This window comes from Xyrauchen texanus, chromosome 30 (genome assembly GCF_025860055.1).
Source record: "Xyrauchen texanus isolate HMW12.3.18 chromosome 30, RBS_HiC_50CHRs, whole genome shotgun sequence".
Classification (NCBI taxonomy): Eukaryota; Metazoa; Chordata; class Actinopteri; order Cypriniformes; family Catostomidae; genus Xyrauchen; species Xyrauchen texanus.
This window is the reverse complement of record NC_068305.1, coordinates 35,872,276-35,980,805: the sequence shown is the minus strand read 5'-3', so window position 1 is coordinate 35,980,805 and position 108,530 is coordinate 35,872,276. Positions and strand designations below refer to the sequence as shown.

Genomic DNA, 108,530 nt, shown 5'->3' with positions numbered 1-108,530 from the left:
ATCTCTCTCTCTTCATAAAGGCCTACACATTTTAGATTTAGGCTGGCATAATACATTATTGACAAGACTTTTAGGCAGGTTATGTTCCATAATGTGCCAGCCCTGTTATCATAACAATTCCTTATTAAAATGTCTTCATAATTGATGTAACACAATGAAATTAAAAATCGCTTAACCTTCTTAGTCTGATAGAATATTTAAAATATTACAGATATTAACTTTTTAAACTCACCCTTTCATAATGGAAAAGGCAACAGTTTCATTGAAATACCCCTGTAATACTGGCAAGGCAAGGCAAGGCAAGGCAAGGCAAGGCAACTACAAACATCAACAATCGACAGGGGAATGGAGAAACAGCAGGGTTTAAATACACAGGCGACATGATGATGACAAACGACAATCAGGTGAGAACAATGACACAGGGCTGTGTTATGTTTGATAATGATCACACCGACACAGTGAGTAGCCTCAACTTATCTTCACTTTTACTTCATCCCAACTGTCTGTCCAGACCCAAGTAAAACAACACATCGATTCGTCAGGCATAACCGAATGATTCAGCACAATCAAACTCTAAGCATCACTGAACACTAACTCAATGCATTAGTAACCCCACTTGATAGAACACAACATTTCCCCCCCTCCTACAGGTTTTCAAACATGAAATGTTGACACAAAGTCCTGTAGGTGCCCTGGCCGAGAACGAGTGCGAACAGGCCGCGGTGAAAGACAAGGATGAGGCTGGGCAGTCTGTGATGGACAAGCACACATCTCAGCTGGCAGGTTGACAGGGATGTCTGGGGCCCGTGCAGGAGCTATCTGAGGTCTCGGCTGAATCGCCGGATTGTCCTGCCAAGCTGCGGGAGTGGCTTGAGATGTGACACCTGTTGTATGTGCCGGGGCCGGTACTTTGCGGAGACGGCCTGCATGCCACCGCGTGCCATCACTGAGCAAGAAGGTGGCTGGGCCCAGCTGATGACTAACTTTGAGAGGTGAAGACCAATACGAAGCAAGTTTGTGGTCTCTGTGGGGCCTGCGAACCCTGACCCAATCTGTGGCCTGTATGTCCGGGACCTTTGCGTGTGCTGAGAGATCGAATTTCTGCTTCATCCGCCTCTGCTGGCGTTCGACTGAGGCCCTGACCTTTGGTAGTGGGCCCTGAGGCATGGCTGGACTGAGCCTGTCGAGGGGAAGGTGGAGCTCGCGGCCAAGCATGAGGAAAGCTGGAGAAACCCCCGTTGTAGAGTGTTGGGTGGCCCTGTAGTGCAGCAGTGTGTGTCGGATGGCCTGTTCGAAGGTCCATCCCTGGAACAGGTGTGCTCTGAGGCTGTTTTTCAGCGACTGGTGAAAGCGTTCAACGCCACCGTTAGCCTGGGGATGATAGTATGCCGTGCGGATGTGGCGAATACCCTTGTTTTTGAGGTATGTGATGAACTCAGCCGAGATCAGCTGCGGGCCATTGTCCGTAGTGATAGTATTTGGGAGGCCCCAGCGGGAGAACAGAGAGTCCAGAAAGTTGATTATGACCAGAGAGGTCACAGAGCCTGTGGTAATGAGCTCGGGCCATTTCGAGTGCAGGTCATAGACAACCACTAGGAAGCGTTGGTGATGAGGAACTCCCTGTATCTCACCACATATGTCCAGCTGCAGGTGATCCCAAGGCTGTGATGGCCAAGAAAGAGGTTGTAAGGGTGGGGGGGCCTGGTGACCCGTCTTCCCGCTCAAAAGACAGGCGGCACAGTCTTTCACCAGGGCCTCAATGTCTTTATCTATCCCTGGCCACCAAACCCGGTCTCTGCAGCGCTGTTTCAGCTTCACAATACCAAGGTGGCCCTCGTGAGCCATTGCCAAGACACGTGCACGTAATGTGCTGGGGATGACTGTGCAGAGGCCGCGTGCCACACAAGTGTCATTCCAGCAGGACAACTCCTGCTTTATTCTGGAAAATGCTGCAAGCCCCTCCGATATCTCATGAGGCCAGCCGTTCAGAATATAGACACGGAGTTGAGAAAGAATCGGGTCCTGTTCAGATGCGTCCTTCAGTTCTTGTAATGATACGACGGCCTGGAGGGGTGTGTGTAACATCTGAACAATGTCTCGTTCCCCTTGGTCCGTGTCGGTGTGTGTGTGTATGGCAGGGTGGGGTGGAGTAGCGGGACAGTAGATCAGCCACAACATTGTCTCTGCCAGGGGTGAACTTCAGGTCAAAGTTATACTGGCGAAGACGGTCGGACCAACGGTGTAGCCGCAGTGGTCTGTGGCCTGTCCCCGATGTAGAAAGCAGTGCCGTCAGGGCCTGGTGATCAGTCCTGAGGGTGAAAGCGCGGCCATAGAGATACAAGTGCCACCTCTCGCAGGCCCAGATGCAGGCTAATGCTTCACGTTCCCCCACCGAGTACCGCTGCTCCGTCTGATTGAGGGCCCGCGACGCAAAGGCGATGGGCTTCTCCACGCCCGCTGAATCTGTGACAGCACTGCTCCTATGGCTGTAGCCGACGCATCGCAGGTCACCAAGGTGGGGCTAGAGATATCGAAATGAGCCAACACTGGAGCTGTGGTGAGCTGCACCTTGAGCGCCTGCACCGCCTCAGAGCATGCCCGTGACCATATCCAGGGCTCATCCTTACGCAGCAGACGCCGTAATGGGGCAGTGGAAGCAGAATAATGTGGGAGGAACTTCAGATAGTAACCTGTCATGCCCAAGAAGGAGGCAACCTGTGCAGCCGAGCTGGGTTCGGGAAGTGCTAGTATAGCATCTACATTTGACTGAAGTGGTGTGATGCCATCAGCCGACAGTCGGAAACCCACATACTCAATGGTCGGTGCAGAGAAAACACATTTTTCGGCATTGAGGGTTAGTTTGTGTTCAGCTAGGGCTGCAAAAACTCTGCTGAGGCGTTCATCATGACTCACCGGAGAAGGCCCATGGATAACCACATCATCCAGGTAAATGGCCACCCCGGTATACCAGCCAATACGGACACCATGATTTTTTGAAAGCAGCTGGGGGCGGAGCTAAGTCCAAACGGCATGCGCGTGTAACGAAACACACCTGCATGGGTCACAAAGGCTGTGAGGTTTCTGCTGCTCGGGTGGAGAGGCACTTGTAGGTAGCCCTGTCTGAGATCCAGTTTAGAGAACACGGTTGAGCCATGGAACTGAGCAGTGAGCTCTTCAGAGGTAGGCAGTGGGAACCTGTCCGGGATCACTGCCTTATTCACTGCTCGCAGGTCGACACACACTCGTAGGGCCCCTGACTTCTTCTGAGCTACCACCAGGTTTGAGACCCAGGGTGATGCATCCACTGGTTCGATAATGCCAGCGTCCAGCAGCTGCTTAAGTTCAGCTGAGACACCATCACGGAAAGCCAGAGGAATGCGGCGAGCGGTTGAATGACCGGTTTAACGGCAGGGTTCAGGAGAGGTTGGTGGGCAAAAGCAGTGAGGCACCCCAAGCCGTCAAACAGGGACGGCCATTTTTTCTGCCAAGGCATGGAGACTGTCAGGATCGCAGCTCCCTTTGTGTCCACCAGGGAGAAACCCAGAGCCGAGAACAAATCCAGACCCATCAGATTGGCCCCGCGACGGGCAACATGGAAGTTAAAGTCGGGTACCAATTTGTTGCCATACCTAACAGTCACTTGCAGGGAACCCACTAGGTCAATCTTTGAATCGCCATAGCCACAGAGTGAAGCAGAGGGTGGCGAAAGTAGCAGTGCACTGAAAAAACAACTGTATGTGTGCATGTTCAAGAGGGACACACTGGCACCAGTGTCTAACAGCAGTGGGATACATACATCATTTAGGTGTACTGAGCATGCTTTAAATGAGACTGGCCCAGAGTAGACATTGTGAATGATAGTGGGTGACTCAGCTGGAGCAGAGCGGCAGACTGAAGCAAAATGGTTGCGTTTGCCACAGTTGCGACACGTTTGACCACGGGCTGGGCAGTTCTGCGCTCTAGACGGATGAGATGAGGATCCACAGTTATCACAGGACCGTGACGCTAGTGTTTGTGGGCGTGGCCGAGACCGCTGTGTGCGTTTCAGTAGCATAACTGCAGAGGAGTCTGCTGCTGGCAACGTGTCGTTCTGACTAGGCTGTAATATTGATGTAGGCATGGGGGAGGGGCTGGGTAGTCCGTGATTGTTTGCTGTTTAGTCAGTGCCGACGCATCATGCAGCTGCACTCTCTATTTGTAATGCAATCGTGATTGCTCGGGACAGTGATAAATCGTCCGGTTCTAATAGCAGAGTTTCACGTACTTTTGCGTTGTTGGTATGTTCAATTAACTGGTCGCGAATCATTTCGTCCTGCAACGCACCGAACTTGCATGTGCTGGCCAATCCACGCAAGTTGGCTACATACTGTTGCACTGGCTCACCGGGCAGCTGTTGTCTTTGGCGGAACAGAAAACGGCGCAAGAGCGCGCTCTGTGGGGGCGCAAAGTGTGCGGTCAGTAGTTCCACGTCTTCGTCATAATCACTTGTGGCGCGTGACTGAAGCGTTCCCAGCACACGCTGACCCTCGGCTCCCAAGCAATGCAGTAACAGCGCCTTTTTGCGGGCTGTGCTCACATCAGTCAGCCCCACTGCCAAGATGAAAGTCTCGAAGGAATGTAACCAGCGAGTCCAGGGAATCGGAGGCTCACCAGGCAGCGCGAGGAAAGGAGCAGGCGGTGGTAGTGCGATATCAGCCATCCTCGTCGCCAAATGTTATGTTTGATAATGATCACACCGACACAGTGAGTAGCCTCAACTTATCTTCACTTTTACTTCATCCCAACTGTCTGTCCAGACCCAAGTAAAACAACACATCGATTCGTCAGGCATAACCGAATGATTCAGCACAATCAAACTCTAAGCATCACTGAACACTAACTCAATGCATTAGTAACCCCACTTGATAGAACACAACAGGCTGGCAGTGATGAGGGCCGGGAATCATGGGAATTGGAGTTTGTGACAAAGACTAGTGAAACACAGGGCAGACAACAAGGGAATCGTGACAGTCTAATGTTAATGGAAATAAACAAGCAAAAAGTCTAAGACAAACAAGGTTTAGAAAAACATGCCGTGGCAGCCATATCACCCTGCATCTCTTTCCTGGTTGCCCTCTAAAGCTAAGCAGGGTTGAGCCTGGGCAGTACCTGGATGGGAGACCTCCTGGGGAAAACCAAGGTTGCTGCTGGAAGTGGTATTAGGCAGGCCAGCAGGGGATGCTCACCCTATGGTCTGTGAGGGTCCTAATGTAAAAAGGCACCATCCTTCGGATGAGATGTTAAACTGAGGTCCTGACTCTCTGTGGTCATTAAAAATCCCAGGACACTTCTCGTAAAGAGTAGGGGTGTAACCACGGTGTCCTGGCCAAATACCCCCCATTGGCCCCTATCTACCATGGCATCGTATTAATCTCCATCCCTGAATTGGCTACATAACTATACTCTCTCCTCTCCACCAATAGCTGGTGCACGCTTGCGTGCGTGCGTGCGTTCTGGCGCACTATGGCTGCCGTTGCATCATCCAGGTGGATGCTGCACACTGGTGGTGGTTGAGGAGATTCCCCCTATACCAGCGTTTCTCAACGGGGGCGGTACCGCCCCCTAGGGGGCGTTTGGACAGTGTTGGGGGGCGTTACTCAGAGGTACTCAACAGGCGGCCTGCACAAAAATCTTTTCAGCTCTTCTCCTTAGCCTATGTCTTCGTCTTGCTCGGATTACTGCTGCCACTTCACCAGGAGGATATGCCAGGAGAGCCGCTTCCTAAGTTACACATGCTTTTAAGAGGCGGAGAATTTTCAGCGCAAAATAGAGGCGCGCTTTCACCGGCTTTTTCTGTACATAACGCGGAATACATAATTAGGCGCATAAGTAGGCGCAGTTTACGCTTCCCCTCCCATCTATTTATGTGACACTCCCACTTTCCCCTTGTCCATCCCATGAATGCATATGCATGACACGAAAAGCGCATTTTGCCATTTTCAATTGCGACAGGCAATCTGCGCTTTCATCTCGGTGCGTCCCGTTCGTACATACCTCGCCATGGTTTTATGCGCACTTTGCGAAACAAATACGCCTGAAGTGGGCGCAAAAGCGTTAGTACATCTGGCCCTGAGAATTTTAATTGTAATGTGATGATCGGGTGCGGATATCTAATCGGAGAAAATCATTGGTGATGGTGAGTTTGTTTTTAACAGCTGATTCGGGTGACGTTAGAGCTGATCCGCGCATCTCTACTCTGCAATGTGTAATTGGCCGATGGGAATAATAAAGTCATAATAATATAAATATTGATTTTATATTAGATGTCTTTTTGCAGTTATTCACCTAGTATATTAATAGTAACTTAAGTTCTCTCCCTCGTGTCCCGCAAAATCAGGTCTGCTGACCTGCAACAGAGCAATAGCCAGGTGGTCACCCTACGTTACTCACTGTTATTCATCACAACGTTTAAGCCTCTGACAACACATACAATGTTCATTTGAATGTAAAATAAAATTATGTCTGTGCAAATTTATGAATTCATATTTAAATGTTGCTAATAACCCACTCGGCTAGTTACCGGCAAATGATCTCCATAGCAACGCCTAAAAACAAATGCCGCAGCTGTCAGAGTGGTAGAAATGACCGTTTGTAGGCTATGCAAATTTGAAGCCTAGTATATATTGCCTAATTGAGTGCGCGAACGACCGCTGCTTTTTCATTGGCCATTTAGGTTAGTTACGTTATTGTTCACGTGATTGGTTCATCTTAAAAAAATGTTTGTGTGTGAGCCTGAATTTGTTTGAATTTCGAAATACATTTGCAATACCTTTCAAACAATCCATGTGTTTTTGCATTTTTTTCCAAACACAATATTACTCAACTTGAGGCTTTTACATGAAGTTTAAATACAATAAGAAACTTCTGTTTCAGTTTTTTTTTTTACCAAAACCTCAGGCTTCAGGTATCAGTGTTGCAATTGTTTGGCTGTAATAGTATTTCTGAAGTGTTTTTGGTTTTTTTTGGGGGGCGTTAAGAGGATCATGAAGAGGTCAGGGGGCGTTTGTTCAAAAAAGGTTGAGAACCACTGCCCTATACTATGTAAAGTGCTTTGAGTGCCTAGAAAAGCGGTATATAAATGCAAGGAATTATTATTATTATTATTATTATTATGACACTGACATGAACAAGTATTAAGACAAGCTCTAGTCATGGACACTTAAAAACTGTTGGCAGTTGTTATAAAGAAAGTTTTATTAGGTAATATAACAGAGCTAAGAGCGATGTGACCATATTACGTTTGGCAGGTTATTTGCTACACAATTACAGATCCCATATAATAATTCGAATTTTTCTGATTAATTATTACTCACTAAGAAGCAAAAGGCACTAAAAATAAAGGGACAAGAAAAATAACTCAAACTGTTTGAATTGCATTTGTGCATATGCTGAATTATATCACTTGTAAAACTTTTAATCATTATTAAAACTCTTATTAAACTTGTAATGAAGCAAGTAGAGGCCCAAGTGCAAAGCCAGAAACTTTACTTAACAATTCAGGAAAGAAACCAGGACAAATCCAAAACTGTCAGAAAACAGGCAATGATCCAAACACAGGAAATGGCAAACAAGATGGCATAAAAAAGTACAGGTTCAGTTAGGTGCGTGCTCTCAATACTTCAAAGCTAAAACTGAAAACAAAGTCTTTTATAATTATTCAAATGTGATGAACCACAGGTAGTGTCAACAGGCCGGGGGTGGAGAACATTGATTGACTGATTTTGATGCTGGTGTCACAAAATGTATTAATGTGTGATGGTCATAGAGATATCAACTGGCTGTTGATCAATTAACAGGTTGTTACCCTGATAAAAGTGAACTAAAGAGACACTGGGATCCAATTGCACTGCTTAGCAAGTCAATGAATGTAAATTTTGTCAACAATTCAAAACTGAATTACAGTAACAGCTTTATGTTTGCTTTATCTTAATTAAACTGATAATGTGCAGACTCAGACAGTACAGGACGTTACAGTGAAGTAGTGCTTAAGGAATATGTTTGGGAAAATTTCCAAATAAGGCTGCTAATTTTAACCAATGAGAAATGTAGCAATTAAGTGCATGTCCCTTTAAATTCAACGCCTGCTCCAATAGTGGTCAAAATATCACAATGCACATAAATATTCCACTGTTTATGTCTTTACTATATTTTGTGCTTTAGTTGGAAGGCACTTTAAATGTTACCATCCACATCACTGTAAAAGTTTTGTTTGTTCAGCTGATGTATTCTGTGGTAAAACACCTAATTTCTTAAACAAACACTGAGGTATTTTTACCATTCTGTGATCATAGTATGGAAAGTTCATTTTTTTAGTTGCATAGCTGTCTCACTTATGTTAGAACATCAGCATGATATTACTGCAAATAGTCTAAACAAAGACAATACTTTGAGAATCGTTGTAATTAACCGTCTACAAACCAGCAATGATTTGGAAAATGAAACAATTTGGACAAAAATGTTAAAAACATTTGAAACTAGATTTGTAAAGTCTGACAAGACAAACTTTGATGTTGTTGACTTTCAAGTTTGCAGGTTATAGTTTGAAAGTCATACCTTACAGACATATAGAGAGATTTTGCCTCAAAATCAGCACAGAAAATACAGATTCTGCATTAATTTTATGAAATAGCAGTGTATATTAATCTAAATTAGGATTAGGTTTATACAAAAAAAAAAGATCGATATATTTTTTATGTCTTGCTGTAACACAGTGTACATATTTATTCTCCATATTATGTTGGTTGATGAGTTGGTTGAGAGAGAACTTTATCTTACTTTATAACAACCCAAACTGTATGTTGTCAAATATTCTGATGTATAACATTCCCTTGTTCTCTCGACAGCTGCTTTTCATATCAGATTACAAAATAGAAAACCACAGAGGAATGGAGAAAAAGTTGCATGCAAAGTTATTGACCACATCCTCTTGAGGTAATTGGACATACACACGTAACTGGACAGACTCAACATATCTTCACCAGGTAAGACGTTAGTTTTAGTTTTAGTGATCTTATAGTGGGGAAAAATAAGGAAAATAAAATGATGCAATTCATTAAACTGAACTTTAAACCACTTAATAATTTTAGTGCTCAGAATTTGCACTTTCAAAGCTCTGGAGACTTAATCAAGTTATGACATATGTTTAATGTATGTGTCAACTTTGTCTTAGATAATTCTAATATCCCTTAGGAAGGGTTATGACAAGTTTTGAAAATGAATTTGCTTGGCATAGTTCAGATCATTTGTTGGTCAAATTTGATGAGAAATGTTTGAGTTCATATAGAAATCTCTGACTTTTGATTGTAGACTTTAGTATCTTGACAAATCTGAGCACATGCAATTTGAGATCTCTTCTGAAACTCGAGGAGACACGTGAAATTATTGGGGTCTTATTCTCAAAAGAAACATTGGAAACAGGAGACTTAAAGTCTCATTTGCTCTCTATTTATTTTCAATGCTGTCTAGGAGAAACAATTGAGATCTTACTAGTGAGTTATTTTAAGCACAAACTGTCTGCTTTAGATGAATGTTGTATCCTTCTTCAGTTTGTAAGTTGCTTAGGATAAGTGTCTGCTAAATTAATAAATGGAAATGGAAATGGAAAATGGAAGCAAAGAAATGTTTAATAGTTTAGTCATAATTTTAGATTCTCTATGTCTAAAAAAAGGCAGTCTCATTAGTCATAATAATTAGTACTAGATGGGGAAATTGTAAGTAACGTTTTGTAAAGTTAACTCTTACAAAAAACGTACAACTTTTACTCTACATGAGAAAAACCAACAAAGCAATGAAAAGAGGGCCTGGGTAGCTCAGCGAGTATTGACGCTGACTACCACACCTGGAGTCGTGAGTTTGAATCCAGGGTGTGCTGAGTGACTCCAGCCAGGTCTCTTAAGCAACCAAATTGGCCCAGTTGCTAGGTAGGGTAGAGTCCTAGAGTGATGGGTAACCTCCTCGTGGTCATGATTAGAGATTCTCGCTCTCAATGGGGTGCATGGAGAGTAGCATGAGCCTCCACATGCTGTGAGTCTCCACGGTGTCATGCACAGTGAGCAACGTGATAAGATGTGCAGATTGGCGGTCTCAGAAGCGGAAGCCACTGAGACTTGTCTTCCCGGATTGTGTTGAGTAACCGCACCACAAGAAGGACCTACTAAGTAGTGGGAATTGGGTATTCCAAATTGGGAGAATTTAAAAAAACAAAAACAAAGCAACAAACAATGTTTTGATAATTTTCCCTTTTTTAAAAAGTAAAATCGTGTACCCCGAAACAAAGAAAACATTGGTGTTTGGAATGAGACGAGAGAAGTGTATTACAGGTTATTAACATACATCAGTTATTTATATTGCATAAATAAATATAGAATGAGTAACCAAATTTGTTCACTGATGCATCCTTTCTTACAATAAAGCATTGGATAGGACGATAGCTAAAAATGGATTCCTGTATTGTATCGATTTGTAATTTAGTTTGTTCTCATTCAGAGAGCCCCGTTTGAGCCGCAAGAGTCAGTAGAGCTGAAAGCCCTCTCCTTGAAGACAGCCCTCCTGATTGCAGTCACCTCCATCAAGAGGGTTGGGGACTTGTAAGCGTTATCTGACAGCGACAATTGCCTGGAGTTTGGTCCAGCAGATTCTCATGTGATCCTGAGACCCTGGCCGGGCTATGTGCCCAAGGTTCCCACGACCCCCTTCAGGGATCAGGTGGTGAGCCTGCAAGTGCTGCCCGTGAGGAGGCAGACCCAGCCCTGTCATTGCTGTGTCCAGTGCGTGCTTTGCACAGCTACTTGGATCACATACAGAGCTTTAGATGCTCTGAGCAGCTCTTTGTCTGCTTTGGCGGACAGTGGAAAGGGAACGCTGTCTCCTAACAGAGGATTGCCCACTGGATCGTGGATGCCATCGCTTTGGCATACCAGGCCCAGGCCGTGCCCGCCCCCTTGGGAATACAAGCACACTCTACAAGGAGTATGGCATCCTGGTGGGCACTGGCCAATGGCATCTCTCTAAGTTTGGTAATACAGAACAGCTGGCCAGGTGTATTGCTTGAGTATTGCGCCTTTCCCCTCCGTGAGGCAAAAACGTGTGCTGCATCTCCCATGCGAGTTCACGAACCTGTAAGCCCTGGATGTTCTTCCTACCTAGCCCTGTTACTCACAAATTCAGCGGAGGAATTCGCAGCCAGACCCACTGTGGGTGCTAATATGCCCTGTACTTGGGTAGGTGCTCCACAGGTGCCGCTTACTCCGGTACCCCCTGTGACGTATTTTTCACGGTACGGTCTCCCTGTTGGCAGACCCGCATCTCCTTGGGCAGAGCTCTCTCTGGCCCCGGTCTCTCTGTTTGTAGAGCTCCTCCCCTTCGAGGCAGGACATACCACTGCGCCTCTTCCATGTGCGTCTGGTGAGCCCACGTGTCGTATTGCCACATGTTACATCCCCTTCGGGCAGGATATGGCCCCCGCGGGGTGTTTTCCCCCAGAAAGAATAGGAAAGGAAAAGAACACTTTCCCCGATGCGTATAATAGCATTAGATGGCCCCAGCCGAATCTAATACTCTGTGGAGAGAAAACATAGAGAGAAAAGGCTGTGGCTGTGCGGCCTGCTCAATGCTAGTTTCTTCCCTTCCTCCCCCCTCAGGGGTTTGGGGAACTACATGATGTCTTGTGGGGCTTTGGGGGAGGTTACATAAAGACTGATGCACCTGCTGTTGCGCACGCAGCAGCTTGCTTGTACCGGCATCAGCTGTTCACGTATCACGTTTCAGCAGTTGTGGTGTTTTTTCTATAGGGAACCCTAGTGTCACTACATCGACACAACGTTGAGTGAGTGACAGAAGGGGAAAATCTCAGTTACTGTAGTAACCTCCATTCCTTGATGAAGTGAACGAGGCGTTGTGTCCCTCTTGCCACTACACTATACTAGCCGCTGAAATGGCTGGGACCTTGTCTTGGTTCCTCAGCACAAAATCTGAATGAGAGTGGGCATTCCAGCTCCTTTTATACCCAAAGGTCCGGGGGAGTGGCATGCAAATTCCACTTGCCAATTCTCATTGGCCTTTTCTCAAAGATCTGAGGTGTTTTGGGGCTCTCAAGAGCGACCCCTAGTGTCACTACATCGAAAAAACTTCTCATTCCCTCCATCAGGGAACGGAGGTTACGAGAGTAACCGAGGCATTTTGTTTACTGGTTGTGCCATTTCAGTGAAATTCCATTTTCCAGTTCTACCTGACACGAAACCTATTACTATATTTACTGTTATTTTTTTCTGTTTAATTTTAGGACTCAGAGACTAGCTTTTGACACAATGAACGTCTGATTTTGTCTAACCTGGTATAATTTCACAAAGCACAATCAAGTGGTTCTCAACTGGTGGGTTGTGACTCAAAAACAGGTTGCAAGTCTGCTCTGGGTAAAGCACAGCAGATAAAAATAAGCAATGCTAAATGCAAATAATAAAATGAAACTAACCATATAACTGTGCATTGATAAAATAGTGAAATATAGGCTTATCAACTTTTGGTAGGAGAAAAGGCTTTCTTTATCTTCTGCTGTTTACGTCAAATGCCACGAGACCTCAAACTCTAATGTGCTAATTGGTGCACATTTAATGAGGTAAACCCCCAAATTATCAATGGAAACATTAAATTCTTCACACTTTAACCCCCCTAATGTTCAAGCCAAATCCACACCCTTGGGATCAACACACTTCCCAGTCCCCAAATTCATGTCTGCCATATACTGATTCATGATATAGGGAGCAAGTTGAGACACTATTTCCAATATTTTATATCCAATATTTTATGTTTTACACTTTTCTCTTTATTGATGTGCAGGTGTTGTTGAGTAAACTGATGCTGGAGATGCTGTCAGGGAAGAAGTGGAACAACTGTGGCCTCCTGCTCTTATTAATTCTCTGCCTATGCTGTACTAGCACTTCTGACTCCAAGGCATTCACTGCGGTCTGGTTGAGCAGAAATGCAAGCACACTTTCTAGTAAGTGAAGAGGTTATAATGGCATTGCCCAGAAGTCAAGTCTTGATTTGATTAAGTTTCTGCAAATACAATTAATTCCATAAGACAATTTTTGGTTTACTACAAGCAGAAATGACATGACTGTTATTTCATTACATGCTTCATCTTCTATTTACAGATCTAAATTTGGATGTGAACAAAATCTTCATTGTGGGTGCAGATGGTTCTGTGGGACAAATGAGCAAAGGTAACTCGAACCAGAGCAGTATTCTGTAAAGGAATGAGAATTCATTTAGACTCATTATTGCTTAACTATTGCTTAATTCTGATAAGACAACATGCTTTGATATATAAATAATCAGTATGTTTTTATTATTTATTATTTTATTTGCTAAGGTACAATAATGCACCAAAAACTGTTATAAGCAGCCATGAATAAAGTGAATGTAGTAAACAGATAAATCTCACTAAAGGCCACATGAACATGTACAGGTCAAAAATTAAAAAAATTGTCATTTAAAAAATCAATGATCCTGAAAATAGTCCTGCCAAAAAAGTTTTTAGATTATAATATATTGAAGATTATAGAAGAAAATTTTAGATTTTTGGGTGAAATTTTACCTGCTTTTGTGAGATTCACCTAAAGATTGTTTTTGGTTTCACTACAAATCTGTGTGTTTTCCACAACTCCACTAACCTTTAAGGTCAACAATGGCAAACGAATAAATGTGAATGTAAACATGATTCATATTTGTATTTCATTTGTTGTCACATTGTTTATCTTTTCTTTTCTTTTTTTTTCTTTTTAGAGCATTGCAATCCAATCAAAGATTCCTGCAGTCCAGCAAGTGGGTCATGTGTCTCCTGTCCTCCTCCTACTTGTCCACAATGTGGATCAGGTCAGGTGTAGCAACAACAAAATGCATTTGCCTAAAAAAATTTTATACACATTCTTTTTGAGGCTTTCCAAAACAGTACTTCCATTGTTATGTTTTATTTCTTCATTACAAATTCAAGAACCATTCATTTAAATATTGGAAAAAGACCATAAACGTCTGTGCTGTTATCATTGTAGAGTATCATTGTCTTAATATTTGGTACATTTCAATGATATACATGAATGTTTTTGTGGTGTTGTCTTTTAATAATTGGTATGCTTGTGTTGTAATTTGCCAGATATTTTGGTTAGAGAAAAAAAAAAAAAAAAGAAAGAAATACCTGGAATAATTTAAAATAAATGCCCTGTTTTACGTTTTATAAGTTAATCAGTAAGAACTGGGGACATGGAAAAAATGGCAACAATTGCTCAAACAAAAAAAATCACCCCTATGTTCACTTAATTATTGTGGCATAACAAAACAAACTATTATTCATCTTTCAAATTTGTGAGTTCAATATTAGATTCAATACATTAAGACATGGGAACAATAATTGCATTATATAGCATAGTAGGACAGACCCAACAAGATTTGCTTGTCAAGTGAGGAAAGAAAGTTTGGAGAACATAACAAGTTTTGGTTTTCAGTTTCAAGCAAGCTTTGATTGTAAAAAAATATCATTGTTTTTTCTTTCAGAATGTGAAAAATCATTTAATATGCCAGTTGTTTTATTTGACACAAAACATTTCAATTGTGCAAACAATCCCAAAGGTGAGTTTTAAGAGGCTGAGTATATGGGCTTTTTATGATGACCGCAGTACTAAAATAATTCCTCTACTGCAATAATAATTTTAACTTTAAAACTTTAACTGACTCTTATTATTTTAACAACAATTTTTACACCAAAGTAACTTTGTTTTTAACACTTTGTTTTACAGACTTTGGTGTGTCTTTATTAAATAACACACAGTACGAGATCACTATACAAAGAAACAAAATGCCTGAGTTTGTCTGTTTGATTGAAGGTGAATGCAACTGTTTCACTTTGGCAAACTGGATTAATACAGGTAATAAAGTATGTTTTTATTTTTTTATTGCACTGATTTATTACAACCCAGGACAATAGGTTATATCACGTATGAATTAACAGAAATGAAAGATTTTGATAATCGGAAGATTCAAATTTTGTTTTGCAAATTTGTTTTTAATTGCCATGAAAATGACCCTGCAGATTGTCTTGGTAAGAAAGTCTTGGAAGTCATATTATCATATTATTTATTTCATTATACAATTATGCAACTGGAAGAAGCTAATTTGCCCTTAAAATATGTATATTTTAAAAACAGGGGCAATTCTTTCTATATTATTCATAAGAAGTGGTCTTTTCATCTGCATTTATGGATTTCCTCAATTCAGGTGTCTTCTCTTGATTTGATATCTGTTTGATATTTTTCCTATAAAAAGGGAGTTAATATCTAATTATTAAATTTTTTAACCACATAAAGTTAGCTATGTAAATGGTCTGCACTTATATAGTGCTTTTTTTAACCTTAGAGGTTACCAAAACACTTTGCACTGTGTCCTAATCACCCATTCACACACACATGACGGCAGAGCTGCCATGCAAGACACTAGCCTGCCATTGGGAGCATCTTGGGGTTCAGTGTCTTGCCCAAGGACACTTCGGCATGTGGAGTCATGTGTGCTGGGAATTGAACCACCAACCCTGCGATTGGCAGCCGACCCGCTCTACCACCTGAGCCACAAAAAATAAAGGCTGCAGTGGGCACAGGCTCAACAAAACTGGACAGTTAAAGACTGGAAAATATAGCCTGGTCTGACGAATCTGTATTTATGCTTTAGGCTATTTAGGCCACACAGATGAAAGCTGCAGCCTCATTTTTCTGTTCTTGGCTGACAGTAGTGGGACCCGGAGGGGTCATCTGCTGTTGTAGCCCATCCACCTCAAGGTTCATCATTTTGTGCCTTCTGAGATGCTATTCTGCTCTCAACAATTGTACAGAGCGGTTATCTGAGTTACCGTAGCCTTTCTGTCAGCTCGATCCAGTCTGGCCATTCTCTGTTGACCTCTTTCATCAACAAGGCATTTCTGTCCGCAGAACTGCTGCTCAATGGATGTTTTTAGTTTTTCTGTACATACACTCAGTATGGAGTGGGATACTCCAGGTAGGGAAGGAGGTATTGCCCCAAGTGAAGGAGTTCAAGTACCTCGACGTCTTGATCAAGAGTGAGGGGACAATGGAGCGGGAGGTTGGCCGGAGAATCGGGGCAGCGGGGGCGGTATTGCACTCGCTCTATCGCACCGTTGTCACGAAAAGAGAGCTGAGCCGAAAGGCAAAGCTCTCGATCTACTGGTCCATTTTTGTTCCTACCCTCACCTATGGTCATGAAGGCTGGGTCATGACCGAAAGAACTAGGTCACGAGTACAAGCGGCCGAAATGGGCTTCCTCAGAAGGGTGGCGGGCTTTTCCCTTAGAGATAGGGTGAGGAGCTCAGTCATCCGTGAGGAGCTCGGAGTAGAGCCGCTGCTCCTTTGCGTCAAAAGGGGTCAGTTGAGGTGGTTTGGGCATCTGGTAAGGATGCCCCCTGGCCGCCTCCCTAGGGAGGTGTTTCAGGCACGTCCAGCTGGGAGGAGGCCTCGGGGAAGACCCAGGATTAGGTGGAGAGATTACATCTCCACACTGGCCTGGGAATGCCTCGGGGTCCCCCAATCAGAGCTGGTTAATGTGGCTCGGGATAGGGAAGTTTGGGGCCCCCTGCTGGAGCAGCTGCCCCCGCGACCCGACTTCGGATAAGCGGTTGAAGATGGATGGATGGACACTCAGTATGCAGATACGGGTCAGGAGCTTCAGTAAATTTTCACATCAACCAACTTGATACATTGGGTGTATTTCCCAATGTCTCAAGTTAGAAGATCCACTGCCTGTATAGTTAACAGCACAAGTATGTTCTAAATGTGCTTTGCACACAATGGGAAACACCGGTCTAAGTGACCCGATTTCAGTCATAACTCTGTGTAGTTACTGTGCTTTGGCTTTGCACTGCAGCATACTTTTACAATGTAGACTGATTATATATATATATAAATATATAAATGCAATCATTATTAATATTATTATTTATTTGTATTTCTTTGCTGTAATTTGTCAAACTAAAACAAACTGACTCAGAGCCCAACTCCAGCAGTCAATTTTATGATTTTATCAAATTAAAAATCTCTTGTGGTCTTTAGAAATTGTGACTCTTCAAGATTCTTGTGAAAAAATGTGAGATGAAATATCAAATGGCGTATACTGTAATCTCTGTAAATTGATGAGTTTGCATGAGCTCAGATGTAGTTCACATAGTGTAATATTCATTTGTTGCTTGTTTTGTTTCTGTTGTGTAAGCGTGTAATATCACCTGCCTGGATCCCTCAAAGACATGCAAGAATGCAGACTACAATGAAAACAATGAAAGTAAGAAAATGCCATAAATGAGAAAATTGCTTTATTGATTGAAACATCAGAAGAGACTAAATATATCTTAATCACCATGATTGTTTTAATGCACTGTACCTTTAATTTATTTTCAATCAATTTGTTGTGTGTGTTTATGCAGGTTGTGATAAGAAATATATTATCAAATTCGAAACAAATGGATCTGCTTCTTGTTCAAAGTATAAACGTCCTACAATATATATTCCATCCATTTCCGTACCATTGCAGATGATAAGTACATTTGATAAAACAAACATAAGTCCTGAGGATGCTGTGTAAGTAGAATTTCATATATTTATTTGGTGAGGTTGATCAGTGGCAGTATAAATTATTCCGTTACTACTATTAGAGAAGTCAAAATGCAAAAGTTGCTTTTTTTTATTTAATTTAGGTTTTGATTGTATGAGGGTTGTAAAAAAAATTCTTTATATGCTGAAATGCTTAGTCTTATAGACAAATATAAATTGTGCTTGCGCATCAGTTTTGCAACAAAATAAAAATATAGTCAGAGATATTTTATAATAGACTAAATATTATCTCATTAATAACATGTACTGTATGTATCACAAATATTTATCTGTCTTGTAGTGGGTTAATGAAAAACCTCTCCACCCTGCTGCCCCTGATGAATAATGAGAATGTAACAGCTGTCCCCATAGGCAAAGTTCAGGGCGTTTTAAAGAAGACTGAGAAGCAGGCTGATGTCGAAACAGCTCTATTCGTCTACTCTGCAGAAACCAATTTCACTGTGAGTAATTAGATGACCTCAGTCTAAACACACACAGACTCCTCTTTTGTAACTTTGAAAAATGTATCTCTTTTTAAAAAAATATTTACCTCAACAGCAGCGAAAAAAACTATGCTAAATGCAAATTATTTACTGCAACTTACTATGTAATTGTGTAGTATGATAGAAAAATAAATGTGATTATCAGCCTTTAAATGGGATGAAATAAATGCTTCCCTTATTTTTTGTTGTTCACATAATATCATGTTTACAGGTCATAAATGATTTGGACTTACTGAAAGAGTATGACAGTGCTTTTATTATTCCACAAGAAGCCATTATGCAAGCATTCAATCAGACTGCAGAAAAAACTTCCCTGGGTGTGTTCCGATTTCCCAACATGATAAAGGTAAATAGACATTAAAGATAAGAACGATACTAATTATCTATAAACGCCAAAAGAGTTAATGATGAGAGTACAATGTGGAAAATCCCACCAAATATTGTGCTATTCCTGGCTGGGTGTTGCACCTGCCACTCTACAGATCCTGAGGAATGGGCTACAACAGTAGAAGAACACGTTGGGTTCCACTTCTGTCAGCCAAGAACAGAAAACTGAGGCTGCAGTGGGAAAACCATCTAGACCAGGCTAGGTTTTCTCAGTCTTCAACTGTCCAGTTTTGGTGAGCCTGTGCCCACTGCAGCCACAGTTTCCTGTTCTTGGCTGACAGAAGTGGAACCCAACGTGGTCTTCTGCTGTTGTAGCCCATTCGCCTCAAGGTTCAACATGTTGTGCATTCTGAGATGCTTTCTGCTCACGACAATTGTACAGATTGGATATCTGAGTTGCTGTAGCCTTTCTGTCAGCTCGATCCAGTCTGGCCATTCTCCATTGACCTCTCTCATCAACAAGGCGTTTCTGTCCGCAGAACTGCCACTCACTGTATGTTTTTTGTTTTTGGCACCATTCTGAGTAAATTCTAGAGACTGTTGTGCATGAAAATACCAGGAGATCAGCAGTTACAGAAATAATCAATCCAGCCCATCTGGCACCAACAATCATGCCACGGTCCAAATTACAGAGATAAGATTTTTTTCCCCATTCTGCTGGTTGATGTGAACATTAACTGAAGCTCCTGACCTGTATCTGCATGATTTTATGCACTACACTGCTGCCACACGATTGGCTGAACAGATAATTGCATGAATATGTTGGTCAATATCAAAAGTAACAGTCAGTATCTGGTGTGGCACCAGCTGCATTAAGTACTGCAGTGCATCTCCTCCTCATGGACTGCACCAGATTTGCCAGTTCTTGCTGTGAGATGTTACCCCACTCTTCCACCAAGGCACTTGCAAGTTCCTGGATATTTCTGGGGGGAATGGCCCTAGCCCTCACCCTCCGATCCAACAGGTCCCAGACGTGCTCAATGGGATTGAGATCTGGGCTCTTCACTGGCAATGGCAGAACACTGACATTTCTGTCTTGCAGGAAATCACGCACAGAACGAGCAGTATGACTGGTGGCATTGTCATGCTGGAGGGTTATGTCAAGATGAGCCTGCAGGAAGGGTACCACATGAGGGAGGAGGATGTCTTCCCTCTAACGCACTGTGTTGAGATTGCCTTCAATGACAATAAGCTCAGTCCGATGATGCTTTGACACACCGCCCCGACCATCCGAGTCCGACCATCACCCCTGGTGAGACAAACCGTGACTTGTCAGTGAAGAGCACTTTTGCCGGTCTTGTCTGGTCCAGTAAAGGTGGGTTTATGCCCATAGGCAACATTGTTGCCAGTGATGTCTGGTAAGGACCTGCCTTACAACAGGTCTACAAGCCCTCAGACTCTCTCAGCCTATTGCAAACAGTCTGAACACTGATGGAGGGATTGTGCATTCCTGGTGTAACTTGGGCAGTTGCTGTTGCCATCCTGTACCTGTCCCGCAGGTGTGAAGTTGTAGTTGTTGTTACACGTGGTCTGCTACTGCGAGGACAATCAGCTGTCCTTCCTGTCTCCCAGTAGCACTGTTTTAGGCACCTAACAGTACGGACATCGTAATTTATTGCCTTGACCACATCTGCAGTCCTCATGCCTCCATGCAGCATGACTAAGGCACGTTCACACAGATGAGCAGTGACCCTGGGCATTTTTCTTTTGGTGTTTTTCAGAGTCAGTAGAAAGGTCTCTTTAGTGTCCTAAGTTTTTATAACTGTGACCTTAATTGCCTACCGTCTGTAAGCTGTTAGTGTCTTAATGACCGTTCCACAGGTGCATGTTCATTAATTGTTTATGGTTTATTGAACAAGCATGCAAAACATTGTTTAAACACTTTACAATAAAGATCTAGTAAAGTTATTTGGAGTTTATATACACACACACACACACACACACACACACACACACACACACACACATAATGTATACATGCGTATATAAAAGTATATATAGTGTAATCTGTGTCTTTTATTTTCAATTTTTAAGGATGAAAACAGCAGCAATGTTTTAAATAATGAAGTTTTCGCAATCGAAATGGGGACCATAATTTCTAATCTAAACGAGAGTGTAATTTTAATCTTCACAAATGAACAGGTAATCAAATGTATGGATTAAAAAAAAACTAAAACTTTTATTACTTTTACAGAACAATTCAAATGAAGTAATTCTGATACTGTTTTTCTGATGTATTGTTTTTCTTCAGACAGAGGGTACTCCTGTTTGTCATGCATGGGATGGAAGCGGTGTGTTATGCTCTCATGCTGTGTATTTCTATCAATAGCATATGAAAAAATATAATGGAAAATAATAAACACAGTGCCTTACAAAAGTATTCAGTCCTTAAAGCATTTTCTCTGTGATTTATTTATTACTGAAGCTACTAAACATTAACCAGCATGTACTGGCATGGGATTTCCCCCTTTCCCATAAACAACCAGTATTTTCCAGAGCTCTTAGGGGCTGTTCACTCAGCGGACGTAACATGGTGGAATGAAACAGAACACAGTTGTCTTCATGCCTGGTTTTTACTAACATCTTAAAACAACAGTCTATACTTCAGCAAGGCACTGTTGTTTTAGAGAAGAATTTTGATTTCCAATTATGTTTCATTAATTAAATTTCTCTAAATCAAGATAACTTCCTCAATACTAACCAGAATCTCCTTCTCATCAGGAAATAAGCCTAACTGGACAACTGATGGGTGTAATACTACTGTTGAAGGAAATAAGATCACTTGTTCATGTGATCACTTGACTTTCTTCGCTGTGCTTATGGTAGGTTCCCCGTGTTATAGGTGGAATCATGCATACAAACATCCTCAAGCTATTAGAGTTAACATCCTCAAAAGCACATGGAACATCTTTAGATTATGCTAATTTCCTACGATATACTACCAGCAACTGATTTCCAATTTCCATGTCACCCAGATAACCTATTTGACACATCAAACTTTTGATTAGTAGATGATTAAATTGCATTTCTATCAAAAAAACCTTAAAGTGACAGTTCACCCAAAAGATTAAAATTCTGTCATTATTTACTCATCCTCATGTTGTTCCAACCGGTATGACATTGTTTCTTTCATGGAACAGGAGATATTAGGTGGGATGTTAGCCTCAGTCACTATTCACTTTTCATTGCATCTTCTTTCCATACAAAGGAAGTGAATGGTGACTGAGTCGTTCCGATTTCGAACAACACGAATGCGCATAAATGTTGACAGTATTTTAATTTGTATGAATTCTACCACTAAGATGACAAAGATCCAGACAGATCGGTATAACTGGATATTGTTTTAATAGGCTCCTCCAGATATAGCCATTTCTCAGCAAGATCTCATCAACCTCACATACATCACCTACATCGGCTGTGGCCTTTCGATGTTCTTCCTGGGCATCGGCCTCTTCATGCACTTCTTATTGAGGTGAGACACGATTCTCTGTACAACCACTTATAAATGATTTTACTATTATAATTTTAGGAATAGCAGTTTCACTCTGGTAAATCTTGACTATGGGTGGGTTGAACCAAAAAGAATTAAAGGTGAAGTGTGTCATTGTTACACAACTAGTGTCAACAAACAGAACTGCAAAAATAATTATAGGTTTCCCAAACACTGCCAAACAGTCTCGCCCCAAACTCACACTACTGGTTGAGCCAATGTTGCTAAAACACAGTGTGAATGGTGAATTAATAATAGTTGTACATACACTCATCACCTTTAAAGGAATATTACGAGTTCAATACAAGATAAGCTCAATCGACAGCATTTGTGGCATAATGATGATTACCACAAAAAAATATTTTTGACTCGTCCCTCCTTTTCTTTAAAAAAAGCAAAAATCGAGGCTACATTGAGGCACTTACAATGCAAGTCAATGGGGCCATTGTTTGTAGGGTTTAAACAGAAATTCGAAGATTATAATTTTATAAAAGCACTTGCATTAAATCTTCTGCTAAAACTTGTGATTTTAAATTGTTTTAAATGATTGTTTTTACGGTCATTTTAGGATTTTAGGGTTTTTTGACTTAAAATTGGCTATAACTTTACAAAGAAAAGGTTAGTAAGTGATTGTATCACACTGAAATCATGTTAAAAACACATATTGTTTTTATCTTGTGTCTGTACTTTTGAAACGGTGAGTATTTTAAAGATCAAAAATTGGCCTCATTCACTTCCATTGTAAGTGCCTCACGGTAAACCAGATTTTTCTTTTTTTTAAAGAAAATAAGGGACGAGTCAAAATAAATTTTCATAATCAATATTATGCCACAAATGCTGTCGATTAAGCTTAACTTGTATTGAACCCGGAATATTCTTTTAAGCCCTGCCTGAAGTTCAAATGTATGTTTAAAGTAATAGAACAAGATTAAAACTATGGTTTAAATGTAAACATGTCTGTCATCATTTTGTCCCCACACAATGTTCCAAATGACTTTCTTTCCTCCATAGAACACAAAGGGCAGCTGAAGTCACCATTTACTTCCATTGCAGGATTAAAAGATGTAATGAAAGTGGTGACTGAGACTAACTTGCTGCCACACTTTCTTTTGTTTTCCACAAAAGAAAGAAAGCCATTCGAAGCATTATGAGGGAACAAAAAATGATGACAGAATTTTTCATTTTTGGGTGAACTGTCCCTTTAATTATATTTCTAATGGCTGCAATCCACCTTTAAAGGAGTATTCCAGGTTCAATACAAGTGAAGCTAAAGTGACAGCATTTGTGGCATAATGTTGATTACCACAAAACGTAATTTTTACTCATCCCTTATTTTCTTTAAAAAAAAAAAAAAAAAGAGTACACATCTGTGTTACAGTGTGGTGTGATAAAATTGCTAACTAACTTTTTCTGTGTAAAGTTATATACACATTTTTACTAAATTTGCCATGACAACGCAATGCTGTAAACCCTAAAACGACTGTAAAAACAATGATCTGAATAAATGTACAGCTCAAATAATACATGACTAAATCTAAGTGCTTTATAACATTATAAGCTTCACATTTCTGCCTTTAAACCCTCAAAAGAATTGGCCCATTCACTGCCATTGTAAGTGCCTTACTGTAACCTTGACCTTATCCTAAACTTCTGCTTTTTAAATAAAAGGAACGACGAGTTGAAATAATTTTTTGTGGTAATCAACATTACGCCACAGAGCTTAACCTGTATTGAACCCCCAAATTTTCTTTTAACATTTCATTATGTTTTATTTTAATTGAGGAATGGATCCAAAATACTGATTTCACTTTTGCACTTTAAAATTCAGGAGAGCAAAAGCCAATAACTCAGTCTGCGTGTTGATGAATCTCTTTATGGCACTGTTCCTGCTTAATGCGGCCTTCCTGTCCAATGAGTACGTAGCACGTGCAAAGAACGGCACCGCCTGCCAGGTCATGGCTGCATTCATGCATTACTGCCTGCTGGCCACTTTTACCTGGTTTGGTGTGGAGGCTTTTCACCTCTGCATGCAAATGTCCAAATACTCAGTCACCATCAAACATTACATCATCAAGATTACTGTGGTTGGATGGGGTGAGTTCAGATGCCAAATGCCTAAAATGTGCATGCAGAAGGATATGAACTCTATTTGAATGATACCTCAAATTGAGGATTTCATATGTAAAGGTAAAACACCAATATGTGTTGTGGTCATTCAGACTCTGCTAAATGTGATTTACACTTTGTTTGTGTTTTTCAGTTCCACCTGCTCTAATAGTGACCATCATTTTAATCTTGAAGAAATATGGTATGGTGACCATACAGACGGACACAAGCAATAACGCAACCATGTGAGTGTGACTTTATTGTTCCCTACAAATCCATTATTGTGTGCTAGCACTCACGAATGTATCTGTAGATTAATAATATGATGATATGTGATTGTTGCTATTAAAGTAAAGATTGAATCAAAATGAACCCTTTCTTAACCCTTGTGTTGTTCGTCTTGTGCTCACACATTTTGTCTTCCCGGTCAAAAATGACCGGCTCACAAAGATTGTTTATAAATCTCTCATATTGCATATATTATCACAAGAAATTGCATTAGATCTTTTAAACAACTTCTTTTTAATTATGACTCCTTTTTTGTAAAAAAAAATGTAAATATATTTTTATTGATAGGAGTCATTGAACTCAGCTTATACTGGGCCAGTGAGGGGCACTCACTGCTGAAATAAATCAGATCAAATAATTACATAATAAATTAATAACTAATTGCTTGATCTGAATAAAATAGGTGTAATTTTAAAGCTTAGACTCTAGACTTTACAATGCGTATCGCTAATTATTATACTTAATATAATAATTTTTAAACAATGCTTTTAAATCGGCTGACAAATATTTCATTCTCATCATTTGCAAATTTGTTATCACAACAATTATATTAAGAGTTGTAAAATCATAAAAAAGATGAGATAGCCTTGTGTTATACTGTATATTGTTGGAAAGGTCTCAATTAATAAGATGCAATAAGCATAATATTGTTTCACTCAGATGCCAAACTGCAGTGAGTTTTAGTGTATGAAATTCCCACTGACACACATAAATATAATAAATAGTAGTGGCTTTTTGTCACATTTTTCCTTATCACTTCCCGAAACATACTTATCACATAGACAATGACATTTTGTAAATTACAGCAGACTATTCCATATCAAACGATCCCAAACATGACATAATATGATAAATAAAACGTGAAATATTTCTTAAAGAATGTACATGGAAAAACGATGCACAAAAGGGTGCTCCACATACATTATGTGTGTGTGTGTGTGTGTGTGTGTGTGTGTGTGTGTGTGTGTGTAGGCAGGTTTAAGTGGTTTAATAGGACTTTTTTTAGGTTACAAACTGGTAATTACATGGGTATTATGCTATGTATGCTATGCAATGTGGTTTATGAGGACATTTCAAGTGTCTCCATAATTCAAATCGCTTGTGTAAAAATGCAGTGTTTTTGTGAGGGTTAGATGTAGGGGATATAATCGATAGTTTGTACAGTATAAAAATCATTTTGTCTATGGAGAGTCCTCATAAGGATAGCTGCACCAACGTGTGTGTGTGTGTGTGTGTGTGTGTGTGTGTGTGTGTGTGTGTGTGTGTGTGTGTGTGTGTGTGTGTGTGTGTGTGTTAGTGAGAGTTGTGTGTGTTCACATGTCCAAGGTGTGTGTGTGTGCGTGCGTGTGTGTGTGTGTGTGTGTGTGTGTGTGTGTGTGTCACATCCTTGTATGTGCTCGTCTGAAGGATTGGGATGCTCCTGAGCACTTCATATTTCTGAATTCTGTAGTCTAATCCATTCATTTCCAAAGGCCGGTCAGTTTTGACCGGGAACACAAGTGTAACAAAGTGAAATAAAACCCCAAAAAAATGTAAATGAATGTAAATAAAATTGTCCACAAAATCAATTCATTTTATTCCATAAGAAAATGTGGGTCAAAATGACAGGAACACAACCTAAGGGTTAATACACACTCTGAACAACTTAAGAAAATGAATTAACAAAAAAAAATTTTTTAATACATTTTTCATTAAAAACAAATTTACTTCAATGAATTTGATTAAGTCTTTCTGTACGAATTTAATGGATTAAGTGAACTTCCATTTAACATATTAACATATTGCCAAATAGCTATGTAGACATTGTTTTAGGGTACTTGTGCAATAATTTAAGGCAGGTTAATGCTAATGTAAGATAAACAGTGATGTGCCCTCGTGTCCGAGGCTGAAATTCTGCCTAATTTTTACTGTTCCAAAAAATAAACAAAGTCATAGGGGTTTGGAACAACATGAGGATGAGTAAATAATTAAAACCGACAAACTTTTCCCCCTGTTCTCCCTGCAGGTGCTGGATTGTAGACTCCACTGTCCACTACGTCGTGAACATTGGTTACTACTGCCTCATCTTCATCTTCACCTTCAGCACATTCGTTGTGGTGCTACGGTGGCTCTCCATGCTGAGGGTGAAAAAGTGGAACAAGACTGAAAAAGTGAAGCGCTCAGGAACGGCAAACTTTGACATCACCACCATAATGGGGCTCTGCTGTCTGCTGGGACTCAGCTGGAGCTTCACGTTCTTCAGCTACGGAGATCTGCGTGTGCCCTCGTACTACATCTCCTCCATTCTGAACTCCTTCCAAGGTGAGAGCGTCATACATTTACATTTATTCATTTGGCAGACGCTTTTATCCAAAGCGACTTACAAAAGAGGAAAACATAAGCAAATCATCTTAAGGAGACAGACGTATGAAAAGTGCCATACTACAAAGTTTCACTAGCATCAGAATAGTAGTATTCAAAACAGATTTAAGTGCAACAAGAATTTATTTTTTGTTGTTTTTTTTTGTTTAGTGACTGGTTAAGTGCCCATGGAAAAGATGTGTTTTTAGCCGTTTTTTGAAGATAGAGAGTGAGTCAGCTTCACGGATGGTGTTGGGAAGGTCATTCCACCAACGTGGCATGATGAAACTGAAATTCCGGGAAAGTGTTTTGGTGCCTCTTTGTGTTGGTACAACAAGGCGATGTTCTGTAGCCGACCGCAGGCTTCTAGCGGGAGTGTAGCTCTGCAGAAATTATTTTAGGTATGCTGGAGCAGACCCAGTGACTGTTTTGTATGCCAGCATCAGAGCCTTGAATTTGATACGTGCATCAACCGGCAGCCAGTGGAGAAAGACAAAGAGTGGTGTAACATGTGCTCTCTTTGGTTCATTGAAGACCAGACGTGCTGCTGCATTCTGGATCATTTGGAGAGGTCAAATAGCACATGCAGGGAGGCCTGAAATGAGAGCGTTACAGTAGTCCAGTCTAGTTATGACAAGTGACTGAACAAGCAGTTGTGTGGCATGTACAGAGAGGAAGGGTCTTATCTTCCTGATATTGTAGAGTGTAAATCTTGTTATCGATGGTTACCCCTAGATTTCTGACCGTTTTGGAAGGCGATACTGTAGTTGAACACAGCTGCACGGTGATGTTGTGTTCAACAGCAGGGTTTGCTGGAAAGACAAGGAGTTCGGTCTAGGCTGGGTTGAGTTGCAGGTGGTGTTCCTTCATCCAGGCCGGGATGTCATATTATCTCAAAAGCATTTCGGTCGTAAATGTTGTTCCTTGTATGCACCTGTTTGACTTTCTTTTGTCAATGGAACACATCAGAGATATTAGGCAGATTGTTAGAGGCTGACGGTCTAAGTCATCATTCACTTTCACTATGAGGACAAAAGATGCAATTATTGATGTATTGTGAATGAAAATGAATTTTTGGGTCACATCCAGCAAGTTAGGCTAGAACCTGCTGTGCATATTTGACTAAAGTCAGCTCTATTCTGTATGTCTTTTTGATTCTACCTGTGTGTTTAATAGGATTCTTCTTGTTCATATATTACCTGAAAACAAGTAGCCTCATTGGAGAAGCAGCACCTACAGAAAGTAGCAGCATGACTGAAGAGACCAAAACAGATAATCCATATGAAAACCAAGCGTAAATAATCATCACAAAGTCCTGTGACAAATAAGACACCTTCATATCTGCAAATTTGAAATGTCATATCTGTCTATAGATTTATACTATAGAAATTCACTTGTATTATTACTTTGAGCCAATATTCAGGTCAAGTCATTTTTATTTGTTTAGCACTTTCATAATACGCATTGTTTCAAAGGAGCTTTACAGAAGGTTATGCCTTAATGTTTTAATGCCCCATTGAACAACTTTATAAATATTATGCCTGTATGTCTTTAATATCTTTAAGCAATGCAAATCATTTCTATTATATATGTAATTATCTCTGACCTTAGGATGATTAGCAAGTGCTGGATAACAGGGTTGGGCAAAATTCTGTATTTAAGGCTTATTTAAGTTTACAAGTTGGAATTTGAATTGATATATGTTATATGGACTATATGATAATAAAAGACAAATTATGTAATATCGATTTAAAACATTTATTTGTAATAACATCTCAAGCTTCTGGAAATACTCCATATGTTGTGTGTATGATAACATGTTAACAATTGTGCATCCTGTTTCAAGTTCAGTAAAATTTTACTAATTGAATTGCTATTTAAAAGGAATTTGCAATTATTAATTAAACGATTATCCCAGGGTGTGTGATAGCATATTAGAATCTACTCTTGTGTAGTAAAGGCCTGTATATTTTATGTTCTTGTCTGCAGTTAAACAGTGTGTAGATGGCTGCTTCATGTTTAACCAATTTAACTGATCATATGACTGTGCTACTGATGTATATTTCCTGCACATTGTTATTTTATGTATATTTTATTCTTTACATTGTAAATTTTTACTACTGCAACACAACAATTCCCCCAATTAAATAATGGCTATTCTTCTATAATAACTAGAACTTTGTCTAAGTTAAATAATGTGATCTTTTGATCAGCTTGCCTTGATAATTATCTGATTTATCTTCTATCTTTTACATTAGATCGAGTCAGTGTGGAGCTGCTGGTATTGGCAGGCATTTACACATTTCAATTTCATAAAAACATTTTATAAAAATTGAATTGTGTCATTTTTAACTAATTAAAATGAATAAAACATATTACTATATATATTTTTTTATTATTATTATTATTATTATTATTATTATTGCACCTACATCAGTGATATGTTTCAGGGAACAGTGACATCTTTTGTTTGTCATTTCCAGTGTTGGGTGTAATGCATTACTAAGTAATTACTTACTGTAAATTACTAAATTACTTTTTCAGAAAAAAAAAAGTAAAGTAAGGAATTACTCTTAATTTTCAGTAATTTAATTACAGTTACTTCTAATGTAATTGTGTTAAATACTTTATAGACTATAGAACAATTCTATATAAAACTTAATTTCAAATCTAAATTTAACATCTAATGTTAAAATATATGTTTTCTAATTTAACCCTGCCCCCTTAAATTCTTTGGCCAGTTCATGAATAATTTATTTGATATTATATGATGTATTTGAAAGAATTAAAAGAATGGTTTCATGTCTATCCTCATATTTTACATTTGGTCGAGGATGATAAGGGTGTTAGAAAGTAATTTGTAATAAGTAATGCAATTATTTTTCAGACAGAGTAATTAGTACAGTAATCTAATTACACTTTAGAATATGTAATTAGTAGTTAGTAATTAATTACTTTTTTAGAGTAACTTACCCAACACTGGTCATTTCATAAAATGAAGCGTTCATATAAAATGCAGGTTTTTCTTTGTGTGAATGATTGTTTCTCACAAGAAACCTGTTTATTGCAATGTAACAGCATTAGTCTTTTAGAGTCTGTATTTTAGGCTGATTAATAAATATGATCTTGATGTACAAGTGGCACCTTTTCGTTTCTACTAATTATTTAGATCAATTAAAACATGTAAACCTGATACAGTTTTTGTTTATTGCATTCGATGTCTGGATCCTTTGTCTTTGTTTTTTTGTTAGTGTTAATATGCGTAAAACAAAAATAAAATATTAAAAAAGTAATTATAAAAACACGTTTACGTCAGTCACGACGTGATGTTGTCACGACGTTGGTGACGTAGACTGACGGTGGCACGCGGGAAAGTTCAAAGTGAGCAGCAGCTGTGCGGGTGAGTAACAAAAACATTCGCGAAGATTTCATAAATTCATAACAATGTTACCGGCTTAATCTGGCACATTTATATCAACTATAGTGCTGTAACATTGTTTAACACATTGTGTGTCGATGAGATTGTGAGAGTATGCGGATGTTGTTTATCATTGTTGTCATATCACCTATATCAACTATTATACTGCAACGTGAGGAATGTTATTGTTTGATCATCTGAAGCATCCAAATACTTCATTATGTTTGTATTAATTTGAGTTAATTTGATCCTTACAAAACACTACTCTGCTGCTATTCGTTTGAGAGATATTGCGACCTGGTATTTACATGGTACTTAATACACTTTAATTTAAAGTTAGTGTGGTCATACAGGTTCCCTACATCTTATAAACTAATGGAAATTGCTACTGTGAATGTACATGTTAATTGGGATCTCTGCTCTAAATATTTTCTCCGGATTAAAATTGTTCTCAAAGAGCAATCTCTGTCATATTATCATTAAAAATCCTATTCCAGCAATTACAAACGAGTGGAAATATCATAGAAATGCATTGGTCAATTAGTGTGGGAACCCTGGACTATTGAAGTGCTCAGTTAAAATGTAACTTGCCTATATTTATACAATTTGAAAGTGTATTGTGTTATGAGGCAGTAAATATGGCTATGAGGAGTGTATCCCGTGTGGAGGTGGAAGGAGAACTGGAGGGGGAGGAGAGCTTTGGGCCGCAACTGGTTGCCCGTCTGGAGGTATGACGGTTACAGCACACAGCCACATAAGTGCTGTGTTTGACATAATGGTGGTGATGATATGTATGATGATCTGACTCAACACTCATGTGGTCCTGCAGCAGTGTGGCATCAGCAGCAGTGATATCAAGAAGCTGGAAGATGCCGGGTTTCACACCATTGAGGCCGTGGCGTACGCACCGAAAAAGGAACTGCTGAGCATAAAAGGCATCAGTGAAGCCAAAGCCGAAAAGATCCTAGTGAGATTTTGTGATCACCATTACAATTGCTCATACAAAGGGTTAGTGAACAAACCCCTAACCCTAAGTTTTCAACTTTTTTTTTTTTTTTAAATGACAGACAGAGGCTGCTAAGATGGTACCCATGGGATTCACGACAGCAACAGAGTTTCACCAGCGGAGAGCTGAAATTATCCAGATCTCCACTGGATCCAAAGAGCTTGATAAACTCCTACAGGGTGCGACAGTGAACTATACTGAGTCTAGATGTCGTTAAATATGATTCTTTCTCTAAACAGCAGAATTAATGCTCTGCATTCACATGATGTAACTTATAGATTTAATATCTCTCTTTAAAGGGAAAAAATGAAAATTCTCTCATCAGTTGCTCACCCTCATGCCATCCCAGATGTGTGTGACTTTCTTTCTTCTGCAGGACACAAATGAAGATTTTAAGAAGATTTAAGCTCTGTTGGTCCTCACAATGCAAGTGAATGTGTACCAAAACCTTGAAGCTCCAGAAAGCAAATAAAGTCAGCATAAAAGTAATCCATACGACTCCAGTGGTTAAAATCATGTCTTCAGAAGCGATATGACAGGTGTGGGTGAGAAAGAGATACAAATTTAAGTACTTTGTTACTATAAATCTTCACTTTCGACCAGGCGTCCGATGCACATTCACGATCAGAGTTCTTAAGATTTTTCGTCAATTCGCATTCTTTGTGCGTATCGCCACCTAGTGGGTAGGGAGGAGAAAGGGGAAAAAAGGGAGCAATAAAGGAAAGGAAATGACTAAATGAATCATATTTGCACAAAAGCCCAGTAGGTGGCGATATGCACGATGAATGCAAATCGGCCAAAAAAAAACAAGGACTTAAATTTTGATCTCTTTCTCACCCACACCTATCTGGAGTCGTATGGGTTACTTTTATGCTGCCCTTATGTGCTGTTTGGAGCTTCAAAGTTTTGACCACCATTCACTTGCATTGTATGACCCTACAGAGCAGAGATATTCTTCTAAAAATGTTAATTTGTATTCTACAGAAGAAAGAAAGTCATACACATCTTTGATGTAATGAGGGTAAACGATGAGTGAATTTTTATTTTTGGGTGAATTGTTGCTTTAAAGTTTTGCATGTGTTCTGCAGGAGGAATCGAGACGGGCTCTATCACTGAGATGTTTGGAGAGTTCCGCACAGGAAAAACACAGCTGTGTCATACGCTGGCCGTCACCTGCCAGGTAACACTCGCGGCAACATTCATTATCTGTTCGTCACCTTTATCTAGTCTTTGTTTGGAAAGCTGATTACAGAGGAAAAATCTTCATCAACAAGTGCTTTGTAAGATTAGAGTGATATGGCTAAAATATATCTCAATATTGTTCAGCCGTTTGACGATATTCAATATTTATCTTTATTGGCTTAAATATGTTTTTTTCCAAACAGAGAAATTATCATTTTGACCAAATGTTTATGCGCAAAAACAATTAAGCGACATGAGACATTAAGAGAACAAAATCATCACTTTTGGGGAAAATGGCACAGAATAGTCATTTTGATGACAGGCTTAGTGTCCGGCATTTCAGAATAACCAAAGCACCGTTTCAGATGCCATTGAGGGATGTAATGATATTCTCTAAGCGAATTATGTGTTCACATGGCTTGTTACATCAATGTCACATGTCTTTTTTGATGCACATCTGTACTCCTATATAAACACTATAGGAATATCTTATAAGCGCATGTTGTCTTAACGAATAAAGAAATATTTACCTCAAGCGAGCGTTTACGTTTTATGGGCATTTTGGAGATTTTATTGGCATCTTCAGCATTTATGAATCATTTCATTGAAACAAACAGTTCATTAGTGTTAAGAATTTCTCATGTTTGTGTGTTCCAGCTGCCCATAGATCAGGGTGGTGGGGAGGGCAAAGCCATGTACATCGACACAGAGGGAACTTTCCGTCCAGAGAGACTGCTGGCTGTAGCTGAGAGGTCAGAGCAGTTAACAAACACTCTGGACTGCTATATGCGATATAGCGATATGCTTAACATTTCCGGATCCTTTAATTTTCTGGTTGTTTGTTGCATCAGGTACGGGTTGGTGGGCAGTGATGTGCTGGATAATGTGGCGTACGCAAGAGCCTTCAACACAGACCATCAAACACAGCTGCTTTATCAGGCCTCTGCAATGATGACTGAGTCCAGGTAACACTAACAGCCTCACCGCAGCATATTCACACTTGCCGTGTAGCGATCAGGTCTGAGACATATCAACCAAGAACCAATGGTGTTTGTTGTCATAGATGGGTCAAACCTGTCGTGACGCATCCTAATGCAATATTTGAAATATACACAGATGCAAGTGAGATTTGAAAGCTAGCTCATTTTATATTTAAACTTTTCTCATTCTTCCTTATCCCCAGATACGCTTTGCTGATAGTAGACAGCGCAACAGCCCTTTACAGGACAGATTACTCCGGACGAGGAGAGCTTTCCGCACGTCAGGGACATCTGGGACGATTTCTACGCATGCTGCTCCGTCTCGCTGATGAGGTAAAACATGAGAGATTGCAGCCATGCCAGTGAGGGAGGTTTTAAGAACTGCTCAGATAAACACCACTGGCTGATAATTAAGGGATCAAAATCATAATAGGCCTGGATAAAAATTTTGATTTTCAATGCATCACAATCTTTACTTGAACATTTTCGATATTGATTCTTAAATCCCATCATGATCGATCTTTTACTCTATACCACAACCCTTTATAGTGCAAATAAATCACTTGCATATGCTACAAAATATTTGTCACTGGCTGGTAAATTTTCAGATTTCACTTAACCAGTGCTTGAGTAGTGTAGTGAAAAACACTTTTCTGAGGCTCACTGAACTATTCTTGACCCTTATATCTCGGGTCTTTAGTGACTCGGGATCTCTTTCCACCCCCTGTATCTCATACATTTTTTGGAGTTGTGCACACACCTCTTTAGTATTCCTTAACCTTTCTCTTCTGAATAGTGTAACAAATTGCAAAAAATATATATATTTTTTTATTATTATTATATAACTGCTTCATTACCAAAAGTATACAGGGTCACGACCCAAGGTATGTAATAGTGTCGCTTTTTTTTTTTTTTTTTTGCACTTCGATAAATCATATTTTCATGATTGTTTCATTTCTGTATATGTTAAATATCACAGGATATATATATATATATATATATATTATTACAAGACAACTGATTATTATCTCTCATTGATTTTCTGTGTGACAATAGTGCATGATCAGCATTCCAAATGCATCTACACATACATATTATGCATTCTGTCTATTACTCAGGGTGGCACTGGTTAGAGGTGTGAATCGTCACTGGCCTCACGATATGATTCAATTATGATTCAAAGGGTAACGATTAGATTATAAAATGCACAACGCATTTTGTCATCCAATGTTTTTTTTCTTCGGTTTCTTCTAAATAAATCTTTTACTTTTTTTTATTTTTTTTTTATTTAACATCTGTTTTCAAAAATCAGAACGAGTCACATTACATATATATTGGTCTTTTACATTCAGTATGAGCTGTGAACAAAACATGGAATAATCACAAGATGAAATAAACAATTGTAAAGTTTAGTGGAGGATTACAATGTTTCTTTCTTTAGAACCTTTATAAAAAATGTATCAGAAGCACAAGAAAAAAATATTGTTTTTCCATCAAAACACACTGAATACTATTAAGTACTTCAACTGATTATATTTTTTGTTTGTTTGTTTGTTTGTTTAAAGTAGTGTTTCCCAAACTTCCCTAGGGGTACGTGAGGTGACAATGGGTGTACGTGAATACAATTCTGAGATTTACCGTTCTTTTCAATTCATCACCGTCTAAAATAACATTCAAACCCAGCTCAGGTATTTTTCACTGGCAAAAATTTATTTTGTGTGCCCTCTAGTGTAGAAACACCAAAATGGTTGTCATAAAGGTCAGATAAATTTGCAATGAAATAACCCTATCTTTTGCATTTACTCATGTGTTTTGCGTCACACAAGTATCTTTTTTCACCAGCCCAGCCCACTGCTAGATGACGTAGCTTAGTGATAGTAAATAAAATGAATACTTCACTGTTTTACTAACCGAACGCTATTCTTGGGTACCGTAATGCGATGAGGGGGGAGTTTTCAATTTATGCTGTTATATCATATCTAGCATAACCATCTCAATTGGTAAGCCATTTATTCAGTATGTGTATGATTAATGTAACACGTACAAATATAACATGTTTAATATAAGGGAGTTGTTTTACAAGGATAATTGTGTTAAATATTCCCATTTTCAAAATACACTGTGTGAATTTTAGCTATGCGTTAGAGAGGGGGTACGCGAAATTAAAGATATGCTTTGTTCTTATAATGCTTAAATACTATAAAGTCTCTTGGTAAATTTCGGTCGTGAACATCTCAAAATGATTCATTAACTCACCCATAGCACATACGATGCTCATTTGTCATGGTCACTGAACTAATCAATTAATGAAATTGAACAAATTTGTGAAACAGAAGCAAGCCACACCAAAATACACTTTATTTTTGCACAATTGCACAGATCATTTTCTATACTTGAATAATTAAAATAGTTTAAGTTGGTGCTTTTATCTTATTCTTTAAAAAAGGAACCCTGGATAATATGTTCGTGAATCAGTGATTGTCCAAAATATTTCACCCCTCATGAGTTTGCATCCCTGTGAGATATAAACTTAGACAACGATGACAGTCAGACCACTGATTTTTTTATAAATTGTTCGTAATTAATTCACACTGGATTGTAGTGTGGTGATTCGGCCTTAATACCTCATGATGTGAATACATTTTCAATAATTCAATAATTTGTCAAAAAGCATCATGCTTTACAAAAAAGCATTACATGCCGCACAAGCCTTTCGTCCTTTTAACTAATATGGGTATCTTCCTTCGTAGAACACATCTGTCAACACAGGATGTGACTAGATGGCTTCCAGCTTTCACTGTCACACAAAAACATTCCTTCTAAAGTAACTCTAAGCTTCTCCACTTTTGGGGTTTTATTCTTAATTTTTCTAGGGTCACTTTTCAGCTTAGAGGAGGATATTTGAATCCTTTTAGAATTTAAATCCCTATGTGACAATGGAAAGAGGAGCACTCCATTTCTCCAGAAAATAGGTATTGATGGAATACACAGATAAATACATTTAAAAAAAAAACTAAAATGTGACTAAAATGATGAAAAACTAATGATAAAATACTGTATACGCATATGAATTGAATCAGGAAACTTGTTTCAATACCCAGTCTTGCCATGTAGAAATGCCAAGCTAATCACCACAAATGGACAATATATAGTTATCAAAACCTAACCTGTATGATTTTCTAATGTGGAACACAAAAGGAGAATTTTTCAAGAATATTCTGGCCGCTATTTGCCATTTAAAGAAAGTGAATGGGATGACGAAAAAACATAAAGTAGTCCATACGACTCGTGCTATATTCCAAGTCTTCGGAAGACATTTGAAAGCATTTTGTGTGAAACACACTTTGTTAGGAAACACACGATAGTGGATAAACCTTTTTTAGGTTAACTATTCCTTTAACTCTCGTTTGTAGTTTGGTGTTGCCGTCGTCATCTCTAACCAGGTTGTAGCTCAGGTGGATGGAGCGGCCATGTTTTCTGCAGATCCCAAGAAGCCAATTGGTGGAAACATTCTAGCACACGCCTCAACTACTAGGTAAATAGCAAGATTAGATGGTAATTGCTGTGTCATGTCATCCTCGACTAATAATCTTAAACCCCTGTTTGTCTCTTGTAGATTATATCTGCGGAAGGGTCGAGGTGAGACACGCATCTGTAAGATCTACGACTCGCCGTGTTTGCCAGAATCAGAGGCCATGTTTGCCATCAATGCCGATGGAGTAGGTGACGCCAAAGACTGAAAGGTTAAACATATCGGAGGCTCTTCATTACTCTGCGCTCGGTTATTGGAGATACAAGAACATCTGCCAGAGAAGAGGCTTGTGTGAAATTAACAAAAGAAACTTTGTAAATTCACAGAAACACATTATTTAGTCTGGAATTAAAAGTGGGATATATCCTGACATTTAAATTCTGTACAGAAGACTGGCATGTGTATAATATTATTAGTGTTATTAAATAGGTTTATCATCTGATGGGTTTATTTACAGCTGTCCAGATTGATGGATCTGAATGATCTGAGCTGATGTAATTATTTGTTCTTTGCTATGATGTCAACCTTTTTGTGTTGTTTACATATTTTGTTTTGTCTGGACTATTTTCGCTTTTGCTTGTACATAAACTACACCAAATGAAAGTGTTTTACCTGTTAAACCCTTGTAATCAATAACTTTCATTGTTCATTTACTTAGTTATAAAGAGTAATATGAAAATAGATAAACAAGCAAAACACTTAATTATGGAATTTTAATGTCATTTCAGAAATTCATTTTATATCATGACATACGAATTCAAATATGAACAAACATCAGGAGTTTCTCAAGATAAATACTTTTTTAATATCACAAGCATGTTTCAATATTTTTAAATTGGGAATGATTTTAGTGACCATATTAATGGATTGAAATATGTTTAAAAAAAAAAAAGTCATATATTTGGGATTTATATTACTGCATGAAAAATTTATTTATATAGTGAAATTAAATAAAATGGAGCAAATATCAGGTGAAATGTAAGAATATGGGAGGACAGTTTTAGACTCCACTCTACTAGCAAGTTTATTTTAATTGCGCAGTTTAAGGGAAAGAGGTTTAATGTGGCCATGTAAACACATAAGTGGTGTTCTTACAGGTTTTTGAGGAGTGCGTATGCGTGATCAGACAGCATAACAAACATCATAGGACGGAACTCAATTCTTCATTGCAGAAAGAATTAAACATTTCTGGGAGTACAGTGGGAAAAGAACGCACACTATAAACTATATCCAGTTATACACACCAAGTTGTATTATGTAAGTGGGAACCCCCACTATTGCAGCGCAATTTTGCTGAGGTTGCGATGGAAAGTTAAGGAAACGAACACAGCAACAACTTTGGAGTATCTGGAAAATTAAGCAAAGAACAGAAAATAAGATTGCGACGTCTTCCTCTGCCAGGTTTGTTATTTACACAAGCATCATGGGAAATGACGTTGTTGTGGAGCAAGTTGCTTACTGACTTCACTGACTGGCCTCTTCAAAACTTGTGTAATTTATTGAACTTAACGTGGTTTTCATATAGAATGAGATTGACTATTTAAATTTTGTACTCAGTTGTTTGTTCTTAAGTCTAAAGATTTTAAAGAAAAAATCAGTTCAAGGAACTTGGATATTTGAGTTGTGAGTCCAAAACTTGAAATTTCAAGGAAAGTTTAATTGAGATAACTTGATTTTTACAGTAATGACAACATTAGGGTTTAACAACTTTTGTGCATACACACACTGGTGGCCAAAAGTTTGGAATAATGTACAGATTTTGCTGTTTCAGAAGGAAATTGGTATTTTAATTCACCAAAGTGTCATTCAACTGATCACAGAGTATAATCAGGACATTACTGATGTGAAAAAAACAGCACCATCTAGCACAAATCTAGACAGCAGCCATCACTCCAACACCTTGAAATTTAATTGAAATCTGTATATTCATGTATATTTTTTGTTAATACCCTGGTGATATATATAGGCTATTGTATACAGTATATATATATATATATATATATATATATATATATATATATATATATATACACACACGATACAATAAAGAGAAGTCTCTCGTGTGTTTTTTTATTTTTTATTTATAATGCCGTTCAAATAAGCGCATATTGCTCAACCTCATTCAAAAATAGTTATTTAAGCTATATTTAATAATTACATTGTTTGCGGATCTGTGACGCTAAATGTTATGCGCATGCGTAGAATGAATAGAGAAACTGAACGCCAGGCCTAGCAACAGCTGAACTCTTCTTTCTTCTTTCTGTAATGTTTTATCGGTTAAAATAATATATTATACAGAGAGAAAACCACGAACCTTATAAATATGGAGATCGGAACCGAGATTAGCAAGAAAATACGGGTGAAACATTTGTAGTCCTTTTAGCATGCTAACTTAGCTAAATAGCAGCTGTGTTTAAATGCTGTTAAGTGTTCTTTTCTGTTGTTATTATTATATGTGTTATATAAGCCCGTTTCTCTTTTAATATTATTATATATTTTTTTATTATTATCAAGTGTGTCTCTCTGATGTCAAATGTGCTGGGATGTTTTGTGTGTGTTTGTTTACATCCGGTGAGGGTGTGAATGTGTGTATAGATCTGAGAGATTTTCACAAACGACAAGTACCAACGTATTCTATTTCAGTGAACTTGGGGGTACCATGTAAATACCTTGAAATGATGTTGTGTCATGCATAGTGTTTAACAAAGTATCATGGTGTTACTATTTAATACCATCACTGTACCATAGTACTTCAAGGTTTGTAAAGGGTTATTAAAGAGTTCCTCTCTTGTTCATGTTTGCCTGTAATAATGCCATTTCCTGTTTTTCAGGCTGCTATCAAAGGGAAGTTGCAGGAACTTGGTGCTTATGTTGGTAAGATCACACAAGTACATTGGCAGCCAAATGTTTGGAATAATGTACAGATTTTGCTCTTATGGAAAGAAATTGGTACTTTTATTCACCAAAGTGGTATTCAACTGATCACAATGTATAGTTAGGACATTAATAATGTGAAAAAAAGGTCAGAACTTCTTTAAAGAGTTCTCATTGAAAAATCCTCCATGTGCAGCATTGACAGCTTTGCAGATTCTTGGCATTCTAGCTGTCAGTTTGTCCAGATACTCAGGTGACATTTTACCACACACTTCCTGTAGCACTTGCCATAGATGTGGCCATCTTGTCGGGCACTTCTCAGGCACCTTACAGATGATCCCACAAAAGCTCAATGGGGTTAAGATCCATAACACTCTTTTCCAATTATCTGTTGTCCGATGTTTGTTTCTTTGCCCACTCTAACCTTTTCTTTTTGTTTTTCTGTTTCAAAAGTGGCTTTTTCTTTGCAATTCTTCCCATAAGACACCCCTGAGTCTTCTCTTTACTGTTGTACATGAAACTGGTGTTGTGCGGGTAGAATTCAATGAAGCTGTCAGCTGAGGACAATTAAGGCGTCTATTAGGCGTCAAACTAGAGACTCTGATTTACTTCTGCTCTTGTTTAGTTGTACATCTGGCCTTCCAAATCTCTTTCTGTCCTTATTAGAGCCAGATGTTCTTTGTCTTTGAAGACTGTAGTGTACACCTTTGTATGAAATCTTCAGTTTTTTTACAATTTAAAGCATTGTATAGCCTTCATTCCTTAAAACAATGATTGACTGATGAGTTTCTAGAGAAAGCTGTTTCTTTTTTGCAATTTTTGAGCCAATATTGACCTTAAGACATGCCAGTCTATTGCATAATGTGGAAACTCAAAAATAAACACAAAAACCGATGTGTTTTATTTGAGCTGGAAGTGTGAATTATGTCTTTACATGATGTTCACAGATCGATTGTATCACCTTGACCACTCTTTGTAATATATATCTTGTTCTTCATCTGTTGCTAGACTGAATAGGCTATGTTTAAGCTTTTTAGAAACATCTATGATCTCATCTTTTACTGTCAGTATTTACTTCACCAATTTAAATTTATGATTTACATGCTTCTATGTTTAGCTGAAATGAAACATGGTGACCACAGTCATGTCGGTTTAAACATGTTATCTCATCTCTCCCAGATGAAGAGCTTCCTGATTACATCATGGTCATGGTGGCCAATAAGAAGAACCCTCAGCAGATGGCGGACGACCTGTCCTTGTTTCTGGGCAATAATACCATCAAGTTCACTGTTTGGTAGGGGAAAGTCTCCCTCTTTGGATTATCATATTTGGTGTCCTTGGAAACTAAGTAAATGTGAAAAATAAATCGTTGTCACTGAGTTAAATTGTTAACACATTTAATGTCATATAGCATCCATTTATGTATTATTTTATTATTTGTAGAAAACACTAACATGTTACTTATCTAATATTTTTAATGACTTTAATCAATTCCAGTCCCACCCTAAACAAGCCTGTATTTACTTTGACATCCTTTTCTTTTTTAATTTTTAACATATGTTCAAATTAGGTCTGTCTATTTAAAATGTAGTGCAATTAATTATATCCCTGGATCCCTATCCCTAATATGGAAAATTCCTTCCAAAGTAGCTCCTAGAAATGCTCTTATAATAAATCTATCTCAGACAGATGAATTCAATTGCTAAATGGATTGCTGTGAACTGTAGGTCATTGATAGGCTTATTTTCAGTAATGTGGAATTAATTAATATATGGCTTTCTAAAGCCACTTGTTGTCTTAAAAATGCTTTACTCATCTGCCACAATAATGTAATGCATTTAATTTATTTAGTTATTTAGAGTTATTATTTTTATATGTATTATATTTGAATATATAAGTATTTAGAATTATTTAATCAATAGATATTGATATTTATATATACAATTAATTTGATTTATTAACAAATTATTATGAATATATTCAATTTATGTATAATTATTTTGATCATTATATATTGAATTCTTTATTTGGGGACTATTTCAGCAAATATTGATATATGCAATTAATTCAAATTATTTGGCATATCATGTAATTAATTTGATTATTTTTTTATTATCGATTGATAACCCTAGTTAAAATGCAAACATTGGAAATTACATTTGTTGCTGTAAATAGTTTTTTTTATAAAGTTAAAGTTAAACCTTTATCAAAAACACAATAAAGAGAAGGTTGAGAAGTAAATGTTCTTGATGTTTGTTGAAGGTTACATGGTGTTTTGGACAAGCTGAGGTCAGTTGCAGTTGGTATGTTTCATCCAGTTTACTCTCACAGCATGTATTGTATTAAATGTCTCATTTGCCTCACTTTTAGATTTAATTTCAGTTTTGAATTGTTTGTTTTTGCAGAGCCTATGTCTGTCCATCCACGTGTCCTTCACTCGGAGACGAACGTCCCTCCTCCTGTCATCAGGAGGAGGGAGGAGCCTCGCGCTCTCGCCGTCTCCAGCTCCCGCTTTGATAAGGTGGAGGGGCGGGTCTCAAGCTCCGCCCACGAGCGCCACACCAGGTATTTACTTCTCACATACCTTGCAGATTATTCAAGTCAACATGACATTTTAATCGACCCTATTTACTTTAAAGGAATAGTTCACCCAAAATGAAAATTCTCTCATCATTTACTCACCCTCATGCCATGACAGATGTGACTTTTGATGTTCTGCTGAACACAAACAAAGATTTTTAGAGTCCATAAGAATCTGTAGGTCCATACAATGCAAGTCAACTAGGTCCACATTTTTGAAGCTCCAAAAAGCATATAAAGGCAGCATAAAAGTAATCCATAGGACTCCAGTGGTTAAATCCATGTCTTCAGAAGCGATAATACAGGTTCCTGCCCAATAGGTGGCGAAATGCACGTAGAATGCAAATCACCAAAAACAAAGAAAAATGTGGAAGTGGAGATTTATAGCAAAAAAAGTACCCACTTCATTCATATCAGTCATACATGCACAACTTTTAAAGGATAGTGAGGACAGCTGAGAAGATCATTGGGGTCTCTCTTCCCTCCATCAAAGACATTTACAAAAAACACTGTATCTGCAAAGCAACCAGCAACCAGCAAAGCATTGTGGACGACCCCACACACCCCTCACACAAACTCTTTACCCTCCTCCCGTCTGGCAAGAGGTACCAAAGCATTCGGGCCCTCACGGCCAGACTGTGTAACAGCTTCTTCCCCCAAGCCATCAGACTCCTCAATACTCAGAGACTGGTTTGACACACACACGTGTCCTGAGTTGCACTTTAATTACTGTCACTTTATAACTGTCTGCTACCTCAATAACTGCTATGTGCATAGAAAACTATCTCATAGTATGTTATGTTTACATTTTTAGAAACTGTCATCTTTTTGCACTACTGAGTACTGGTCGGCGCTGCACTGTCTATTGTCCTGTTCATTGTCAGTAATTTGTTGTACTGTCCCGTACTTTTTGCACATGTTTGCACGTGCACTTTATATAGGTATATATAGGTTTTTTATATAGGTATTTTATTTCGTTGTGTTGTCTCATGTGGTCCTGTGTTGGTCCTTTGTTGTTTTTATGTAGCACCATGGTCCTGGAGGAACGTTGTCTCGTTTTGCTGTGTACTGTACTAACTGTATATGGTTGAAACGACAATAAAAACCACTTGACTTGACTTGAACTTTTCATGATCCAGTCAGTTTTTGATGGATACAGTCAAGACCCGCCCTATATTTCCCCCATTAGGATACTGTTTTACTTTGTAATCTGTCACATTACTGAAGTAAAATAGACTTTTAACTGTGTGAACTTATATTCAATTTGTATTGTACAGTAGGAGAGGTTCCTCTGAAAGATCTACTAGACTGACATCCACAGTCAAACCTCTGATGGAGGCGTCAGCTGAAGCTGTGATTGACATCAAGCCTGACCTGGATGATGACCTCATTGCCTATGACCCTTTTGAACAGGGCTTGACCTCAGGTCACACGCGGGGGTTATACAGCCGCTCTGCTGTGGAGAGATCACAGCCGGCTGTGGAGTCTTCCACCCAGAGTTCAGGACGGACCGCCAATGCTTACAGATTCTCAGTGGTCATGAGAGGTCAAGAAAGTTCCTGCCATGGGGGGAGCTACAGGAGCTCAGAGGAGAGCAGCAGGGTGAGTGATAATGAGAGAACGAAACTTTGCGCATGCAAAAATACCAATATAAGCCAAACATGTTGTTACATTGCAAATCTTCTGCTTGTTGTACAGTGGGAATGTAAAAGGGCTCATTTCATCATTTATTATGTCATCATTTACACACCCTCATGCTGCATAGAATACATGGGTATGAGTAAATGATGACACAATTTTCTAACTATTTATTTAAAGGCATTTGTTTTTAGCTATTCATATAATCCTCAATGAATGTCATCCTTGTGGCAGGAGTTGTCCCGGAAACGAAAGGCACCCGTGGCCAGTTCAGTTGTTCAGGTTCACAGAGGTCATGACCGGGGTCAGGAGAGTGATGGTCTTTACGAGAGAGAGGATGAAGATGATGACTATGGTCTTCCTAGCAAAGTGTCTCTACCTTCTAAACATGAGCGCAAGTGTGTCCGTTTGTCCCCTCTGTCAGTTTTAGCAGAAAAGATGTTTGAGAAGTTTTTCCATGCTGTAATTATTGTCATATTTATTATATAAAATCAATAATGTTGACAGATTTTGTTGCCAAGATTGAATAAGTATGTGTGTGTTTCTCCACAGGCCTTCACTCCCACCAGCCAAACAAGCCAATAAACATCTGATCCTCAAAGCAATCTCAGAAGCTCAGGAGTCAATCAACAAGACCACAGCATACACAGGTTCAATACATGCATTTAATATTACATTGATAGTAAATAGAGTTTTTTTTATTTTATTTTATTAATAATATTCCTTACACATACTTTCCTGTGAAGTTGAGGATGTAGATTATAGGCAACATTGCATATTAGCTCATTACTCTTAAAGGGATAGTTCATCCAAAAATGAAAATTCTCTCATCATATATTTGGCCTCTTTCCATCTCAGATGTGTATGACTTTCTTCAGCTAAACACAAACTCAGCTCTATAAGTCCATACAATGCAAATGAATGGTGATCAGACCTTTTGTAGCTCCAAAAATCCCATAAAGGAAACATAAAAGTAATCCATAAGACTCGAGTGTATAAATCATACAATAGGTGTGGGTGAGAAACAGATAATCAGCTACAGAGCTGATATTTTTCTAAAACTCTGTTCGGCTAAAGAAAGTAAGTCATCCACATCTGGGATGGCATGAGGGTGAGTAAATGATGATAGAAGTTTCATATTCACTATACATTTAAAGATGAATTGTGCACTACTAGTGTCACCAAACAGAAATTTAAAATGGTCCTTATTTCATGAAACATGAGCAGAACAAATTGGTGTAAATTGTTAGTAAAGCCTTGCTTAAATTATCCTTTTAAATTCAGTGGGTTGTGTGTTTCATTAATAAGGCGCAAGGACTGTTTTCAAACAGGTTGCCCAAACACAGTCCCTGTTTACCCAAACAAATAGTCCAGACCAAACTCATGCTAATGGTTCTTAATGTTGCTATGTGAGGCTAGTCAGGCTTCTCAAACAGTGCAAAGTTTTGAGGGTGCCACAATGTTTATATTTTTGGGGGGAGTCAACCTATGAATGGCTTTCTTATACTGTATTTGTTGCTGCATATTAAGCTGGGATGGTATAAAAAAAATGTAACATTGAAATATTACACACTTCACCTGCTTTGTGCCATGCATTAGGAGCATCTGCTGCCATCTGCTGGAGAGAGAGAAAACAACAGAACAAAAATGTAACCATTTTTAAGCAATGACCATCCTATTGGCCTCAGTGTTCCCCTTATTGTTGAATGGTCTTTGTAACCCAATGTTGATACTTCATTTCTAGATATTATCACATGTTATGCATTTGGATATATATTCAAGCATTATTAAAGACTATTATTTGTCAAATTTTAGCTATTGTTTAATCATTTGCTCTGAATAATCTGTGTCACATGTAGTACTCAATGTATAGTCAAAATTCATCATGGTCTCATGCAGAGATTACTTTATTTTGCAAACATTTAATAGCACAATTCAATAAACTCAGAGCTGTGAGGAGTTTTTTGCATCAAAACAAAAAGTTGATATGGTCATATCTGAAGAGTTAACTTTGTAGTTTAAGTTCTGTAAGTGTGTATTGTATGGGCGTGTTGCCGCGCGTGCGTGCGTGTGTGTGTTCTGCATTGTGGCTGTGTTATAGCTTCCCATTCAGTTCCATTGATTTGTGTGTGTGTGTTGTGGGTAGGTGAGTGTGTGTGTGTGTGTGTTGTGGATAGGTGTGTGTGTGTGTGTGTGTGTGTGTGTGTGTGTGTGTGTGTGTGTGTGTTGTGGGTAGGTGTGGGTGTGTGTTGTGGGTAGGTGAGTGTGTGTGTGTGTTGTGGGTAGGTGTGTGTTGTGGGTAGGTGTGTGTGTGTGTGTTGTGGGTAGGTGTGTGTGTGTGTGTTGTGGGTAGGTGAGTGTGTGTGTGTGTGTGTTGTGGGTATGTGTGTGTTGTGGGTAGGTGAGTGTGTGTGTGTTGTGGGTAGGTGAGTGTGTGGTGTGTTGTGGATAGGTGTGACTGTGTGTTGTGGGTAGGTGAGTGTGTGTGTGTGTGTTGTGGATAGGTGTGTTGTGGGTAGGTGAGTGTGTGTGTGTTGTGGGTAGGTGTGTGTGTGTGTGTGTGGGTAGGTGTGTTGTGGGTAGGTGAGTGTGTGTGTGTGTGTGTTGTGGGTAGGTGTGTTGTGGGTAGGTGAGTGTGTGTGTGTGTTGTGGATAGGTGTGTTGTGGGTAGGTGACTGTGTGTGTGTTGTGGGTAGGTGTGTGTGTGTGTGTGTTGTGGGTAGGTGTGTGTGTGTGTGTGTTGTGTGTTGTGGGTAGGTGTGTGTTGTGAGTGTGTGTGTGTGTTGTGGGTAGGTGTGTTGTGGGTAGGTGAGTGTGTGTGTGTGTTGTGGGTAGGTGTGTGTTGTGAGTGTGTGTGTGCGTTGTGTGTGTGTGTGTGAGAGAGAGAGAGAGAGTGTTTGTGTGGGTGTGTTCTGCACTTTGTCAGTGTTATACTCTCATTAGGACAGTCTGATAACAAATACCAAATTTCATCCATTTCTGATGTCAGCAACACATCGAAATGATTCGTTCATTCTACAGTGAAAGACAGATGCAGAGTGTAATATCAAGTTTGTCCACTAGAGGGAGACACAAGATCATCATAGCCTTGAATAAGATAATTTAACTGTGCTGTGTGTAAAGGTAATATGTGCATAAATAACAACATAAATGATCATTATCTAACCACAGCCATTCATTGTGAATCAGAAAAATCTGAAAAAATTTGAATGACCTAATAGCATGTATGAGCTCTATACCTTATTCACAGGCTGGGAATGCCAAAGAGGCTAAGGTATAGACTTAGACTCTTCAACTGCATGTGCTTTACGAAGCCATATTAGTATCTTATATCATGTCTAATATTGACAACTTGTGCTTTCTTGAGGTTTTTGTGTTCAGACTTTTTTTTATTTGGAAAGATCTTTCTGCATAATGATTCAAAACACATTAAACAACAACACATTGTGTGTGTGTTTCAATGTTAAAAATAGGAAAAGTCACAATTCTATACCTCTCAGATGAAGGATACGATTTTTATGTATAAAAAGCATGTTGAATCTGACAAAAATGTCAGAATACACAAGGGTTAAAGTAACCTAAAGGATTTAGTTATTTCAGATCATGTAAATAAAACTGACCTGTTGACCTGAAAGTTTGACAGCTGATCTACAATATAATTTGCAGTTCCTCAGCGGCAGACAGTTCCAGTTGCGCCGCGGACACGTTCAGCCAGCGACGAGATGAATAATGCTGTGATCCGATTGGTTCAAGAGCACCTGCAAGCTCTCACGCCCCAGGACACACTGCTGAACGGTCAGTATCCTTGTTTCTTAAAGAGACATTGCACCAGAATATTGTGCTGAAGAGTCAACCAAACTACAGATATTTTTTTGTTATGACTGCAGATGCCCAGCAAGCAAGTGCTATGCATCCATATTATTATTATAAAGTTAATAATCTGGACTTGTCCATTCTCAAACAATCTTTCTGACTGTCTCTCGTTTTTTTTTAATTATTGCAGCACAATCCATGGCTTTAGATTCTCGTCTACAGTTGGAGATTCTGGAGCAGGGCAGTAGAGAGCAGCTCAATGAATATGGTGATAAATGATTTTACCTCATTTTATACCAATGAAGTCATTCCATGTTGATTTATATGGTCCAATCATTTCAGTTGAATTGGCTCAAATTTAGAAAAGAAACTCATACAATAACACACAGAACGCATATAATGACTGATTATAGGTTATTCATTCAGTAAATTTGATTAATCACAAAAGTGCACAAAAAATTGCATTTCAGCCATGCACATACACAAGGAGAAAAGACATGTAGAGAACAGGGTCAAACTTCACCAAATAGAACGCTAAACACTTTAACTGTGACTATGTACATAGTAATATAATTTCCCTACAGCCTAAATTTTATACTTGATCATTTGAGTTATTGATACTTATAAGTCTTAATTTTATACTTACAAGCCAAATAACTTAAAGGAATGTAAATATTTCAATTGTGATAAGTGATTATTGGATTTGGCATCGGCCGATTAACAGAAGTGTTATCTTTCCCTTGTGTCAGTTCCAAGATCTACCAATTGATTTGGATAGTCAACACTGTTTTCAAGATTTCATCTTTTCAAGTTTAAGCAAATTTGTGTAAATATAAGTGTTTTTCACTTTAGAAATATTGTGTACACCTGATTCGCTGTTGTTAAACTTTGTGTATCAGAAGAGGTGTTAATGAGGCCTGCAGGGATGGCTCACCCTGTGGTCTGTGTGGGTCCTAACACCCCAGTATTGTGATGGGAACACTATACTGTAAAAAGGCATGACTTTCGGATGAGACGCTAAACTGAGGTCCTGCTCAATGGTCATTAAAAATCCCAGGGCAATTCTCGTAAAGAGGAGGGGTGTATCCTGGTGTCCTAGCTAAATTTCCCCCTTTACCCCTTATCCATCTTGGCCTCCTAATAATCCCCATCCATGAATTGGCTCCATTACTCTACTCTCTCCTCTCCATCAACAGCAGGTGTGTGGTAAGCTTACTGGCGCACTATGGCTGCCATCGCAATCTTCCATGTGGATGCTACACATTGGTGGTGGTTGAGGAGAGTCCCCTGTTCACTGTGTAAAGCACTTTGAATGTAGTGTCAGAAGAGCTATATAAATGCAGCATTCATTCATTCATTCATTCATCGGTCATCAGCCATCCTGCTCTCTAGGTATTGTAGCATCCAATTTAAAAACCCATATCCGTCAACCACTAGTTATGTATTCAAAACTTTATATTTCAAGTAATATTTAATAAGGATAACTGGATTGTTTCAGTGATGACAACATTAGGGTTTACAGTGTGCAGACTATTTCATATATAAAACCAAGCTGAAAATCTTTCAAAAGTGTGTCTTTAAAAGCTTTGATGCCACTAACCTAACAAACGAATCAAGTGATTTAGTTATTCCTCAAAAGCACTCATTGTATAAACTCAATACTATGTAAATACAGCCTTGTTTTGTAGGTGAATTGATTAAAAAAAAACTAGAGTGACCATGCAATCTGAGGCTGAGACTAGATGCTCCGCTATTTGTGCATGATACTCAAATTTGTTATTGTTTTGATGTTGAGTAAATGATTCTTGTTGCATGTTTTAACTCAGAACTGCAGGTTTTAGAGGCAGCGAGACTGCAGGGACTGGACACTCGCTCTTTCATCATGAGAAAACCAGAGATGGATCAAACACCGCCACCAATCAGGAGCAGACTTGGCACTGTCAGTCAGAGTGAAGACCCACCCTCTGCATCTCGAATGGTGCAGCCCAGGTGTGCCAGACGTCTTTCACAGAAAACAACATCCCATTCAGATCCACTTGATCTGACAACATAACTCGTTCTGTCTCGTTCTAATTCCCTACAGAGAGAGAGCGGAGGTGGGTGGAGCAAGTCCAAAGTTCATCGTCACACTGGACGGAGTTCCCAGTCCGTTAGCTAATCGCACCGATCAGGAGATGGAGCCTGAGGATGAGTTCAACATGACCTCTGACCTTCTGGAAAATAATAGAGCCAAGCCTGCCGTCCATCTGAGATTGAATACTGAACTCCTGAATGCTGATGGTAAAAGAAACTCTTAAAGGGAAAGTGCACCTAAAAAAATTATAATTCTGTCATCGTTTACTCATTCCAAAAGGCACCATAAATGTGCTTTTTTTCATATCAAATCTGTAATTATATGTAGCTGTGCTTCTGTCATGTTATTAATGGCAGGAAGGGTCATGTGACGGGCGATCTGGCTGTGTAAAATTCCTCATTAACTCTGTCCCTTGCTCACCCTCGTTCTCTCTCTCCCCTCTGTAGATGCAAAGATAAATGAGGTGGAGGACATGGACATAGAGCCGGATCAGACTAAACGACAGAAACTTCCAGAACGCTGCAAGTTCTGGCCTGTGTGCAAAATTGGAGACGAGTGTTTATTCCATCACCCAAACACACAGTGCAAGTGAGAAACGCAAACACACCCCATGGCCATGAACACAAACACATTATGAACCTGAAGGAGTTTCTTCTTCAGCAACGCTGCTGGGAGAGGTTTTTAGATTAGAGGAGCATTAAAATATGAGGGCGATCAAGACTACATGTACAACATCAACTAATATGACAATATTAGACATCACTCGTTCTATCAGTAGAATTCACATAAACTAAGCTAATGTGCTAACACGCTATACATGGCTATAATATGCGCTGATTACGCTGTTATTGTAATTAATGACACTGATACTACTGCAAAGATTGGCGTATAAACGTGTTAATGGGTAGAATACAGATTAAAGAATTATGTTAAGCATATCTTATTTTGGGCAGATGTGTGAATGGCTTTCGGCCAAAAAATATTCGAGGAGGTTTTATTCCTTTTGTAGACTAATCAAACCAAGAAAATTGACTTGTTCTGAAATTGACATGAAATCTCTACAGATGTAGGTAAGTTTACACCAGCTTGCTAATAACTATGTTACGGGGCACGTTTCTAATATAGTCACATTTTTCTTTGCATGCCCTTCAATTGAAAACACTTAATTTATCTAATCAAAATATGCATTGAAGTGAGGCTAAAATATGGCTGTGTGTTGTCAGTGATGAAAGACTGTAGAATCTTCCAGAGGATGAACAAAGGAATAACGAAAAGAAAACTATTGGCAACTGTCAGCGTACATTTTTGCAGATAAACAATCTAAAAAGCAACTATCGGCACTGATTAATCTGTGAAACCTTTATATAGTAAATGGTAGACTTATATAGCGCCTTTTTAACCTTAACAGTATTCAAAGCACACACACATTCAGACACCAATGGTGGCAGAGCTGCCATGCAATGTGCTAGTCTGCCATTGGTAGCAACTTGGGGTTCAGTGTCTTGCCCAAGGACACTTCGGCATGTGGAGTTGTGTGGGCCGGAAATCGAATCACCAACCCTGTGATTAGTGGCCGACCCGCTCTACCAACTGAGCCACAGCCGCCCATATAGTGGTCTACCTCTATTAAAAACACTAACATGGAGCGCAACTTACTGTCCAATGTGTGAACAAATCCCTCAATTGATGTGGTTTGTTTTAATGAATCAGTCTGAAATGAACACGGGAGTCGTCAGTTTGAATCATGGACCAAATATGTCAGACCAACTCGCTTCATCACTGAATCGGCTTGGGTGGCTTACTTGCTCACTGTACCACTGGTTACGATCAACTTGAAATAAACAGTGAAAGTTACTTTTTGAAAGCAATATTAAAAGTCTAAACTTGTCATGTTAGTAAAACGTACATCTGTGAAATTACAAACTTGTTCATGTGACAATGTGTAACTAAATGTGCATATCCCCGACAGCGTTTTGTTGTAATAAATGGGATTGTTTTAAGTAATGGGAAAGTAAGTGTTGTTTAGCATGTTGTTAGGGCAAATATCTATATATACTGTACACACACACAACTGTTTCCTCATATATACACATTAATTATTATATCGTTTTGTGTGCTATTATCATGTATCTGTTCTCTCAAAGAATGTTTCCCAACTGTAAATTTGGTGACAAGTGTCTGTTCATCCATCCAAACTGTAAATATGATGCAAAGTGTACGAAAGCAGACTGTCCGTACACACACGTCAGCCGAAGAGTCCACAGCAATCCCACTCTACCAGGTGTGTATGTGAGAGGAAGTGAAATTACATGGGGAAAGTATTAAAAATGTCACGCTTTATTTTACAGTGTTCATGTTAGTGTGTTTTGTTACCAAGTAATGCAAATGAATGACATGGATTTGCTGTGTAGTTATTTCATAGAGCTGCTTGTTCTTGGATAGTGTTATTACTATTGTAAATATGTAAAAGAGACACTAAAATAAAGTGTAACCAAAATGCCCCTTTTGTCGTGACTTGACCCTTGACCTCTTGACCCTGCAGCTCCGGCTCCCTCCAGCAGCGTGTGCCGATTCTTCCCAGAGTGTAAAAAGGTGGACTGTCCATTCTACCATCCCAAAGTGAGTTTGAGCAGTTTACACCAGCCAATTTCTCTTTGGGGGTGCATTTGATTTTTGCTTTGTGATCTTTGCACAGTGTTACATTCAGCCTTCTGACACATTGGTGAAGACTCCAATGATACAGAATTTCAGTCTTTAACGGTACGCTGATTCTTAAGATAAGGGACAAAACATGTTTTAAATCTTAGTTTCATTACTAAATTCATTTGAAATGGATCTATTTGTAGACAAAGGTCTCCGCTAATGAACCATGTAAGGGAACAGGTGTTTAAAAAAATATTTCTTCAGAAAATTGACATTCATTTCATAACTTGCATCTTAGAGGAATTTGTGTCAACTTCCTCAGACACACTAAAAAGCATGCTTTCAATTGGATCCATTCAACAAGAGTGTTAAGTCTTAAAGGATATAATAATGGTGTTCAGTGAAGGAGTTAAGTGATGAAATACTTTTTCAATTTATTTCATAATTTTATATTTTTCCATCCTTATGTTGTACACTGGAGACATGTTTTTTTTCTTAGTTGAAGCTGCCTCTTTAATCTAAATTAAAATGCCTAAATTATTTCAAAATTTATAACAGAAAAAAAGCTGTGATCCCAAAAGGAGACTTAAGCAATGTTTGTTTAGTTTATTAAATAAATATAAAGCTTACCAGACCACGTGTCCTACTGTTGCATCCATCATGAGCAGGAAGTGGGAAAGGGGTACTTAGCCTGATTTATTCAGGATTATAGGCAGTTTTTTTTATGGAAACTATCATTTGACGTATACTTTGTATTGTTTGATATGTTGCAGTTTAACATTGTGACTACTTGCTGAGGACAAGTTAAGTTACACGTGCTTCCAAGTATAGAGCATGCATTTAAAAAAATTATAATTAAATTATTGAAAAATATATGTACAAAAAATTCCCTGATTATACACATTTTCTTTATATATAACCTTTTATGTGCTTTTTTGTATTATTATGAATTTCTTGAATTTTAACATAAAGGGGACTATTGTATGTAGGATATGTGTTGTCCCTTATCTCAAATCAGTGAGTTATTTTCAATATGAAGTCGACATTAAATGAAAATGTACACGGTTTACTTTCATACATGTCTTTTTGTGCGCGATGTCCACAGTGTTTTGGGAAGGATGTAGTGCTCCAGAGTGCACAGCAATCTCATAATGCACTTTCCACGAATCAGTCGATTCCAGTGGATAAAATCAAATCTACCTTGCGTTATTGTTTACTTCTAAAACAGCAGCACTAAAACAAATCTTAACATAAATTTGTCAGAGTTTTTGTTAAATATATTGGTAAAAGCACTAAGTCGGAACACTTTTGCAACCAAAATGACTAATCAATTCTTAACACACATAGACAAGTAACATTTTGGGCAAGAAGCGGTTCATCGGATCTGAAAGATTCTAGCCATTTTGAGAGCAACAAACCTTTTGGGATTTTTTATTAGTAGGTTGAGTATTTGTATGGACTTCTTGTCCTTAAATGCAGTGCGGTGTACGTTTTGAATATATGCACTCACTGGACACTTTAGGCGTGAAAATCCAGGAAATAAGCAGTTACAGAAACACAAAAACCAGCCCGTCTGGCACCAACAATAATGCCATGATCGAAATCACGGAGATCACATTTTTCCTCCATTCTGATGGTTGTTGTGAACATTAACTGAAGCTCCTGACCCGTATCTGCATGATTTTTTGCAATGCAGCCACACGATTGGCTGATTATTGAATCGCATGAATAAGTAGATGTACAGGTGTATCTAATAAAGTAGCTGGTGAGTGTATATATCATTTCATAAACGCCTATGGTGGATTTTGTTTTATGCATTTTGATGAATTAAAGTTGATAACCACATTGATCAGATTCTCATTAATCCTCATTTTTGTAGCCATGTAGATTTGCTGCGCGTTGTAAACGAGCTGGATGCACTTTCTACCATCCTGCCGTCACAGTGCCGCCCAGAAGTGCTCTGAAATGGACCAAAACACCGAGCAGGTAGCACAAACTCAAACGACTACAATAACGTTACATTTCTTGACATGTTTAAGTTTACACTGCTTGTTTACGTAGAGTTCAACAAAGGTTTTCTTTTCTTTTCCCACAGTTGAGAAATATGAATCAATGAATGCTACGGACTGAGGTGCAACGTTTCTACGATTCATGCAGAGCTGCCTTTGGGTCTCTTTCTGTATCATGCTAATAATTCAGCATTTGTTTTCTTGTTCAGAAGTTTTATGATGATTTTCTTAATCATTGGACACCATTGATACATTTATAAAATGTAACTTTTTATAAGTTGTATGCAGAATATCTTTGGTGTGTTAAATGTGAACAGTACACTCACAAATGTTATCTTAACTCTGTAAACATACAATGGTGTGGATCATGACAAAGTAGTTTCGAATATTAAATAAAATATGCATTTTTAATATTCACAATCCTGGTCTTGAAAGCCAAAGTGACACAAACATGTAAGCGAATTCGATTCTTTATTTCCAGTCTAAAGTTCATGATCTTCAGGGTGGTAAAGCTCACTCATCAAACGATAAATGTATGATGGCGCGTTTCCACCGATGTTTGAGATAAACAGTGTGATGAGTTCTGGAGGCACGTAATCAAATACCGGACAGTGAGCGTTGACCTTAGACAAGATCTCACCTGAAAACAGTAAAATCAAGATGATGTTCTTATTATAATAATTTACAGGTGTGTATATACAGTGAGGAAAATAAGTATTTGAACACCCTGCTATTTTGCAAGTTCTCCCACTTAGAAATCATGGAGGGGTCTGAAATTGTCATCGTAGGTGCATGTCCACTGTGAGAGACATAATCTAAAAAATAAAATCCAGAAATCACAATGTATGATTTTTTATCTATTTATTTGTATGATACAGCTGCAAATAAGTATTTGAACACCTGTCTATCAGCTAGAATTCTGACCCTCAAAGACCTGTTAGTCTGCCTTTAAAATGTCCACCTCCACTCCATTTATTATCCTAAATTAGATGCACCTGTTTGAGGTCGTTAGCTGCATAAAGACACCTGTCCACCCCATACAATCAGTAAGAATCCAACTACTAACATGGCCAAGACCAAAGAGCTGTCCAAAGACACTAGAGACAAAATTGTACACCTCCACAAGGTTGGAAAGGGCTACAGGGAAATTGCCAAGCAGCTTGGTGAAAAAAGGTCCACTGTTGAGCAATCATTAGAAAATGGAAGAAGCTAAACATGACTGTCAATCTCCCTCGGACTGGGGCTCCATGCAAGATCTCACCTCGTGTGGTCTCAATGATCCTAAGAAAGGTGAGAAATCAGCCCAGAACTACACGGGAGGAGCTGGTCAATGACCTGAAAAGAGCTGGGACCACCGTTTCCAAGGTTACTGTTGGTAATACACTAAGGCGTCATGGTTTGAAATCATGCATGGCACGGAAGGTTCCCCTGCTTAAACCAGCACATGTCAAGGCCCGTCTTAAGTTTGCCAATGACCATTTGGATGATCCAGAGGAGTCATGGGAGAAAGTCATGTGGTCAGATGAGACCAAAATAGAACTTTTTTGTCATAATTCCACTAACCGTGTTTGGAGGAACAAGAATGATGAGTACCATCCCAAGAACACCATCCCTACTGTGAAGCATGGGGGTGGTATCATCATGCTTTGGGGGTGTTTTTCTGCACATGGGACAGGGCGACTGCACTGTATTAAGGAGAGGATGACCGGGGCCATGTATTGCGAGATTTTGGGGAACAACCTCCTTCCCTCAGTTAGAGCATTGAAGATGGGTCGAGGCTGGGTCTTCCAACATGACAATGACCCGAAGCACACAGCCAGGATAACCAAGGAGTGGCTCTGTAAGAAGCATATCAAGGTTCTGGCGTGGCCTAGCCAGTCTCAGACCTAAACCCAATAGAGAATCTTTGGAGGGAGCTCAAACTCCGTGTTTCTCAGCGACAGCCCAGAAACCTGACTGATCTAGAGAAGATCTGTGTGGAGGAGTGGGCCAAAATCCCTCCTGCAGTGTGTGCAAACCTGGTGAAAAACTACAGGAAGCGTTTGACCTCTGTAATTGCAAACAAAGGCTACTGTACCAAATATTAACATTGATTTTCTCAGGTGTTCAAATACTTATTTGCAGCTGTATCATACAAATAAATAGTTAAAAAATCATACATTGTGATTTCTGGATTTTTTTTTTTAGATTATGTCTCTCACAGTGGACATGCACCTACGATGATAATTTCAGACCACTCCATGATTTCTAAGTGGGAGAACTTGCAAAATAGCAGGGTGTTCAAATACTTATTTTCCTCACTGTATATATTTATTATATACACATACATACACACACACACACACACACACACACTAATATATATATCAATTTAACACGTTCATTTAGTGCGATTAATTATATAAAAAAATAATGCGTTAAAATTAGCAATGAATCATGCCCCTGATGTCTATGTAAATTCCAAAAGTACAGATTTTCCTAACATACGAGCAATTCAAGCTTGAGTTCTTCAGCCACTTTTGTATTGTCTAAATCAATGCTTTATTAATCATCCACAATTTTTTTTATTTTTAACCATTTTTATAATAGGCCCCCCATATTATTAGATGTAGACCACTATATCGGTTTTACAGATTAATCAGTGGCGCCAAAAAAAATCTATGCTGATAGTTTTTTCATAATTTCGTCATTTCAAAATAAGAGTCTCCAGTAGGGATATCAATTTTCAGACATTTTCCTAATAGATCATTGTGAAAATTATCAATTATTTGTTGAATGTGCATGCAGCATACCGTTTAAATATAATTTGAACTAAAAATATTTTAAGAGGAAAATGCCAATACTTCCATTCCTTAAGTGTATTAATTTAGAGTATTTTGATATGCTGTTTAGAACCAAGTTTAATTGCTGGTTAATAAATTAGGCTATTGTTAAAAATAACTTGTATACATATGAGGATTGTGGGATATTTCGGACCTTTATAAATAAAAATGTCAAATCTGCATGCTGTGTAAACAGTCCTTAACATACCATTTCTAATGTAATGGTGAGTTATTAGCTGAATATGCCTTTGTGCTTTCCTGACAATCACTGATGAATTGATGGTTGGGATGAAATGAAGAGATCAACAGTGCTTGTGGTCATGTTGTACTTTAACATACTTGTGTGCAAAAACAAAACATTTCATTTCTATATCGCGTTTCTCCAACATTACTTAATCTCTGACCTGTGGCTGTGCGCAGCAGCTCTTCTTATTATTACTGAAGCATTTGTCCTGAAATTAATTAATCGATGATTGATAAGCTTACTCGATCAAATTATTAACTATTTTTGATCTCTAGTCCCCAGTGTGTTTCCTGCATTATGCACAAAATCGTACTTTTTTTGGGGGATTTTGGTTGAACAATAAACTGCATCTGGGGTTTTATTAATTCATAATTTGGGGGCCTTTCTCAGCAAATAATGATGTTTGCAATTAATCAGCATGTAACGTAATTAATTAGATTGTATTTTTTTATCGATAGACAACCCCATGTATATATGTGTGTGTGTATATATATATATATATATATATATATATATATATATATATATACACACACACACACACACACATACATACACTTATATAGTACATATGTAATATATTTGTAAATATCAGATACATTGCATTGTGATATTACCTTCCGTGAAGGGAAGCACTTCATGTGGTGAAACAAATTTATGAAATGTGTCCTCCTCATTAGGAAACTGAAACAAAGCCATAAAGACAAAAACTGAGAGCATCTGTCAGTGTTTCACATTAATGTGAAATATTTACTACTTGAAAAGAATAAGCAACATTTCCTTGTAATCAATAAATCAACACTGTAGTTTGCATAGTTCATTTCCACATGATCTTTTCAACACTGACTTGGATGTCTTTCAATAGTTTAAAGTGTGTTAGATACCTGCGGCGAGAGTTTGAACATGGGTGCGCACACAATAAGAGGCGTTGAATGATGTTTAGCAGCCAGAGCCAGCGTGTGTGTGCCGTTAACTGCCCGCAGACCCCCGTTAGCCAGAACCGTCTGAGTGCCGATGATGACCTGTAAAACAAGCACACATTTCACATGAATGAAACACTGTGAGGGATTCGATCAAGTATTTTGCAGGTTCCAATCAGTCATCAAGGCTTTAAATCTGCTCAAGCCAAAATATGAGACCAGCAGTAAACAAATGAACCTGTGTGATTCTGGATAAGGAATCTGTGAGAACATCACGCTTTAATACTTCTGCTAAAGATTCAATTTACCTTATTGACTCTTGAAATCACGGCAAAGATGGCAGCGTCTGGGATGACGGTAGTCTCAATGTTCTCTTTTGAAAGACTTGTGGCCATTTCATGTCCCTGATGGATAACAGTACAAAAATCATTTCAGAATCAAAGTCATGTTCCAGTTTCAATACAAATCAAGCTTTAAAAAAAAAAAATCACTTTTACAGTGAGGTGCTTACAATGGAAGTCAATGGGGCCACTATAAACCCTAAAATGCACACCGTTTCAAATGTATAACCACAAAACGTAAACATTACGGGCACTATTTTGTGACTTTGGTATTGTTTTTTGGTATTTTCGTGCAAGCATGCCAGTCCAAGCACAAGTGGGTTTGGTGAAATCATAGTGAAGAATAATGAGCTGGGGCAAATGCAATTTAATTTGGAGGTTCTTCTCCGGTTATTGCAGTGTCTGCATCATATTATATAGTCCAGGGGTGGGGAACCCTTCTCCTGGAGGGCCACTGTCCTGCTGAGTTTAGCTCCAACCCTAATCAAACACACCTGCCTTAAATTTCTCAAGTAATCAAGACCGTGATTAGTTTCCGCAGGTTTGTTTGATTAGGGTGGGAGCTAAACTCTGCAGGACAGTGGCCCTCCAGGAGCAGGGTTCCCCACCCTTGATATAGTCCATTCAAGTCCCTCAAGCACCAGCGATACAAACTAAAAATAGTACAATCATAAGAAGTTGGTATATGCAATGAATGAGAAGAATAACAATATGGACATGCTCCTTTTATGCTTAGAAAAATGTTAAATAATAGGGAAAGTATTATTAATAATTTTCTAATGACACACACTATCATGGCTAGTATTAGGAGTGATTGTATCTGCACGCATTTCACTTCTACTGGTCGATTTTGATTCATCGATTACATTTATTTATTGAAACATGAAAAAATGTAACCAAAAATATTTTTAAATTCAAATTACACTTCAAATGTAATGAAAATAATGTCAAAATAACTCAAAAATCATATCAAATCTAAACATTTTATCTTCTCCAGCATTTCATCTCTCCCTTATCTTCTTTCACCAACAGCTTTTGCAGTAACTTAAAAATCACTATGACAACAGGTGGAAAATTACCAACAGAAATTAGATCATAAAAACAACCGTAAATATAAACATAATATTTATGGAGAAAAAAAAAACATGACCTCTAGAAAGTTTAACACAAATCTCACAAATTAGTTTCACAACACGGCTACAACTCCAATCGTCAGGGACATAATTTGATGCTCCACTTTATTTTCAGAGTTTGTACATTAAGTTTATTACCACCTGCTAGAAATGAGTTTGGACTTTGTGCTGAAAACAGACATGCTTATGAAATATCTTAGCTCAACGCTTTGCACTTTGAGGCACCATATTCATACAATAAACCCACAGTTGGTGTACAAACTTTCACAGATAGCGCATGCACTCCCACACACGCTCACTTGCACTGGAATGGAAATTGCACTTAGAATTAGGGCTCTCACGAAAATCATTTCAGATGTAGTGCACGTTTGCTGCACGTAGCGCTGAGTTTTGTACGCTCATGAAAACAGAGCCCTATACGTGATAACATTATTTTACTGTGACAAAATTGCTTACTAACCTTATCCGTGTAAAGTTATATCAAATATGCACCTGTAAGCGATTTTATTACACTAAAATCATGTTAACTTGTAAAATGTTTACATCTGGCACATCTTGACGTCTAGTGGCTATACTTTTGAATCAACGTGTATTTGAATGTTTATCGACTAGCCCCATTCACTTCCATTGTAAGTGCCTCCCTGTAACCATGATTTGTGCATTTATCACACTAAAATCAAGTATAACAGAGATTGTTTCACTCTAAAATAATGCTAACATGTATAGAAGTTACATCTAGTGGCTATACATTTGAAACAATGTGTGTTTTAATGATTATCGACTGGCCCCATTCACTTCCATTGCAAGTATCTTTCTGTAACTGTGATATTTGCTTAAACGAGGGACCAGACGAAGTTATTTTCATTGGTTGTCAACATTACTCCACAAAGGCTTTTGATTGGGCATAACTTGTACTGAACAAGGAACATTCTTTAAATATATCAACCTATATAAACATACAGTATAAAACTCAAATATTTGTAATATTCACCTCATAACTTCCTAAAAATCTACACATTTACATAAAACATCTATTCATCATTGCCCATTTTTTATTTATTTTTTTGTAAGTCTGCCAAGACCATAAAATATAAGTATTCAAAGTACAGACCAGACAGAAGGGTGCACACTCTGCAACTATCACGTGGAATTTGCGTTTCCGTGCTGCGTCCTTCAGGAACGCTTCTACTGTTCTGGAGCGGCCAATAGTCATAATGACCTCATTAGAGTGGATGTGTTCCAGCGCCTGAATGGAGATGTTATCTGTGGTGCCCTCTGAGGAACAAACAGAAGAAACATATCATATTATATTATACACTTCATTACATGTCTGACTAAAGGCTAAGTGACCGTTAAAGTGCACTACACTGTAGCTTCATGGAAAAAGAGCCAAATAGTATGTTTAATAAAAAGCTAAATCAGAAGATCACTCTGGATGCTGAAGGTTCGAGATCTGTTGTCTCTGGATTCTCACCCAGTTCTGTCAGCAGTTCGTTGATGGCTTCAATGACGTTAGCTTTGAGATGGGCGAAGTGCTGTCTGAAGTTATCCTCACTGGATCCTCCCGACGTCAGCAGCTTGTGCAGAGACTCCTGTTGATCCGTCTCCTCGCTGCTGCCTCTGGACCTGAGGATTCACAGCTTCTTTCATTAAAGCAGAATGACTTCAATGTTCCACATTTGCATAACCAAGGGTCCGAAATAGTACCTACCCGTAGATTCTCACTTCTAGTTGCATTCTGCGGTACAGTAATCTGTTCTCTAACCTCCAGATCTACGTTTACATTTATGCATTTGGCAAACGCTTTTATCCAAAGCGACTTACAGAGCCCTTATTACAGGGACAATCCCCCCCGGAGCAACCTGGATTTAAGTGCCTTGCTCAAGGACACAATGGTGGGGATCGAACCAGCAACCTTCTGATTAACAGTTATGCGCTTTAGCCCACTATGCCACCACCACTCCAGATCTAAATTGCATCACACATACTTTTCGTATGACTTCTGAAGACTTTGATTATAATGCATGAGTCATAAGAACCACTTCATGATGCTATTGCATCATATTGTAGTTCACAGCGTCCAGCAGTTTAAACCATTTTTACTGCAACTATTTATTTAAGCAGTGTCAGTTAGAACCAGCACAAGACTTAAAACTCTCCACAGCACCTCACAAATACGGGAACATTATTCACAGCAGATTTATGATCACAAAAATATTAATACAAATATTTAACACCAGGGCCCAAAACTATGGTTACATTTCTATATAATTATCAGATATAATAATAAACTCAGCAAGACATTTAATAAACTTTAAAGTAAAAACAAAAAAAACTCGATCTTGGGATTTTAAGAGGGGATCGTTTATAAATGATTATCGCGATAATTCGGAGAACCGATACTTTCACCCCAGCCCTAGTTTGGAACGACATGAGGGTGATTAAATAAGACAGAATGTTGTTGACTTAACATGACCGAGCAGCGTTCACTGAATCAGATGTGAGTGTCTCACCTGGCATATTCTTCTCTAATAATTTTCAGCACCCTGCGGACCATGTTCCCCACGGTGGTCTCCGACGGCTGCGCTGCGGTCATCCGTCTGCCTTCTTTCCGTATGATCTCCATCAGCTCACCTGTAAAATGACAGCAGGGCCATCACAATCTTTAACTCAGACTTTCTCCTGATAACCACAGAAAACATTCCCCTGCCTCCATCATGGCTTTTATCAAGCAGGGCAGGTTTTGTTGTCGCTCACCGGCGCTGCTCCAGCGGGCCTGCGCGGTGATTCTGCGGAGTAGAGCGGTTGTTTCTCGGGCAGTTTCCCCGGAGCCACGGGGAGATCCAGCCCCGCTGCCGCAGCGCTTCATCTCGGCCAGAAACGCTTCAATACGCTCGGACAAATCCGTCTCTTTATCCGCACCGGGCATTTTTTACTGCTGTCTCGATAAACCGCTGATTCAACAGGAGTTTCTTCTGACTAACGGAACCAAACAGAGCAATTTCCACCGGGTTGCATAACCCTTTTCTTCTTTGAGAGTTTAAGGTCGATTTGGGGGTCTGTGTTTTAATAGCGCCACCAACCGCTTGTGTTCCCGCTCCCGCTAACGAAATTGACAAAACGAAAAGTTAATACTTTTGCAGCATGTAAATTCATAAGTTTCTGTCACATCAGGATCTTCCCAGATTAAAATATAATACATTTATCCTTCATATAGAGTCTTATTTATAATTTTAAAGGAATATTACGTGTGCAAATACAAGTTAAGCTCAGTCCACAGCATTTGTGGAGGGTCATTCCTATGTTCCCCAGATTTATAGGGTCCTGATTTGTTGGGTTAGGGTTAGATTAATGTTTAGGGTTCATATTTATTAAATAAATATGATATGGATAATATTTATAAAATATTTGAACTTGAAACGTGTCAAACTTGACCCAAACACAATATATTAATGTGTGTTAACTGAATATTGAACTGGGGAATTTAGAACCCTGGGAACATAGAACTCTGGGAACACAGAACCCTGGGAATATAGGACTCTGGGAACACAGGACCCTAGGAATATAGGACTCTGGGAACACAGGACCCTAGGAATATAGGACTCTGGGAACACAGGACTCTGGGAACACAGGACACTGGGAAAACAGGACCCTGGGAACACAGGACCCTGGGAATATAGGACTCTGGGAACACAGGACCCTGGGAATATAGGACACTGGGAACACAGGACCCTGAGAATATAGGACTCTGGGAACCTAGAACCCTGGGAACATATGACTTTGGGAACACAGGACCCTGGGAATATAGGACTCTGGGAACACAGGACCCTGGGAATATAGGACTCTGGGAACCTAGAACCCTGGGAACATATGACTTTGGGAAAACAGGACCCTGGAAACACAGGACCCTGGGAATATAGGACTCTGGGAACACAGGACCCTGGGAATATAGGACTCTGGGAACCTAGAACCCTGGGAACATATGACTTTGGGAACATAGGACTCTGGGAACCTAGAACCCTGGGAACATATGACTTTGGGAAAACAGGACCCTGGGAACACAGGACCCTGGGAATATAGGACTCTGGGAACCTAGAACCCTGGGAAAATAGGACTCTGGGAACACAGGACCCAGGGAACATTATGTTTATTACCACAAAAAAACATTTCTAATTGTCCATCTTTAAAATAAAAAAATAAATAAAATAAAAAATATATATATCTAAAGGTTACAGTGAGGCACATATAATGGAAGTGAATGGGGCCAATTTTGGAGGGTTTAAACAGAAATGTGAAGCTTATTATGTTATAAAGCACTAATTATTCTGTTAAAACGTGTGCATTAATTGTGCTGTAAAGTTGTTTAAATCGTCATTTTAAAAATTCCTTAATTCCTTGCATTTATATAGCGCTTTTCTAGGCACTCAAAGTGCTTTACATAGTATAGGGGGAATCTCCTCAACCACCATCAGTGTGCAGCATCCACCTGGATGATGCGAGGCAGCCATAGTGCGCCAGAACGCCCACCACACACCAGCTATTGGTGGAGAGGAGAGAGTAGAGTTATGTAGCCAATTTTAGGGTTAGTTAGAGTTTACAGCATTACGTCATCATGGCAGTGGAGTTGTTAGATGGGAAATAACACAGAAAGGTTAGTAAGCGATTTTATCACAGTCATGTTAACACACATATTGTTTACATCTAGTGTCTACACCTTTAAAACAGTGAATATTTGAATGCTTATGGATTGGCCCCATTGACTTCCATTTTAACCCAGATTTTTTTTTTTTTTTTTTTTAAAAAAGGGGGGACGAGTCTAAATGAATTTTTATGGTAATCAACATTTTACCACAAATGCTGTAGGTTGACCTTAACTTGTATCGATTCTGGAATACTCCTTTAATTGGCTGTATTTGTGACTATAAGGGCATACTCATCTGCAATTGGTCTTTTAACAGACTTGTATCTAGACCATTTTATTAAAAATGAGGCTTATGTAACGATATTGAATAATGTTCATTTTCATCATCATACTTCAGTGGGACTATATTTATGATATCTTTGTGGATATAAATATGGTCAATAAAAGGTAGAGACTGTAAATGGGTCAAACAAAATGTAGAGAATTATAATTTAATTTAAAGTGTTTGAAGTGTGTTTGTATCTGGAAGACATTTTTTAGGTTGTTTATCTGCAATACATGATTTAGAACGTTTGTAAATCTGAACATTTTAATATGTTTAGCAGATGTTAAAGAGGTTGTTGATCATTAGACAAAACTCAAGTACTTTACTAACAATTTTTATTGAATGACAAACCAATTATATTTCTGAAATCCAGTTACACCTAAATTAATCTGAAGAAAATAAACATTGCTGTTGGAAATGATTGAACACTGGACAAAATTAAACAACTGGCAGCAAATAATAATAGTAAATCAGATCCATACCGTCCACCCATGACTCATGTAACCACTATTCCATTAAAACTTTTCAAAAGAGGAGCAAATACTAAGTGAAAGTTTTGTTTGGTCTGTATGATATCAAATTCAGGTAGATCCTGTAACAAATACAATTTTGAAAACTGTTAACAGAATTGATGGATCAGATATGGCATTTCGCATCACCTTTAACCCACAGCAGATTTAGTTTTGCTATATTGGACATTTCAATCTGTGGAGAAACCAAAAATTAACAATCGACATCAACAAAACAAAAACCAATTTAGCGATCAACTTAAAACTTTCCCATAAGCAAATACACACTAAAAATATTCTGCACCACAAAATAAAACTGCAAAAAAATAAAAAATAATAATAATTTGGAAAGCTAGACTGATCTGTGACAGCTTTAAGCTCTGATGTAAAGTTATTGATGTGCATTCACTCGCTTTATTTGCAGTTAGTGGGACTTTTTAAATTTTAAAATGGCTTTCGATTTCCAAACAATTGGCATTTGAATAAGATGGTTAAACACATCAGTCTTTGTGACACCATCAATCCATCCTTCCAAATAATAGCAAAAACTTAGAGCCGGAATATGTTAAACCAGAACAATTGAATTAATAGTCATTATTAACACACACATTCATGACTGACAGAAGACCACTAAAGCAGTTCTTAGTTTCTCTCACAGAACAGGAGCATATATATTATCAGTTATAGGGGCTTGTGCTGTCATTTAGTATAAATACAAGAATCCCCCCCAAAAAAAGAAAACTGGGTGGTTTGTCCAAATTATACAGAGCGAGCTTGTATCAAAAATGTACACGCACTGAAAGACAATTTGGCCGCCAAGCATCATTGACTTCCCAGAGAATTCCCTGATGCACTCCCGATAAACTTCAGGTCGCCCGTGGCAACCGGAATAAATTGCCATGGCAAAGCAAATGTCAGGGGCTGGAGGTTCTGATGTCAGGAAGTAGTTCTGGGTCCCTGATTGTTCAGGCAGATTTTATTCAATGAGCTTCTTGGCCTTGAAGAAACGGCGCAGGTAGAACACCTGCCACGTGGCCAGACCAATGAGACAGCACATGGAAAAAATGCTGAAGTACAGCACACGCGTGTTTGTGGACTCTGCAAAACACAAGAACACAAAATGGAACGTCAGAAGTCACATAAAAACAGAGGCCTAAACCGGACCTCAACAATGTGGAAAATGGCTTCTGGGAACTTTTTAAAAATACATCTGTAAAATGTCAAATGTTGTGAATTATTCACTCTTCACCTCCTGATGACAGTGGTATGTGTTACTGGATTGTTTTAAGTGATTTTTACCATTAGTATCTCTCATCTCCTCCTCTCTCTTCTTCATGTAGGCAAAATCATTGACAATGGACTCAGAAAGGTCCTCCAACCGACGGAGCTCCACCTCCAGGGGCTTCAATTTCTCTACCTTGGCAATCTGAACAAAGTTGCACAATCAGAATCACTCCAAACTAACTAATCTAACCAAGACCAAAACAACTGCCTAGAACAGTGTTTGAGTTTTTCTACAAACCCTGACAGGATTTATATGCTCAATATACAAACACACAATGGATTTTTATAACGAAATCCAAATGCATTTGTGTAGCTCAATTGTAATTGGTCTAATTTATCCTAAAGCAGTGGTTCCCAACCCCGTTCCTGGAGGCCCCCCAACACTACAAATTTTGGATATCTCCCTAATCAAACACACCTGATTCAACTCATCCGCCGCTTGTTAGAGGCGACTCCAAGACCTGAATTGGGTGTGTCAGAAAAGGGAGATATACAAAATGTGCCATGTTGTGGGACCTCCAGAAACAGGGTTGGGAACCACTGATATAGAGCATTATAACAGAGGCAAGTCTACGTCATTTCAAAATAATAGTTCCTGATGTATGTTTACAGTTGAAAGTCCCGTATTACGCACCAAATTTTCCTGGTCATTATTGGGATTTTGGTTGCACAAACTGCATTTGGGATTCTTTTTTGTTTTGGACTCTTGTAGCCAACAAAATGTCTGTGCCATTTACAGTAGGTAAAGACAAAAGACATTTTTAAAGCTTAACTTGATTTTAAAAACTACCAGCCAAATAATCGGTTATCAGCCTTTTCCACCGCTTTAGTTATCAGTATCAGCAAAATCCATTACTCGACCTTCCACTTAAAGAAATGTTCTGGGTTCAAAACAAGTTAAGCTCAATCGACAGAATTTGTAGCATAATATTGATTACGGTACCCCAAAAATGTATTTCGACCCTCCTTTTCTTTAAAAAAAAAAAAAAAAGCAAAAATCTGGGTTCTAGTGAGGCACTTACAATGGAAGTGAATATGCGTGTTAACATGATTTAACTGTGATAAAATTGCATACTAAACTTTTCTGAGTATAGCCAATTGTGTGATGTAATGTCAACAAAATCCTAAAACAATTGTAAGAAATTATGATTTAAACAACTTTACAGTTCAAATAAGACATGAACTTTAACAGAATTAGTAATGTACATTTTTATAAAAATCAAATTTCTGCTTTTAAACTGGCCCCCACTTCCATTGTAAGTGCCCAACTGTAACATATACATTTTATATATTTTTTTATTTATTTATTAAGAAAAGGAGGGACAAGTGGAAATAAATGTTTGTGTTAATCAACATTGTCACAAATGCTGTCGATTCAGCTGAACTTGTATTGAACCCTGAACATTCCTTTAATATCTAAAATAACAATCAAAACCAGCTAACTACAACTGTAGAAACAAAGTTATAAATATTAGTTAATAAATAATATACACAAACCTCTTCATAATTTTTGGCCTCAACACCGTGCTTCATGTCTAAGTTGATCTGCTGGTCCGGAACTCTTCCAGTTCCTAAGGAGTCAAGGTAAAAATCATGTAAATCAATTTGCGGAGTATATCAGGGCTGATTCACATTCTGATCCAATATCTGCCTTAAACAATTATTACGATTACACCTCTCTAAGAATGTAGATAGTTGCCTCATACTCTGCTAAGTATAAGGCATAAAACTATCTATTTATTTATTGAAATCATTCCAGATCCTCATCAGCTTCAAGTTGAACATTTCAGCCAAGGTCTTAAATGTTAATTTGTTAAAAATGACACCTCTCCTATTAGAACTCATTTACATGCATTCTTTTTTTCTCTCTCCCATTTTTCTCCCCAATTTGGAATTCACAATTCCCAATGTGCTTTAAGTCCACTTGGTGGCGTAGTGACTCGCGCTATTCTCTGCGGCATCCACGCACAACTCACTACGCACCCACCCTACAGCGAACCACATTATAGAGACCACGAGGAGATTATTCCATGTGACTCTACCCTCCCTAGCAACCGGCCAATTTGTTTGTTTAGGAGACCTGGCTGGAGTCACTCAGCACACCCTGGATTCAAACTCACGACTCCAGGGGTGATAGTCAGTGTCTTTACTCGCTGAGCAACCCAGGCCCCCCAATATACACATTCTTAAACCAATTATGCTTAATAAGCAGACAATGTGTGTGGTAAACACATCAAACAGTGTTCCTTTATCTTTCAGGCCATAAACGGTGTAAAAATAAACCGCTTGACACCAGGAGATTTTAGCCAATTACGCCGATTTCGTGTTGCATGTAAACACCTTAATCAGCATTCTTACCAGCTTATCTTTGTGCGCATGCCTCACGGGTTGACGTCAACACAGAGAATAACGTGATTTTTTCTTATGTCATTTAACTGATTTCTTGCTTTGTCTGAATTCTTAACCCTTATCCACGGTTCATCATTAAATCACGTCCCAATAAACGTGTAATTCATTAAATTATGAAAGAAATGTAACGACTCTAAATCTAAAAATGTAAAATTACTTAAGTTGTGCATTTTTTATTTTACTTACTAATTTATTTACCTATATGACCTTGAAAATTGACCTTTTTTTTAACTTTTGAATGTTTTCGCAAATACTGAACCAATCCTCAAATGATATACCGTATACAAGTATAAATACTAGATGTTGAAGAGAGCTAGCTATTGGTTGAAGAGAAGTTCATTTCTAGATTTTATTTCACAAATTCTGCATTTAGATACATATTTAAACATTATCAAAGACTACTTTTGTCAAAGTTTAGCATTCTGTTAGAGGTTATTTTTGCATACCTGAAATGAGCAGAACAACAATAAGCACATTTTTCCCTGGTTGTAACAAGATGAATGTGTGTGTGTAGCATTGTAGACGTGTTATGGTCTCACCAATTCATTTTGGTGTGCGTTCTGCATTGTGGCCAATTTATTTATTGTTGATAAAGTTTTATAGTCTGAACAGTTCAGTTTGGTGTGTTTGTGATTTGCACTTGCATTTGCACTTGATGTTTGGTAGTCTCACCCCTTTATGTCTGTGTGTGTTTTTTCTGCATTGTGGCTGGTTTTTTTATTTTATATAATAAATCATTTTTTAAAAATCTGTGATTTTTAATGTTTCCCATTCATTTCCAATTGCGGTCACTTTTGACCGGAAACAGTACAAGTGTAACTTTTCTACCACTGATCAAATCAACTCCAATTTCTTGTGTGTTCAGACATCAAATGGACGAAAAGTCACCAAAGTCTTGTACCCGTCAGATAAAGGAAACCAGTTTTATTCAACAACAACAGACCAAACAGTGCATGAGGTTTAAGATTATTATAGTAATCAGCATATGGCTGTGCATATAAATAGGCCCCATTTTTTAAAGTGTAAATAAGTTTGAAATACTCACCCATGGGCGATTTGCTTTCAAAGCACACTTCAAACATATCATAGTCCTCTGTGGTGAAGGCAAACTTGCCTTTGGTCGCATCTTCTTTCGAGTAGAGGATGTGTCCAGAGGAGTCTGTGATCTAAAAGAGTCGCAACATTCAATCAGAATAAACTTTAAACATGTGCTACACACAACAGGACTGGAACATATGGCACTACAGATAAATATCTGAAGCATCAATACAATTTATTTTATGGCACCTGTTTGATTGAGAAAAGTCAGGAGGCATTATTAAAATCTTCTGAGTTATTAATATTCTTATTTTAATAGCACAATACTGTGCATAATACTAGCATAATACTGTGCATAATACTAGCATAATACTGAAGTTTTAATTTAAGATTTGATACATAATACTGTTTTGGGTGTTTGTGAATGTTAGGTGCCATAAAGTACTAACCCATTTACTAGATTTAACCATTTCTCTGATTTACAGCGTTAAAGTTGGATTGTCTGGTCAATGTATAAGACTGACGTGTTACAACCATGGTCAAGGAGAACAGGAAAAACTACATCCCAACGTATCTTTAAACGCGTCGTGATGCTATAGAATAGCAGAACATAATTTACAAAAAGCAGACGTACATTCAAACAACTTAATGTTAATAAAACGAACATAAACACGTTATTTGTGTCATTCAATCACCGGCCAACCAGGAAGCGCCATGTAGCGCTCCCTTAAGGCCTTGAATTTAAAGGTACAGAGTCATTGTAATGACCGCAAATTAAGGCGAAACTCAGTTTAATGTGTTTCAAAAGTTAACTAGAGCAGTAAAGATCGTATGTGTGAATTTTAATGTAGTTAATCCTGTGGTGACGTCACCTTCAGGTTGGTTTTCGTGTTGGTCTGCTCGCTGATCTCGTATTCTCCGGTAACGAGCACGTCTTTATGGATCTCCTCCCGCAGACACTTTCTGCTGCGCACCGGCAGGTAGAATGAGATCGACGCGACAGACTGAATCAAAACCGGTAGGAGCAAGAGAGAAAACACACCGATCCGCGCCATGACGAGCTAATCGCTCCACTGTGCTGCAGGCCCCGGACGCGTTTCACTCTGCGCCTGCGCTCTTACTCCACGCATGCGCACTGACTTGCGTGGCTCTCGGCATCAGGAGCGACACCTGTGAATATTGCTGGAGTGACACAGAGCTTTCTAAAACACAAGTACATGTTTTACATTAAAGGATTTACAAATTAAGCTCAATCTACAGCGTTTGCGAAGAATGTTGATTTTCTTAAAAACAACAACAACAAAAAAAACATGGATGTTACAGAAAGACTTCACTTCCATTACTTGACTCAATTGAACACACTGTGTGTTTTGGTTTGGAAAAATACCCTTAAAAGTAAAATGCCTCTGAAAATCTATTCCAAGGGGCAACCTTCACAAATAATAATGTTTTCAGGTACACAGGACTTGATAAAGTCCAAAGTTCCTCTCCTATGCTACTTTCCTCCTGATGCTGATGGGAAGACAGACCTACACTATTCCGATGTTGTGAAGGTGATGAAGGCTGGGCAGACATGTCATTGGGGTTGTCAAGTGGGCACCTACTTTTATCAATGTTTTGCTGACTGGGTCCACAACATCTCCAGTAGGTTCAGCAGTGTGTTCTGGCATCCCATAACCACCCCCTCAGCATCTGCCTAGCCTACTCACTCGGGAGACCAACTGGAGTCCTTTATATTGAGCTAGAGCCACTGACTACTCAACTCTGCCACACACAATTTTGCCTTGATGGTCTGGCGTAGGGCTTGTCCACTGATCCCCAGGTCCCTCAACAGCCTTACAGTGGATGTTGTCACAAAGCCCTGACAATACCTCTAATGGGCAGATCTTTGCTCTCCATTCCGACTGTTCTGCCTCTGCTGCCAGCTCGATGTATCACAACTTCGCCCTCTCAAAGGTTTGTTGCATGGCATCCTCCCAAGGGACTGTGAGCTCCACAAAGTAGACTGTGTGCAGAGTGTTGGGATAATTGTCCCCAGTGCCACAGCACCAGATCTGGCCTCAAATTTATATTGGCTATTTCTGATGGGACCGTAAGCCGTTGGCCCACATCCACTAGCATTTGCCAGTCCCGGGCTGCCTCGAGCTGTGAGAATGACTTGTACCAGCGAGGATGTCTTTCACCAAGCCCCAAGCCTCCTTGACCCACAATTATTTACAAATAATAAAAATAATAATAATAATAATAACTAGATAGGTAAATTTCCTGAAGAGAATGTGAGGGGCTTGCCTTGGCAAACCTCTTCACCAAAGGGCCTTAGTACACTGCCCCAAGTGAAAATAGTCCACCCCCAAGTCTGTACGATGTTCTGATGCAGAGATATGTGTTTTACTACTTGGTTGCTAGGGTGAGCTCATTTTGTTGCTAGGCAGTTACCATTGTGACACTCAAAAGTCTACTTGCTAGCCTGAGTCAAATGAGCCAACCTGGAATTCTCTACAATGTTCTGGAGCAGAGATGTGTTTTGCTACTCGGTTGCTAGGGTGACCAATCTGGTTGCTAGGCAGTTGCAAGGGTGATACGAAAAAGGCTTCTTTCTGTTCTGAGTGAAATGAGCCAAATCTGAGTTCTCTATCATTCTGATTTGTAGATATCCTTCTTTAATATTTTGAATGGAAGTCTATGAGTTTGGGTTGCTAGGGTGCACTAAATGATTGCTAGGGCATTGCTAAGTATTGTCAAGCATGATATGTAAAGGCTACTTGCTATTCTGAGTAAAATAAGCCAAATTAGCTTATTTTACTACAAAGAACTGGTGCAAAGATATGGGCTTAGCAATAAGGTTGCTAGGGTAAGCCCATTTGGTTGCTAGGCAGTTGCCAGGGTGATACTAAAAAGGCTTCTTTCTGTTCTGAGTGAAATGGGCCAAACCTGAGGACTCTATGACATTCTGTTCTGGAAATTTCCATCTAAGCAATTTTGAATGGAATTCAATTGGGTTTTGGTTGCTAGGGTGCTCTAAATTGTTGCTAGGGCATGGTTAGATAGTTTCCAAGATGATACTTAAAGACTGATTGGTAGCCTGAGTGAAATGAGCCCACCCCCATGTCTCTATGACATTCTGATTGGGAGATAAAAGACATATTTTGGTCAATGTCTTGTCATTGTAGGAAATGCCCATAGTAATATATAGGACTTTTCAGGACAGTTTTTTTACCGAACCCCCTTTCCCTTAGAAAGTCATAGCACAGGTGTCCTCAACAGGCCGGTCGATTTGACACCTCATTCGTGGGTCTATGACAAACGATGCAGGATGAGTTAGGTGCCGAAGGTTTGTACAGAATAATAATAAGAAGAATGTGAGATTATAATAGTGATGCTTTACTTCACTAGCACCACTAATAATAATACATTTAATTAAAAAATTCTAAGGTAAGATTTCTTGTTGTTGTGTTTTCTACTCTAACTCATTAGTGGTCAGTCACACACCAACCTTCTTACTACGAATACCCAACATTCATTCCACAGTTCGGACCAAACTGGAGACCCTATTATAGAAAATCTATATAATATAAATCTATAATCCATAATGTATAAGGGGTGTGTGGAGGGGCAGTCAGAAACAAAAGCTAATTTCCTTGAATTGATACTTTTTTTTTCTCTCAAGACATCGCTTGATTGTGGTTTAGATTGGTAATAATCCACCAGCTGATGTTGAAAATGGCTGCCATCCAATGGTGTGTCTTCATCAGTGTTAGTGAGGCAGCAGTGCATTATGGTCTATCTTTAGCCTGAATTCTTTCTGTCTTTTTTTCCCTTTTCTCCTGTTTTCTTCCCTCTGCCCCCCAGTATATGTTGCCTGTCTGTTTCCTCCCCTGGGCTGCAGCATCGACGCAGGTCGGCGTCACCATGTTCTAATTTTACTGCTGTTGATGCTGATGGTGAAGGCAGCACACCTGCTATTTCTGTCTCAGCCTCTCTCCAGGGTCTGCCAATTGTATTAATAGATGGAGGGTTATTACATGCTACGATTTTACGTCAGGGCCACTACTGTAAATGACTGGCTGTGTCTGTTTTAGAGACACAAAGCAGTAGTTTTGAAACTCACTTTTTAGTCCGTTCCAAATGTTTTATTTCTCTCTTTTTCTTTCACTCTGACAGTACCTCACTGGCCCGTTCTTAGAAGGTATCATTTGAATCGGGATTTCTGGAAGACACAGTTTCTGTGTATAGTTCACTGAATGAATTTAACTGATAAGAGTGAAAGAGGAAGGAAGTGACAAGGCAATAGCATGATTGCATCACCATCTCTTACGTACATAAGCATCCTCATTTCCCAATATAACTGGGCTGCAGTACGTTCTGGGAAAGAAATAATGCAAGGACTTCTGGTTACAGCCATAAATGGTCTTGGTTAATTGACTGAATAATTTGACTAATAAACATGTTTATCGATATCATGTAGAAATATGAAACAATGTATATAGAACAGCACTTTAAGCACATCAATATATTATGATGCCTACCCTAACATTAATGTGTGAAGGAAATAGCTCTTAATTCCCTCAAACTAAACAGAAACATTGTAGCCCATTTTTTAAATACAATTTTATCCAATTTGATTGTGATTAATTAAAGTTGATAAAACTTGTTTGTTTTTTTTAACTTGTTAAAGATTACGCAATTCAATTTGATAGAATTTTATTAAATTTAAATGCATAAATCTGTTTGTATGCAAGTGGCTAGTAAACTAATATTGGCTATTAAATGTTTTCACATTGTGATCCACATTATGACACAATTTGTGGACAGAACAGTGATGTGTTTGTAATGATGCAAAGGGACCATATAGATAAATGTACATATATTTATTGTGACTAGTTTTGCAAACAAGTCACAAGTTCACATTTCAGTACAAAAATAAAAATCCCATCAATTGAAAAGACTAAGTTTTCACAGAAAACGTCATACTTGGACATTAGACCATTTAATGCAATGGTAAAGTAGCACATGAGCGAATAACAAAATTCACATATTCAAAAATCAATGATAAGGCAAAACATGTTAGTTATATATTGCTCAGAACACACGAATACAACAGAAAACCATATCATAAGTTTAATTTAACAATAACCAGATAATTAATTTAAAAGTAGTTAACACATGCTTATCTTGCTACATCTGGCAGGCATGTATGGTATCGATAAATATAGAAAGCAATAACGATTGCTTAATAAGTGTCAGTTCCATAGCGCTGCTATGCCATTAAGTCAAGTTGTGCCAGAATTCAAATACTATGTGTCAATAGGATGACTCAAAGTGTGAGGAGGGTTGGGGAATTCAGCGAGTCGGATGACTGGTCATTGCTGCTGCTGCCCCTCCGATGGGTGGGGAAGATGTCATTTTCTGGGTAGGTAAACATAAAGGAAGACGTATATGTAGGGCAGACTGGGGTGCAGGTGACGACTGGTGTGCAAAGGGGCTCCAGGTCATTATTAGCCGGCGTGTAGAGTGGCTCCCAGTCTTGGGCATACAAAGAGCTAGACAGGTCCACATCAGGAACAGAGCGAGCGGTCTCCAACTCTGCTTTGGCCAAGAGCCCCAGAGACTCTTCCAGTGAGGGATCCAGGTCAGAGATCCTCACTGTCGAGTTGCAGCTGTCAGTGTAGGGTGTGCTAGAAAACACCGAGGTGTTGGAGGTTGCAACTGGTTTATTTGGTGTGGAAACTCCTGAGGTAGCAACACTGAGGATCTCCGGGACTGATTTAGAGGTGATGGGAGAGATGGACGGCTTGGGGAAGTGGATATTGGCCTCTGCGGGGATCTTGCAGATGGGTTTGTGTGCAGCGAGGATGAACTCCAACCTCTCCTTCTGTTTGAGAAGGCTAGAGATGTCATTTTGGAGGGTGGATTTCTCATCCTCGAGTTGGTCAGTTTCCTAATATATATATAAAAAAAAAGACGGTCAGTTTGATAGACACTAGACTTGCCTTTGCGCAAATGCTTTAGCCTATTAATCATTTCCTTAAAGATTTGTGAAATACTTACAGCTTGCAGAGTATCAGTGAGTTCTCGTCTTCGGTTGCGGCATTTTGCTGCAGCCATCTTGTTGCGTTCACGGCGGACTCTTTTCTTTTCCTCATCCTCTGGGAAGAGCTGTAAAAAGGTTTACATAAAAATGTTACCTTCCCAATTCTGCATATAAATTAATAAATGTGGAAGCAATCGTCATCCAATCCCTAAAAGCAACCAATCAGTGCAATGTTTACCTGTTCAGTACTGGCTCTCTTGTTTGAACTCAGGGACTTTGTTCCAGTGACCCTCATATAAGGGCTCGGGGTGTAAGATCGAGCTCCGCCGTTGGAGGGCGCCACAGATGAAACCATAGGCTGAACCATCCACTGCAGGTCCGGGCATGAAGAGATCGCCGTGACAGTCGGAACGAAAGAGGCACTTGAGACGCTCTGGTCCGTGAACTCCTAAAAAAAAAAAACGTACATAACAATTCATTTTTAATGTATATAAGACGAGTATGAGTTTACGCATGCAAGTGTGTTCTAATATTACACTAGTTTAATGACTTAAGCTTACATATAAATTAAAGATGTGATATTGTAAATAAGCGAATTGTGTATTGTAATCAAATCAAATATAATCGATACATTATCTATGAACGAGTAGCTCTATTTTAGAGTATAAAGTAAATAATATTTACCTGAGTCTTGTAATACGCGACGCTCTCGCCGCTCGGTGACGCCGTGCTGCACCGGGAAGACGTTTCACAATCGGCGTTAAGGCTGGTAAACATCATCCTGTCAAATGCCGACGAGTAAAATCTATCTAGTACTAAATTATCCAGAAAGTCAGAAGGCCTTCGGGTTGATTTTAAAGAGCCGCAATCGGTTAGTTCCCTGTTGGTCTGTCGCTCTTCCTTCTATCGGTATCCAAAGTTTGAATGCTGCTCTCTCCTGCACTCTCGGTGCTTATATAGCAGTCTCTGTCTGACGTCAGTTAAAGGCGTTACCAATGTCTTCCAGTTATTGCGCTGAAACATTAGAAGACCACGACTTTACAAGCACAAGCAAGCTTATTTTACAGGATTAACACATATTTGGGGACAATAGTCTTAATATATTGTTTTAAAGTTTGTGAAAGTGTTTTTAGTCTAGCATAAATCACTAAAACGGAGCTGAATGCATGACGTTCCATAGCAGGGTATCCCACGACGTCATTTACCTTATATGGAATGCATCCTGAAGAGGCGGAGCGCTGATGGGAAATACTCATAAATTATGTAAAGATACTTCGAGAAGACTTCAGTGTTGTCAAAAAAACAAAAATAAAGCCTGCTTTGGGTACAGTGTAATAACTATGATGTCAAAGACACCCCTTTATAGTTTAGTCGTTTCAATAGCATTACATTATAACGTTATTTTGTATAAATGCAGTTGCTTTTAATTTTTGTGATGTAGAAAAAAAAATTCCGCAGTATTCAAACACGCAGATTTCCAGTTTGAATTTCCTTACCACGTTTGAGGATTACATTTATTACATTATAAGCATTACATTATAATGTTATTAGATTTAAATTAAATTTACATTAAAATTATTACATTTACAAGCATTGTAAATAATAATAATCTTACATGTATATTTGACATCCGAAAGGAAACGTATTATAACAATATCTATCTATCTATCTATCTATCTATCTATCTATCTATCTATCTATCTATCTATCTATCTATCTATCTATCTATCTATCTATCTATCTATCTATCTATCTATCAGCCACAACATTAAAACCACCTGACTAATATTGTGTAGGTCCCCCTCGTGCCACCAAAACAGTGCCAATCAGCATTCTGAGATGCTATTCTTCTCGCCACAACAGAGCGGTTATCTGAATTATAGTAGACTTTGTTAGTTCCAACCAATCTGGCCATTCTCTGTTGACCTCTCTCATCAACAATCAGCAATTACAGAAATACTCCAGCCCCTCTGGCACCAACAATCATCCATGCAATATTTAATCAGGCAATCGTGTGGCAGAAGTGCAGTGCATAAAATCACGCAGATATGGGTCAGGAGCTTCAGTTAATGTTCACATCAACCATCAGGGAAACATTTTGATCTAAGTGATTTGGATCATGGCATGTTTGTTGGTTACAAATGGGCTGGTTTGAGCATTATTTTTAACTGCTGATCTCCTGGGATTTTCATGCACAAGTCTCTATACTTTACTCTGGCAGTTCTGTAGACGGAAATGCCTTGATGAGAGAAAGTCAACAGAGAAAGGCCAGACTGGTTCGAACAGACAAAGTCTACTCGCAGATTTCCAACAATTATACAACAATTAATCACATGATGTAGCCTACATTTTTCAAAGGACCTACTTTTTAGAACCTAATAGACAAAGGTAAAACTATTTTTTCTCATGTTTATTCAGACAACTATATCCAGTCTTCTGTTCTTTTTAGGATTCAATTGCTTATATTTAGAATATAACTTACAATTCAGTGCTTAGTTAAAAGTGGTAAAAGTTATTTTCTGGTCTATTTTTTCTTATTTTCATCTGAACTTTTCGTGTTCTGTATATGTTTGAGTATTTATATTTAACTTTCAACCTTTAACAGCAAATAAACGCGTCTGAAACAGACAGACGTTGTCATTAATTAACAAACAAAAACAGCTCGATCAGCGTTCCCATGTTACGTCACAATCGTCTGCTCTACTTTTCTGTGCGTGTTTTGTTTGATCTTCCGTGTTGTCTGAGCGACGCCCCACCCACAGACGTCACTGCAACCTGAACCTTTGCAAATCTGGTCTGAAGTTTCTCCTTTTACACAATGAGTCTATTGCCAACAGTAAACAAACCCAGTTTTGCCCTTTCATTTTGACCAATCCAGGGGTAGCCAGAACAAAATAGAAACTTTATTTTACTGGAAAATATCAAATTTTTATTTGGCATTCAGTTGGGAAATTAAACAGGAAATTTGTCTGTGTTATTCTTGGCGGATACTAACTGTTTAATGCAACTACATTGAGCATTCATTCCTGCATATGGCCCTGTTCCGTTCATAAGGTCACACAGATCACCAACTAGAGGCGGATCTGCCGGGAAAGACTTTGGACTGTGGACAGAAGGGAGGCCCCACACACACGCCCTTGTGTGAAAGCAGGGATTACCTCATCTGAGCTATGAATATAGATTTTCACACAGGTTATGGAGCCGAATTGTGTTTTCAGAGACCAAATGCAAATTAGAAAATAGAAAACCTTTGCTTTTTTTAATGACTTTAAGAAATTGAATTTACTGGGAAATGTTTACAAGCAGTTATAAAATAACCAATTTTTATCAGAAGAAACTAAAAACACACACGAGTATATCATTTTGGTACCTTGGTGAAGATGCCGTCATTAGAATGTCATTGAATTAAGTGTGATATGATAAAAATAGTCTGTGCCGCAGTAGCACTGTAGCCTCAGGCTGCACACCGGATGCGCCATATATGGTCAGGACATGCTGCTCTCTGATTGGCTGCTCACAATAGCGACAGGGCTGTTGCTGGAGCGCTTTGAGTGGGAGATCCATGATTCTGATTGATAAGACAGGGGAGACGAAAAAAATGCATCATTTTTAATTGGGTGCGGTTGAAATATCACAAGAATCATCCGATTGTTAAAGGAGCATGCACATTTTTTTTTATTTCACTGTGATTTAGCCTGCTCATTTGATCGATCTTGACCAAAACTGTCTTTTTTTTCTTTCTTTTCTTTTTTTTAAATATCAGCTTTATGTCAAATAAAGTATTTTTTGGTATTAATTATATATTCCACCTTAAATAGCACAGCAACCGTGTAAGGGACCATTAGATGAACCACGTTTAACATTATTTGGCTGCACATCTGTGTAATATGCATAAATTATATCATAACCTCAAGAAGGAATGCAAATGGCAAAAGCTGCAAGCAAGGCACGTAAAATGACGTATCTTGTTCATTCATGTGAACGCTTTAACATTATTTAATCTAATCAAAAATCTTGCATTTCATAAAATACAAATGCATGCAATTGAATAAAACGATGAATGCGGAATATTTGCGAAATTCTGAATATATGTGGCTGGTATTTACTGTCTCCCCTCCGGATCAGTGGTACAGTCTCGTCTCACAGATTTCATTCATAAAAACTGCCTCACTATAACGACAAAAGGGGCTGATGGCTCGTGCCTCCTAGCGTATAGTAACCTCAATCTAGATTTAACAGGGGGAAACGGCAAAGCAAAATTTGGAGGCATTAGTCACACAGTAATCCAGTTCTCAGCATCTCCTGGCGTGATCTAGCAGAAGTGATGCCCAAAAACACATCCTCGAACCGGAGTGTTAGTCAGGTGTCTGCAGAAGAACAGCTGCACACATCAGCCGCTCAGATGAAGGATGCGCAGGTAAAATCCATTGCATGTTAATAATCAAATTGGATTATTTAAAATGGCTGTAATTAATGATTTGTGATTGTGCAATGATCTAATGATATCTAGAAGTATACAGTTTTATATAGTACTTCTATATATATATATATATATATATATATATATATATATATATATATATATATATATATATATATATCACAGTATATGTGTGTTATGCAGAGCATACAAGATGAACATATATGTTGCTCATTCTCAGAAGGCAGGTATTGAAAAGGACGAGTGTCCAAAGACAGATGCAGCTGATGGTCCCTTTGTTCCAACGGTCACTGCTGTAGCTTCAGCTCCAGATCTGAAGTGGATGGTTCTGTCCACTGACATCTCTTCAGTGTCACCCTGCAACACTGCAAGACACAAGAGACCACAGCGCTCATGGCACTCCACAGATAAACAAGCTTCTAGAAAGACCTTCTCTGGCCGGAGAAAATGGGTGAAAGATCAGGTAAATATGGGCTTTTTCAAAAGAATTGCTCATGCAAAATGAAAATTCTGTCATTATTTACTCACTCTAATGCACTGTTAAAAATATCCCATTGTTTTTTAAAAAAAAAAAACAGTTTTTTAACAACAACTGGCAGCAGTGTTTGCCAGAATAATTGGTTTATAGAACAACCTGTACATTTTGCAGTTTAAAACTACCATTGTTTTTTATTATAAAATGATACACTTAGTATACTCACACTTAAAGTACCTTCTGAAACTTAAAAAAATTTACTTTTCATTTTATAATGTATTGTTAATCACCATAGCAATTACAGAACAGCACATGATGAAATGATGTTCACCAATAGTGGATCTTCCACAAGCAACGATCAATAAACATGTAGAGACAGCACTCAGTGTCACTCACACAAACACGAATCATCATCAGGGTAACACATGTGAGATTTAAATAATGCAGTAAACATGAACTAAACTAGATCAAATATAACACATAACACCCAAACGTGCATAACTGATATAAAAAATAAGAAGAAACATAACTATTCCCATAAAATAGAATGAAATGTAATGGGTCACGCAGGGAATGCCCGATTACTGTTTTTTACTTTTACAACATTTTATTCTAAAACTGCATGTTTTGTCTTTTTAAATATATTTAAAAAATGTAACATATATTTTACGGTAGCTACTCGTTAATTTTTTTTACTGTAGCATTTTTACAGTATATTATTATTAAAATTATTGACATTTTTTTTACAGTGTGTCATTTCTCTGTGATACACAAAAGGAGATTTTTTCAGAATCTTCACACAGCTATTTTCCATACAACAAAAGTTCATAGTGACCATGGATGTCATGCTCCAAAATGGGCATACAAGACCATTAATGCACCATAAAAGCAGTCCATATGACTCGTGCACATCATTCCAAGTCTTATTAAGTCGAACAGTAGTTGTTCGCTTTAAAATTTCCCCCTCTGCAACAGATCAGAAATCTCATTCGCATCCACGTTCAGACCCAAAACTGGTGCATCAATGCCATTTTAAATATTTGGATTTCTGGGTTTGGGTACTGCTTGGTCACTATAAATTGTAGTTAAATATATGTGTGCGTGTTTCAGCTTTCTCCAGAGGAAGAGGAGAGGAAGAAAATCAGAAGAGAAAGGAACAAACTTGCAGCTGCAAAGTGCAGAAATCGCAGACGAGAACTAACCAACAGTCTCCAAGCTGTAAGTATACAATTCGATATATTCTGTAACAGGATTGTCTTGTCTGAAATTGTTACTTTGGAAATTTGTGCATCAGCCGCCCAAGGTGCATTTTTAACCTTATGAGAAACTACTAACTTTCGCTGTCAAACATGTCAATCTGTAATCAATTTATAACAATAAACAGTTTATATAAACATCTAGATAGACTGTTAAAATCAAATCATATTTTATGTGGTATCCCTATACTATTTATTAGATGTAAAAATAAAGAATTCATAACAATGGCATTTTTGTACCCCAACTTTTACATTTGCAACGTTGCATTTTGCTGCGAGCGACTGTTAATTTATGACCCTGTCATGCATGTGTTTCCAGGAAACTGATAGCCTTGAGGAAGACAAGGCAGCACTGCAGTCTGAGATCGCTAGTCTTTTAAAAGAGAAAGAAAGTCTCGAACACATTCTTTCTGCTCACAAATCCCACTGTAAACTAAAGGAGGAGACAGCTGGGGAGACGGAGGAACAAATCCAAGCCAAGGAGGAGCAGACACCCCTTCAGGCCCCCAACACCACCCCAGAACACAATCAGGTGCCCACCTCTCCCCAGCAGCCTGACCCCACCAGCGCTGCGATCTTCGGGGACTCCGACATCCTTCTGTGTTCCAGTGCAGAACTGGGTGCCGTTGAGGTGGAACCCTACATTGATATGAGGGATGTGTCCATGGAAGACATTAGCAACGTGATAGACAGTGGTGATGACATGGATTTGTTAGTGCCAGACATCGATTTAAGTAGCTCTTTGGGCTTGAGCGAATGGGAAACCCTGTACATGTCCATGGGAGGTGGGTTAGAACCTATAAGCTCCCCTACATGTAGCCCGACCTGTAGCAGCAGCAACGCTGTACCTGTTTTCAACTTCAATAATGCAGATGTAGAGAAACATGACAGCAACAAAGAGAGTTTGAGTAAATCTAATGCATCCAAAGAAGTCTTGATGACTTTATGAAGGCTCTGGTACATTGTGAACAAGACGGTAATGTTGTTGGTGTGAAAGAATTGTGGATGAAATGAAAAACCCTAACAAATGTTTTCATAAATAGGTCTACATGTTCTATGCTTCACAGAAAATAATGAATACTGTGTAATAATAACATTCAAAAGAAATAAGATGTAACTTGGTCCTTACATCCAGTGAAGTCACTATACCTATGTACCAAGACAGACATGTTTCTTCAACCTGTTTGAAGGATTATTTATCAAGATATGCTTTTGAATGCATTCATGCACATTTGTTTCTGTGGGTCTAACTGTATCAGGTGATCTTGTGCTGTACAGTGCAGTCTGTTATAATAACTGTTTGATTAACAGCTTGTACTTTGTGGTATTGTCAAAAGTCAAATGTGATCCTGACCATGAAAATCTATTGAGTCCTTTAACATTATGCAGTTTTGTTCTTCCTACTTCCGTTTCTGTGGTCTGGCATGCCTCTAATAAACAAAGAATAAGGAAATATGTGGATGTTTTTGTGTATTTTATTTTTCATGAGAAAAACTGCTGTTATTGCTTTACTTATAAACTGAGATGTATAAGCCAGAATTTGAGGTGTTTGATGCATCTCTTTCAAGTAGCTTGAGCAATTATTCTGTCACGTGCACGTAATGTCTACAACAAAATGAATGCATCGTGAGGAAAATTTTGGTCACGTAGGCTATAAGCTATCGATGATCCTTGCGATGAGCTTAACAATCTCTTTCAAATACGCTTTCATTTTACAAAAATCCCTAAAATGTAGCGTGCGTCTCGATATTTGTGTGCGACCATTTTCAAGGTTTCTGTGTGACGATTCATCTACCGCGACATATTGATACACAATTTCGTCGTGGTTTGGAAAATTTACCTCCTGGTTCTTTATCTCTCCACTGGTACGTAACGTAAAGCGCATGACGTCAATGCGTTTTTACACGCCATACAGTTTTTTCTCTAGCCATCAGTTTAACTTCCGTGCCCAAATATGGATATGAAAACGACCTGTTTTGCGGTTTCTATGGAAACAACAGTGTCGCGTTTCACCCATGAACGTTTTCCGGTAATTCGAGAGAGAGAGAGAGAGAGAGAGAGAGAGAGAGAGAGAGAGAGAGAGAGAGAGTGTGTCTCTCGGCAGTTGGCAGTTTACGGAAATGGTTTTGTATCGTTAAAGATATTAAATAATACAACATTCAATATCTTGAGTTTGAATGTTGAGCGTTTAATGCTGCTGTTATATTTGACAGTCTGTCACGATGAGGTCAAATTGAATAAAATGGCCTCTGCTCCATTGTAAAGAGTTTGCAAGAATTTAAATGTAAGATAAAGAAAACTAAACTTTCTTCAATCAATCAATCAATGTTCAAGCACTGCATGTTTTAAACTCACTCTTTTAAATTACAAGAAATAATGGTTTAATCAAATGAAGTATAAAAATGCATTTGTTTTTGTTTACATTTGATGTCCTACAGTATACAGCAGGTACACAAATCTGAGCCTACCAGTGAAAATGCTTCTATTTTGTATTCTTTTATCATTTAATAGGCCTACAGTTACAATAGGCTGTACAATATCAGCATAATAATCTGTGTGTATTTCTAAGTAGGCTATTTGTGATTGCTTACATTTGATTAGTGACTTAGACTCTTAAATATTTCCTCTTCTTTTTACATTAGCAAAGGTTTATTTTTATTTTTTAATTCGATTTTTTTTACAATCCTAAAACATTCTATTTCTAGGTTTAAATGAAAAACAGACAGTCTCAGACTTTTGGACCCACTTAATGTCACAGGATAGATTTTCTTTATTATTCTGAGTTACAATCTTAGATTACGGATAGTCCATATTGTAACACACCTCTTTGTTCACCTGTATCATTGCTCAGAATATCATCAAACACTCAGATGTCATTGCAATATGAGCAGAATTGAACTCTTCTGCTGTTACAGTAGAAATGTGCTTTTCATCACGTACTGCTCAGATCACTCTGGAAAGATGATCTTCTGCAGGTGGCAGTATATGCGTTGAGTAACAGAGTGTTCTTGGCACACACACAATATATTTAAAAAGAAAAGGGTGTTCACCCAAAATTAAAAATTGTCTCATCATTTATTCACCCTCATGCCATTTCAGATGTGTATGACTTTCTTTCATTTGTAGAACAGAAATTAAGATTTTTAGAAGCTCTGTAGGTCCATTCAATGCAAGTGAATTGTGTCCAGAACTTTGAAGCTCCAAAAAGCACATAAAGGCAGCATATAATTATTCTATACGACTCCAGTGGTTAAATCTATATCTTCAGAAGTGATATGTTAGGTGTGGGTGAGAAACAGATAAATATTTAAGACCAGCCCCAACAAGTAGGTGGCGATATGCATGAAGAATGTGAATCACCAAAACTCAAAATAAGACGAATGTGGAAGTGAAAGTGGATATTTATGGTAAAAAAAGGACTTCAATATTTGTCTGTTTTTCACCCACACCTGTCATCTTCTGAAGACATGGATTAAACCACTGGAGTCATATGATTTCCTTTTACACTGCTTTTATGTGTTTTTTGGGCCACCATTCCCTTGCATTAAATAGAGCAACAGTGCTGAAAAATTCTTCTACAAATCGTAATTTGTGCTCTGCAGAAGAAAGAAAGTCAAACACATCTTCTATGGCATGAGATAGAGGAAATGATGAGAGAATTAACATTTTTGGGTGAACTATTCCTTTAAGAAAGTGTTTGCTAAGAAAATAAATGTCAGTGAACCTGATAGAGACAGACAGACCGTCAGACATAAAGACGATGGTATATGGTCAGTTTTTTTCAAGTTTAACTCTGGATTAGTCAACATGTGCCATGGCAAATGATTCATCTGAATTTAAATTGGCTGAAATCAAACATGTTCTGCAGGACTTCCTCTTTTTTTCTGCATGACGAATTCAGGGTTCAGTTTTTAATATAGCAGCATATAGACTACTGACGTTTACAGCCATGTGTCTGGAATGCTTTACAACACATATCAGCGTCAACAACACTTGAACCGTATGAATACCGAAATATTATCAATTATCAAAATAGTCTTTAATCTCCCTGGCTGGCCAGCAATGTGTTCAGTAAAAAGCAATAGAATACAAAGACAGCCTAAGTAGGGCTGACAGATATGATCCAGTGCTTTAACATAAATGTGGAAAAACTGATTAATAATGTAGGCCTAAGTTAAGGGTTTACTATAAAACATAAAGACAACGCTAGCGGGAACGTCTACTTATGAGGACACAGATAAACTGTTGCCAAATATATGTATACAATGTATTCTGTCTCTGTACAAGAGTTGAGTCTCGCTTCTTGAATGCGAGTAACAATCGTACGTTTTCGTACGATCCAGCTCGTACAATATCGTACCATTTAGCCACTTGGTTAATTCATATACATTAAGACGATTTTGACGTGCGACTGCATTGATTTTTTCTTGCAAATTTTCAAATGTTAGTGATGTTTACGATATAGATTAAAAACTCATAAGTTCACTTTTAATGAAAAGACATTGAAAAAAAAGGGTTTTTTCCCACAAGGAAGGTTGATTCTTTATGGGAATGCTGAAAATGTATGTTTTTAATTTTTTGCAAAGAAGTGTTATAAACCAACCATTCTCTCCAATAGAAAATTGTACATAAATTAAATGTTACTGTATGTAATGTAAATATACAGTAGTGGCCAAACGTTTGGAATAATGTACAGATTTTGCTCTTATGTAAAGAAATTGGTACTTTTATTCACCAACGTGGCATTCAACTGATCACAATGTATAGTCAGGACATTAATACAGGACTATTACAATTTGAAGAAAAAAAAATCTGTACTTTTTAAACTACTCCAGAGAGTTCACTAAAAAATCCTCCATGTGCAGCAATGACAGCTTTGCAGATCCTTGTTATTCTTGCTATCAGTTTGTCCAGATACTCCGGTGACCTTTCACCCCACGCTTCCTGTAGCACTTGCTATAGACGTGACTGTCTTGTCGGGCACTTCTCACGCACCTTACAGTCTAGCTCAATGTTTCCCAACCTTTTTTCTGCCACAGCACACTTTTTATGACTAAAAAATTATACGGCACACCACTATCCCACATAAGCTAACCATCATCAGTATTTTTCATTTTCAAGAAACAAAACAAGTCCATGTTTTCTGTGCGTCTTAGTAGCATGTTTACTTGTAATGTTTGAAATTCGGCAATGCAAAAAAAACAACAAAAAACATGTCACATAGGTAGGCTATGCTGTGTGAGGTCACAGGTGCCAAGAGCGCTAAATGGGTAATGAAAAAACAACAAATTTGCTTCTTTGCTAATTTGTAGATTTGTTCTTGCAATGCCACAACAAATTACAGGGATGAAAACTCATGAGTGGCGGAAATGGTAAGACAATCACTTGTCCACGAAAATATTTTCTGGGGATATTATTTTAAAGAATAAGCTAAAAGCACCAATTCCAGCTATTTTAGTGATTCAAGTTCATTCAAGTTTACAATTGTGCAGAATTAGCTGCAAAATAAAGAGTATTTTGGTGAGGCTTGCTTCTGTTTCACAAATTTGTTCAAGTTTATTAACTGATTAGTTCAGTGACCCCTTCTGGAAATGTCACTAGGTGGAGACAAATGAGCGTATTATGTGCTTTGAGTGAGTCAGTGAATCATTTTGAGTCGTTCATGACCAAAATCTACCAAGAGACTTTATAGTGTTTCAGCATTAAAAGAGCCAAGCAGATCTGTAGTCTTCCTTCAGTCTGAACATTATTTGCATCCAACAAGACAACAATACTAGTCTAATACAAATCTACTGACTTCAGTATAAGAATTATAAACACAAAGCAGATCTACGGTTTCATTTTCCTACAGTAGCCTCAGCATGGCTTTTATCAGAAAAGACCACAATAATAGACAAATAATAACAATTTTGAGTTTCAACAATGTTCATTCGCCATTGTAAAGCGCATTTCACATGAGTTGAGTCGACGAGTCAACGCTCCATTCAACGGCAGCGCATTGCCCTCCACATTACAAGAGTTGCAGAAAGCGTCACAGAGGGGCGACTTTACGAGTTTCGTGAAAGAACAAAAGCTTGCAGTTGCTTTGATAGAAGAAATTAATAAAAGGACTCATTTATGTTTACGTCTGAGCGTTTTCTTGGTGAATTTAAATTAGCTGAATAATGGGCCTCTGATATTCGTAAACGATAAGGTAATATTTAATTAAAAGAAATTATGAGACATTCAATGTCTTTTCACAAATTTGAACAGTTTTTAAATATTTCTTGTTGCTTAGTACTCTCAAAGACATTATTGGTGAAGCAAAAACTACTTAACTAGTGCGCCACGGCACAGTGGTTGGGAAATTCTGGTCTGTCTGATCCATATGGGTTAAGGGTTAAGATCCATAACACTCTTTTCCAATTATCTGTTGTCCAATGTTTGTGTTTCTTTGCCCACTCGAACATTTTCTTTTTGTATTTCTGTTTCAAAAGTGGCTTTTTCTTTGCAATTCTTCTCATAAGGCTGCACCCCTGAGTCTTCTCTTTACTGTTGTACATGAAACTGGTGTTGAGCGGGTAGAATTCAATGAAGCTGTTAGCGGAGGACATGTGAGGTGTCTATTTCCCAAACTAGAGACTCTGATGTACTTATCCTCTTGTTTAGTTGTACATCTGGTCTTCCACATCTCTTTCTGTCCTTGTTAGAGACAGTTGTCCTTTATCTTTGAAGACTGTAGTGTACACCTTTGTGTGACATCTTCAGTTTTTTGGTAATTTCAAGCATTGTATAGCCTTCATTCCTCAAACAATGATTGACTGATGAGTTTCTAGTGAAAGCTGTTTCTTTTTTGCCATCATTGACCTACTATTGACCTTAAGACATGCCAGTCTATTGCATACTGTGGAAACTCAAAAACAAACACAAAGACAAAGTTAAGCTTCAATTAATGAACCAAATAGCTTTCAACTGTGTTTGATGTAATGGCAAGTGATTTTCTAGTACCACATTAGCAATTTATCTTGATTACTCAAGGATAATGTGTTGGAGTGATGGCTGCTGGAAATGAGGCCTGTCTAGATTTGATAAAAAATGACATTATCAAATACTGATGGTGCTGTTTTTTTTACATAAGTAATGTGCTAACTATATTTTGTGACCAGTTGAATGCCACTTTGGTGAATTAAAGTCCCAATTTCCTTCTGAAACAGCAAAATCTGTACATTATTCCAATCTTTTCATCCCCCGGTGTATATGTGGCTGCTTGACAACACAGAGCAGGGCTGCAGTATTAGCACCATTTTCCAACAAATGCCTAAATAGTGTATGAATGTACATCATTTAGAATAGACCACTTGTGCATTTCCAAATGACTGTCTTTCCAATTATAACATGTTTCCAGGATCAAAAACGGTCAGATTGGAACAATGTCTGGCTGCTGTTTTCTTAGTTTAATTTGGTCAGAAAAAAACTGTTCATCATTCTCGTTCGTTTATTAATTTTATCACAAAATGCAGAAGTGCTTTACTCAGCATTGCTCATCAGGTACTGGATATGAACGTACAGCCACTGATGGAGAAAGAAGAGAAGTTCTTGAAATATTTCTCTTCAGTTTTATGCCGCTTTTTTACCCTTTTTCCCATATAGTGATTTGGAAAATTACAAATTTGTGCTTCTGTTAAAGGCATAATATCTGTTACACAATTAGCTTATCATGAATTTGAATTCAGACAAAAAATTCCAGGCTACATAAATCATGATGATGCCACTGATGATATTATAATATGTCAGACAATAAATGTGGAAGAGGAAGCCTGTCTGTGTGTAATAGGCGAAGCACAGAGGTGATTGTGTCTGCGGTCTGTCTGTATTGTCTAGAGTTTCAGTGTAGTGCACACAAAAATATCCAGGAATCAGTTAGATTGTTTAAGTCATGCACACATGGATTCTAAGAGACACACATATGCTCATTCTATGGACATTTTATGAGGTGTGATATGCTGTGATATGTCTGATAGGAAAAATATTAAATGTATGTAAGCTTAAAACATGTTAGAGACTGTTAATATTACGAATGTAAGTTGAAGAAAGTTGTACCTGATGTGGTCTTCTACTGTTGTAGCCCATTTGCCTCAAGGTTCAATATGTTGTGCATTCTGAGATGCGATTCTGCTTACTTCAATATCGGATATCTGAGTTACCGTAGACTTTCTGTCAGCTCAAACCAGTCTGGCCATTCTCCGTTGACCTCTGTCATCAACAAGATGTTCCTTTTCTGCATACCGTTTTGCTGCCCTCTTCAGCCATTCAGCAGGTTCAGCATAATGCGGGAGCCCATTTCAGCTTATCGCCGCCGTATGGCCCCGTTTTGCGGCCTGCCCACCGGGAAAATTCCCGGTTCTCCCTATGTCCAGTCCGCCCCTGGTCCACAGAACTCCCACTCACTGGATGTTTTTTGTTTTTGGCACCATTCTGAAGAGAATGTTGTGTGTGAAAATCCCAGAAATACTCAAACCAGCCCGTCTGTCATAAGCAATCATGCCACGGTTCAAATCACTGAGATCACATTTTTTTCCCCATTCTGATGGTTGATGTGAAAATTAACTGAAGTTCCTGACCAGTATCTGCATGATTTTATGCACTACACTGCTGCCGCACGATTGGCTGAACAGATAATTGCATGAATAACTTGGTGTACATGCTCCTAAAAAGTGCTCAGTGAGTAAATATTAGCATATTTGTAAGATTTATGCATTTCAATTTTATTAATAGTTTTTTTTTATAGATTTAGTTGCATTTAGTTCCTAAATATTTTATTTGATTAAAGGTTACTAAATTAAATTACATTTAAATGTGTAAATCTTAAAATAATTTTTTACATAATAACATTTTTTATACAAAAAACATTTTGTGAAACATTTTGCTTGAAAAAATGAATTGTGCTTGTGCTATCTTTAAACCAAACGGCACTTGGTTTAATGTTTTGTTATCTAAATAATGACTAAATCCAGACATTGTAAGTTTCCAAATACTTTTTGGGGACTTCGTAGTCTAGACAGCAACATTAATATTATTTATTGATAATTTCAAGATAATATGAATATTTACATAAGTGATCATTGGTAACCCTATATTACCATCGATCGTACTAATAATGCGTCAATCACAGCAGACAGCTTGTGTAATTTGATAACAGACGTTTAAGAGCTTTAAGATTAAGCTATTATTTGTGGAACTGTGGAATTTATCTCAAGTTCAGTCCAAACTTAAACTCGAATTTTCCTAAACTTTCATCATAATGAGATTCAGATATGAGTTCATCGTCGTCATTTGTGTATGTTTTGATGGGATATCCCGCTCGCGGCGACACAAACAATAGGGAGTCCCGCTCGTTGCTGTGTTGTGTGTTTTTGGTTGCTAGGAGGCGGGGCCGAAAGCTCATCTTATTTTTATAATGTGTGCTGACGTCAGGACAAGGAGAGTTCCGCATTCCAGCGCGCTCATCGATACTTAAACCCGCTGATGCAACGCGAATCATTCCACAAACGGACTGAACGGTCGAACAGTCAAGAGCTCGTCGCTAAAAAACAAGTAAGTGCTTTAATTTACTGCTATTTTATGGGTTATTTAGTGACAGAAGCAGAGCTTTGGCAGAGTTACTTAGCAGCATTCACAGCAGAAAAATATTGCTTTATAAGACAATATCATACGCGGTTTAAAGCTCGAGCAGGACCAAAGAGTCTTCATGTTTTTAAGCATCTGTAGCTGTTAAACATATTAAACATTGAGCTTAATGGGAGGGAAAGTTTCATCCGGTCTGCAGTTGTTTGCTCCAGTTACATAAGAGTGCTGGGACTCGATAGAACAAAAGACATTCACCAATAACGGCCTCAAATGACTTTGTCAATTGCAGAATTGCAGGTGCATCCTTAATACATGACTGAGACAGACGTGTTGTTTACTGGGCTATTGTATGAAACAATTTAGCATTCAACTCTATGGAGAAAATAGTTTGATTACAGTTGAATAGTTGATTTGAGTGTCAAACACATACAGAAATGGAAAGCAGCTCTATTGAATCCTGGTTAAATAAAGGTTTGAATTGAATCAGTGTTGGATAAGTTCCTCTAAAAAAAGTAATTAATTACTAGCAACTAATTATATCTTCTACAGTGTAATTTATATTCCTGTCAAGTAATTGCATTCCTTATTACTAATAACTTTTTAAAACCCCCTATCAACGTCGACCAGGTGAAAAATGCAAGGATAGGCATGAAACTGTCCTTTTAATTCTTTCAAATCCATAATATAAATTCAAATTAATTATTCATGAACTGGCCAAAGAATTTAAGGGGGCAGCGTTAAATAAAAAAATTAAAAAACAGATATTTTAAATGTTAATTTTATCAAAGTGTTTCTGAAACAGGACAAGGGATTTTCATTTCCCAGCATGCTTTGTATGAGACTGGATTGGGACTGTAAATTAAAATGTCATTGAAATTAAGTGTTATTTTAATGTATTTCTACACAAAATGAAAATAGGAGGAGACTTGTTAGTGTTTTATGTTCTGTTATGATTGTGGATGTTTTTCGGCGGTTACCATTGTGGAGAAGAGCGAGGATGGTTTATGATATACAGACAAATGCAAAAAGTTAAGGATCATAAGCATACAGACTGATGGAGGATCAACAGATCTTCAACAGCATCATCTTTATTATACGGAACAAAACAATAACTACAAAATGTTTATGTGTGGTGTTGCTAGCTAGCAGCAAGCTGTTAAATTGATTGGAGTAATTTGGACAGATCTAATTTAAGTGAGACTAACTTAATTCCTTTGGGTTCATGCAACACAAAACATTTAAGTAAAGCCTACATTTTCATTATGTGGAACTGATGTCCATAATCCAATTATGTAAAAGCAATGAAATGTTATTTTCCCAGGGTAGTTGACATAAAATGTTTCAATCAGTCAATGTGATATGGTACATAAAAACTTCATATTATCCAACAACGTCTTATACAACCTGTTTCTTATACCAGCAGGTTTTATGGCTTTAAACGAATTGAGAGAAATGCAATATATGTACTTTTAAACATATAGGCTATTTGTTACACTGAAGGATTATTTAAGTGAACTAGAATAAACATAAATGTAAATAATAATACAAAATAAGCCCTTTTAAAATATGCACTTTCCCCTTTGCACATATAATTGTCCTAAAATAAAAGTATTTAAAAGCTCCACGTGCGTGTGCAGTTTGGACATTTCATTACATTTCTCAGTTATTTTTAAAATGTGATTTTGAAATGAACAATGACACTGTAAAATTCAGTAGCCTAAAATGATGAAATATCTTTTGCAATTGCTGTGATCATTTTTCTTTGTCCAGTTGATAAAATTTTTAGGATGTGAAATGGCACACATTGCTTGGTTGGGTAAAGGTCAAATAAAAAATGGGAACACTTTACAATATGGTTTCATTTGTTAACATCAACTAACAATGAACAATACTTTTACAGCATTTATTAAACTTGGTTAATGTTAATTTCCACATGCTGTATACTAATATATTTTTAAATTTGTATACGTAAACATTGGTTAATGCATTATGAACTAACGTAATATAACAATGAACAATTGTATTTTTTCAAGATTAATAAATGCTGTAAAAATATAAACCTAATGCATTAACAAATACAACCTTATTGTAACGTGTTACCTTAAAAATAAATTAATTGTTAAATCTCTTCAAATGAGTAGAATATACACAGTATGCACTTGAGTTGCACAGAAGTCAGTGTTAAGATATGTGCAGGTGACCGCTAGGATCATTTTTATATTTTCATCTCTGCTGCAGATCAGCTTCATTTATTAGCATTAGCTTGTCAGGCCAGAAACATTAGCATAACTTCTGTTAGAGAATCCTGTAATGGCCTTGTTTCAGACAATTCAAGGGCTGTTTTTGAGCCTCAGTTTCAAAATGTGTAGGTGTTGTTTTGCACTTGGGAATCTTGAAGTTTCCCTATAACTCTCTGAGAAGCACACTTACAGAGTATGTGTTCCTCATGTGGAAACTTCATTATTATCTGTGGCTTTCCACTGTACTTGATGAAGACAGCCCTCATATCAGTCTTATTCTGAAGTAAAAAGTTGTTCTCAGACTTTGAGCAATGTCAGCTCACTAGGCGTTTGAACAGAGCCATAGTTGCACTTGTATATGTAACACACTCTTTAAAATTCTCTGTATGACAATGATTAATAATTACATCCTCTCTTTCTTATCAGCAATGATGCCTGGTCAAATCCCTGATCCCATGGTTACGGCCGGTTCTCTGCCCAGTGTCGGCCCATTGGCTGGCATTCCCGCCACCACTCTCACAGACCAGCTGAAACTAGCCGGACTCTACAGTATAGGTGCTGTCCTGTCTCCTCTCAGCATCCTAAACCGACACTCCAAGAGACCACTGAGTGTCATCAAGGGTGAGGTGAGAAATTAACATGATATTTACTAACGAAGAACTAAGAAACCCTGTTACAAGAGACAACCTAAAAGTAACTTTTCTTTGTGCTTGTATCTATTATGTCTGTAATTAGAACTTTTATTATAACAAAAATATTGAATTGTTTCAAATTCAATGTTACAGCATTATACGGTCTGTGCTACAGTTTGAGAAAGCATCTTTTGAAAGTTTTTTTTATTTTGACTTGGCCTAGACTGACACCTAGTGGACAGAAGTAAAATAGGCTGTGTGTCTTTAAGAAGAGTGTGTTTTTCACAGATCAGTTTAGCTTTCTTTATCTTGTTTTTAAAACCTAAAATAAAAACATACACACACATGTATATAAATTAATTAAAAACTATTGGTATTATAATAATTAATATGATCAAAATGTATAATATATTTTGAGTTGCCTTGTGCACGTGTGAACTCCATATGTACTGCATCAATATACAATTTTGAAACATGGAAGCAAACTTATGTGTAATATCACTGAGCGTAAATGAATAAGCTGATTTCTAAAGTATCGCATCTGAACCTCTGACCTGCAGATTGATGACAACAATGACGAACGCAAAAAAAGAAGGCGAGAAAAAAATAAAGTTGCAGCCGCTCGCTGTCGGAACAGAAAGAAGGAAAGAACAGACTGTCTCCAGAAGGTGAGTTGCAAAAAGTAATACAATTCTAATGAATTACCATCAGATCAGTGTTTGTAATAAAAGGAGGAAACACTTTATTTTATACTGTCCATGTTGCACATATTACAAGTTTCTATAAATGACTTTAGCAATAATAGTATAAGTACAACCAGCGCTACATTATAATTACACATTACAAATAGTTAATTACTCAGAAATCACTAAAACGTCATTTTACTGTCCACAAAAATGGCCATTTATTTTTTACTTTTTAACCATTAAATAATTTATTCAAATTTTATACATATTTATTTTTATCAATTTATGATTAAATGAGCACATTATCCTGTGGTGTGATTGTCCTCATCATGAACTGTGAAATATAGTATCAATTTTAATTATATTGTGGCATTATCTAAATGAGGTCAATTTAAAAAAATGACTGCCATGACTTTGCATATTACCCTAAAACTATTTTACATTGTACTTTCAAATAATTATTTGTCACACTGCAGGAACAAGTAAAATCAAATTGATTAAAAGTGGTGAATAACTGAAATGGCGACCAGTTTCAGCATTTCTTTGATACACCTATATCCATTTAATGTTCCGGGTTCAATACAAGTTAAGCTCTATTGACCGCATTTGTGGCATAATATTGATTGCCACAATTTATTTAAACTCTCCTGGTTCCAGTGAGGCACTTACAATGGAAGTGAATGGGGACCAATTTTTAAATGTAAAAATACTCACTTTTTCAAAAGTGTCGACACAAAACATAAACATTATGTGTGTTTACGTGATTTTAGTGTGATAAAATCACTAACTAACATTTCTGTGTGAAGTTCTAGCCAGTTTTACAACTTTGTTACCATGACGATATAATGTAAAATGATTAGAAATGACAATTGAAATAATTTTACAGCTCAAATAATGCACTGTTGTAACAGAAGAATGAATGCATGTGTGTTTATATAATTATAAGCTTCACATTTCTGCCTTTTTTAAACCCTCCAAAAATGGGCTCCATTCACTTCCATTGTAAGTGCCTCACTGTAACCTTGATTTTTGCTTATTTTAAAGAAAAGGTTACGTGCCTAAATCAACTTTTCTGGTAATCAACATAATGCCACACAACCTTCACTTATATTGAACCCGGAATATTCCTTTAACCTAAAATCCTGGTGTACTTTTGTCAGTTACCCAAATACACCGTTACATAAACGACACTGTCAAATAAAGTGTTATCAGTAGAATCGTGGTTGTTTTTCAACTATTTTATAATTGAGACAGGATTAAGGTGTTTTATTGGCTGAATGCTTTCATGTTGGTTCTCTAGGAGTCAGAACGGCTGGAGATGTTGAACTCCGGGCTGAAATCTCAGATTGAGGAGCTGAAATCAGAGAGACAGCAACTCATTGTGATGCTCAACCTCCATCGGCCCACCTGCATTGTCCGTACAGACAGCGTGAAATCCCCCGAGGGTGACGAACACATCATGGATCAACTCACAGATCAGTCAGACTGAAACTACAAACCAGACAGAGCTCTCAAAGAGAGGGAGACAAGCAAGCGTATCAAAAACTGAACTGCAATGAGTTGTCTGCATTACGCAAGTATGCAGCAGACAAGGAAACTGAAGTTGGAACTTGTTCTTCAAACCACAAAAGGATTCACTTTTATTGTCAGGCAAAAAGTGATAACCAAACTCTATAAAATGTCTGTGGTTGGAAATGTTATGTAAAAGCAACTGTTGCAAATCATGGAATTGTTCACCAGTCAAGGGACCCTTGAGTCCAGGTCTTGCTAGTGTGGACACTAAACAAACTTTCCCTGAGATTAACCAAAAGAGTTATGGTCCTCTGCAACCACTGTAATAAACCTGTCTGACTGCAGGTGTGGCTGTACTGTTGAGAAACAAGAGTAGCATCTTCCAGGTGTTTGTTCGATTGCAAATAAGATTTTGCTTTTATTTAATTACACCAAGGCAATTTCTCACAGCAGCCACCAGATGTCGCTGTCGGATCAACTCCATTGTTCACTGACGCTGGCGTCTCAATGGACCTGTTGTTTGCATTAATGCATTCAATGTATACTGCATTCTGTGTTTAAGATATGTAATCTTTTATACTGTGATATCATGTTATATGTATTTGTGTATTCAGGATGCCTGTGGAGAAGACACTTTATTACCGAGTAATATTTCTTCATTATATGGGGCATCAAAATAAAACCTATTTTTTAAATATAGTATGACTCTGTTATAATATTTGCATTTAATACTAACGTAATTATTTTCTTTCTGCCTATCTGTAATTTGGACACTTAAGCCACACTTATTGCATGCATTGGCAAACAAATAATACTAGACCACTTCTAGAGTAAATGGTCTGCACTTACAGTATATAACACCTTTTTAACCTTAACAGTATTCAAAGCACTTTACACTGCATCTCATTCACACACCAGTGATGACAGAGCTGCCATGCAAGGCGCTAGCCTGCCATTGGGAGCAACTTAGGGTTCAGTGTCTTGCCCAAGGACACTTCGGCATGTGGAGTCGTGTGGGCTGGGAATCGAACCACCAACCCGATTAGTGGCCGACCCGCTCCACCACCTGAGCCCTATGTATGTGTGACGTCTGTTCCCATCAAGTTCAACTTCACACAGATGTCCCAGCAGAGTAACCACATGTGTAGTTCAATCTGTCACTATGTTGCCTTTTAAGTTGGATAATAACAAATGTGGAAATTGCCTTTTATTTTGAACGTTATGCAAAGGTTCATAACCTTTCTTTCTTTTTCACCTTGACTTTCATACATAAGAGTTGATTAGGCGTCTAAATACCTTTTTGGGGCAACAGTATATTGTATATTGACTTACAATCAAAACAAGTTCACAGTGAAGCAGAGCTGAGTGGGTTGCTTGTTGTTTATTCATTCTTTGTCTTAAGTTCTCTTTGTCACATCAGAATTGGGCTGATCGGCTTTCCTGAGTCTCTCTAACACTCCGAAAGCTGCTTTGATCAAATGTCTGACCTTCTGCTCAGCAGTTCCAGCCATTTAAAAATACGTCTTTTTGGCAGAACATGTTTCTCACGTGGGCGGTTGTCAAAATCTGCTCCTCACCCTGTTTCTCCAAGCGCATGAGGGAAAAAAAAAATGTTGGTTGAGTGCCATTTAGTGCTACCTCAAGAACTGTTTGATTTCAACAGGCAGATCTGAACACAAACAGCTCAGAGCTCTGACTGAGATCCTTCATGAGACCACCACAGTGACCTAAAATCAAGAGTTCTTAGTCGAGATCAACAATTAATGTGGTCTAGTTGTACTCCTGAGAGTAGACTAATCAGTATTTAAATAATACAGCATTTCTGTATTTATGTCAGTGTCTCAGTATTGTGTATTTCACTTTCGTATTTTCATTCATTCATACAGAGCCGGCCCAAGGCATAAGCGAACTAAGCGGCTGCTTAGGGCCCCGGTGGCCACCAGGGGGCCCCCAAGAGCACTTTTTTTTGTGATTATACTGTCAATACAAAACGCAACATCCATCCATCCATCCATCGTCAACCGCTTATCCTGTGTACAGGGTCGCGGGGGGCTGGAGCCTATCCCAGCTAACATTGGGCGAAAGGCAGGGGACACCCTGGACAGGTCGCCAGTCCATCGCAGACAAAACGCAATATTAAATGCAATATTATGTTAACGGGCTGCAGGATGCAAGCACATTCAGACAGCAAAACAGCAATGTCACAAAAAAGGACATATCCTCTGGTAGTACAGAGAAAAGTAAAAAGAAGAAAACATAGCAAGAGAAAAACAGCACGATAAAGGCATGTTAAGTAGCTAGGCTGTTAAGAGCTAACATTAGCTGGCTAGTTAGTTAACATAGCCTTTGTAGCATATCTGCTTTTTTAGGAAAGTTTGATTAAACATCAGTAAATAGCCTTGACATCTTAATATATTATAGTACAACATATTACTTAGCAAGTTTAGATTAAAGTTTTTGTATTCTGTGTAAAAATAACTTTCCTGTGTATATATTTATTGTAATAAAAATAAGCTTCTGTTCCATAAACTTTGTACTGATAACAGCTTAACATTATTTACATTAGTCTACCATTTTGGGGTCTTTGCTATTATATTCCAATATCATTATGCCTCAGTTAGCTAGTTATAGATTAAGAGTTGTTGTTTAAGTGTACAGATGGCTTGCTGCTGTGTATAATAATTTGTGTTGAGAAAATAACATATTTTGTCAAATATTCTGTCAAATATGAACTCTTATGAAACTTCCCTAGGAGCACTGTTGAAATAATTTGGACGTGGGGCACAACCAACGCCACCTGCCCCAAGTTCCAGTGCTACAGCTGATGATGATTTTTCAACAATCCCAGATCATTATATTTATATGCATAAACCATGCCTTTGTTTTTGACAGACAGTTGCATTACCTTTTAATATGACATCTAACATGGCTAGCTTTTATTATTATTTTCATCTTTCATCAGGTCCATCCTCTGCATGCGAGGAGCACTTCCCAGCACGTGCATCCACTGATGTGGTCATCTGACTCAGAAAGGACTGATCTGGTAAGCAGAGGGCCACTGCCTATAAAGGAAAACTTCACATTCCCTGAAAAACCTGATGGCCGAAGCTTCCACTACACCTACAGAAAGTTAATTAATGGGGAAAAAATTTAAGTGGAGCTGCTCACTTATTCAAAAAGAAATTATACTGTCTACAGCTTCTGCTGCAAATTGTTCTCTAGGAAGTCCACAAAACTGGTAACAGAGGGACAACAGGATTGGGTAAATATAGGTGTGCTACTGTTACATTTATAACCGTAGGGTAAAATCATGCCAGGCAGACATTGGTATGTTGTAAGCAATAACATCTACAACTAAATTGATAAGGGGTGTGTTAGATTTATAGTGTGCGAATAATCAAGCATTGACAATATTCAATCAAATTGGCAGCACCGAGGGGCCCCCAAATCAAATTCTGCTCAGGGCCCCATAAAGGTTTGGGCCGGCCCTGCATTCATACTTGAGTGCTTTATCATGTCGGTACGCGAGAGTTACAGTATTGTCGTAATCCTGCTTTCTCAGAGTCCTGAAAGATGTTTTTTTCTCTCTCTATGGGAACCTCCAGCCTCTCAAAAGCTTCTCTTCAAAAGAATTAAGAGACTCCAAAGCAGATACAGACCATTTTTAACCCTTATATTGTGTTCCAGTCATTTTGTCTCTGACCTTTTTTTTTCTTAATCCAATTATAATGAATTCCCTTGACTTTAACATATCATACATAAAAAAAAAAAAAATTGGACCATTTTCTATAAATTTTAATAGTTTTATTTCACTTTGTTACACTTGTGTTCCCGGTCAAAAATGACCGGCCATTGGATATGAATGGATTAGACAACAAAATACAGAAATATTATGTGTTCAGGAGCATCCCATCCCTTTAGATGAGCACATTTGTGGATGTGTGTTTCCACACAGAAAGTCCTAGGACTTGTGAACACACTCAATACACACACAGACACAATGTGTGTTGAGCAAGCTTTTGTGCATCATTTTACCATGTACAAATATTTCAAGATCTACTTATATGTTGTGTTTGGGCTCGTTTGAATAGGCATAGTCTGCTGTAAGTTGCAGTACATCATTGTCTGTGTTATATGTATGTTTCAGGGTGTAATAAGGAAAAACATTACAAAAAGACACTTCTGCTTATTTATGTGTGTCTGTGGGACACTGTAGTTTGGCATCTGAGTGAAACAAATTTGCTCATTGCATTCTACTTATTGACAATATACAGTTTAACACAAGGCGATCTGATCTTTTTTAGGATTTTAACAACTCTGAATATGATTGTTGTGATAACAAATTTGCAAATGATGAGAATGAAACAGCTCATATTTGTCAGTTAATTTAAAAGCATTATTTATGAATTGGTAGGGTCCTCTATATGCATTGTAGAGTTTAGACTCTAGTCTTTAATACAACACCTATTTTGTTCAGATCAAGCAAGTGGTTATTCATTTATAACGTAATTCTTCTTATTATAATTCTTCTTTTTTCCGCAGGGAGTGCCCCCCCACTGGCCCGGTATAAGCTCAGTTCAATGAATCCTTCTATCAATAAAAATATATATATATTCAAATATGTATTAAAAAGGTCTCCAAACCTCCTGCTGCAGATAAAATCATTGTTGTGAAGGATGCAGCACTTCTACTGGACTGATATTCTAAAGCAGGGTGTTTTCAACCTGTGAATTCACCCAAGGTCCACTCAGCGACCATCCTTGGAATTCTTCAGGGCAGCTGTTTTTTCTGGATACAAGAGACATTAAAGTACAGCTCCTATCTACATTAATGGGGAAATAATTAAATCTCCTAAATGGTTGGTCATATTCATTACTGTATCAAATATCATATTTCATATCAGCAGTCAAATCTGACAACAATGGTATCATAAAGTGTGCTTCTCTAGCTCAAATCACGCTTAAAATATATATATTTTTCAGTCTGTTCCAGCTAAAGCTTTAAGTTCTCGAGTTGACTGACAGGCGATGTCTGTATCTAAAGTGTGATTGGGTCTTTTATCTGTAAGGTGTGACTTCCTTTCCACATCTGCTATATTGGACAATACATTTTCTTCCATTCACTTTAATACAAGTGGTCTGTCCTAGGCAAAACAGTCTTTGATTCACCCTAGTGACAAATAATTTTATGTTTTTTGCTCATCTGCAATACGTCTAGAAAGCATTTTCTCTCAGATGTCAATAAGACATGCAGAAGATGTCTTCGAGATGTTTATGATTTAGAATGTAAATCTGATCTTTTAAAGATGTTTTTGAGATGTAAATTTGATGCTGATGCTTTCCAGATGAAAAAAAAGTCACAACAGACATCGCGGAGATGTACGTTTGCTATCTGGGTTATGTATCGGTATGCACAGAGGCAGGGCTGGACTGCGAAGAGAAATCGGCCTGGGATATTACTGGCCCAAAAGTTGTTGAAAGGGGGTTCACTGTCCTTTTCTGCAAATCGCGGCAGCGTTTTGTGGTCCATTCTGCATAACACAGTGACTCATTTTTGATTATCGCGGCCCATTCGGCATGTTTCGCGGACGCACTACTGGCCTGTTCGGTTCTCCCGCAGGCCAGACCGCCCATGATCGGACCCAAAGTGCGAAGGCCCACTGGGAAAATGCCCGGTATGCCAGATTGCCAGTCCAGCCCTGCACAGAGGTGTATAGTTGCAAATACTTCATTACTGTACTTAAGTACAGTTTTTAATATTTGTAATTTACTTGAATATAAATATTTCTTGGGACTTTTACTTTCACTTGATACTTTTACACCGATACATTTCTACAAAGACCCTTTCATTACTTTTGCGACTGAACACAGCAAAAAAACAGCTGTATGTGCAAAAAATGCGTGCAGATCAGCGATAGTGATGTATGATTCATTGAAAGAATCATTTGAGTCGAATCTTTTCAACTTGATTCCTTTGAACTGAACAAAAATATTCAAAAGCAGTCTGAATAATTCGTTTTGCGAATCACGAATCTGAATCAAAATCACAGGCGAAAAGCGCGCCAAATTACGTGCTCCATTGTCTGTCTCCACTATAGGGAAGGCAAGAAACTGCTCAAGTGAGTTTAATATATATATTTAACGATTTATTTTGATAAGTTTAGGCTGAAACATGAAAGCTGATAATAATGAATTTATGTGCCATCAGTTCCCCACCTTTCCAGGAGACCTGTTCATATAAAAGTCAATCACATCTGTTTACATTTTACATTTAAACAAGGTAAGATGTGTATGAATCCTTACCAGCGCTCATGAAAATGTCCAATATTTATTTTGATACTTTAAAAAGATGTGAATGGTCGTTGGCTAAGCAAAACTAGTTTTCTGGTGGTTGCTAAAGTGTTATTTTCGCTTTGTAGCACATTTATGCTACAGTATGTTGTAACTAGTGTTTTCTGGATGGTTGCTAAGGCATGTTATGCAGTTGTCAAGATCTCTGCTGTGCGTTTTGGCATTGCTATAGTATATATTGGCAGTCTCCTTGGTGATCAGGATTACAATTTCGATTACACTTCCTATAGCGGCATCTTGGGCTCTGCGCATGCGTCAAGCACTAGAAAGTGAAAGCAGGCTTGATATCATGATCCTGCCCAGAGATTACAATGGCAAGATATACAGTGAAAATGAGTTGCAATTTAGTTTGTTCTCACCTAAAACTGAATTGCTTCAGAGGACATGGATTTAACCACTGTAGTATTATGGATATCTTTATGCTTCCTTAATGTGCTTTTTGTAGCTTGAAATGTCTGGCTGCTATTCACTTGCATTGTATGGACTTATAGAGCTGAAATATTCTTCTAAAACTCTTTGTGTTCTGCAGTGTTCTGTTTTGTGTACATTATGAGTACCACCAAGCAAATAAGTTGCCATGGGTTTAATGAAATGTTCCTTAATTTATTAAATGTACTTGTACTTTTGATATTTATGTAAATGTAAAATCAGATACTTTAATACTTTCACTTAAGTCATTTTCTCATGAGCTACTTTAACTTATACTTGAGTCAGTTTATGAAGGTATCTTTACTTTTACTCAAGTATGACAAATGGTTACTTTATACAACACTGAGTATGCATGTAGCGTAAACAACCTTACTTTTTATTTAAATACTTTATTAAGGGTGGTTGCACACATTTCTTTTTCAATTTATGTTGGGTTGAGGTGGGGTGCACAAGCTTATAAACAAACAAACGAAGGGGGGAGCATGTCCTGAAATGTTGAAAGTTGCTGCTCTAAAGATCCTCTTCATATCACAAGCCTGTTAGACAAATTAATGATGTGTGCATTTACATCTGGAAGACATATTTATTTGGGTTGTTTGCTCATCTGCAATACATCTATTAGATGTTCCTTACGTATGTCAAATTAACATTCAAAAGATGAGACGTTCATGATTTTGAATGATTGTAAATCAATCTTTTAAAGATGTTCAGCAGATGTTTATTAGAATGCAATGCTTTCCAGATGAAACATTCTTAAAAAGACATCCTGGAGATGTACATGTGCTATCTGAGAAGCACCTTCAAATTCAAGTGAACTTCTTTGAATCTTCTGCATTTAGTGGGTCATCTGCAAAGTTTCATATAAAAAACAAAGCTTTTGCAATGGGACCTAAGTCAGAGAAGATGCCGTATTTAGTTTGACATGAATGAAAATGAGACAGTAAAGGGTGGATGTACATTTGTGTTTGGTTTGAACTACCCCCCCACTACTTGACAGATATGCCTGATAGCAGGTGTCCTGAGATTTCACACTTCTCTCTGTGACAGCATTTTAGGCTCTGTAAACAGCAATAGAGCGCAACAATTTGGTGCCAGAATAAAAAATCCCATTCATTTTTTTCCATAGACAAACTGATTTTCAACGATAACTTATAAACGCTTTAAAGACAGACCTACCATGAGCTCAGAGGTTGTTCATCGATGGCATAAGCCTTTGTTGAAGCCATCAGTCTACATTATTTCAACTTCATTGTTAAAAAAATGTGTTTGGGGGCCTGGGTAGCTCAGTGAGTGAGTATTGATGCTGACTACCATACCTGGAGACGAAAGTTTTAATCCAGGGTGTGCTGAGTGACTCCAGTCTGGTCTCCAAAGCAACCAAATTGGCCCGGTTGCTAGGGAGGGTAGAGTCACGATTAGTGGTCATGATTAGTGCTTCTCGCTCTCAATGGGGTTTGTGGTAAGTTGTGCATTCGTGGAGAGTATCATGAGCCTCCACGTGTGGAGTCTCGTGATAAGCTGCACGGATTGACAGTGTCAGAAGCGGAGGCAACCGAGACTTGTCCTTCGCCACCCGGATTGAGGTGAGTAACCACGCCACCACGAGGAGCTACTAAGTAGTGGGAATTCCAAATTGAGGAAAAGGGGATAAATAAATAAAAACGTGTTTAATACTGGAGCTCATTGCTAGGGTTGCACCAGCTGTGCGTAAGGTCTCACATAAGTTGGGATGTAAAGTTCACACTAAGGGCATAGTAACTACTAGTTAGTTTGTAACTAAGTCAGTGCTTTATTTGGTTGCATCACCTGTTCTTATGGCAAGACTTAACTAGTAGGTCTTAACACATTACTCTCTGTAATGTGATGAGTAGTCGCATAATATGATGTTTACCTGTATTGATCCAATAAACAGCCTTCAAATGTGTACACAGAAGTGTTAAAAAGCGGTGAACTTCAATTTGATCTTGTTATGGTTGATGTTCAAACCTTGTCTGCTCACATAACTGTCAGCTGTAATAAATTACATCCCCATTTAAATACGATATGTATTAAAAGTAGATTTGATAAATAGTATATTTGCCCTGTGTAAATAACAATATATAGGAACTGGTATCTAAAAAAAATAAGGGGTGATATATAAATACTAAAACAACAGGCTGGAAAATGTCTGTATTTTTAAATCCTATATATATTTTGAATGTGTTATAACTTGAAACTGGGCACCGTTTGAACGGTTTCAAGCTGAAGAGCCATTTAAAAGTACATTTTTTTCTCTCTCATATATGTAAACAAGTGTAAAAGTCAACATCAAACTATGTCAAAAGGATTGAAGTCTGTCACACAAAACATGAGTTCATTGATGTCATAAAATATCAGTCTGCTCTTTTATTCCAATCGTTACTCCTGATCGGAGGCTTACGTGAATATTTAGTTTATATGTAGTGTTACATTCTACCTGTTACTCTAGTTTAATGGTGCAACGCTCACATATATAGTAGTGCGTAAATTGTGACTTAGTGCCCATTTATGCCACAACTAGACTAAGTTGTAACTTACGTATAGCTGGTGCAACCGCCCCTGTTGAACAACTACACTACCCATGGTCCAGCAGAGAAAGATCCACCAATCAGAGAACCGCAATCAACTAAGCCTGCCAAACAAGGGCTGTGTTTATAAGGTAAACGCCGGTTACCTAAAGTCTCGTGAGAGCAGCATGAGTCGCTCACTAACTGTGCTAATCATGTTTATTTGGATTCCTATAGATACCCTACAATATACGGTTTCTTTACTTATAATCAACACCCTAAAGTCCCCTGTTTCCATCATTTTTATGCAATTTTGTCACTCGCAATGCTTGATGGGATTGTAGTTAGAGGCATCGTGAAAGATATTAAGTGCACAGACTTGCACCTTTGTCGTTATGTCAGTTCAAATACTTTTTGCTGTACAAAGTTTGTAATGTTGTGATTCACTTCGGAGCTGGTTGCTTTGGTTCATGGTTTAGAACTCTTTTATGAAGGATTTTGTGGAAAATCGTGGCTGAAAAAGTGGGCGGGCACTGTTGTTCTCCAATAAGAATCTGACCACGGTCCACTGTTTTTTAGTCAATCAGAAAAGCTCTCTACCTGTCAGTCATTTCGTGCATTCAGGCTTGCTGGCATGTCTTTGGAGGTCAGGTATTAGGAGAGAGAGGTGGTCTAATTTATTGGAGAAGACTACCAATGGCTTTCATGCACATCAGTTAAAAAATAGCATCTTGCACCAAAGAAAGGTCCATAATGAATAAATGGGAGTGACCACATAATAAAGTTTTTCATCACAATAAAGATTGATGTCGTGTAAATGCAAACTACACGGTCCGATGTCAGAGATTTGCGAACAGTGTTGAAAAGCATCTTTCTGAAGATCAGTCCAGAAATGTTTAGTGGGATGTTCTGTGCGGGAAAGTCGCGTCTTTACTGAACAAAGACTGGTACAACACATGTTTTTCACTGTTTAACACCTAATCTTCTCAAGTCATTGTGTTCGCTGGGCAGTGTGTATGAGTAAGACGCAAAGCCACAGAGATGTGAATGGATATTTTTCTATTGTGTTGCATTTACTGGATACTCCTCCTACACACACACACACGCACACATCAGAAATCACTCAGCGTGTGTTTTCAAGGGCTTGCACTGAATTTTGAATATTCACAGATGCTCACTTGATGAAGTATGTTGTCTTCAAATCTGTTCAAGACAAGCCAATCAAATGAGTATGCAACCAGAATTCAGGATCGTCTTATTCTGTTGACTCCATCTCTAAATGAACAGACTATTAAAAGTTAGGTTTTTAAGGCACTAAAGGAGATGTTAGAGTGTTTGTTTTGGTCTTGTGATATATGTTTGACAAGATCATTGCCAAGAGCTCTATAACAACTGGTTCAAATGCATTGCTAGGTGGTCACTTACTGACCCAACTCAGTCTCTATGAAGTTTCTACAATCTTCTGGCCCCTAGATATGGCTTGGGTTTCCCTTTCAATGTGAGTCATCTCTCGTTTTATTGTCCACCAGGTGAAAATTGTAAGTTAGATTGCCAATCAAAGTAACAGTACACATCTCCTCAACAGGCAATCTAAGGGTGTCTGGATAGTCAAATAGTGCTGGACAAGATAGCTTAAGTTTAATACTTAGGGTAAGGGGTGCTTGCTCAAATCCCAACCCTAAGTATGAGCAGTTATTGTTATAGGGATGGAAATTCCATTAGAACATGTCTAGCAGAAGAAAACAAATATTACACAGCAATTCATGTTTTCTCAAAAAGAGAAACATTTACAAATGTTGTCTTGCATCATGTAACACGCTTGTGTCATTTAGGGGAAATATCGCAATGTGTATAGATCACCGAGTGTAATGGTTTTATTGCTTGCTGCTGGGCGTTATTTGCATCACTGACAGTAAGTACACTGTTTTTGGCGCGACTGGATTGCCAGTGGGCTTCTGGTGGGAAATCTGTGATCGACAGCATTTATGAAAACCTGCTGCTTAAAGAATTCTGGCTGCATGCATCTTATGGTAATGTAGAGGGTGAGATCAGATGGAATTTTTGAGCATAAGTGGTGATATAGTAGCCTATACCAGCATGCACCTGCTGAAATACTCCAGATCATAAGGGAAAACACCT

At 38.2% G+C, this 108,530-nt stretch overlaps 8 protein-coding genes across 9 annotated transcripts; 5 read left to right on the top strand and 3 right to left on the bottom strand.

Annotated features, from left to right (window-relative positions):
• The first annotated feature begins 11,009 nt into the window (after nt 1-11,009).
• LOC127623947 (adhesion G-protein coupled receptor G2-like) lies at nt 11,010-29,068 on the top strand. Its single transcript, XM_052098522.1, has 18 exons — nt 11,010-11,156; nt 12,874-13,033; nt 13,191-13,259; nt 13,822-13,911; nt 14,587-14,661; nt 14,829-14,957; nt 17,302-17,370; nt 17,513-17,666; nt 17,980-18,139; nt 18,393-18,527; nt 20,603-20,710; nt 20,820-20,859; nt 21,290-21,390; nt 21,919-22,040; nt 23,887-24,152; nt 24,319-24,409; nt 26,458-26,753; nt 27,969-29,068. Exons 1-18 carry the CDS (start codon nt 11,010-11,012, stop codon nt 28,088-28,090), a joined length of 2,334 nt encoding a protein of 777 aa, XP_051954482.1. The 3' UTR covers nt 28,091-29,068.
• A 1,097-nt stretch (nt 29,069-30,165) lies between these two features.
• On the top strand, nt 30,166-37,491 carry LOC127624305 (DNA repair protein RAD51 homolog A-like). Of its 2 annotated transcripts, none has more exons than XM_052099075.1 (10): nt 30,166-30,192; nt 30,844-30,938; nt 31,040-31,177; nt 31,278-31,395; nt 32,305-32,396; nt 33,056-33,150; nt 33,250-33,363; nt 33,582-33,711; nt 36,792-36,913; nt 36,995-37,491. In XM_052099075.1, the coding sequence occupies exons 2-10, from the start codon at nt 30,849-30,851 to the stop codon at nt 37,116-37,118; spliced, it is 1,023 nt and encodes a 340-aa protein (XP_051955035.1). In that variant the 5' UTR covers nt 30,166-30,192; nt 30,844-30,848; the 3' UTR covers nt 37,119-37,491. The 2 variants fall into 2 exon arrangements, with proteins under 2 accessions (XP_051955035.1, XP_051955034.1); XM_052099074.1 differs by lacking the exon at nt 30,166-30,192 and adding an exon at nt 30,342-30,432.
• A 1,627-nt stretch (nt 37,492-39,118) lies between these two features.
• Nucleotides 39,119-54,773, top strand: LOC127623996 (zinc finger CCCH domain-containing protein 14-like). The gene is made up of 17 exons (XM_052098563.1): nt 39,119-39,269; nt 39,742-39,784; nt 40,964-41,078; nt 42,047-42,087; nt 42,190-42,349; nt 43,642-43,966; nt 44,237-44,400; nt 44,555-44,652; nt 47,669-47,797; nt 48,006-48,083; nt 49,642-49,804; nt 49,899-50,095; nt 50,336-50,477; nt 52,034-52,170; nt 52,432-52,508; nt 54,412-54,518; nt 54,628-54,773. The coding sequence occupies exons 1-17, from the start codon at nt 39,234-39,236 to the stop codon at nt 54,629-54,631; spliced, it is 2,016 nt and encodes a 671-aa protein (XP_051954523.1). The 5' UTR covers nt 39,119-39,233; the 3' UTR covers nt 54,632-54,773.
• A 248-nt stretch (nt 54,774-55,021) lies between these two features.
• LOC127623997 (translation initiation factor eIF-2B subunit beta) lies at nt 55,022-63,023 on the bottom strand. The gene is made up of 8 exons (XM_052098564.1): nt 62,759-63,023; nt 62,515-62,635; nt 61,476-61,627; nt 61,113-61,276; nt 58,836-58,931; nt 58,492-58,629; nt 58,225-58,291; nt 55,022-55,181 (listed from the first exon to the last, which is right to left on the bottom strand). The coding sequence occupies exons 1-8, from the start codon at nt 62,928-62,930 to the stop codon at nt 55,024-55,026; spliced, it is 1,068 nt and encodes a 355-aa protein (XP_051954524.1). The 5' UTR covers nt 62,931-63,023; the 3' UTR covers nt 55,022-55,023.
• A 2,254-nt stretch (nt 63,024-65,277) lies between these two features.
• LOC127624065 (transmembrane emp24 domain-containing protein 10-like) lies at nt 65,278-71,323 on the bottom strand. Its single transcript, XM_052098698.1, has 5 exons — nt 71,081-71,323; nt 70,216-70,336; nt 68,259-68,332; nt 66,777-66,903; nt 65,278-66,575 (listed from the first exon to the last, which is right to left on the bottom strand). The coding sequence occupies exons 1-5, from the start codon at nt 71,261-71,263 to the stop codon at nt 66,454-66,456; spliced, it is 627 nt and encodes a 208-aa protein (XP_051954658.1). The 5' UTR covers nt 71,264-71,323; the 3' UTR covers nt 65,278-66,453.
• Nucleotides 71,324-74,951: 3,628 nt separating this feature from the next.
• On the bottom strand, nt 74,952-77,152 carry LOC127624124 (protein c-Fos-like). The gene is made up of 4 exons (XM_052098794.1): nt 76,924-77,152; nt 76,478-76,687; nt 76,257-76,364; nt 74,952-76,146 (listed from the first exon to the last, which is right to left on the bottom strand). Exons 1-4 carry the CDS (start codon nt 77,017-77,019, stop codon nt 75,523-75,525), a joined length of 1,038 nt encoding a protein of 345 aa, XP_051954754.1. The 5' UTR covers nt 77,020-77,152; the 3' UTR covers nt 74,952-75,522.
• Nucleotides 77,153-80,491: 3,339 nt separating this feature from the next.
• On the top strand, nt 80,492-83,829 carry LOC127624432 (protein c-Fos-like). Its single transcript, XM_052099252.1, has 4 exons — nt 80,492-80,656; nt 80,901-81,143; nt 82,266-82,373; nt 82,731-83,829. Exons 1-4 carry the CDS (start codon nt 80,564-80,566, stop codon nt 83,358-83,360), a joined length of 1,074 nt encoding a protein of 357 aa, XP_051955212.1. The 5' UTR covers nt 80,492-80,563; the 3' UTR covers nt 83,361-83,829.
• Nucleotides 83,830-91,887: 8,058 nt separating this feature from the next.
• On the top strand, nt 91,888-97,768 carry LOC127624126 (jun dimerization protein 2-like). The gene is made up of 4 exons (XM_052098797.1): nt 91,888-91,984; nt 94,684-94,883; nt 95,450-95,557; nt 96,876-97,768. Exons 2-4 carry the CDS (start codon nt 94,686-94,688, stop codon nt 97,062-97,064), a joined length of 495 nt encoding a protein of 164 aa, XP_051954757.1. The 5' UTR covers nt 91,888-91,984; nt 94,684-94,685; the 3' UTR covers nt 97,065-97,768.
• Nucleotides 97,769-108,530: the final 10,762 nt, after the last annotated feature.

What these genes read in the sequence shown, in the direction of transcription:
- LOC127623947 (XM_052098522.1), top strand. Translation starts at nt 11,010, where the DNA reads ATGGCATCCTGGTGGGCACTGGCCAATGGCATCTCTCTAAGTTTGGTA. An exon ending in TTGTGCAAACAATCCCAAAG is followed by an intron (nt 14,662 to 14,828) that starts GTGAGTTTTAAG and finishes TTTGTTTTACAG; the next exon opens with ACTTTGGTGTGTCTTTATTA. An exon ending in TAATCTTCACAAATGAACAG is followed by an intron (nt 20,711 to 20,819) that starts GTAATCAAATGT and finishes GTTTTTCTTCAG; the next exon opens with ACAGAGGGTACTCCTGTTTG.
- LOC127624305 (XM_052099074.1), top strand. Translation starts at nt 30,390, where the DNA reads ATGTTATTGTTTGATCATCTGAAGCATCCAAATACTTCATTAT. An exon ending in GCAATGATGACTGAGTCCAG is followed by an intron (nt 33,364 to 33,581) that starts GTAACACTAACA and finishes CCTTATCCCCAG; the next exon opens with ATACGCTTTGCTGATAGTAG. An exon ending in TGCTCCGTCTCGCTGATGAG is followed by an intron (nt 33,712 to 36,791) that starts GTAAAACATGAG and finishes TCTCGTTTGTAG; the next exon opens with TTTGGTGTTGCCGTCGTCAT.
- LOC127623996 (XM_052098563.1), top strand. Translation starts at nt 39,234, where the DNA reads ATGGAGATCGGAACCGAGATTAGCAAGAAAATACGG. An exon ending in CAAGACCACAGCATACACAG is followed by an intron (nt 44,653 to 47,668) that starts GTTCAATACATG and finishes TATAATTTGCAG; the next exon opens with TTCCTCAGCGGCAGACAGTT. An exon ending in CACCCAAACACACAGTGCAA is followed by an intron (nt 50,478 to 52,033) that starts GTGAGAAACGCA and finishes GTTCTCTCAAAG; the next exon opens with AATGTTTCCCAACTGTAAAT.
- LOC127623997 (XM_052098564.1), bottom strand. Translation starts at nt 62,930, where the DNA reads ATGCCCGGTGCGGATAAAGAGACGGATTTGTCCGAGCGTATTGAAGCG. An exon ending in TGATTTCAAGAGTCAATAAG is followed by an intron (nt 58,630 to 58,835) that starts GTAAATTGAATC and finishes CTTGTTTTACAG; the next exon opens with GTCATCATCGGCACTCAGAC. An exon ending in TGTTCAAACTCTCGCCGCAG is followed by an intron (nt 58,292 to 58,491) that starts GTATCTAACACA and finishes GCTTTGTTTCAG; the next exon opens with TTTCCTAATGAGGAGGACAC.
- LOC127624065 (XM_052098698.1), bottom strand. Translation starts at nt 71,263, where the DNA reads ATGGCGCGGATCGGTGTGTTTTCTCTCTTGCTCCTACCGGTTTTGATT. An exon ending in TGAAAGCAAATCGCCCATGG is followed by an intron (nt 68,333 to 70,215) that starts GTGAGTATTTCA and finishes TTGACTCCTTAG; the next exon opens with GAACTGGAAGAGTTCCGGAC. An exon ending in GGAGATGAGAGATACTAATG is followed by an intron (nt 66,576 to 66,776) that starts GTAAAAATCACT and finishes TGTGTTTTGCAG; the next exon opens with AGTCCACAAACACGCGTGTG.
- LOC127624124 (XM_052098794.1), bottom strand. Translation starts at nt 77,019, where the DNA reads ATGATGTTTACCAGCCTTAACGCCGATTGTGAAACGTCTTCCCGGTGC. An exon ending in TCGCGTATTACAAGACTCAG is followed by an intron (nt 76,688 to 76,923) that starts GTAAATATTATT and finishes TTTTTTTTTTAG; the next exon opens with GAGTTCACGGACCAGAGCGT. An exon ending in AGAGAGCCAGTACTGAACAG is followed by an intron (nt 76,365 to 76,477) that starts GTAAACATTGCA and finishes ACCTTTTTACAG; the next exon opens with CTCTTCCCAGAGGATGAGGA.
- LOC127624432 (XM_052099252.1), top strand. Translation starts at nt 80,564, where the DNA reads ATGCCCAAAAACACATCCTCGAACCGGAGTGTTAGTCAGGTGTCTGCA. An exon ending in GAAAATGGGTGAAAGATCAG is followed by an intron (nt 81,144 to 82,265) that starts GTAAATATGGGC and finishes TGCGTGTTTCAG; the next exon opens with CTTTCTCCAGAGGAAGAGGA. An exon ending in TAACCAACAGTCTCCAAGCT is followed by an intron (nt 82,374 to 82,730) that starts GTAAGTATACAA and finishes ATGTGTTTCCAG; the next exon opens with GAAACTGATAGCCTTGAGGA.
- LOC127624126 (XM_052098797.1), top strand. Translation starts at nt 94,686, where the DNA reads ATGATGCCTGGTCAAATCCCTGATCCCATGGTTACGGCCGGTTCTCTG. An exon ending in TGAGTGTCATCAAGGGTGAG is followed by an intron (nt 94,884 to 95,449) that starts GTGAGAAATTAA and finishes TCTGACCTGCAG; the next exon opens with ATTGATGACAACAATGACGA. An exon ending in GAACAGACTGTCTCCAGAAG is followed by an intron (nt 95,558 to 96,875) that starts GTGAGTTGCAAA and finishes TTGGTTCTCTAG; the next exon opens with GAGTCAGAACGGCTGGAGAT.